Here is a 120,961-nt window from a genome sequence, read left to right on the forward strand (position 1 = left end):
TTTTAACTTTCGATTTTTTTTTGTTTTTATTTTTTTTTCTCCACAAAATCTTAAATTTCCAATAGATATTTAAGATAACGATGCTTTGAACTACAAGAGCAAGTACGTGCGACCCAGTCGTGCATTTTATTTATAATAAACTCAATTGAAAGAATGGGGTTAGGGTTTATTAGACCGAGATGAATTTTAATAAGGTGAGGATATAATATAATGTATCCTATATGCCCCATTGTGTTTAAGTCATAAATTCAACATTAATTTTTTGATAGGATACCCTTTAATAGATTTATTAATAAATTAATTGGATATGTACATAAATACGTAAAACCTTATTCTGATCAATTTGAATTAAAAAAGTAAAAGTTGCTTGTACAGACTACAACCTTTATTTGGATAATGTAACTTGTATGTAATATGTATGTTTATTTTTATATGTATGATTTGATTATGTATGTAAAAAAAATATGAAAAAAATATTCTTGAAGTAATTTAAATAGTACAGGACAATTATCCGGAAAAAATGAGCGGCGTTTTTCTTGGGAAAAATTTTGGCAACGATAGGTTCACTCATGTCTTTAAAGTTTCTACAAGTCCCATTTGGGGTTTGGCTACTATCTTAAACTAATTGCAGCATCACTTATTTTTAGATTTGCTTACGTACACTGCCCGTCTTCGAGTGAATTTCAGGTCTCAGATGCAAAAAAATACAGGCCCGTCATGCATACATCCGGTGACCATAATTTAAAAAAAAATTAAAATGATAAAATTTGATTTTAAAATTACTAAAATATATTTTTTAATGTTTTTCGCATTAAAACGAACCTATGTCATTTAAATATTTCTCATTTTTTCATTGGATCGTTTTGAAAATATGATTTTTCAAAAAAAAAAATTTAGAATTTTTTAATATGAGTTTTTAATTTTAATGTTTTCCTAACTTTGGTTTCAAGGTTTCAAAAACGATTATATGGAAACAATTTCGTTCAAATTAATTTAAGTCGTGTACGAGGAAGTTAGAAATCAAGACAATGGGACTGTATTAGGTACCGTTAGTAGCTGTTAAAAAATATATTTTTTTTTAAATTGAAATTGTGAAATCTTAAATTTAAATTTTAGCATGTCCTTAAAAAATTTGAAGTTAGTTCTTTAATAGTCCATATTTTTTCTGGTGTAGCTTTTAAACCTCACAAACACAAAATAAAACGGAATAATTGGCGAATTTTTTTAAAAACTAATGCTTTTATACGAAAAATTGGTAATAACTTTTATTTCCCTGCCACATTTTTCTTATTTTCGGTACAAAGTATTTAAAATTTTAAATACGAAAATCAGAGAATGTTCAAATACGGGACAAATTACGAAATACGGGACACTTGCACGTCTTGGGTTACTTGAATAAAAACCCGGGATAAGCTATAGAAATAAGGGACAGACCCGGGAAAACGGGTCGTCACCGTATGCATGCACGCTTTTTCTTGAAAAGAAACAGAAATCTAAACAGATAGATATGAAGAAATTCCGAATATTTGTATGTTTTTAAAATTTGTGGGTGCCTTATTTTTTCGTAAAAAAATTGATTGTGGACGCAAAATAAAGCGAAGTGATTTTTTTTAAATCGTTTATTATAAGTCGGGGTCCAAATTCGAGAGTTTGCGTTTTTCTTAAGACAGAACGTTCGCTTAGAGGCCCTAATTTTATAAGCGTTTTTTTTTAAATGTTTTGAGTATCTAAAATTTAAAGAAACATAAATTATACAAAAATTAGTTGTTTAGTTACTACCGCTCAGTAAGTCCCATTGTTGTACTTTCCTAACTCAAATATATATGTCCAAACATTTTTCAAATCAAACATCTTTTTTCATTATCTTATAATCTGTTTTTATATATATGTACAGTACATACATAACGCGTATTTACCAAATAGTAATACACCCACCATGACTTTCAGTGAAGTGAAGTTAATCTCCAACTACATACACTTACACAAATACCCTCTATTTGTTTATAAAAGTTTGATGAACTGAAAACATGTTGAAGATTGATGATGAGTAGGTGCAGCTTATAAATAAATATTCTGATACCTTTTTGAAAGAAATGTGACGAAATTAAATTCAGTAAAAAAAAAATAAATACCCAAAATCTCAACAATCTTAAGTGTATTACGTACGACTACTTTTCCGCTGTCGTACGACACGATGCCGCCTCACTCCAGAGTTGAATATGTTAAGTAAACATGATAAGAGTTATAAAATTCACGAAAAAAATATTACTCAACTATCTTTTTTTAATCTTAAAATTCGATGATAGTTGGAATGATGGTCAGCTTGAGCAGGCGTAGAAACTGAGGTCAGGGTAAATGGGTGCAATTATACCCTTTGGAAGATAGTTTATAAAAGCGTCATGACTTAATTTTAAACAACAAAAAATCCCCGTCCCACGTGGGAACAAATTCAACAATGATTATTATGGTTATATCATAACTTCTCTGATGTCATCAGAGCCCTTTTGTATATTACAATCAATGGTATGCAAAATCAGTTATTTGCTGTTGTAATATAATTTTTTGGAAGGTATTGGATAAATGTGAAAAATCTTCGTTTAGAGATGAAAATAAATGCATTTATTGCATTTCACCTTATAACTCAATAAAATTTAATTTTATGGAAAAAATGTTGACTGATGTGACTCACGGGTGATGTGTTAACATGAGCAACGAATTTGCATAAGACATATTTAACTTATTTCCCTCACGGAAACGATAGAATATTTTGTATATTTTATTTTTAATTTAAAGTTAAACGGTCACTGTGTAACATTTTTTTTTTCTTATTTTTAAACAAAATTAACGATCATAATTTATACTTCCTATATAGAAACCTGATAAAAAATATCAGGTAATGAATTTGTAAAATAAAAGTTAAGATAACAGAAAAAGTAGGTCCTGCAAGTCCATCTGTCTGTCAGTATGTCTGTATAAGAAGCTACAGCCTAAAAACATGGACTGCTGAACATCAAACTTGGTATGTAGCGTTTTTGGGAAACTACTCCATAGAGTTTTTGGAACTAATTTTGTTTGGCTCTGTCGGTATCTGTCATATATGTATCAATTTTGGAAAGATTCATTTAATTTCAATAATTAAATTTGGGGATTCGCTAGAGGACATGTTTGCCATGCTACACAAACTTATTCTTCAAGAAGTTTTTCTGTTGTGAGGGTTTGAACTTTTGAAATGAAATAAAACACCATATTTCTGCAGCTGTAAATTACTTACTTCTAATCACTTTTTCATCAGAAAAATGAAATTCTTTTGATTTTATTTGAACATTTTTTAAATGGGCACGTTCAGGAAATATTAGGGACTAGATACTTAGGTAACGTCATCTTCTGAACGGAGATTTGAGTAAATTGACTAAATTTGTTTAGATCTGATGTTATTGTCAAACTTCGAAAATTATTGAATAATTTTACAGATCGCATGGGTCAGAAACCAAATTTCACTTAACTTTAATAAATAAATAATAATAATTATAACCGATAATGCACTTTTTAATCGTTTTTCACATAAATATTTTTAATTTTGCTAACATAATTCTTTAATTAAAAACAATCAGCTCAAATCATGTTCACAAAAAAACCTTTCCTAAATTTTTAGGGAGAATTTTCTTGCCTAACTTTCCAGTCAGCTTTCCAATAAAATTACCTAAATTGGAAAGATTTTTTTTGACAGTTGACCAATCAGAGAACGAGAAATTACCTAAATATTTAGTCCCTAACGTTTCTGAACCTGCCCAATGAATATCGTTTGAACTTTAGATAAACCAAAGAAAAGTCAAAAATTTTCAAAATTAGGAAAAAATAAAAAAATGCTAAGCAAAGTTTTTTTTTCAAAATTTAACTTTTTATGAAAACTTTTAGTTTTTCTTTGATTTATCTTAAATTTAAATTAATTTTATTAATAAAATGTTCAAATAAACTCAAAATAATTTGATTTTTCTCATAAAAAAATATTAGAAGTACATAAGTCATTTACAGCTGCAGAAATATGGTATTTTATTTCATCTCAAAAGTTCAAACCCTCACAACAGGAAAACTGCTTGATGAATAAGTCTGAAACTTTGCATATTAATTTCATGTATTTTAAAAGTTTGAAACAAAAAGTAATCATTTCATCAAACAAAAAATTTTTGAAAATGTTGGTTTTTGAGCAGTTCCAACTATGTATTAAGCTATTTCAACCTTAGAAATTAAATATTTTGTCATAAAAACATAAAACGAGAAGAATGTATGTAGCTTTCACATGCTTTTTGTTTTGTCATGATGCGATAATTTTTTTACTGAGAAACAGCCTATCGAAAATCACGATTTTTTCTTGTTCCCTTAATTTGTTGGGCTAGTGTAGTTGGATAGCTCTATCTAAAATTTGTTTGTAGGCCAAAATCGGTTCGGAAAAAGAAGCCAAAATATAGCTCAATTTTAATAAAAACATTTTGATTTAATTTTTTATAAAAGTCAACAAAAAATAAAATTATTTTTTTTATAAAAAAAATCAAATTTATCAGAGCAAAACTGACGAATGCTTAGTTAATAGAGTCTTAACCGAATTCGACCGACTTTTTTTGTGGAGCAATAGTAAGTACGATGGACTATGACGCCAGAGGTCTGGGTTCGAACCTGACTTCAGGTGCACCTAGAAACATTTTTTTTTAGGAGGAATTGATAAAGCCTAGCAGAGAACTATTGTCATTAAAAAGTGCATCTCTGCTTAGCTGTTCGGAATCGGCGGTATAAATTGTAGGTCCCTTCCATTCTTGCAAATTATTTACACGCATACAAGAATACTTGATAGTTGTTAGTCACAAAGACCTTGTTTCTTCATGAGGTGGCGTCCCACAAATTTATTTAAAAAATGTTTTGTTGTTGTTTTCCATTGGTTTTACTGAGTCAGTGAGCAAGTAATTTTGAGATATTGGTCCACTTTATAATTACTCATTCTGAAATCCAATCGAAGAGGTTTAATCGCTTCCACTGAATTCTGATTTTGATACATTTTGTGTGGAAGTTTGTATTTAATTACGTTTAGTAATGACACACACTAAAACAAAAGGCAAAAATACGCAACATTTCAAATCAAAGAACAAGTAGGTATAAGAAAAATGCACTAAAAACGTCCAATCCTCTAAGAAAAATTTTATCACCGGACTTCAATTCTCAAAGTCTTAATTAAACAAAAAAAACTTAAGAGGAAGTTAAAATTGTGCGTAGGCAGATTCATTTAAAGTTGTTGAGAGGAGTTTAACTCAATTACAACAAAATGCATAATTTCAGTTTGATCAAGCTTGATACACGCAACATTATATACTTAATCTATCCGGGGCGTATGCGCGCAAGCAATTCTTCAAAGATATGCGTCTTGTCTTTCATTATTATTATGTATCTATGTGTATACTGTATAAAATGTACAGATGATATCTTCGCATCCGCCATAGTAGACACTAATTACAACACCATAATTTGTTCATTTAAAATTAAACATCATGTGGTTTGATTAACTCAAACGAATCGAATTTGTAAAAAATAAACCACAAATTGAACGATTTATAGGAAGAAAAATTCCTATACAACTTCAAGGCAACATATTGAAAGTTAAATAAACAATTGGATTGGTTTGGATCTTGCTTGGGATACCTACCGATCAAAACCGATTTAAATAACATTTCCTGCGATAAATTCAAAGAATTTAATACTTTTAATTGCAAACCAATTGAATTGTATATTGTTGTTTACAATTAAGAATGAAACAGAAAAAAAAAACTGTTGTCTTACCCTGAAAATAATGGATTCACATTCAGATTTTGCGGATAAAAAAATCAGGTCGGCTAAATGGACCGATGGACCGATGAGCCGATGGATGTGGACGCCACAGTGGAATAAAGGTTGGCTAAAACTTGCTAGAATTATTATATAACTACTTTTGAGCATAGATATGCGAGTAGTATTATGTACCCTTTTCATAAGGAATTAAAAGCACTTTTTGTCATTTCTCAGAAAAATAAAAAAAAACTTAAAGTAAATGGACAACAGAAACTGCATACTAAGCTTCAGAAAAAATAAAAATGTATTTTATCCCCTTTCAGTAGGATGCTGTATGTTTCTGTATGATCTGTATGTTTTGTAGAAAAACGGAAGTACTTTTTGAATTCAATCATATAATTTACAAGAAAAAGCTAACAAAATACATTTTTTTTCTTTTCTCATTATATCAATTTTTTATATGAAAAGCTTACAAAAAAACTACACCATTAAAATTTAACATTTCTTCTAAAGAATAAAGCCATATTTTACAATTTTTAAAAATATGTAAAAGGTGAAAAAAAGTGAAAAAATCAAACTTTTTTTCTTCTAACACCATTATATCCATTTTATCATATCAAAACCTATAATAAATGTTATACCATCTGAGAGCCTGTTGTTTGAGCTCAAAATATTCATATCAACCATGTCTACACGATATTTACAAAAAGACCTAAAACTTTTGGAACCTATAACCATTTTTTTAACCTATAATACATTTTATGTCATCTAAAAGCTTATTGTTTCACCGATTTAACGATATTTTTATTGAACAGTAATTATATATGAACAATTTGCTCAAAGCTAGTTATCTAAAAATTTACATTTATTATATTAGTATTATGTTGGCACAAAAGGGGCCTAACGTTTTTACGTAGTTTTTTTTTTATAAGCTAAATTTACAGTTAATTGTAATTGTGTTTGTTTTAAATATTAATTCTGCTGGCAGCTTCTTAACTCAGTTTGTTCAAGTCCGGTTGTCATTGAATTGTTTCACCTTTTATATGACGCTTCAATCATATATCTACGATGCCTACAAAAAAAAAAATAGAATTTTTTAAAGCCAACCATGTCGAAATTTCAAACTGAGATTATGGTGGCTGGTCATGGGTGTTTTGAGGTATTTTAAATTTAACATTGTGAAGCTTGTAGTAAATGTACCGTTATGTGTGATATATCAAATGAAAGGTAATATTAAATCAAATTTGTATGTGCTCTAGATCAAAAGAAAGAACGTGTTGAAAAATAGAACTTTATTTTACCGTCATCTCGAAGTTGTGAATACGAAATTGATTAAAATTTTGCACAAATATAGCCCTGTCCATCTACAGTATAATATCCATTCATTTATCAGTCATTTACTTTAGAAAACCAATTTTTTGCACATGAATGCGCATGACCATAACCTATTATGTTTTATAGGAAATTTTCAAACGCTACGAAAAATTGCTAAAAATAAAAAACCACAAAAAATACCCCTAAAAAATTGGTCATTTTCAAAAATTCATTATTTCGAAGCTCAATCATAATAGTTTGCTGAATCGAAATTTAAACAATTTATGTTGAACATAAATTCTTATTCCCTACTTTTTCCTTTGCGTGAACTGTCACATAAGGATTTATGTAGAACTTAAATGTTAAGTTTCGATTCAGCAAACGGGTCTCAGAGACTTAAACAAAATCGGTATCAGACCCCTATTTTTTTTTTTCATTATCTTTTGAACGGCATTTTTCAAATTGTCAAAAAAAAATTTCCCCTAGCTATAATCACTACTTTGCCAAAGGTCTACCACATGTTTAACTTTTAAAAAACCATTATAACTTGGTTATGAAATTTTCTAGAATTTTTTCAATACCAAACAAAGGCCTTACAATGAATTTATCTATCGATTACAAAATATTCAACTTTCTACAACGTCCCGTTTAGAAAATAGCCACTTTTTTGCAATTTCGTTTTACCACTATTTACCCTATTTAATGATTGATTTTTTTCGAAATCCTTTATTAGTATTCATCTTTAGGTTATTATCTTTCAAATAAGCTATAGAAGATTTTTGTATCTCCAATGGTTTATTTTTAATTGAAATTTATGCCACACTGCAAAAATTCAGGTGGAATGGGAGAAAATTCGTGGATCACGTCAATAGTTAAATCGGTTAAGTCATTTAGATACATAGGCCAGAGAATATAAAAATTGTAAGAACTAGAAAAGTGTTGCTTGGAAAATAAACTTTCTCACCAAAAGAAAGTTTACATAAACTTTTTTGAATTAAAATGGTAAAGAAACCAAGTTTCCAAAAAACTGCCAGTGAAACAGAAATGCTCAATTTTTTTGAAAATCAATATAATCGTCATATCGTGTTTGATTGTTATCGCAAGTTCAAATGCTTTTAAATGCACTTCCCTGCGAAGGAAAAGTATAATTGAGGAGCTGATTTCCAAAACCAGCTATCGGAAAAAAATCGGAAAATGAGATATGCATGTCATTTTTTAGGTCTTTTCAACGCGCGTTGGATTCAATCAAAAATAATTTTCTAAACAGCACACAGAGATAGTAATTCAATGTCAAAAAACGACTTTATTTCCAAAACAGCCTATTGAACACCAAATATTTTTTCCAAAATGGCCTATACAAAATGTTCTTTCCAATAAGGCCTCTTCAGTATAAAAAATATCAATTTGGCATATGATAAAATGCCACATTACGATGATGGAGGAGTTACAAAAGTAGTTTTCTTCATTACTTAGTTGCGTCCCACAGTGGTACCGGTATCTAAGAAGGGCGGCCATAGGGGATTATGGTTAGGATAGCAACAAAATATACTTGAATATGTGTGAGAATATATTTTTTCAGCAATAAAAAATGAATTAATTTAATAACAATTGTTTTATAAAGAAATCTTGTATATATTTAATAACAAAATGTAAAAAGAAGCCTTGAATCTACATACAAACAAATGATAAGTTATTTTTTAAAATTATTTATTTGGTTTTTTTTTTCAATTTCAGTCATAATTTTTATGTTACATTTCAGATTAAAAGCTTGCTTAATATCATATATTTTTATAAAAATATGTGCAAAAACTTAAGGAAAACATAAAAACTTAAAAAAAAAAATTTTTTTTGAAAAAGTTTTAAATATGAGAAATATGGGTAAAATTGAAACAATGAGTGTGAAAGAGTCAGTCGTAGCCCGTCGCACTTATTCGCAGACAGATTCAATTGTTTAAGAAACTACACGTGCTAGAGAAAATTTATGTATATGAATCATGTATTTATATTGATGACAACATAGTTAAAAGTTTCGGTAAAGTGAGAAGAAAAACAATAGTATGGAATTTGAACCTGTCCTTTTCTAGTCTGTTTTTTATTGAAAATTTTAAATAAAATAGAATTGTAAACTCTTTAAATAAAGTACATAAAGTACCTTCAACTTTAAGTTCCATAACAAAAAAAAAACTTTAAAAATAATTTTAACCGAAAAATACACTTAAAAGTTTAAGTTGATTTGGGACCAAAAATAAAGCATTGAAATCAGACTTTTTTCGACAACTTTTCATGGTCGATATGAAAAGTTCCGTTATTTTCTCAAAATGTCTGTTATGCTATCTTAAAGAATAGGCTTTTTATAACAAATATAACGAAAAATGACGTCATTATATTGACATCGATATTTCGGCCTATGGCCTACTACGGAACCACTGTGCGTCCGTCCATCTGTACACCGTGCTAGGACCTAAACGGTCTAACGATTTTAATAAAATTTTGTGTACCTACTTAATGGTTTTAGTAAACAATATTAAGAATCTGTGTTTTTAGTTTTTCTCAAAAATTTGGATAATGGAAATGGCGTTGTGGTTTTTTGCGAAAATTTACTTATTTGTTAGCTTATTTCGTACCAATTTTTTTTTTAAATTTGCAGACTGTTATTTCTTATCATTTAAAAAAATGAACACTCTAAATTACAAGAGCAAGGACGTGGGATCCAGAAACGCATTTTAATTCAATTTCATTTATAAAAATGTATTTTTGTTTCTTGTTATAAACTAAAGTACTGATATTGATAAAGCTTCATTTACAAAAAAATCAAAAAAAATCGTAATTTTACCTGCAAAAGGAGATTTTTTTAATAGTTTTGCTTCCAAAAGAAGACATAATTCCATTATACTTCCAAAAGCAGATACCGACTTTTTAATGAAGAATTTTCAATATAAAGACTTAAGATGTATTTTTTTTAAATGTATTTTTGTTTCTTGTTATAAACTAAAGTACTGATATTGATAAAGCTTTATTTACAAAAAAATAAAAAAAAAATCGTGATTTTACCTGGAAAAGGAGATTTTTTTAATAGTTTTGCTTCCAAAAGAAGACATAATTCCATTATACAATTATACTTCCAAAAGCAGATATACCGACTTTTTAATGAAGAATATTCAATATAAAGACTTATGTAACGAGAGGGGAGAATAGGGGAAGTTTGCTTTTTCTCCTTTCTCCATTCTGGTATAGTTCGGCAATTGAAGTAAAGTTGCCTTGCTAGTCAGACGTGAAAAATCTTTGCAGTTATATCCAATCTTTCATTTTCTAATAATACTGAATTATTTTCGTTATCTTTTATTTTGTAATAAACTAAACTGATTATTTATAAAACCGAACAAGAAGAGTATTTGATTAATCGTAAAACTTAAGATATATTTATTTTGAAAACTTTAATTTTATTAAAATTTCGTAAAGAATAAATTTGTAGAAGATTATTTTGCTCTATATCTTCTGTATTAAAAAGTAAAGGTTTTTGGCATTTTACTCAAAACTTCCTTCAGGTCAGATAGCTGGTTTTGGAAATCACCTCCTCAATTTTCTTAAAAGCGTAAATTTGCCTTGTTACATCTTATACATGCTCTGTTTAGAAAATTGTAATTTTCATTAGATAATGAATATCGTTTTTTTGTTTCCAAATATAAAACTTAAAAGTAAAATAGTTCCCACTGTTTGTATAGTTACGATAATGGCCTGCGGAATCTAGAATCAACATGCTACCGTTTAAATAAAATGTAATGCGATTAAGATGAACCACACGCTAGAGTGGTCTGCTCTGCCTGTGTATCTAATAGATACCCTCAAGTGGATGTATAATAATTTTTTGCATTCTCATTCGTTGGTTTACCCGAGTGAAATTAAACAGATTTAAAGATAGCCAGATACATAATGTTGGTTCTTATTCTTATTCCTCATACTTATGTCAGCAAAAGTCCAGCAATTAATTAAATACATTTTTTCTTTGGAATTGTATATAAAATAGATACAATAAAATAACACTCCCACTCATATTTCCGAAGAAGAATAACCAAATTTTTAAATATAGAATTCTCATAAAAGAAAACACATTCTGTGTATTTTTTTGAAAAATTCAAACTCTTTGAAAATAGACATTGAACTTGTTTGTTTTATGAATTAAGAGTGGTTCGAATTAATCAAGCTTTCATATTTTTATATTTTAATAAACAAACAAATTAATAACATTATTGTACCACATGGGTCGATGTGGATACCTCACTAAAAAGCTCACACACAAGACATATTTAACTTAATATTTTTGCTGTTGGTTTTTTCAGGAAACACAAGCAATTAATCACTTCTACTGTTTATCTATAAAATGTGTGTTAAAATTTTCCTCAAAATAAATAATTTTAATTATAATTTAAAAATCTACTTTATTACGATTATGAATTACAGTAGGTTCTTTATAAATAAGACACATTCATATATTTGTTGCTTAGTTCAAAAAGTGTTCATGATATTTGCGGAAAATTATTTTTAAAAAAATGTTGCTGCAACTAAGCTTTATTTTTTATTAAAAGGATTGCACGTTTTTTATTTGATTTTTTCAATAAATGCTGTTTTTAAGAAAAAAAAATTCAAAATCGTTAGATATTTCAAAAAAAAATAAACTTTTCAATATAAAACTTGTTAAAAATGTTCAAAAAAAAAATTTATCATTATTATTAACACATGAAAACAAAATTGCCATACATTACCATGGATTGCAACTGCATAAATTAATCGCAAAAGCTTTCAATACTTGGTATCTATAAAAAAGACGCTCTTCGTTGGAACGACCACATGTTTCAAGTTGCCAAAAATGAGCTACTAAATACTTGGGGTTTCTTAAAAGGTGCAGGAAATTCGCTCACCCTTCAGATTTTGTTGGAATTTATACCTATAGCCTACGTCTGTCCTAAGCTCAACTATAATTCATATGAATGCTGGTCAGGTGCTTCTCAAATATTAGATCAAATTCAGAGCGGTAAAATTTAATAATCATTATGAGATACAAACCTCTTCTTTACTGCAGCACCTTTAATCATAATGCTCCAGTGGTTCCCCGGGTTTACCTCAGGAATTGAATGCAGGTGTTTTTGGATTTGTCTCCAAGAATTTTTGGGTCTGTCTTTTTTCAAGATTATGTCAGAACGTGCGCCCTATGCTACTGCTCTTAGGGTTCCACAGTACCAACTTTCCCTTTACCAATTACATCGAACGAGACAGAAATATTAGCCCTGTTCCATTGGAGGTGGTAGTTTACTACTAGTAGATGTTTTGGCTAATCTAGTACTATCATCTACTCATGCTCTTCTTCCCGAGTAGATACGGTTGGTATTGAATTCGTTGAAAGTGCGTTCCATTGAAAATCGCTAGTAAACTACTAGTAGTACTTTGCCACCTCCCAAAGGAACAGGGCTATTAACAATAATATTGCAGGTTTGCAAGTACGTGACATCAGATTTGTCTATACGTGACGGTCACGCAACTTCTAACGAAGATATTTTGGAGACATTTTTTTTTCATGCTTGAAACATCATAAAAACATTTTTTTTCGAAAAAGAATTGAAGCGTTTGGATGAAGAAGGGGGTAAGTGACATTTTTTCGATTTTCGGTTTTTTCTGAAAAATAAGGATGCCTTGCGAAAACTTAAATTTCCGTCTAATCTACGTCACGCTACGATTAGTATTTTCTAATTTAGCGCTTTCATTTTTGGTATAAAGGGGTTACTTACAACTAAAAATCGTATAATATGAGTGGAAGAATGGGGTAACAGCACTTAACTCCTTTTTGGGTGAAATAAAAAAACCAAGACTTTTTCGTCCGAGAAAAAAATCGCATAATATGAGTGGAAGAATGGGGTAACAGCACTTAACTCCTTTTTGGGTGAAAAAAAAAATTAAAGGAACAAATGATGTTCATACCAAGGGAACACCACTGGTTTTATGAAAAAGCTTTATCTGAACCATGCGAACAGAAAACAACTATTCAAAATAAAAAGAAAAAAATGAATTTTGTTACTTAACCCCTTTGTATTCTTAAAAATTCAAAATACTTATATCTAAGCTTTTTTGCAAGAAAGAGTTAACTGCTCTTTTTCTGAAAAAAATTGTTTTTTTAAATATACCGAGCTACTGTTTTGAAATAAAAGTAACATTGCTAAAAAGCTATTATTTTTCTTGTTTTATTAGTTTATTCAATTTTATTAAGATTGGAATACGAAAAAAGTTCTCAACAAAAAACTTTAAGTCCTTATATCTCGAAATGTTGCAAATGTCACTTACCCCCTTCTTCATCCAAACGCTTCAATTGAATTTAACTCTAAGCTTACTTTGAAATTATTCGTTCTGTTCTGTTCGCATAGGTACATTACCCATTATGATCACTGTTCACTGCATTTGAAAAATAAATGAAAAGGAAGGTCTTTATAATGGAAGTAATCTTTTTTCAACCCATCAATTAGATGATATTTGTTTTTCGTGTCGGGCAACAATTACGAAATATCAAAGGAATTTTTGGAGTGACAACATTTTTTGTTTAAACTATTCATCACTCCCAAACCGAAAGTAAATAAATAGTAATGTAAATAAAATGTACCTAGGTATATTTACAAAATAATAAACAAACTTGAATTTGTTTACCAAAGAAAACGTCAATATCATCTGTGAATAACTTTCAGATTTCACAATTCTATTGAATCGAATAATTTGGGGTTAAATTCAGTAATTTTCGTTTGATTTCCAAAAACTCACTATATTTATAGGTAGAATCAGTTAACACCTTATTTGATCTGGATTAAATTTATACATCGACTCTCTTACATCTGGTGTTGAGCTGATTAAGATAAACATTCAGAAAAATAATGTTCCTCAGTTATTGTGTAAACAATAACTTTCGTCTACTCGCATTGGACTTTTCAAGGTGAATCAAACAATGCTCAACATTTTTCGGGTTAATTGTGGTTTCTTTTTTTTCGATTTTTGTTTTATACTTTTGTTGTTGTTTGAAATTCCAAACTATGCCTTATTTAGAAATCATTGAATCATTAAATAAAAAATATCTATATATTCTATCTGATTGTCTGTCTCTCAAACTGAAGTAAATTTTGTGATGACTGTTAAGAAGTCTTAGAAAACGCCAATACAAACAATTTTTATATTCACCTCATAGAAATTATATTGGTTTTTCAATTTCAAATGTATATTACTTAGGTCATCAATGAGTTCAGATTTTGAACGGAAGTTGTGGTTTTTTTTCTTTAAGTTCTTAGAAGAAAATTGAACCATTTGAATGAATGAACGTGAAGAAATAAAAATATCAACAAATTGGCAGGAATGACTTTATGGTTTCGGCACCTTTCGTTGAGGTGTTTTTCCGTGGAAATTAAAAAACAAAATGTTTATGCCTCGTGCTTTGTCAGTCGTCACTCTTTTTATGGTACATAAATGTGTAGATGAAAGTCTTCTTTTTCTTTGAGTTTTTTTTGTTCATTTTTTGTTTTCTTTGAATGGAAATAAGTTTATATTTTCCTGCAGAAATGAAGAAATTCTAGGAACTGCTTCACACATTTTAAAAATTGTAGGTGTAAAACGTAGGTCAAATGTGCATTTTTCTTTTGATTTTTTTTATCGATTAAGAATACAAAATTAATACTTTCAAATCCATCAAACAATATAAGACTAAGGTAAAAGGTACACGTAATCCAAAGTTCAATAGAGAATCCTGACCGCTTCATAACTTTTTCAACGTTTAGTTTCGAAACTATAGTTTTTTCGATTATATCTAACTTTTTTAACGTTGAGAGTATTTCACACGACACTTCTAGTATGTATCCAATTTTGTTTGGAAAAATATTCCTCCGACTGATAGATAGTTAAGAAGATTTTGTCCCGCAAAATGTTAATTTTCAAATATGATTTTTCTGTATATGGTAATACAAAAAATGCAAAATATCGAAATAATCCAGTCAAATAAGGGTTTAACCTTGGAATGAATGCTAAAGCTAATAGAAATTTTTTTTGCTCAATACCTTCGTTTTGGCATTCTATAACATACCTCAAAAGTGTAGAAAAATCTCGCGATTTTAAGGGTCAAAGCGCGAAATGCAGATTTTCAATATTAGCAAAAATAGACAATGGTATTATATGATTTCAAGGTATTTTTTAATGCTGATTCCAAAAAATCAAGGCAATCTGACGTCTCTGAAAAAAGTTATATCTATTTTTCATCTGTCAACCCATATTATTATAACACTTGCTAACTTACTACAAAAAAACGATCAAAAGTTATGGTAGCGGAACCAAATTTTGCATGAAGGTTTTTATGTCCATTATCATTAAGAATAAAAACAATGCAATGCAAAAAACATTCATATCTATGACACAATGGTAATTTTTGAAAAAAGGGAAATTTTGGGATATGCACTAAAAAACATCCAAAACAATTATTGCTAATAGGCTAATTTTTTTGTTTCTATCTTTGTTTGGATATTCTGTAACTTATGTCAAAAATCTAAAAAAAACCATGTCTGCCAAGTCCTAATTTTCCTGGTTTGAAGATAAGGTGAAGATTTTGAAAAATTGAAAAACTACACGTCAGATCAACATAAATAAGGTACTTTACTTTTCACGGATGGTCAGATTGATTTGTTTGTGGGTTTTGTTGAAATCAGCGTTAAAAAATACCTTAAAATCATATGGGTTATGTTGGTATACATATACATATAAGAATCTAAAGTGTTCTTATTATTTTTTTTAATCTGCACCTAACTTTAACCTGGAAAATTAGGACTTGCAGACATGAGATTTTTCTAGACTTTTGAGATATGTTATGGAATGCCAAAACGAAGGTATTGAGCAAAAAAAATTTCTATTAGCATTCATTCCGAGGTTTACCCCTTTTTTCACATTATTTGACTGTATTAAAAATATTTTCATAATATCATACATCACTTGATTTTCTACAAAGAATTTGTATGTACCTAAATAAAAAATTTTCTCTTAATTTTAAGGATATACCTAATCTTATTTAAAACCAATAAATAAAAAAGCCAAAAATTCCGTTTCTTTTAATTTTTAGTTTTTAAATGCCAAACATTTCTATACAACCCATAAATTACAACTTACAAGATACCATTACTATAAAAGGTAAGGCGTTGTAAGTTTTAGTTTTTCACATAAAACCCTTAAACGATAACATTTTTTACAAAATGTTGAGATTTGTTGACCTTCAACAAAATACATCGGCATGTTTGTATCTTTCTCAAAAAAAGTCTCGAACCAAATAATTAAAAAAAAATATTCTCAAAATAACCAATAATAAAAAATAATAAGAAAAAAATCCTAAAACATAATTAAAAAATGTTTTTCTTTAGTAAAAAATGAACCTTCCAGTGGTTAAGGCTGTTAATCGAAATAGAGACAGACAGAGAAACAGGCAGAAATCTTAATTCTGACTCTGATTGAATTGATAAAAGTTCACCAGCAACTGGACAAACGCTTAGTTGAACGTTTATATTAACGCATAGTTGTGAAGAAAAGATAAACCACTGTAACGTGACTGTGACTCGTATCGTGACAAATAAAACGAAATAATGATGCCATAGCAGATTCTTTCCTACGCAAATTGTACATCTTGATACCTACATGATTTTGCTAATGATGAATTAATAAGACTTGATTTGTTTGGCACCTTGATGGGTTCATTGACGTTGAACTTATATTGAACTTTTACTTATGTAGGTAATTGTGTTGTTCATTTTCGAAAAATTTCAAGGTCCTCCTCGGTACAATAATTCGGTTGGTGTGAGAAATCTTGGAACTTGAATGCGAATGCCCTGATTTCAAGATTATTTAGTTTCGTATGCAAAATTTATTGCAAAATCGTTTTGAAAATGCATTGCAAAAGTAACGAAAGTGTTAAAAAAAAGTAAGATCCTAACAAGTTTGAGGTTCACCTCTCTTAGCCCATTACTAACGATATGGACCTTATCATTGCATACCGAGTTTTATTGAAATTATTTGATTCTTTTCAACATTTCAAATGTTGCAAATTAGATTACTTGTTACATAATACATACATACTTCTTTACAAATACTTTTTTGTATGAGACAAAATGGCATTTTTAGTATTCTAACGTATGTAATTGATACAGTACAAGTTTACATAATTAACGTGTTTTTAATTACCGATATTAAATTTGAAATAAAGTTCAATTTGATTAGGGACATTAGGGACGAATTGTTCTTATTTTTGTTTGTTAATTCTTTTTCTTTAAGTGAATTTCAAATTGACATAAATATATTGTAGCTTTTAAACACACATTAGTAAACTGTAATATGAAATTCACTCATTTTATCATTTCAAAGAAAACTGAAAAAAAACATCTCATTTAACCATATCTTAAAAAGAAAACAAAGAATCGGTTATAAAACTTAAATATCTCATTTTCTTTGTATTCATGACCTATAAGATATTCCTTAATGTTTATCATAATTAGTTTTGTTTTTTTGTATACGTCTTGTTTGATCGATGTTCACTAGGGTGTATGTGTAATGTATTCTTGTTTTCGCGTATTTTATTACAAATTACACCGTTTGGAACCCCAGTTTTATATTTTCTTAACTAGAAGGAATATGCAGAATTATTATTTCTTCGAAGTGTTATTCTTATAACATATTCCGAATGAACCTACAGCAAGAATGGGTCTGTTTTTGTATAGTGTAGTTTTAAAGAGTTCCTCCATAGTAACCATTGATTTAATTGGATTGATTCAAAGGACAATGGCAACAAATGTGTGGTAGATTAGATTACCCTTGAAAAGCCTCTTTCATCACCCTTATGCATTGAACATAATTGTGTAAAGTTAAAATTGAAAATGAATGGTCGGTTTTAATTTTAAATCCTACCTAATGAATTTTTTTTTACCGATTCAAATGAATGAGCGTATAGGTGGGTAAAAAAATCCTATTGGAGGGGAGTCCGCCCATTAGGGCGGGAGGTGCAGTTAAATAGTAAACATAAATAAAAACTATTAACCGGCAATACTGACAATTTCGTGTTTTACCTTTTTCAAATGCAAAAACACTCAGCATTCAGTTGCCCTCAGAAATGGAACGCTGATTTATGAAGTAAACACGGCGAAACCCAGATCCGGATCACTAATGTGAAGAAGATACGTGGGAGAGCTATGATCCCCTCGACATCGAGGTAAACAATGCCGAATAAAAAGAGGTTGTTTGGATGTTAGTTTATGAAAAATTTTAAGTTTTTTTTCCCTCAGTGTATAGACGACATTATGTTTATTTATCAGTTGCGTTTTGTCATACCATTTTTAACAAATGAACGGCTTGAATGATGTTTTGACATAGACAAAAGAGAATATCAAAAAAAAAAACAGCATCGATTAAAATGAGACTTATATGGCTTGGGGATCAATCGTAGATATCAAATATGATTTTTTTTCCCCAAAAACCCGTCCCTGAAACTTGCAATGCCGAATCTTTAGTTCAAATTATAAAGTGTTTTTTATGCAAAACTATTCCAGCGGCGAAAAAAACATTAAGTTCATGTGCCATAAGTTCAGAATTTTTTTTAATGATACCTACTTTATGCTTGTTTTTAGACAAAATGCACATGATGGGCACAGTGAATTTGGGTGATAACATAAAATGTTTTTTTTTTCCTGGACGAGTATTTTATTTGGATGCATAAGATGCGAAATTCTTGTAGTGCCTAGTGGGCTTATAAAAACACCTAAAATTTAATTAAAATTATTAAAAAAAATAATTATAACAATTTGTTTGGAGTATTCAAAATAGATTTTTGCCGAACCTTAGACCAAAAAAATTTGTTGGCCCACCCTAATGATTTTGCAGTTTTGATTGTGCTTAAGATAGATACAAACGGACTGACAGATAGATTTAAGTAAACAAATGCATTTATAATAAACTTATTTTTTTTTAAATATATTTGCCCTTTTTGATTTATTTATTTTTTTTTTCAATGATTTTTGTTCCAATTTATTGATTTATTAATCATTCGGAAATTAAAAAAAAAATTATGATAAGTATTTGATTTGATAATCTTATAATTTTCAAAGCTGAATCATATAAATAAAAAAAAATTATTAGCCCACCCTAACCATTGTGTGTGAAAAATAAACTTTGGACGAATCATAGACCTACCTAATAAGCACACAGAATTTAATAAGAATCCTTCCAAAAAAAATGTTTGTTGGACCACCCTAACTATTAAGGGTAGGCGTATGGTAGGACCTTTTAAACCTTCCCTGGACTTATATATACATATATGTATATACATACATAGATAGATGTTCAAACCAATTTTTTTTTTAATTTCCAGACTAAAAATTGTAAAATAAATGCAGAAATCGTGTGTTATGGTTAGGATAAGGACATGATCTTGAGTTATAACATACTTAGTGCCTATATCAGGCCCGAATCGGAGAGGTTGGTGAAGGTTACCAGTTTTGGTATTTTGTAAATATTTCGTAAAGTAAGCGTATGTATTATGAAAAAAAAAAACAAATATCTAAAAACCTACAGCAAATTTTGCGAGTGGAGGTATAAACAAAATCTGAGTATGCAGTTTTATAGACTTATTCGTTCTTATATCTAATTCAAAAGGCTGACAGCTTAAAATAGCGGCTTTATAATTTTTTAAGGGGTTTAAAACAGTTAGTTTTTCAATTCATGTGAGTAGGTTAAATTCACACCATTTTATATTCTAAATACCAAGAACTGTTGTTCATTTCCCCTAAGCCTTAATCTCGATAAATAGAATTCAAGATATAAGCCTTTTAAGGGGCTTTAAATTTTTTTGATTTTTTTTTAATTCAAAATTCTTCAAGAATAAAGCCTATATGGTTAGTTAAAAAAGCTTCTCTTGAGTTTTATTTGTCGCATCGCCAATGTAATCATGTAATATAGAAATCTCCAATTCATAAAAATATTTATTTTTAAATTTATTACTAAATGTGAATTCTGAAACTAAATTAAAAACAAAAACAACATTATTAATTTAAATATTTTTATTTAATTACCCTTGTTTTTTAAACAATCAGAATATACGTAATATAGTTTAAACAATTGCAATTAGCTTGGATAGGATGTATATAAAAACATGTGGCAAAAATCAGGAGTGCAAAACCGGCCGAATTAAAAAAAAAATATATCATTGCCTTCAAAAATAAGACACATTACATTTCCGCTTGTCCGTTCAAAATATTTTCTGCCTTGTAAACTTAAACACAAATATTTGTTAAGGAATAGGTGTGATTAGTGAAAATATTCTAATCTTGATACTTCTATCATTTTTAATTGTCTCTTTCTCTTATTCTTCATCTGGTTAAACAATTTCAAATTTACCCGAACAACAAGTCAAATGGTCTGCAGTATTGACTGGCGGTATATCTTTTGTGTTCTCTTTGATTTCCGTTATAATATTTTGAATTTTTGCCAATATCTCTTTTGATTCATTCGAATTCAATCGTTTATTCATGACTGCCTCATCGAGGTTGGTCGAACTATGATCTCCTTCGCCACCACCATCACTACTTGGGGTGTGGGATGCACTTGGTTCGATGCATATATTTTCCATCACACTGTTGAGATTTTCATTTAGTCTCAAGTTATTTGGCAGGTCAACTCCCAAATTCGATACAAGTTTGTTTAGCGTTGTGATTTTTTCACGCATTTCTTCGCGCTCTCCCAGAAGCAACTGCAGCTGTGCAGCCTTTTCATATTCTCGCTGTTTCAGAATACGCCTTTGGGTCTGGTAGAGTGCGATGTATTCCCCAATCGTTTCGGTTTCGCCTTGAAGCTGAAGCACCAAATGCTCAAGACGTTGTTTTTCCTCGGTCAATTCGGCTGTCTGAGCCATTAACTTGGTGAAACGATTCTGGAGCTTTGTTAATGCTTCAATCGTTGGAATTGTTGGCGGTTCATCGTGGCGATGTTTGTGTTGGTGTTGCGGTGTCATCGATGTCGATGCATGGCATTGTTCTTTCGGATGATCGTGTTCATCTAGACTTGTAAGGGAATGTGGATGGTCATGGCCAGCATGACTGGATGAACATTCAGAATGTTCATCGTGATTGTGTTCATCGCCGTCATGGCAGTGATTATGATCGTGATCATGATCATGGTCGTGATCAAGATGATCGTGTTTGTGGCTTGTTTCCTTATGATGATCATCGTTTCCATTTTCTCTGGGACTTCCTTGATCACTTTGATACTTGTTAGAATACTCGCTAGCTTCATAATGCTGCAATCTATCCAATTGCTGTTCGAGCATCAAATTTTTTCTAGCCAAGTCATTATTCTCGTGAGTAAGGCGAATCATTTCTTCGTCTTTCAGGTTAAGCTTCCCATCAAGATTCTTGATTTGTTCCTCCATACTCGAGAAATTATTACGAATTTCACGATTTGCATACTCTTCAGCATCTAGTTTGTTCACCAAGTCTGCTTTATCGTTTGTCAACTGAACAAATCTTAACTCCAATTCATCCAATTGTTTCTTCAATGCATCATTTTGTGATAGGGCTCGAGATGCAGCAATTTTATCACTTTCCATTGTTGCCAATAGTTTATGACTATCTGGACGTTCGGAGAGAATATTTTGCAGATGATTTTCCAGTTCGGAAATTTTATTATCTTTCTCGATAAGATTTTGATTGAGATCTTCAAGGCGATCTTCTTGGGATTTGATTTTCAATTGAAATTCGTATCGTTCGGATTCAAATTCAGAGATTTTTGTTTTAAGCTCATCGATTTCTTTTATGTAAACTTCGTTGACCTCATATTGCTGAAAGAAATTAAAGGTATAATTTTTTATTGATTCGAAGCAAGTAATTTGAAAATAAAGTTCCTCAATATAAGAGCGCTACAGTCGTGAGAATAGGACGTAATTGATATATTGAGTCCTACAAAATAAAAATGCATAATATTTTCAAAAATAATATGTCTCAAACTACGGTTTGACATCACAAAAATTTATAAACAGACTGGACTCTGCTTTTTATTGTTTTGCAGGGTTCATTCTTAAGTTTGGTACAATTTATGTCTTGTCCAAACGGTTAGCCTTAATATTGAAAGTGTGGAACAGTTATTCTGTTAAATTGATTGTATTGATTGTAACTGAATGTCGAATTCGGCCGAGTGTTGAAGCTAGGCCCTATTCATTTAAATAAATAAAAACGAAATGGGATATTCGAATCACCAAATCAAAGCCGTTAGCTTTCTCTCGAACAAACCTTGAAGTTACCTAAAAGAATTTGGAAAATCATGTAGTCGGAGCATTCATAGTAGTCATTGTAGTTTTACAATTCATTGGTTGACTAATTTACCCCCACTTTTAATCTAGAAGCTCGTCTTTTATTATAGTTAAATCTATATTTTTTGTATTTTCAAAGGAGACTTTTGGAACACTCTGTATATAAATACAGTGTCTCAAAAGTAGTGGTTTAAAAGAAATATGCTGGAATTTGGTAACTTGTTCTTCCCAAATTTTTACGGTTTTCGATTAAATGCAGTTCTTGTGAAAAAGTCACTACTTTGCAACAGTATTTTTCTCCGCCTATAATTGATTTTTTATGTTTACAAATCTTTCACTTAAACATTGCCTAATAATTGGGAACAATGAATAAGTCAAAATATTTTTTATTCCATACGCCATTTCGCTGCACAATAATTAACAGTACCAAGTTTTTTAAAAACTCAATTTCTTACTTCTAAATATTTGAGAACATCACCGCGAAAAAATTTTGTATGGTGTAACGATGGTTTATTATTTTAAAAACTTGTCCTGTAAGTGTAAAAGTTTCCAAAGTTGAAGTTAGACCGAAAGATATCACAAAACAGGGTTTTCAGAGCGAAAAAAAAACAAATAGTCAGCTCGAGTCTTCGAAACATTTCAAAATTTGAGTTCACTGTAAATTCATTTTCTTAAAGCATTTTTTACTTTTTTAAGTTTTTAAGATATCGAGTCTATATCGTTCAAAATAATGATTCAAATCCCCAAGCGGCCAGCAGATGACTAATCAGTTGAGGGAAGTTTACCTTCTCTCAATTTGCAAGAGAAAGGGTCAAGGGTTTTTCTATTTTGAAAAAGGAATTTGATAGATAACTACGAGAACTGAAATGGGTTTCCCTTAGAAAATGTGAAGTCACGGGAGTTTATTTCTGAAAGATTATGGACATGTAACAACAAGTAAAAATACAAGTAAGATGCCCCTTTGAACCCAACAAAAAGTTCGCAATTAAAGTTAGTTTTTGAGTTTTTGCCCTTTATTACAGTAATTGACTTTCGAGAAGTAAATCGGTTACTCTTTGCTCAAGAAAGAGTAATCATAAGTAAAGAGCCAATATCCTTGCAACAAGCACTTGATGTATGGGTAGATGTTCTAGAGGGCAATACTGCCGTACTAAGCAAAAATCCAGAACTGAGTTAATAAGTTAAATCCTGAAACAATGCCTTATTTATGTGTTAACTAAAAACAGCGCATTTTTAATTCCAAGTGGCTCAAAATAGTCAGTGAAGATGGGCACAATAATATTACACCGCTGTATTCTCTAATAAAAAAAATGCACTAATTTCTAACTCTAAAAATTAAAAAAAAAAATAGATACGCATTTAGAAAGCTTGAGCCATTTATTATTGTTGTATAAACTAAAAAAAAATATAACTTTCTTACTACTATTTGTTTAAAATCATTTTTGAAGTTGAATACATTTACAATTCTCAACTCTTTCCATTGTCAGTAAAATGCATTTATCTCAAAACTACAAAAAAGGATATACGCCCTGTTTGCTTAGCACGGCTGTAATGCTGTGTATTTCTCAATCCAGACATTTCAGAAATTTATTCGGCTTAACAGTGAAGCATACTGTTATGACGACATTCGCCATTGCGTAACCCTAAGGTGGATGTAGTGTCGAGAAAACTCTGTAACCAAACAATGACCCATAATCTAAAGAGACAGCTTTTCACGGTATTGAAAATTCTGGCAGGAATTAAAATAGCAATTTGGTAAGATTATCTGAGCATAGAAGATTTTTTTATTGCTACATATACGCAATAAGACTTGAAGGACCTTCAACTTGTAATCAAATCTAAGTTACATAAGTCTACCTACATCTTTTATATTTACCTGATTCTCCTTAACCTGATCCTGTTTCGAAATCGATTTTTGTATTTCCTTTTCCAATCCACTTATATGATCAATAAATTGTCTTTCACGTTCTTGTAGCTTTGAACATTCCTCAACAAGTTCACTATTTTTTTCATTTAAATTCGTAACTTCTGTATTCAAGTGTTGCACATAAGTTTGATATTGTTGATTAGCTTGTTCCTTATCGCTCGTCAACTGTTGCACCATAGCCTTTAGAAAATTCACTTAATATTAAGCAAAAATAAAAGAAAACAAAAAAATCTTACTTGTAAATCACGTATTTGCTGTTCATACATAAACTGTGTTTGTGTCAGCGACTCTACACGATTGTCCTGTGTCACACTTGCTTCATCAGACAATTGATTAATACGAATCTTTGTTAATTCAAGTTCGTTCTTTGCCTCCTTCAACTCCTTACTTAACGATTGATTACGTTCTTTTTCATTTAAAAAGAGTTTCTTTGTCTCTTCCAAGTGCTCAGTTTGATCATCATATTTAGATCGAATTTCTTCCATATGAACTTGCATAGTTAAGTTCTTTGATTTGAATTCATTCATTGCTTGACGCTCGTGAGTGAATTCATTTTGCAAATCCTGCAGACGCTTTGACGTCAACTGAAACTGCGCCTGCAGTTCTTCAGTTTCCAATTCTTTTTCACGACAAATGTTGCGCAATGTATTGAGTTCAGACGACAAAGCAGCTTTTTCTGTTATAAGGATTTGGATTGTATCGATGCTGCTGTTGTTGTTTTGAGATTGGATTGGTGTGGAAGATATTGGCTTTTCTGCGAGTACCTCTGCAGTTGGAGGCAGTTCATAAGTTTGCACTAAATCAACATCCACACCATTCTCCATGGCAGGTGACGGAGATTCATTGACAATGGATTCACTGCCTTCTGTGCTAGCTGCATCACTTTGGCTAACAGTTGTTGTGTCCGATTGGATTCCTCCTGCGTCATTGTCTTTCTTTTCTTTTGATTGGTATTCTTTTAGCTAAAAAATTAGTATGTAAATATTTATTTTTTAATAACCGTGACGTGTCATATGTAGATGACTTTTTTATCGAATATTATTTTAATAAGGGCTGTTTTGAAATTGGGGCATATTATACCTTCTTACGTGCTGCTGCTAGCTTTTTGGCTTTATTTTCTTTTGAATCTTCTGGCATTTTTAATGAATTTTTGTTTGTAATTTATTGTAGATGTTTGAAGAATTTATAACAAAATAAATAATTATTATTTTTTCGTTTTTATCGGCTTCGGGTTAAAATAAAAACATTTTTTTTTATTAAAATTTTAACACAAGAACAACACGAAGAAATTTATGTGGAAGTTTTTGTGACAGAAGCGAAAATTGTTGACGTTTGTTGAGGCGAATTCGGAAATTTTTGGCTTGTTATCAGTTTGCGAAACAGGGTGAGTTGGTTTAAAAAAAAAAGTGAGAAAATAAAACTAATAAGCACATTTTAATACAAGCAGACTAGAAGCACATTTTAATGTTATTATGCAAAAATCTTTTGGAAGCCCATGCAAGTAAAACTTTTTTAATATTTTTACAAAGCGAAGATTAACTTTTATTTAAAGTTTTCGAAAAAGTGAAAATGATGCATTTAAACATATTTAACTAAATTTTTTTTGAAAATAAAAGCGCTTCAGATCCCATAGAGAATTCTCTAAGAATTCTAGCCGGAAGGTATACAGTTGCTCCAAGCCTTCAAAACTTAGACGAGCCAAAACTTAACAGAGAATTTAAGCCGAAAGATATGTAATTCAAATTTTCGTTCCCAACAACTGTACCTATATAGTTCTTTTCCAAACTTAAGTAAAATTCAAAGATCAATGTTTGAAATTTAACAATTTTAATTTTTTTAGAAATATCTGTCATCTCTGACATCTAGGATGAAGAAAAATTCTAGTACATATGTATGTATCTACTCTCCACAAATTTTATGTGTCAAATTTTAGTTATGATTTTAGGTGATTTTGCGCACTAGGCCTAAATTTGGAAACGAAAATGTGATTTTTTAACTACACAAAACCCTCCTGAAATTCTTGAGGAAATTTATGGGGTTTTCGTTTAGGGGGGTTCACATTGACCAACTTACCGGACAGACCCATTGTCATTTGGCCTGATGGCTGAATTATATTTTTCGTTCACACTCATCAGACAATTTTCATCAAAACCCATTTTTCATCTTATTTTTAATGTATCTTTCACCTATTCTGCTCTCAAATTCAAGAGAATGGATTATCACTGTCTGCCGGACAGACATGTCGTTCAATTGACTAACATGTCCGTCCGACCACCAAAAAATCAAAATTTTTTGAAAACCATCCGGCAAACCGGACAGGTCGTCGGATGGGTGTTCACACTATCAAAACAGCATCAGATCAGACCAAACGGCGGCTGGTCTGTCCGGTAAGTTAGTCAATGTGAACCCCCCTTTTGGTAAAAAAATCAATTTATTTTTTGATCTAAATCTGTCAAAAAACTGTTGTTGCGACTACTTAATTATTGTAGTTGAACAGATCAAAAATTGTTTTTTTTTTTGTTGACAGATTTAGATAAAAAAAATAAATTGATTTCTTTACCAAACGAAAACACCATTAATCTCCTCTAATTTTGGAGAGAATTTTGTATGGGCTAAAACCTTAAACTGAGCCAAAGCTAATCTAAGATTTTGGAGGATTTTTAGCTGTTTGCTAAATTTTAGCTTCCATACAAAATTTTCTACAAATCCTTAGCTTGGCTTAATTTTAGGTTTGAAATCTAGTACGCAGATAACGTGAAATCAACAACATTTCATATTCCTATTTCCGACTCAAAAAGCGATCTGCAGCCTTTTTCTGTAATCGGCCTACATTCTAAGGCCTACATGACAAACGTAATTTCGATGATATTTAGAAAATTTTCCACAAATATATGTCTAAAAAAAGAAGAGTTTGAATGGGGGTTAAAATGAAACTTAAGCACTTTTTTTTCTTTAGAATTTCTTATACGGACGAAAACAACGCCTTGCTTTTAAAAGTTAGAGAGTTTTCAAAGCCAGTTTGAAGTGATAAAGGTAAGAAATCTTTCGATTCACGTGAATCAAATAGCAGAAAAGGTCTAATAGATTCTACTTCTTTGTGAAAGCCGTTTAAGACCGTGATGATTTTTTTGAATGTTTTTTCCTTCGAAACTCTTATCATGAATCATGATATTCCTATTCTACTATACGTTTCAGGTGAATGTCTCAACTTAAAGCGCTGAGAATTTTATTTAAATTGATCAATTTTCTTAAAAGATTCGTATACTCACAAAAATGACGGCTTGTACTCTAAAAAATGAACTATATAAAAAAAATAAAGTCGAATTTAAACTTATGTCGTTTTCTATTGACGAATCTCAGAATGAGATTTGTGAATTTCACAGCTGAAAGGGGGGGGGTGAAGAGGGGAAATAGTGGACAAATCTCAGATTTCATGACAAAAAAATGAATCTGAGATTCAAGAATCTGATTCTGGATTTTTATCAAGATTCACGCATACAAACACACGCACTTTCACACACACATCTCTGTTTGACATTTGTCTGAACATTTGTTGTTGTTTTATTTTTTTTATACGCACAGATTTCGCACACAATTACAAAACTAGATTTCATATTCTATTTGCGGTGGAAAATCTGAGAATTTTACACAAAAATCTCAAAAGTCAATAGAAAACGACATTATATACTCATACAAGTTCAATTAAATTTCTATTTTAACCCTCTACTGCATGAATTAATATTAGCGGACGAAAAAATTAAAAAATAGTTTACATGGGTTCTTTGGGTTGTTTTAAAACGGTTTTCATTAAAAAAATTTGTTTAAATTAATTTGTTTAAAAAATTTGTTTATAAGCCAAATTTGGCTTCGTATGCATTAAGGGGTAAGAAATTTTACTAATATTACTTATTCAGATTATGTAAAGAATACAATTAAAAATATCAAAAGATAAATTTTTGTCATTTAAAAACAAAATAAAGTAAAATAAATACATTGCATTACAAAAGGTTAAGAATTAATTCAAATTTGGCTCATTTTAAGACATGGAACCGAGAAAAGCAATTTATTTATGTCCGTTGTATATATTTTTTCTGGTTCACATTCTTTCCACTGTCGAAGTAAGTCTTGCTCCAACATTTTCAGCCACTCCCAGATCTTACAATAACTAAAAAGTAATAAAATGACTGAAAAATATTACAGGTGAGCCCCTCTCCCCCCAACATTTTTGTGGTTACGCCGCTGGAAATGGTGTTAACATGAGAAAAATGTCTCTAAAAGCGAAGGGGCTCCATTTCTGAAGTAAAACATAGCTTCCAAGTAAAATAACAATGTAATCAAACAAAATTTTCCAACAAAAAATTTAACAAATTGTGTAGATTGATAACCTCTTAATGCATACGAAGCCAAATATGGCTTCCGTACTTTTTGCCCTCCCAAGACCAGGCCTATAATTTTTTTTCAATAAAAATTGGTTCATAGCATACACAATTATACAATCGAGCAAAAATAAATTTTTAATTCCACTTAACTTTCCAAACAAACCCAGTAATTAACACTTAAAGTATGAATATATTCTACACTTTCGATTTCAATGCACACGACTGATCGACTCACCTGTGATCATAAAATACACCTTTATTTTGTGTCGGACACACGAAAAAACTATATCTATGGGTTCTCAGAAACACAAAGAAGAGGATTATATTTAATCTTTACCATTTTTTTGTAACAGAGAAGAGAAACGTGCATACAAACAGACAAAACCATATTTGGCTTCGTATGCATTAGAGGGTTAAGTTTTGTATTGGTAAACAAATTCGAACTTGAGACATCAATCAAACACAGGATTAGATTGCGATAATAAATAGTGGGTGATTCGGCCTGCGTACCCCATTCATTCTTTCCAAAGTGATTCTTGCCATTTTTGAAGAATGTTCTTTAATCACAAACGACTCTTAATAATATTTTGCAAAAGAAAACATTTTTTAACAACTTTGGTTGAAAGTTTAGGATTCTCTGTTATAAGTCTCTAAAAAGAAACGACTAAAATTCACAGGACTTCGAATTGGAAAAATGATGTTTCAGGGGTTATAATGGAAAAGGAAAAAAGGTTTTTTTTTTGTCATTCAATTGTATATCCTCCTTACAACCAAATCATTTCGTCTATTTAAAACAGATTATGTTCGCGAATTAGTCATTCAATTTAATCCAACATCCTTGTTAACCACAAATCATTACAGTTCAAAATGAAAACAAAGAACTCGACATTTTTTTTTGTGGCAATACATAATTGTGTAATTTGAATATTATTGTATTTAATATGAATATCTAGTAATACATTGATCCAATAAAATATTTTACAAGAAATATTATAATTGTTTCCTATTTCTCCTGTTTTATGAAAAAATCGCCTGAAAGTTGATGTCATCTTTTGCGAATTATTATTTAAAAAAAACCCTAAATAGTATAAGGAAAAAAATATCTTAAAAAACTGTTGTTTTGTTTACAATAAATAGAAGTATGCCTTTGATTAAGATATTAATTATTGGTATATATAAATGTGTTGTCAGTTGGCTTAAAATTAGTACAAACGAAAATGAAAGCCAAAGACGTGTATTTTTTTGTTAATCAATTTCTTTCACTTTGTTTTTATTAAAAAAAAAATAACTTGCAAAAAGCGATCTCAACCAATTGTTGTTTATTTGGAAAAGATCTTTAAACTTATTCTCATATGGAAAGATCGCTAATTTATTTTAAAATAATTTTGTGTTCGTAATGGCAAGTTATTTTTTCTAAAGTGTGATAAACGGAATCTTGAAGTCGTCTACTCGAGAACGGTTATTTCTTCTTTAATCAAAAATTCGACAATTTCTTCATCAACATCTTCAGTTTCCAAGCTATCAGTATCGACATCTGTTAAAAGAGAAAATGAAAAAAAAATTAGCTTTTGTAAAAGAATAAAATAATTTTATGTAATTCTTACGATTTCTAAGCTGCATACGCCTGTTCTTCTGGTCTTTCCATTCAACCACACGCTTGTTGCGATACTCGGCGAATTGTTCGCGCAATTGTGCACGTTTCTCGAGCAACTCCTTCGATGCACGAGTCATACGAAGACGATCCTTGTTCTCGAATTGTGGATAGTACTTCTTCAAGGTCTTCTTGATATCCTTTTGTTGAGCTTCGGTCAACAAAGTTGGTGGTCTTGGACGCCACAAGAATTGAACAAAGTTCTTCAAAATTGTGCGCTTAAGAATGCGTCCCTGGAACGAGTACATGTTGTAACCAGTATCTTCTTTAACCTTCCATGAAGAAACTCCAGTGACGACATAACGTCCAGTTGGATCCCATTCAACTTCAGAAGCACGGAAGTGATCTGGCGATGACATAACAATGAAATCATTGTTGGTGTCAATGAACTCGAATGTTCCCATTGTCAAATTAGCAAGGACAATGAATTGACCACGTGGCGACCAGAAAAGATGGCTGCAAGATTTCTTTTCCAATTTCTTAACCAGATTTGGTTTTTGTCCTTTCTTGACTTCGTAGAAGCTGACATTCGAATTACTTTGTTCACCATGAATAATGGCGAACTTATTGCCAACTGGTTCCCATGAGAAAGCCAAAATGAGTTCCTTGATTTCTACAGAATCCACAGGGATATCCTTCTCACGCATGTGGAAGATCTCAAAGTTGTAGAACATTCCGAGGAATTTGACATCAAAGTCTTTCTTGTCCTTCTTTTGCTTCGAGAAACGATCAACCTTAACACACAAATAATCTCCAGATTTTTGCCAATGGATCTTACAATCGGCAACATGGAAGAGATTCTTGCTACGCAACTCACGCTTCTTAGGAATCTCCAAGATAATAACCCTAGCTGGGATTTGATTATCCTCACCTACCCAATAGGCGATAATGTTGTCAGTTGGTGACCAACTGAATCCGCGAATTCCGGGAACTTTAATCGACTTCATGTCCAGCAAATAGAAACTGGGTGTTTCATAGACATGGATACAATTTTCACCCATTAGAGCAACATATTTATCGTCATGCGACCAACGGAACATGGATAAGTTTGAATTACCATCGGAAACGAAGCTACGTTTCTCCATACCGGTGCGAATATCCCAGATAATGATCATCTGGCCAGTTGCTGTGGGGCCATAAGTGACGAGGTAGTTCTCGCACGGCGAGAACTCAACAAATTGTGTTCCGGGATGGGGGAATTTGTTGATCTTCCCGAAAGTAGTGCCTCCCCAGATGGCTACACCGGGTTTGTGGAAAGTGACGACATATGTTCCGAGTGGAGACCATTTGACAAAAGTGTCAGTGAAGCGATCGCGGGTTTCCAATTCAGTTGGTTCGGGCAAGGTATTCTGCCAAAATTGTACCTGAACTGAGTTTGGAGCTGTTTCGGCAGCAACGCAGTATTGATCGTATGCATCTGGTTCAGTGATGAAGTTGTACAAATCACTCTGAACTTTGAAGGGTTGAGGAGTGGGTGGTTCCCATTTCTCGGGGATATTTTCATACCTAAAAGTAGAAAAATAAAATAAATTCTAAGAAAATGATTTTTTTAAATTTAAATTCAATTAGCAACGGCAAATTCTTGTAAAAGCCATGGAATCGATGTGGTTTCATTTGCAACAAGCACTTTTATGGCGGCAATATTTTCAGCATTTCCCTATACCCGTTATTTCATAAGCACCGGAAATTCCAATAACCAAAATTAAGATTCAATTTTTTTTAACGCTCTTAAAGTTATCGAGCTTCAACTGAAAATCCTTTATAAATTCTAAAGTGAGCACTAAGAAAGGATGTTATTGTAGTGTAAACAGGAATTATAATGTAAATAGTGTTTAATTTTCTATTCGAGTATATTGTTAATAGTAATGGTATAAAATGTTTTTTTTTTATGAGATTTCATTCAAATGAACTCAAACTCATAATTTTTTTACAATATACAATTTTCATGACATAAAAGTTGTTTTTCAATTTGACTTTATTTATCTACATAACTGTTTTTTACTATAACTATTTTATATGAGTCGTTGTAAATTAAAGTGGTATAAGTCCATTAAAAAAAAACTATTAAGTTAATATTGAAACTAACGACAATTTGAATCTTCAATATTACTAGCCTAAATATCAATACCCACATTGGTGTTGATGTCTCCTATTTTATTCATGACCAAGAAATCTGTTTAGTGGCTGTTTTCGTTTGATTATACTGGGGTCAAATCGTCGCATACGTTAACGAGTAACTCGTTAACGAAATCTGTTCATTTGGCATGATGTCATACGTACAGCAAACGACTTCGTATTCAACTGAACGGAATGTCATTCGTTTGGTTTGAAGCTTTCGAACAAATTGTTAATGGGTTCAAAAAGTAATGAAAATATAAGAATATCTTCTTTTAAAAATAATCAAACTGTTTGAAATCACGAAAACATACATTAGGGCATATATTAACAAAATAAAATTTCACCAAAAGAGTTTAAAAGCACCAGCACCAACCCCCAATGATTTAAGAAAAAAATAATTCCTCAATTTCGAATTATATGGAAAAAAAAATTTTATTTTAAAACTAAAACGACGTGATTAGCCAAAAAAATAATAAAACTCCTAAAATGTATAAAAAAAAATAAAAAAAAAATTCTTGTCAAAAGTGGGATTCGAACCCATGTCATTTACGCTCTTTAGAAGGCAACATTGTTTTTTGAGTCAGGCGTCTCAGACCACTCGGCCATCCTCGCATAGGGGTCGACGAAGTCAAATTTGTCAGTAATTATGTTTTGGCCTATGCAGTTGTACATTCTACCAAAAATTTCGTTCTGTTTTCTAACGTATGTCGTCATCCCAATCGCTGTGCTCGTTTAATGTACCTATCACGAAATTATCTTTCGTACGCTTGAGGTTTCGTCAACGGATGCGACGATTTGGCCCCTGATTTGTTCTGAATATAATGACAAATGTGATTTATGTATACAACTTTCAATTACACTGTGCAAGTTTTTTGAAAAAATTTTTTGAGACAGGTGCGCGATTAACTGTTTCGCCCTATTGCGGACCCGAGAAATCGACTGGCGTTATTAGTTTTTCGATTTGTCGGTACGACTTCGAACAAAATTTTTTTTGAAAGTTTTTTCAATTATTTTGAGAATTTTCCACTGTTTTTAGTCATTTTTCAACCAAAAACAATTTTTATATTGCTAATAATTCTGCTCAAACGTTATTTGCTACCAGTAGAAAGACATTATAAACAATTTTGAACAATTTATTTGAAAGTTTAGTGAACTACGGCATACGTTCGTTAACGTTTTGACTATTGCTTTCTCTATTTGATTAGAAGAAAATGATAGAGACAATATTGACAAAGCGTCAATACGTTAACGTACGTATGCCGTAGTTCGACCCCTGGATTTGTGGTCCAATGTATTACGCAATTTATTTGTTCAACTCTTTCGATTCCATTTTTTGCCAAAAAAAAATTGATCTGTATTTCTCAAAAACATCTTTTGCGACTGCCCCTTTCGCAGCTTCTAAATCTCTCTTGATTATGTCAAAAATCTGGAGAATTTCTTCAAATCGAGTATTGTAAATTGAGTAAGTTAGCTTTTGAACTCTGATACGTGTCGGTTGTCGGCCGCGCAATAGAACGTAGAAGACAATAAATGGTAGCAATAGCAGACAAACAAGTTGCATAGGTAGATCTTTTCATTCGAATTTTTTTTTGTGTGGGGTAATTAGTGAATTTTTAATATAGAATAGATATATTGAGCAAGTAATATACTGAGTAAGTTAGCTTTTTGTTTGTATATTTGAGTGTTTTGTGTGTAGGCATTACCTTTAAGACGCTAAAAAGATAAAAAACATAGGAAAAGACAAAAAAAGGCAATAACGAAAGAGAAGTAAAAAAAAGGCAAAATAAAATACATATATTTGGCACGAGGGGGACGTGAAACGTGTTTGTTTTTAAGCTATAATGTCGTACGATTAAGCAAGAAAAAAAGGCAAATTCCACAACATCCTATCCCTGGTTATGACTGTTTAATTAAATAATTGTGAATGTAAATCTCATTCTTCTTTATTTTTAATTAACAAAATTCTTATATAAAATTTTCAAAAATCTAAGCTGCTTTATACTTAAGAAGAAGAGCGTGAGACCCAATCATACTTTATTTAATGGGCCATATTTAACCATTAAGATACTAAAGATTTGGGTGGTCAGTGTCTTACGCCTTTAAGAGAGAGTAGATCATGTAGTACCGCGATGCGCAATGGATAGTGCGATGAACTTTCAAGCGAGTGTTCAATTACGGAGCTACAATTGAGATCTACAAAGATCCAGAAAGTACTTGCTCGTTTTAAATCCGGCAAGTGATATTAATTTGAACGGTTCTTTTTAAAACATTTGAAGTATCACGCAAGTCAATTAATTTACTAGATATACCAAACTGACAAAAAAAAAAGTTTCTTGCATTTTATACAAAACTTTCACATTCAGGCGCAGTGTCATCTGACCTGATCAGAACGTTTCATCTCAAGAAACCCGACGTTAGTCTGTGGAATGACAATACAGTTTTAAAATAAATAGGTATAGAACCAAAAGTAATTAATTCTTTGCACTGAATTACATTTTCCATCCCTGATACAAAAAATATGAATTATGAATGTATGTTTAAATGGATCAATCAAAATTACCTTTAGAAATTTATGTAGCAAAAGTGTGTGTTTCAATCAAAATTTGGCAATTGAAAATGGTACTTACTTTGAAAAATCGGTAAACAAATTCACAGCAAATGTGTGATTTTTGTCCAAACGATGATTGTTCATTGTTTTCACTGCATCAGCAGCACTAGTAGCATTATTGAATTCCAAAAATGCATAACCTTTAGTTTTGCCTTCTTCGTCCAATGGATGGAATACATTGACAATCTCGCCACACGTTGCAAAAAGCTTCAGAATGACGGATTTCAATTTCTCCATTCGAGATGGCTCGACTTTTGGAATATTATCCACAACAACTACACTTTCAACTCCATCAGTTTCACATGGTTTCTGCTCCAGCATATCAGCCAGAAGTTCTGTAAAATTGAAAAAATCATTTTAAAGGGTGAAATTTTCGCATAATTTTCATTGAGTAGATTAGTTTTGAGGTTATATTCATGACCGAGTGCATGCTGTGCTGGCATATAGTACAAGTAGTTGAAAAACCGCTTTACCTTCATCGGGAACATCGTCGACAAAACCTTCGGGATCATCGAAATTAGGCTCTTCCTCGTAATCGTTATCGTCACCGCTATCACCGGTATATTCTTCACTTTTCTTTTTAGCCATTTTTATAAGATTTTAATTAAAAAAAGTTACTGTACGAGAATCAAAGCCGTCATCAAATGTTCGCACATCAAACGAAAAGGTAGTTTATTTCATGTCTCGGTTGGTAAAAGTGTTTAAACGTCAGATGAATGTTTGAAATTTTATTTAGATGTTGGTTAAACTGAAGGGTGTTTCCAAACAAGTAATAGATTTTTTCTACTACTTTTAAATGGATAAGTGCTCCCAATTTTACTTTTATTAGACCTCTTCCTTTGGGAGGTGGCCAAGTACTACTAGTAGTTTACTAGCTATTTTCAATGGAACGCGCTTTCAACGAATTCAATACAAATCGTATCTACTGGGGAAGAGGAGCATGAGTAGATGATAGTAGTAGATTAACCAATACATCTACTAGCCCTGGTCCTTTGGGAGGTGGCAAAGTACTACTAGTAGTTTACTAGCGATTTTAAATGGACAGTGCGTCAACGAATTCAATACAAATCGTATTTACTCGAAAAGAGCATGAGTAGATAATAGTACTAGATTAACCAAAACATCTACTAGTAGTAAACTACCACCTCCAATGGAACAGGGCTATTAAAAATATTTTGAAAAAATAATTTGTAAAAAAGTACTTTCTTAAAACATAGTACGCTGCTGAAGCACCAGCAAAACGAAATGGTAAACGAAAATGATGCTATGCTTTTCCTTACACAGTATGTACCTTGACCAACAAAATTTCTATAAGGGCTAGAATATTTGATTAGTTTTACATCATTTCCCAACTAGCACAACAGCTTCTATAATTTGAGATCTCGCCGGTACTACATTTTATACAGCTTGCTTCAGAATTTAATTGCTTATACAAGTTCGAACTTGTTTAACAACTTCTAATAAGTTGTTTAAATACTGTTAAAGAAACTTAAACGAAAAAAGCTTGTTTTCGGAAAGGCCTGCTTAATGGATTTATAGAAGTTTTAAAGAAATTACCAAGTTTAGTATTTGATTTTGGTTTTGATATTGAATAATCTAGCTGGACACTTTTTGGTTTTGACATTGAATAATATAGCTCGGACATTTTTTGTTTTGACATTTCTGCTATTTGAACTGATTAAGTTTTTGACTTCATTAATGAATATACTAGGATAGCCGAGTGGGTAGAGTGGCGGACTGCCACCAAGCAGATACGAAGTTCGATTCCTGGGTATGGTAAAAAATTATATAATTTTAAAATTATTATTAACAGATAGACTAAAAACTAATGGAATAATTATTATAATAGGTGTGTTTTTTTGTTTATCTATATAGATTTTGTGCAAAAAAACGACATCGGGATTTTTGAAATCCATGCAAACATTTGGCACCACTGTACATATACTTTGGCAGCTGTCTGTCAAAAATGTTGCTTTTGTTTTTTTTTTTATTTTAACTCCGAAGTGGAAAGGCCATTACATCCATGTTGGATGCAAACAAAAATTTTCATATGGCCATGGCATCCATGTTGGATTCAAAAAAATTGTTTTTTTTACAAAAAACCAAAAATGATCTGTATATTCTTAGCTACATTTTAAGACCATGACCATTAACATTAGTTGCGTCGTTCTTGTGTTATAAGCGTTTGAAGGTAGCCATATTGAATTTTTTTTCGATTTTTTAAAAATCAAATGTGAAAACTTTTTTATTTTTATTTCTAATTTTTCGAAAAAACTTTGTTAATTTTATATACATATCTGTTCAACAATCTTATCAGGATCCATTTAAGACTTTTATCTGAAAAGTGCATTGCGTATATCTCGAGATATTAACATTTCAATGCAACCATGTCAAACAAATTTTTGATTATTTTTTTCTGTGAGAGTTTTTTTTAAACCTCGTTTTCTCCGCTTTTTTTTTTTGTTAATATTTTCAGATATTTTTGTATGAACACAACAAATAAAGTACCTTGGCACTACTGTTTTTATCGAGAGAAAGTAAAATCTGGATAATTATCTGGATTTTTCAAAAATCTATACAGATAAAGTTTTTGTTGTTTTTAACACGTAAATTGTTTTGATTTCAAAAATCTCGATGTCGTTTTTTTGCACAAAATCTATATAGATAAACAAAAAAACACACTTAATATATATAATTTCAAATAAAAAGATAATATTCATGATTTAAAATCAAATAAAAACCAGTTTAAAAATAATTCTTTTTTGTTTTTGTAGTTGTTTCTTTTTAATTTCACAGGTAATCCACAAGCTAATAGCTTGTGACAAACAGCTTAAAATGGCCTTACGGAGGTCTTCCTGCAGAGGGATTACTTGCGTAGGATGTTATAATAAGGCCTTATAGAAGTTGTTGAAGGTGTTGTAGAAAATGTTGAATTTATGCATAAAAAAAAGGAATTTAATGAATTTCATTTCATTTTTTTATTTTCTTTTGATTTTTTCTGTTTTGCATTTTCTACATATAATTTTATTTATTTTAATTTTTCCTATTTTGTTTCTTTTCCTTTTTTGGAAATTCCACTGCTTTTTCTGTTGTTCTGAAATGATGAGAATATTATTTTAATTGAAAAAGAACACCATCTTTTATTTTCATCACATGGCCCGGCCAGGAATCGATCCCACGTACCTATGCCTACCAATCCAGCACCTTACCAGTAGACCATGCTCGAATATTAAAGATGAGTGGAAAATTGGGAGCTAATTGAAATCTCACATTGAAATGCAATGTTTTTTTCTAATACGTTACAAACATTGCATATCTGCAGGATAAAAACTTTGCATACTTACAAGAACTTCATGGAACAGGTCTTATAGAGGCCTTCTGTCACTTGAAAATACAAGGCTTCCTTAGAACGGTTCAAACAGGTCTTATAAAGGTTTTCTTTAACTGATATTTACAAGGCTTCTTCTTAACACTTCTAGATAGCCTTAAGGAGACCTCCTTTCTTTCCAAAATGGATGACTTGCGTAAATAAGCCTTAAACTAAACATATACAAACTATAGCTTGTCGAATCGAACAAAATGGACCTTATGCAAGTAAAATTGTTACTTGGGATTGGAGGTGGTAGTTTACTCATGAGTAGATCTTGTACTAGAACATGATCTTCTACTCGAGGAGATATGAACGTGTAGTTGTTGTACTAGATTTCTACTCACGAGTAAACTACCACCTCCAATGGAACAAGGCTATTAAGTTTATTTTATGAAGGGAAACTTTTAATTTTTAATTTTTGCTAGGTATAAACATACCCTCAATCCTACTAGATGCATCATACAAAAAAATGTACAAGATCAAAACAACATCTAGTTATGCTATTACAATCCACCCTTCAAAGTTCAAATGGATAATTCAATAAAAAAAAGTTCACAAAACCTGCAAGAGTGGAAAATTCATTGAAAAAAATAAAAAATATTTGAGAGTATGCGCAGTATTTATCGGCTGCCTTTGCCGTTGAATATTTAGGTTCTTCATTCAATAAAAAAAAGACCTCGATATTTCAATATCGAACAAGGCCAAACATACACGCCCCTAGCGGTTTCAACACATACGTAACAAAGACAACAACATTTGCTTTCCGCTCTCCAAGTGACAAGCATAGAAGAGTTGACACTTTATAAGAAAAACATGACAACGAAATTGCTAAGAAACTACTTTTTACACAGACGTCGGTCGGTACTAACATTTTTGCTTCCGTATTTTGTATTATTTACAGTGCACGAAAAAAGGTTAGAATCATGCAGGAGCATTTTCAGAAATAAAAGTACATATATTAGGGGTATTCACGAACCGGTGCAACAAAAAAAAAAAATTGCTAAATTTTGTTTTTCTGTTACTACAACTACAACAGACAAATTTTGCACCATTGTATTATATTTTTGCAATAGGGTTAGGGTATAGCAAAAGTGTAAAAGTGTAAAAAACTTGTAGCTTGTATATTTGGTTGTTTTATTTTAAGAAAATGTTACACTTTTGCACTTTTACAACGATACAAGACCATTTGCATCGAATCGTGAATACCCCTTATGTGAAGCCATGACCCAAAGTACCTAATATGATAGACAGAATTGCATTAATTAAAAATATAAAAAATAATGGACCATATAAGCATATACATATACAGTCTAAGCTGCTTCTAAGAAAGACTGGAGTGTGGAGTTTATCATATATTCAAATAATATTGGATAATCCCCAGTCTAAGAGAAACTGGAGTCTAAAAACGACTATGAATATGCCCCAATGTTTAGAAGACGGAATACAAAAAAATGTATGAAAGAAATGCAGTTTATAGTTTATTTAAGCCCTGCTGAAGCGAAACGAAAAATTTTGGATTCTCCAAAGTCAACAGCGAACATATTACAAAAAAATACCATCGAGTATTATAGCATAGTAAAAATAATAAAAATATAAATAAAAAAAATTCAAGAAAAAACATCAAAGAATAAGTTTTAAAGCAAAAACAAAACAAATTAAATTTCGTTCAAGATTTCGTTAACAAAACTTTGTATGGAAAATTTCCTTTCGCTTCAGCTGCGTACTAGGCTTTAAAACGAAATGAATTAAATAGTTTGTATAAATATTTAAAAAGGTATTCTCCATTTTTTTTAACTTTTAATTAAGTTAAAATAAATAAAAAATTACATCAAGTAAAAAAGAACCAGTCAACCAGTGATGATTTTTACTATCATGTTAGAAGCTGTTTTTCTTTATGATCACGCATACCACTCACATCGCACTAAATTTCAACTGCCATATTTTTTTTACCGTGATTCCTGTGCAGTTGGTACGAAATTTCAACTGAAATTTAAATTAAATATGAGATTTATTGCACTACTTGAATAAAAATACGCTGATTTAGATTCGTTTGGACTATGGTTAAATTTTTTTCAGTTTCACCAACACAAAAATTACAACACATTACTGGGGGTTTCGGATGTTTGGTGGTTTGATCTTTCATACGTAAAATTTTTCCATAATGTCAAAATACACTGTTCTTTGCCTTTGATTTTTGCTCTATACAATTTATTTTTAATTTTTTGAAAAAATGTGCGAATATTGAAAATGGGAGAAAAAAGAACAATTTTGGTTGTATGTGGATCTGGATCAATTTTACACGTTAAACAAAAATAACACTTTATCATGCTATCTATCGGGATCATATTCATTGATCCAAAAACTAATTTCTACTGTAGAGAGAAAAATAAAAGATGGAGCATGGTTAAAAAAGTAAACAAATATGAGCAAAAAAGAGTTTACTGATCAATTAATTTTTTAATCTAAAGGCTTAACTACATTCACCACTTTTTGAAAAAGTACAAAAGTGAAAATGTTTTTTGGACGAAAAAATAAGTTTTCTGGCATCATTTGTTTTTATTTCCCAGCCCGAAAAACAATACAAAAATGCGTTTGAAAATTTTCACTTTTGTACTTTTTGAGCCAATGTAGTTAAGGCTTAAATCTGTCAAAAAATTGATATTTGGTGTCCTTATTAACTTCACTTGACTGATCATAAACATCAGTTTTTTGACAGATTTAAGGTATAACTACAACGGCCACATTTTGTAAAAAGTCAAAAAGTGAAAATTTTCAAACTCATTTTGTAACAGTTTTTCCGACCACAAAATTTAAAATAATAGCCCCGTTCCATTTGAGGTGCCCTACTAACAATTTTGCCTCTATAATGCTTTACAGAAGCAACAATTGCATCTGTAAATTTCCTACTTTTTCACTTTTTAGGTCATTGTAGTTAAGGCTTTTGATCAAAAACTAAATTGATTTTTTACCAATCTGTTTCTCTTTTGATCACGATCTATGGATCATTGGTCATAAATACAATTTAAAAATGTTTATTGCGTGTAATCAAATTACAGAAAAAATGGGTAAACAAAATAGGTAAACTGACTGATATAAACATAAAAATAAAAATCAATTTACATACTCACCTAACTACTTTTTTCAAAACAAAAAAAGTGTCAACCCTCTTCAATTTCGATGCGTAGAGAAAAATTTTGTTGCTCACTTGCTCAAAAAAAAAAACAAAAACTCATCTCACCCGAAGTTGGTGGCAGAAGGAAAAGAAGGCGAGTGAGAAGAACAAAAAAAAAAGCCAAAAAGGCTCAGCTCTTGCTCTGCAGCACAAATAAAATTTCTTCGCTGCTTGTAACCCGAAGAACCTTTTTTTTCTTCTTCCTTTCAACATTAAAAAACAGGATAAAATTTTCAAAAAAATGGGAAATTAACTACAAAAAGAACTTTAATTAAACAAATTTCCATCAAACATAATCCCAACAGTGACAAGAAAGTGACAAATTAAAGCAAAGAAATCCAGTTTTAGTTCTTTTTTCTCTTCTCAATTTTTTTCTTTTTTTTTGTATATAGAGAGCTCTAGTGTGTGTTTGAAAAGCAAAAGTGTTTTTTTCTTGCAATTTCCTTGTCGTCGTCGTCCAATTCCGATACATACCTTGCAGCTTAAATTAAAAAAAAAGTTACTTCTGAATTCCCTTAATATTTTATTTATATTTATTTGTTACAACTTTTTTTATATTGTTTATGACGAAAAATAATTAAATGAAAAGCTGAAGTGCATCAAGAAAATAATTCCCAAAAGGAAAAAAAGAAAGAAAAAAAGGAGGAGAGGAATCCTACGATTTCGATTTTCTTCTGTGGAAATTGAAAAAAAAAAAAAAAGTTTACAGGTTCTTCGGGGTTCATCAAAAAAAAAAGGAGAAATTTGATCGGGAATTTTTTTGCCTTCAATTTTTGTATATTTTTTCATTAAAAATTATTCCGAAAGAAAGTAAAATTTTATCCAGAAAAAAAAGAAAATTCAATATTCATCTACTAGTTTTGGGAATGAGAAGAAAATCTGCGTGTCTCGTCGTGTATATTTTTTTTATATGTTGAGTGAAAAAGGGAGTGTATAGTATAGTTTTTTTTTTTTTTCTTTGAGTGTTGGTTGGTTGGGTCTTGTGCAAAAGTCAAAGGCAACAACAAACAAAAAAAAAGCAACAAAAAAGAATAGTGGAAGGAAATATATTATTATAAAATTTTGCTTTTGCATTATTGTTGTTAATAAAAATTGTAGTTGTAAAAAAAACTCGGTAGTTTTGTATTTTTAATTTATTTTTGTTCTACCGAAAAAAAATCCTATTTGAAAGAACTTTGGTTGCGGCTGATGTCTTTATGCTTTAAACATGGTGAAACTGGTCGTGCTACGCTTCAATATTAGGATATTTGTGATTACAAATCATGACAGAAGGACATGAAAGGTAAGTTTAAATTAAAAAAATTTCTTATATTGAACAAAAGGAATTAATAATTTTCCTTTTATATTTTTTAAGAAAAGAAAGAATAAAAAAAATGTGTCAGGAATGATGTGATATAGGATTCTTCTTCTATTCGAATTGGGTGTATATAATATACACAACTTTTTTTTCTCTCTTCTTCGTCCTTTCGATTTACTTTCGTTCGTAAGGTTTCAATTCGTATATTGTTGTCCTATCGGTTATTTTGAGGATTGAATTTTTTTTCGTTCTTTACTGTGTAGGTGGAAAAATCACGACAGTGCTGAGTTTTATATCTTTTTATTTGTAAAAAAGTAAAATTGAATCAATAATTTAAATTTGATAAAATAGCGATTGTATAACTTGAAAATAGGTTTTTTTTTGTAAATATGACAATGCAATTAGAAGGATCAACCTAAAGACTAAAAAAGAATAAAATTGATTGGATTCCATTGCATCATTTATAGCTGCGTAACGCAACTAACAACTATCACTGTATGATGTGATTTCCTCACTCGTCATCGTGACAAATTTATACATTTATTAAAAAAAACTGACTTAAAATAATCTTTTTTATAAAAAAACAAAACCGACTTCCATGGATCAAAATTGGGTTTTATGGTTTTTCTAATACAGTTGAAACTCGATTATCCGGGATTCGATCCGTAATAAAAATATTTGACATTTTTTCTCGACAACAAAGACAATGTATTTATTTAAACTCTATTACACATTATAAACTCTACTATCAGTAAAATGAGAACAAGACCGAACATATTCCTTCACTTCAATTCAGCACATGCAAAAAGAAGTTGCGGGATATGTGTTGTTTGTTTTTTTTAAGAAAATCTCATGTTTGTTGTAGTTTTTCTTTAAATTTTTTTAATAAAAACTTAAATGCACATACATTTTTCTTTTAGAAAAGAAAATTCTATTATTCGGGATTATCGATTATCCGTAATGGGCTCGGTCCCGACCATCCCAGTTAATCAAGTTTCAACTGTAATTCCTATTGCTATAACTGAACGAAATTGGGACCACATTGCAGCCACCAGCTTTCCAATACAAAAAGAATTATCAAAATTGGTTCACTCAGTCCAAAGTTATGAGGTAACAAACATAAAAAAAAAAAAAAAATACAGTCGAATTGAATACCTCCTCCTTTTTGGAAGTCGGTAATAACACTTTATCCGATTACACAAGTCAACAACGTTTTTGGTGCCGAGACTAAGATATACTTTTCTAAAGGTTTTTGTTGTGCTGAACTCGAATCTGAAGTCAAAAACATCCTATCAGCTCCCGTTTTTGAAATATTACCGTTAGAAGATGCAAACATAACTACTTTTGAGGTTATGCTTTTATGTGAAGAAATTTTTTTTAAATACAATTTATTACGGTTTCTGTAAGAACTGTTTTCCTTCTTTCAAGATTTTTTTAAATCTTTTCGATATCTTTTTTACTGTTCGTTTTCATCTCCTTTTTTGATAAATCAAGCCAAACATTCTTACTTCATTTTAAGATATCTCGCGCAGTAAAAAAGATATTGCAAAGATTTAAACGGGTCTTGGAAGAACGAAAATAATTCTTATAGAAACCGTTATGATTTATATTAAAAAAAAATTTCTTCAAATTAAGGCATAGCACCAAAAGTAGTAAAAAAACGTTTTTTTTGCATTTTCTAACAAAAATATTTCAAAAACGTGAACTGCTAGGATATTTTTGACTTCGGATTCGAGCTCAGCACACCAAAAACTTCAATAAAGTATATTTTGGTTCATGTGGGGAAAATCTTGTTAACTTCAAAATAAGTCAAAACACGATTTTTTTTTTAACTTTCAAACAGTAATATTTCAAAAACGGGAGCTGATAGGATATTTCATATGACTTCAGATTCGAGTTCAGCACATCAAAAACCTATAGAAAAGTATATTTAAGTGCCCGCACCAAAAAAAAAATTAAATTTTGTAGACCAGTGTTATCATGTTTTGATCCTGTTTTTTTTTGTATGTTTTTTAGTTAAATAACCCCACATTCGCTAGATAAGAAATCTTACTGTAAATTATGTATATTTTTTAGAACTTAAGTATGTTTTGAACAATTAATGCATTTTTTTGTAAGTGTTTTTTTTTCGGTTTTAAACGGATTCCATTTTCTCGAAGCCCACCTAAATTCCTATTTGGCCTAAACTAGCCTTAAATAATTTCATAATTTAGTTATACTTTAGAGGGCAAGATGAAACATTCTCGGCCTGACACAGTTATAGCGTTCCTACCAGAGCTAACAATGGCTAACAATAGCTAACTATTGTTAACTATCGTTAACTTTTATCGTTCTTTTAATAAAAAATAGTTACGATTTGTAACTAGATATTTGGCAGCTGAACATCGTTCCTAAACTCGTTTTGAAGCGTCAAATAGTTACGATTCGTAAGTACCTATGTATTTCCAACTCACCTCCATAATATGAGTTGAACACTCATGAGAGAGTGGATGTTTTTGGGAATTTTTTAATGCTAGAGAACTTATTTTGAATAAAAAAAAACATGATGTTGACTATTGTTAGAAAAAGAACCCATCTCATGGCTTAAATCTCACAAACTCATTTACGAACAGTTCTCAAATTTGTATCTCATTTTTTTTGGTTAAGTCTAGTACGCTTCTGATGCGAAACGAAATTTCCCATATTTCGTTAACGAAATCTTGAAAGAAATTAAATTTGTTTTGTTTGTGCTTAAAAACTTATTTTCTGATGTTTTTTCTTGAATTTTTTTATTTGTATTTTCATAAATTCGACTTTGCTATAATACCCGATGGTATTTTTTTGTTAACATGTTCGCTGTTCTGTTGACTTTGGAGACTTCAAAATTTTTCGTTTCGCTTCAGCAGCGTACTAGGCTTTAATTTTTTTTTTTTTCAAAAATCATCCTAAAATAAAAACTTTAATATAAGGCAGTGCTAAGATTCATTCGAAGATGATAGAAACTTACGCAGACGTCAACCTTCAAAAAACAGGCAGCTGAATTAAAAAGTAGTTGCACGTCCTTGAAAAACCATCGATAAGGTCCATATGATGGTATTGTACATACATAGGTGTGAGTCCCGTATTTGCTTGATGCTGATCAAAAACAAGCTCACAAAAAGAATTTCAAAGGAATGGTTGGACCGTTTAAAGAAGGATCGGATAGATTTTGTGCGGCGATTTGTAGCCATGGACGAGACTTGGGTCCACCACTATATCTACCCCAAAACAAAATAACAGTCAAAGCGGTGGAAGGCTATGTGTTCTGCTTGTCGATTAACTTGGAAAGGGCATAACAATTACAGCCCGTATTGCTCAATACTTTTTTGATCAGCTGGTCGCCGAAATTCATGAGGAGGTCTCTTGTTTCAAGAAGAAATAAAAATCATTTTGCACTTGTTCACAAAAAATCTTTGGCTATGGGAAAACTTCAGAATTTCTGGTATTATATACTTGCCCATTGCCCTTTTCTCCTGCTCGGCCATCATAAAACTTTTATCTGTTTGAGACCATACAAAAATTGTATCTCAGAAGCGATTTGGCTCTAATAAAGAAGTGGAAAGGGATATAAAGTAAAATTTTGAAAGCCTTCCAAATTGTTACTTCCTTTCACCTTTCTCTTGTACTAACCTAGTTGAAGTACAAAAAAATATCCAAATAAGTCCCTACATTGGTACATCAAAATATCATATCACAACTTTATAGGTATGTATCATTTTAATCTTCGACTTACAATGGGTGATGTCACAGTTAATTAATTAAACTCAACATGGTGAAAGCTGATCACATTAATTATGAACAAATTGCTCTTCCTACCAACAAAAAAAAAAAAAACAAACAACTATGAATGATCAATGTCAATGTTAATAAAAGGAAGACAAGCTTGTTCATTTATTTTGTCAAAAATGTATGTATTTTTATAAAAACTCTAAAAAAAAGTATCAAAAAATCTGTGTTTTGTGTTTTGTAGGAAACGTGTAATACAAGTAGTATCCGGCCATTTTCTACATTATAATTCTTTGATGCCGGGTACAACGGGGTTAAGTCAAAAAAATCGATTTTCGGATTTTTATTGGACTTCAGTCAGTTTTTTTTTCTCTTTCGTTTGGTCCTATCGCCATAGCTCTAGCGTATCTCCTTCCGTTAGAAATGATTCGGTACAAAGGGTTTAAGTCAAAAATAAGTTGACATAACTCCTTTTTTTTTGCATTCATTTTTAATTTTTAAATCAAAAATTTGATCCTAAAGCGTTAAGTCAAGAGGAAGAAAAAAAAAACGAAAAGCGATTTTTCTACAGTAGGTATTATATTATTTCAAAAAGAATTTTCACATTTGGTAATTAATCACATTAATATTTCCAACTTTCTTTTATAAATTAAACCTTTTTATCAATGTAAACAAAGATTTTTCTTCACTTAACACCTTTGGACCAAGTTAATTTTTGATGACTAAATGGCTCTAAAGTGTTAAGTCAATACAAATTTTTTTTAAAAACGGTCATTTTCTGGTCAACAGCATATGGATATTAAAATAGAGCCTACAAATGATGTTTCTGCATCATTACTTTTTAAAAATAATAATATTCAGATTTACAAACAAAAATTGAAACTTCAATTTCATTTTCCTCAAAACTACATTTTCTGACTTAACACCTTTGTACCCGGCGCCAAAGAATTATATCCAGACTCATTTAATAAATAAATGTAAAAAAAACTAATATTTCAATCGGGTGATTAATGCTCAGTTGAAATGTGTACATTAGAACATCGAGAATCAAGTTCCTAAGTGGAAAAACTGTTTCTAAAAAAAATCCCTTAATTTTTTCAGATTTTTATTTTGACGCTAGATGGCGCCCCAAGATGGTTAAAGTTTTTTGCTATTTGAAATTAGTATATGTTGACTTATGAGGCCATTTTTTTTAGATATAGCCTTAAAGTAAACATTTTTGATGAGGTTCTTGGCTACATTAAACACAAAAAAGTATAAACCTTTTGACTAGGGGTTTAGTCAGGACATGCATGTTTTTTTTGGGTTTTCTTTTATTTTTCAACGTTGAACGCGGAGAATGAAATTGGAAAAAATGAGATTGCCTCTTTCAGAATGGGAACATCTATTTTACAACTGTATTTTAAAGAAAAAATTATTACATATTATCTAAGTTTGATCAAACAAGTAAATATTGCCAAATTGTTTGAAGGCACAATTTTAATCATAAATTTTGATAGGAAATAACATACAAAAACCACCTTTTTTTTTGGAAAATTGTTGTTTCTCTTTTGGTTTAATAAGCGCCTTGGTTCTTCAGGGCATATAATCAATTTGTAGTTTTGAGCTTATTTAGCTGTCTTGAGAAGCTCTAAAAGACGTTTTCTATGGAATTCATGCCCGGGAATCTGTTTCTTAATTAACGGAGGTGTCGTCCATATATTTTGAGTAGTATTTTTTTTTTATCGTAGAAGACCAGACGAATAGAGGTGTTTGCAGTACGCTATTCCAATAACCAATCATGCCCTTTCCTGATATAGGTTATTCTGCTCTCATGAATAATATAGAGTTCTTTTCTACATTGTGGACAACAGCATAACGCAGGGCCAACACTAAAAAGGGCTTGGGAAAATTTTGATTCTACGAATTCGAAATTGGTTTTTGAGGCTCGAAGCTTCTATATTTTTGCGAAATAGGGTCCTTGCCATCTTTTTTTTATTTCAAAAACTAGTAAGGAGTGCGTCACGTCATTCTTCGGTGTGAACAACTTTTAAATACTTTTTATGACAGTCTAAGTTTTAACTTGAGCTTATATTTTAATATACTGTGGATAGTCTTTGTTTTCTTTATGCGAGTACATATTTGACTTCCAAAAACGATTTTTTTTTTAACATTTTATTCACTATTCCTGACATTATTACTTTAATGGACGAATCGAATTTTGTACAAAGCAGTTAAAACATGAACCTAGGAAAGCAAAAACTCCCTTTCGTACTTTCTTAACTTAAATGGCGCTTTACAATCCAGAGTAAATTAAGAACTTAACTGCCTTTAGTTACAGCTTACAGACAACTGATTGGTTTGGTTTTTTTTTTTAACTTGTACGAATCATCTAAGATCAAACGTCCGTCGTCCATCTATTTTACCTGATGCTGATATGCATATTTTCGGCATCTTTAACATCTTGATTTCTCTCATAGAAATCCAGCAACACTTTTTAGTTTAAAGTAAAGATAAATGTTTGAATATGTAAAATGTTACGAGCGATATTGATGAAGTAAAATAATCATAATCAATTAACTAATTTTGTTTATAAATAGGTAATAAATCTGAAAAAAAACTCATCCATTACTTTTTGGATGCATTTCATGTCGATAAATGTGATGGATACTTCCTGAGCAAGCTTCGTGTACGCATACCGGCATAGGTGATGTGTAAACACATTGGACACCACATAAAACCGACCTCAATTAATTCGTTTCCGCATAAAAAATAGATAAACATACATGCATGCATAACAACATCAACAAAATAAAAATAGACAAAACAAGATAAACCTCTTCATTCTAAACTGACTGCATGATCGATAAGAAAAATTCTTTACGCCCACCTCAAACTGCTGAAACTCTTTCGCCGCCTACATAAAATCTTTAACCATTGAGATATGTAGATATAAGCCACCAAGCAAGTTATGATGATATTCTCTTTTTCGATTCAACAAAATCATTATGAATATTTTCTTTGCCAGTTGTCTTATTATGATTATTATTATTTGTTGTTATTCTGTTTCTAGGTTTCACATAACGCTATATATGCACAACTTGATTTTAGAATATCCTAATAGATCTTATAATATACTTCCAGTATGTATGTATGTACATGTAAAGATATATCGACATCCTTTATAGTTTCAATTTTGGAACCCGTTCGTTGCCATGAACTGTGTTTGGTTTATTTTAAATTCTTGCTAAAAAGAAAAAAAAAGGTAGATACAATATATGTATGAGCATCTATAGTGACGTTTATTTAAACGAACACACTATATACATTTTATAATGCCTTAGAATCCTCCTTAAAAATAAAATGAGCAAAGGCCAACCAACAGTTTCCATGGCATAACAGGTGGTGTCCACTTGACCACACTTGATTCTACGTACCCACACCGACCGACACTATACGTATAGTCGTATTTTATAAAACCGATACTTTCTTTATGTATCTCATAATTTGCATAGGAATGTCTATAAATATAAGTGAATATTCTCCCCCCTTATCATCTTCATCATCACCTCACCGCTCACCATCATCAGCCTCATCTATCTCTCTACCTGCTAAACATTGCTAACATAAATTTGCCTCCGAATTTGTGAAAAAAAAAAATAACCTAAAAATAAAACCAAAAATGCAATTTCCTGCTTCACTGTTAAGGTTTAAATTACATTTTGTAATTTGTCTTTCTTTCGAGAACAGGGAACAAAGATTCGAAAACAACCATATACGTACTCGTATTTTTGTAAATATGCAAAAGGTAACCATATGTTCGACATATTTTGCTGTTTTTTTTTTTTTTTTTCGTTTTAGTTTTTTGTTTATTCACTATTTGCTTCCTTTGGTATAGGCAATTTTGAAGTATGCATATTTTACAAAAAAAAAAGGAAGCAATTGAAAGGGATGTCCCAACAGGAAGTTTAATTACTGTTTTGGTATTCAAGTTACAGTCAATGGGCCTAATAAAAATCGAAATTGTTTTAATTTCTTGTTGGTGATTTTCGTTTTTTTTTTGTCATTTTTAGACCAATTCAAGTCTGGTTCTTTTAGTGGGTAAGGTTAATTCTCAGAAACATTTTTAATGAAAGATAGTATTTTTTCAGAATTCAGGATTCAAGCCTAACTGGCCCTTAGATTTAAAAAAAAAAAAAATTGTTTCGGATGTAAAGTTCTTCTTTATGTTGCTGAAAAAAGAATGTTGTTACAATAATTGAACTGCAGTACTTGTTATTTTAATACACTCAGACTGTACATAAAGGCATTTTCCCAATGTAAAAATCGTACCGCTTATAGTTATAGATAAAAAAGGGAAGTACTTTCATCTTATACGACAATATCAACCGAAGCACAAATCCCCTAACAAAAAGATGGCGACCGTAACAAAGTTTCAGAACCGAAGAACAAAAACTTTTACTGTTGACTGGAGAGTGAAAAACACTTTCTTATATTAACACTGTGTCAACTCCTTTTCTAAACGAAAATTTTTCGAGTTAGAGATATTTTTCTTGGCTTAATTTCCAATCAACTTTCCAATGGGCACGTTCAAACACCTATGGGATAGGCTACCTGGGATACCCATATCTGGAATATCTCTTTGAACGAAAAGCTATCCAGAAAGTTTGCCATAGCAGCGACAAAAAAATATGTAAATATTATATAAAAGGAAATTGTTTCTTTTGAGCAAATTCCTTTTTTTTATTGTTGCATAGTAATTGCACAATCGATTTAACTATAATCCTTGCAAATTTATTTTATTTTCAAGCTGAATAATCGCGCGAATAGAAATAAAAATAAAAAATAGCAAAATGTTTATCAGCTGATCACTCGGATACCTGAGGTATACCAAAAATTCTCGGATACCTTCAGATTATTTTTTGACAGAAAATAGTTCGTTTCTCTGCTAATTTTTAACATTTTTTACATCAACAACAAAAAGCTATCCGATAGCTTTATGTAAACAGTTTGAAGGTGCCCAATAAAATTGGAAGGATTTTTTTTTTGACAGCTGACTAATCAGAGACCCGAAACATACTAAATATTTAGTCCCTTACTTTTCTGAACCTGCTCAATGTTCAAATATATGTGCCCTTTATTATGAAAATGGACTAAGTCACTCCTAAAAATGGCCTCAAATCTAGCCTTAAAATAATTATTATTTAAGGGGTAAAGTTTATTTGAAAGCGAAATTGCAGTTAATAAACTTCTTTATTGCTTTTCTAGTGATTTCATAAAAGAAACATAATTAAATCGTTATAAGAAAATTATTATGAAAGTTTTTCTTTAAACAATGCAAAAAGTGACTTAGTCCACTTTCATAATCATGGGCACATATACAAAACCAAATAAAAATATTCTTGAGAACTGAAAAGATTTTAAAGCTTTTTTTGTTTTTAATCCATTTTTGAAAAAATTTGTGTTTAGAGTTAGCAATTGACAGTTAGCAGTTTGTAATCTAAGCCGACACGATGTACGTACATACTTCTTTTTAAACTCGGAAAATGGCTTAAAAGAAAATACTATCACGTTCATCGTGCTCTCTCCCTATTATGAATGCATCGCACATTCCCAAATTGTGTTCGGTTGACTTAGATAGAAGATAAATACAAGGGTCGAATCACGGAACACGACTACGATCATACGTTAACGTTTTGACTATTTCTGTCTCTATTTAATCAGTAGAAAAAGATAGATAGACATAGCAACCATACGTTAACGAAAGTATGCCGTAATTCGACCCCATGACAGGATAATATGTACTGTTTTCATTGATATAAATGTGCCTTTAGTTATGAAAGTGGACTAAGTCACTGCAAAAAATAACGATTAAATCTAGCATAAAACTTAATATAATTTTAGATTTAAACTTCATTTTCAAAGCGAAATTGCAGTAAATATACGTATTTTTTATTCCTTAAATTGTTTTAAAAAAAGAAATATCATTAAATTGTTTAAATAAAATTATTAATTAGTTTTTCTTGAGACCATGCAAAAAGTGACTTAGCCCACTTTTATAATTATGGGTACATTATATGCTCCAAAACCTGGCGATATTTTCATGCTTTATTTTTGACGAATTCCTTGATAGAGCTAAGTGATAGGTTTTACTTTTAGGTAATTCACGCGGCTTGACCACTAATAGGCAAAAAATTAAAGTGAACGTATAAGAAAAGTAAATTATGCGGTATTTAAATACATACTTATACTTTTTACTTTAATAATTTTATAGTTTTTTTTTTTTATTTATAGCAATCGGATTCTGACTATGATATGTCACACCCGTTACATTTATGAATTGTTATAAGAACACAGTTTTTTTTTTATAAATTTCCTTCAAAGATATGCTTACTGGAAACGAAATAAAGCTTCTTTCATATTGAATACGATTTCCACAAATTTTCATTCAAAATCTACAATATGTCCTCTAAAAGCCACCGTGGCAGATTGAATCGATTTCATAACGTCACACCCGTTTTATCTTATCTTAAGTGTTTGTGATATTAAAAGACAGTTATACAAAATGTAACTTTAAAAATATATTAACAAGTAAATACATTAGGTGTTGAAGTTATTCAATATCTTATTTAGTGAATAGTACGCAAACCAGAAACAAAAAACAAAGTAAGTGTGTCACACCCGTTACAGTGAAAATGCCCATTCAAAAAAGGTTTATGAACATTTTTTTTCAGTACACGGTTTTTCGCATACTTGTTTAAAACCAAAATCTTTTTTTTAGCACATAGGTATAGTATTAGTTTGTGTTCTTGTCATTTTATAACTTCACCTATGTAGGTTTGGACAAACAAACAAACGCCAAAAACAATTCCATCTGTCAAACTTTACAATAACAAATCAAATTCATTCAGCAAAGGAGATGTTAAAAAGCTTTTTGTCTCCCTCACTTTACCAATTATATCAATAAAAAAGCTACTTTGCCTAATCACACATACTCACAAATAAATTTCGTATGTATGTATCTTTAAAAAAAATATATGTATAAAACCATTTTATAGTAAAAGGAAATAATGAATAAAATTTTTTGACAGTTCCGATCTGACATACATTAATAGCAAACAAGACATTGGAAATTGTTGTAAACTAAAAACAACAAAAATATAGGTACGACTCATTTCTACAGAGTATCGTAGATCTTTTCTCTATATTCAATTGCAACCCTTCTTGTTTTTTTTCGTTTCCCATAAAGAAGGGAGTGGAATTGTGTATAATGTTAGCGAATGAATACGGGTGGTCGGTCGGATGGTATGGTGGCGGATAAAACACCCCCTATATTAGCCGATGTTGATGATGATGTCGTGTTTAATATATTACATACATTCATTCCTATATAAATACGATATATATTTATCTTATATACTAAAATGGATACAAAAATAACAATGAAACTCTTGAAGCATAGAAACGTGCAACATTGAATGGGAGAGGTTAGTTTTCTTTTATGTATACAAAGAAAATACCCTCATCCCCTTTAGCACATGTGTTTCAGAGAGAGAGAAAATGGGAGAAGAGACCAAGAGAGAGAGAGAGGTGTTGATATTTCTGGCATCCATTCATGGATTATTGTATTTGTTCTTCTATAAAAATTGTGCCAGAGACACACAGAGAGCTTTGACAAAATAAAAGCTTATTTTTCTCTCTAGTGCAATATTTGAATGGTATCGGTCGGTATCGGTATTTGGTACTTATTTGGTATATCGTCGCCGTGCCACTGTCATTGCCGAGCAATACCATTAAATTATGGTATAACGATGAGTGTATTTTAAATAGTTTTTGTCTGCGCACCGCATGAACGAGGGACATAGAGTAAATAAGCTTTTTTTTTTTTGAATTCATGTGTCAAAATTGGTTGATGTCAGCATCAACATCATCAACACATAAAAAGCCTGAGTCTTGTGACTTTTTGGGTGGTAATTGCATCAAAATAAAAATAAGATATGCGTTTTTGTTAAGATTTGATTGGCTTTATCAATTGCGATTATCGTGATTAGAATTATTTTAATAAATGGTAGAGATTTTTGGTTTTGCTTCTATATTATCGAAAGAGGTCTCAAAAGTTGCGTTTTAACTAGTAACTTTTGAATATGATCTCACTTTTTTTTTTGGACAAAACTTTTCGGGTTCTATCAATCTACATAAGATTTCTTTAGGTTAAATACTAAGTAGGTACTTTGTACTGCCTCAGAATCTTCTCAGTAATTTTCATCTTTTTAGACCTCTTAAAATAAAACAGACTCATAAATAGAAATTATTATATGTATGTTCATAGGTATTTAAAGGCATATACAATTTTAAAAGTTGTTCGTTGAAAAATTGTTAGGATCGCAAACGAAACGAAAAAGAATTTTACATATTTCATATTGATTATTAACAAGAACACAAACACTCAAAAAAACAATAAGATTTCTTCTTTTGCAACCTCGACAGCAGATTTTTTTATAAATTTGTATCAAAAAATAATAGTCACTGTGGTGTATGAGCAACTTTTTTTTTTAATATTCTTTTTATTAAGAAAAAATTCTCTTTTGTACTTATCTTGTGTACGTTTCGGAGTAAAAATCACATTAATTGATATACGAAGGACGAACGTAGTTTCTTTAAGTTTAATTGGTAGTTTGAGTATTCAAATACGGGTCATATTCTTGTCTAAGAGCGAGCATTGGTCTTCTAAGGTGGTATCTGTTCTTCGGTACCCTTACTTAGAATAATATTCAAAACGCCAAAAATAAAAACAATTTTTGGGCCAGAAAATCGAACGTTTGCAGTATCATTGTAACAGTTGATGTAGCCAGTTTATTAGATGATAGATGGTCGAAACACCCCAAATCAATTTCAGCCTTCTTATCGTTATCGTATCGAACTGAAACTTATCACATTATGTTGTTCAATGACAACACAGTATTTTGTTAAATGAGACGAGGGGATTAGAGGGTCGTTACACACCAAGTTAAATTAAAGTTTTAATTTCCTTTAAATTTTAAAATATACATAGTTGGTAACAATATAACCCCAAAATAGTCAAAATAATTAAAACGATTGTTCTGTCCGCCATTTTGGAGCCGCCTTTCTTAATAAAAGTTGGAAGATTATTCGTTCTTTATACTAATATGTTTCGGTGTACCAAATTTCATGACTTTACTTAAAAAAATGATTTTTGAAGCCAGAAGCACCACCACTGTGCGTGGATGCACCCTCTGGCTGTGTGGGATAATGCACTACATACTCCACAACCCTTATACAAACTTTGTAGCAAAAATGGAAACTGTTACATTCACAAAATTTTAATAATTTCGGTCGTTTAAACTTAAAAAAAATTCCAAATTGTAACGGTAACTTATGAGGTTTTTTTTATGTGTAGCATCCACTCTGTAATAGGTACTTTATAGACAATTTGATGAATTTTTCAGTATTGTTAATGAAGCAGATGTTCTAGTTCATGACTGACTTAACCTCTTAGTACTAAACTTCAAAGACATATGAATTGAATATACAGATAACTGCCGTATTTACGGTGTTTTTAAATCATATGTATGGTATCGATGATGAACTAAAACAACTATTCAAAGCTATTCAATTACATACATATACCTACCTTAGATCTTAAAATCATTAATTAAATAAAATGTTTTATGCCTACGACATTAACGCTTTTATCTGGCTTCTTTTGCATTGGTAATGCTGTGATTTAGATATTTTAGTTTTTACTTTCTACATAATTTGATTTGTGTACTTTGTTTGATTTAATTACATATTTGTATGGTTTTGATTTCCAAAAAGTATCATATTTCAAAATTAAAAGTATCCAAATTAAATAATTGTACTGAAGTCATAACGTAAAAGTTTACGTCAGTGTGAAAATAAATGAAAAAAATTCAGAATTCCTTAAGTAAGCAGGATATGATTTGTATTGCTGCAACTTTAATTGCTTATGATATTCTAGTAATATAAGTTTTGAAAAATTAAACTGCAAGAAGCAGTACCCCTGAAAAACTGTTTTTAGGTGGTAGAGGCTGGGATTCGAACCCAATTTCTGACGTCATAGTCAATCAAGGAGAACTATTTGGTTTGCCTAGGTCTAATAATATGACAATAGGTGTGTTTTTTTTTTTTTCCATTGCTATTCGGACGTTTACAATCATTACAAAAACAACACGCAGCTGTCTATAGGAATGGAAGCTAAACCAAACTGCGGATAGAATTTTTACGAAGTGTGTGATTTCCTTTCTCTTGTAGCGTGCATCTAAATTTTTGATCAGTGTTGATATTTGGGAAATCCTACTGCGGATAGCTTTGCCAAAAAAACACGCCTAATGAAATGTAAAATTTAAGTATGGTACAAAATAGAAAGAAGGTTTTTCAAATGCAATTTCCATTGTTTCCAGTTCTATTATTATTATGATTATTATTATTTCGTACAGCAATTTCAATATCCTTGTGACAAATCAAATGTAAAGTAAATGCTTCATTTAAAAAAATGCTTTAGGGAATCAGTTTTTTTTTAACGTTAAATGAGCTTGTTTTGAATGCAATGGTATAATTTTGTTAGTGTCTCGACTTGATTTTTTCCTTTCTGATTTTGGCGTTTCACACCAAAAAGAATATTTTTTTATTTGTTACATTTATGTTTTTTGAAAGCAACACTTTGTCATTGCGCCGAAATCAAAATAAGGTATCTGAGAAATGATTTTTCAATTTCTAGAATTCTAGAGTCGAACACCTAACAATCTTCCTAACCCTTATTATATGACATTTAATTGAATGTAGTTTTTTTTTTGTTTAGTTGGCAAACAAACAAAAATTCTAGACATTATAATCTCCTTCTGATATTCACTGAATGGAAAGCTTTTTTCCCTGCGCTCCGCACACAAACGCCATGTTATTACTTTTTATGGCAAAATCCCATTAAGCTTTATACACATTTTGACCTGAACATTAATGCCGGAGCAGGCAACATATACCCCGAGACCACCTCAATGAAGTTTGCAACATCAAAGGTTTTGTGTATAGGTATGTATGTATTTATATTTTTAAAAGGGTAGTGTACAAATGAGAAATTCAAAAGGAAGAGTAGGGGAAGGATGCGCGCATATGCAACACCCCATTACTTACTCAATGCCACCCAAAGTTATATATATACTAGCCAACAACTTCCTCCCCTGCCATATCAGCTATATTATGTATTATGTAGGTATGCGTGTATTCATAAAAGCAAAGTTGTTGAATATTTAGGTCAACTTCTAATTCACATTTTCTATCCGCCGCCGCAACTGCCGCTGTACCGCTCTACGCTTCTAAGGACAATTATAATTTTTTTGTTTTTTTATTTTTTCCTTTTATGTATAAATTTTGTGTTTTTAGTTTTAGTGGCCTTAGTGTTGCCACTCCCCTCTCAGAAAATATATACTCCCCTTTCCTTGCGCCAAACTTAATTACTTTATATTGCAAACATTGAAAGAAAAATTATTTTTTCATTCATGGGATGTCTTTTATGTAGAGGATAACCTAGTACATAAATAAATATACATAAATCCAGAGAGTGGGGTACATAATGTACAACAAAAAGTTGTTACTGCTGTGTGCATTTAAGGTGTGCTTCAGAGGGGCGAAATATCATTTGAAGCAGGCTAGCCCTGGCTATATTAGTGAATGAATTCTCGTCTGCAGTTGCTTGGTTTTTTTTTTTTTGTGAATCAAAAGTTTTTTTTTTTTGTTCAATCAACGACAGTAAGAAGAGAGTGTTTGAAGAAAGACCTTGCAACCTTATGAACAGGAAGGGCTTTTCTCTGCCCAAGGGTAGGTGAAGTGTTAGTTGACTAGGTACTATAGTAGTATATGTAGTTACTATGATAACTTGTTGAAATAATTGCAGATAATGCCAATTGTAGTGCAAATATTTGTTTTTACCTTGTTTTTTTTTTTTTGTAATCTTTTATAAGGTTAAGAGTTGATATTGCAAGTGTTGTTAATGAGCTGTTGCATTGTCAAAGGTTTTTTTTTCAAGTGAGGTAATTTGGTTCGTATCACAGTAACAGCAAGGTGAAACATAAACTGTGACGTCACTTCGAATTGGCCATGATCTCACTTATGTATCGCTTAAAAAAAAAACACTCCTCTGAGAAATATAAATTTCCTATTGCATTTAAACTTAAGGACCATGAAAAAAATTATAATATCAATTTAAGCTTAACACATAAATAGGGATTAAGAGCGTTCGCCCATTTAAATTCTACCACCGAATCACAAATTGTTGACGGCAGCTTTAAGACCTTTAAAGTACCCAGTATTGGTCGTAGTTCTCTTCCAAAAAGACGAGCAATTCTTAGTTTAGTAAACAAATTTGGTTCAAAAATCGGTGCTGTATGTTCATGTTCACTTCCCATTCAGATAACGGGTAGAAATTCCAAAAAAACTGCAAACGAACCAAAAAAGTCGAATCCACATTTTTCTCGAAACTCGAGCACCTAAATCCGTTGAGGATCGCTTCAAACTGGTCGATCGGACGGATATAAGATTTCCCTCTGTTTCGTGTTCACTTGCCAGGAGATAACGGCGGCGGCGTGGCGTTGAAAACTTGATGTTCATTCGCATAGGCCAGTTCTGCACAAAAAAAAAAACAGAATTGGGTTTTATAAAGTTCCTCCTATGTTTTGCGTTATAGGGACAAACCCACCTTTTAAATCTATCCTAAGCTTGATTTGTGCAGTTGTGCACTGATGTCATTTGTTGAATTCTTACAATTGTATCGAGGTAGAGAAATTCTTTGACCACCTCAAAAATATACCTGTCGATCGTCATGTTTTGACCAAGTCTAAAAAAAGAATCGAATCTAGTTGATAACCACATGTACATTAGGGTGTTCCTCATTTTGGACATGCAGTTGGATAGCCGCCATCCGGTTGGAAATACTGAGAAAATTTTTCCCTAATTTTCTTAGATTTTTATTTGACCCCCTTCCTCTCCCAGATTCAACGTGAAATTTTTATGTAAAACGTCATTTTGTTTAACTTTTTTTTAGGTAATTTTCTAATTTTATATGGGGTTTTCCGGATTGTACCGGGAGATTAGGCAGTTGATATAAAAATTCTCAAAAATAAGAATTTTTTTTCGCTATTTAGAACTAAATGATGTCCCTCCACCGTGGAATTTCGGCAAAAAGCAATATAAAGTACCACCTTGATGCACATACTTTGACTCCTCCCCATTTATGGATTTGGATAAGTGTTTTTATTGTCCCCTTACCTTTCAGTACTGCTTCTTTTTCATTGAAATGAGGACTTTCTTGACTGTATCCTTTTTGTTTAGTTTATTCCGTTAAATACTAACGATATATAGGTACATTTTCTTAAAACTAAAATTATAATTATATATATATGTACATATATATATATCCTGGTGTATTTCTTCCAGTTTAACCTCATTTACTGTCGGTTTTCTGGCTCTTACTCTTCCCTTAAGCTTCCCAGTGTGACATTAAGGGTTATCGTGCATAAGAATGCATTCTTGTCCAATGGTTTATTGGAGCGTACGAAATGATAAGATACACCAGAATATTGAAGATGTACCGATCTGAAGTTGAATCTAAGGTAAGGTAATAAGGTAGTTAAAGTCGATCGTCTTTCGCGTCATTTCACACGAAGTCGTAAAAAACGAATCAGTGTCAGAAGGACTAGACAGTGATTCATATTTCCTTATAATCATAACCAAAATGTTATCCGACAAGCATACGACTGAAATCGTTTTCCGTTAAACTGAACAATTGCATTTTCTGGCAAAATTTAACTTTGAGAACCTATTGGTACTAAGAGAAAACATTTTGATTCTACCATTTCCTTTTATATACTCCCTCAATGTTTGAAACGTTTATATAAATACTTATGTACATATGTATTTATAAAATACAATCAATTTAAAATATTCATATGTTCATGTATACATATATCTATTTCATAAATAAACTTTGGTAATATAATTTTGTAAGTAAAAATGAACCAACCCAATGACATTAAAAGTTTAAAAACTTCGTAATATTATGATTATTATTTAGTTTATTTTTATTAAAAACAATTATGTATAGGTATACCCTTTAAATGCTTTTGCATTTTTCATATTTTTACTTAGTTAACTAACATTGTTGTTGACAAGCCTTCATTATTGCAAGCACGAATAATAGCGTAGTTTTAATGTGCCATACCCCCATGGTTCTCTTGCAGCAACAAAACGGCCACCTGATGTAAACTATATAATGACCATCATGCACAAGAGTACACAGGACATACTATACACAAATATACAACACACTATTGTATAGTTGAACCAAAACTCATTAACCAACTCACTCAGCTAATAATAGCATTATTCTCTTGCTGATTAGTATGCATTTACACACCTTTCATCATATCCTATTTGTACTGTACCATAGTACCAAGTACCAGCCGCCTGACCACCAAACTATACTACCTACTTTGTCGTCCACTAACAATTAATTAAGGCATTTTAAAGTATTTTAACACAATGACATAATATGGAGGATTTTGTTGTTGTTATTGTTGGTGTCGTCGTCGCATCAGGTACATTGTTTATAATTTGTAATAGGTCGACGCACCTCACCTATTAAACGCTGAATAATATCATCATTAAATTTTGTTAAATTTAGAACTACCTGTAGGAGTGTAGGTAGCCTTTAAAAAAAATAACTTAAAATCAGATGAAATAGTTTTGGAAGTGTTGGGTTGTTCAAAATGCTAATCTCGTTTATAGAGTTTTGAAAGCCCGTATGCAAACAAACACACGTTTGTTTTTTTTTTTTTTTTGTCATAACTAAATTAGAAATACCAAGTAATATCATTATTCAACGGTTAATCCCACTCTTAAAAAATGGGTCGTATGCTATTAAAATGAGCTTAAGCCCTTATCTCAATTTTCAGTACATTTTGTTGAGATCTATCTAATATTCTTGAGATAGATCTCTAGAAAATGTACTGAAAAGTGAGATTTACATAGTTGATAAAAAAAAATTTCGATCTCTAATTATCTCATTTGCAAAAAAATTAAAAACAAGGAATGATGCTAACCGCTATTATTTGACATGTGATTGAAAAATTCTATTCAAAAAATTACCAGTTTTTCAGTATTTATGAAATATCAATTGATAGTTGACAATCGTAATAGGGGTGAGAGCTTAAGCTCATTCTTTTTGCATATTAGCTGGATTTTAAATAAAAAAATTAAATAACTCTGTTTTAACTAAGACTCCATTAAAATACTTTTTTGTAAATATTTTTTGGGAAGAACATGTTTACTTAATTCTTCTAAAACGATATAGACGACGTTTAAAAAAATTTACTTTTTAGTAATATTTTGTTTCTTTTTAATTTTTCAGCGACTTCTTAGTTAAAGTTCGAGCACAGGTAATGACTAGAGACGAGAGTACAGAGGGTTGGTTACCACTTGCTGGGGGTGGTTTAGCTAACGTTTCAATACGCAAACGTACTAGACTATCCCCCGGCGCAGGTGGACATGAATACATAATCTATGGACAAAGAATTTCGGATCAGAATGTAAGTTTTTTAAATTAATTTTTAATTTTAAAAATATCTCACCGTTCTTATTTTTCCACAGGTTATCCTAAGCTGTGTTATAAATCGTGATTTAAAATATTTCAAAGTTATGCCAACTTTTCATCATTGGCGTGCAGGCAAACAACGTAATGGTTTAACATTTCAAACAGCTGCCGATGCGAGAGCTTTTGATAAAGGAATCGTTCGAGCTTACAATGAATTGATTGACGGTAAGTTTGTTTTGCAATAAGATAAATCTTCAAAAATTAAAAAAAAAACAACAATTTCAATTTGTAGACTGAAATAAAAAAAAAAAAAAGAAATTAATAGTTTGTCGATATTTTTTTTTATTGTTTTATCCAATTTTATGTTTAGTTAATTTTTATGTTGTTATAAGTGTTTTTAATTTTAGTGGATTAATTATGCATGATCGCTTTTCTTTTGCATCAAGTTGTCAATTTTTATTTTATAAAATAAGTAGCTTAGTGAAGAAAAATAATGATGGATTTTACCATTTTTAATATTTCATGATAATGAAACCAATCACTATCATCAATATTAAAACTACAAATTTTCCGTCATAAATGCAGTTTCCCGATTCGGAGTTATTCATTAACTGCTAGACTTACGTGCCATTAAACCATCGGAAATCTTTAAGGTGCAATGTATTAACCGCAGATCTTTCGAAAAAACAACCTAAACAGCTATTTCAAAATGAAAATTACGCTCTAAGAAAAATGAAACAAGAAAAATAGAGAAAAAACCCTGAAATTGATATGTGATGTTAATCCGATATTCCACGCTTATTACTGTTATAATGTCCTTTTTTTTGTTAAAGTAAAGTTAAAAAATACAAATTCTTCTTCATAATTTTTGAATAAAATATTAAACCCTTTAAGAAGCAAGAAACAATTGCAAAAAATGTATTGGAACTAGTCACGATAAAGTCAAATTATATATCTGTCTTATCAAAAAATTGGTGCTTATAAAAATTTGTCATTTCACATTCTTTTCCAAAATAAAAATAACACAAAAACAAATTTTAAAATCAAACATTACTCCTAAATTCTCACAAATAGAACAAAATCTTAAAGTATCCACTTTTGACCGTTTTGTTCATGGTACACTTTGCGTTTCTTTATTTAATTTATTTCGTAAGAAATATTCTCCCACTCTCTCTGTACACAATCCACCCAACTCTCGGGTAGCGCGCTCTCTCGTATTCCGCTACCTAACATGTTTTAAGGTCTCTTTGACATAGTGCCCCGGAATTCCTTTGTGATATTCCCCGCGTTCGACGCAGACAACATGAACTTAAGCTCTAATTGTTCAGAATCAAATGTCCCTTAAATTCAGAACTTAAAATTGTCATTTCGTCAGATGAAGCCAAAACAAAACGTTTCCAGTATGAAAAAATACTGTGTCAAATGAAAAAAATAGGATTGCCACTATTAAAATGGGAACTTGGTGGTGGCAGCCCACAACCCAATGAAAAATTGCTACATAAAATCCTTCTTCTGTTCCTTAAAACTTCGTAGTTCGGAAAAAGAATGTAAGTATTTTATTAATTATAAACAGAATTTTGAGAATGCACGAAATATGGTAACCGTGATCAAACGTACAACAACAATAAACAAATGGTTTTAAACAAAAAAGTTTTTTTTTAATATAAAACTTTAATATAAAAATTTATTTAAAAAAATAGTGTTTCTTATACTTAAACACTTAAATATGTATTAAAAACAAGCACAAAATAGGCTGTCACCTATCTAAAAAAATGCAAAGTGTCCAAACCGCGTGACAAATTAACTTTTATAAAATGAAAAAAAAAAAAAAAATTTTAAATAATAATTCGTTTCATATGTAGTTATAGTAAGAATATTGATTTATTTCAGAAAATGCCCAAAAATCAATTTATTGAAAATATTTTTTTTTTTATTTGTTTGAAAAGGTAAAGAAATGATGGTGTTTACTTGCATTTGATACTCTGTTTATAAAGCAAGTGTAATTGTAAGATGTAATTTATTAATTTGTTCAATAAGGTGCCACTTTTTTGACAAAGCTATCCGCAATTGTTTCCAAAAATAATGTATACGCACTAGTGACCCATTCAAATGTGTTTTAAGGTTCAGTTATAGCTATCAGTAAAATCTATCAGTAAAAATTTTGTTTTGCTATTTTGAATACTTTAATCTTTTATTATGAAGAAAATTTTGATGAAATAAATTGAAAACATATTTTGCAAAAAGAATCAGAATCAATGGGTGTTAAATTTTATTCACAAATTCATTTTATAAATTTTACTGATGAAATTTTACTGAACACCTGACTACCAAATGCAAAAAAAATCTATTTCATTTTACTGATGGCTTTCCATATTTTTACTGTTCCGGTGCCATCATTAAAAAAATTACTGATGCACACTGAGGGAAAAAATAAATTGAAGTTGAAACGTCGTTGTTTCAAAGTTGAACTACTTTGATTTATGTGACTTTAAGATGCGAAACCATCAAAAATTAACCTATTTTCCACGTTGATTTTAAAATGTTCATCTTCAACGCAAAATCATTCCGAATTATAGTTAAATCAATGTGGTTTTCATTGATTTCACGTTGTTTTATGGTGGCTTTTCCCTCAGTGCAATCAACATTAAAAAAAAAAGAAATGCTTGAGGCGCGAATGTCAAATAAACATATAACTTAATGTTGTAAATTTTCTGATTGCTATAAACGCTCATCAGTAAAACATTTCAGATTCCTGATAATATTTCAATTTTTTCTGATGAATTTTACTGATAGCTATATCTGAGCCCTAAGGTGCAAATTTTTTGACAAAACTATCCGCAGTTGTTTCCAAAACTAAGGTATATGCACTAGTGACACATTCAAATGTATTTTAAGGTCCACGCACCCGCATCAAGAGAACTAGAAATTGTTCTGCAAAAATTCAATTTTATTTATAATTGGGTAATATGTATTAACACAGCGCGTTGTGCGAACGTTAGGAAAATAGAAAGGGGTTTATAATTCCTGAAAACAAAATCTTTAGTGCAATTATGTTTGAGTCTCACAACAAGATCAGTCATTTTCCAGAAGTAAAAACACGAAAAATATATTATCTGTTGATTGTTGTCCATTTTTGAGTCCGTACAATAAGTTTATTATCACATAACAAAATACCCCATTTTTTTAATTAATTTATTTTTATTTTATTTATATATTTTGTTTAAAAAAAAATAAATAAACAAATAAATCAAGTTTTTGTTGTTGTTTTGTTTACTCCATTTTTGTTTTTTTTTTTTTTATTTTTTTAATTTCCGAAATCTAACATCATGTGCTCTTCTTTGTTTTGCCTCATAATTGGACAACTTTTTTTACGAATATAAACAAAATAAAATAATTGGTAAGTTCAATTTGAGTGATGAAATATTAAAAAAAAAAACTTTTTTTATTTGTAAATGTTTTGTACTTATAATTTGCTGGTAATTTCTACACAAAATGAAATAAAAAAGATTTTAGTTTTGCACTCTAATTATTTTAAATTATATTTTCATATCAATTTTATATTTTAACTGTATACCAATAATACAATTTCAGGATTGGCTAAATCAAATCCATCTATTATATGGCCTCCTTTAACCAAATACGACTCAGTTGGCGAAGATGATGTATTTATGGTGGGTTTGATTTTTAATTTCTATAAATATTTTATAAATCGCTATAATAATATTTTTTTTGTATTTAATTCAGACGTTGGATTTACCTATTGACACCGAAACACAAACCAGTCCAGAAGGTAGCGAAAAGAGTCATGGTAATTTGTTGGATTTGGTGAACTTCAAAGAAAAAAGAAATACAAATTTTTGTTATAGTTTCTCCCACAGGGAGCAGTGAACGAGATAAAGACAGTGAAAAGGAAAAAGGCAGCATTCAGTACATATCCAGTGATAAGCTACCACCATCTCCTCTACCAAATCCAAATGCAGAGCAGCCATCGATAGCACCAAGTGAAAACTATTCCTACGTCACTTTAACCGCAGTAACTCAATTTAACTTGCAATTATTCAGATTATTAATTTATTCTTATTTTTTTTCTTTCACCAAAAAAAATATAGGTTCATGATTACAATTATCCAGTTGTAGATCAACCAGCTGCGGCACAAGTGTTAAATGCACGCCGTGAATCTATCTGCAATTTAAAGAAACGCACCGCACTTGATGGTTCGCCTGATGGGACAACCGATTCAGGAGGCTTTAAAGTACCAGTGATGGGCAATAATAATAGGGTGCGATGTCGATATTGTCATGAATTGTATTTGGACGAATGTAACCGAAAGGGTGCATGCGAATTTGCCCCCGACAATTTTAGAACGGGTTTTGAATGTATTTCGGGTATGGGTTGTGCGCGTTGTATGTTGTATCATTGCATGAGCGATGCTGAAGGAGAAACACCATCGCATCCATGTGAATGTGTGAATGAAACGGGTTGCACGAAGAGGTGAGTATTCATTTTTATTCTAAGTTTTGACCTCTAAGTTGTTCTTTTAAATATTTTTTTTTTACCTCTTAGCAGTTTAGGGTACCTACTCAATCAGTATTGAAAATTTCCTTTATTTAGTCTTCATCTAATTAACTTCTTATCTTTAAGTTTAATATGTTTCAAATCAAAAGTATGCGAATTACAGAAAATGCGGAGTATTACCAAACACTTTGTCGACTGTGATTTGCGAGCGTGCTTAATGGAAGTGCATTGTCGATATAAACTTTTAGTTTAGCTTTTTTCATGCTACCTAATGTTGGGCCTCACCCCATGTTTGGTTTAAATGTACAGAAAATGCCAAATTTTAACTTTTCTATACGAAAATAATTATTGCTTTTATCTTAAGGAAAATGGTGTGTTTCTATTGAAATGAAACGAAGTGTATGTTGCAGGTTCTTCCTAATTTCAACTTTCTATAAAAAAAAATACTAATGTACCTCCAAAAACGATCTGCTGCTACCTTGATTCACTATAGCAATGTTTTTGGATTATTTCCCGCAAAAGTGGCTGTAAAGTGAGGGATTTATTAAATTGTTTGCTTGTTTTTTTTTTACTCTGAAAAACTGTGTTTTGTTGAATTCAAATTGTAATATTTTTCGATATATACTATACTTTTTTGAAAACTGCAATAAAGGGCAAGTTTTTAAAACAATTAACCATTGTCACACTGTACAATTTTTTTTTGGCGTGATACTGTTGCAAAGTAGGGATTTTTGAAATTTCACAAGAGCTGCATTAAATCGAAAACCGTTAGGATTTGGGATGAACAAGTTAACAAATTCTGAGAGCCCTTAAGTTGATCTATTAGCACCTTTTTTTAATTTCAAAATTAAATAATGTATGTATTTTTGATTTTAAAATAATTAATAACTCTACTGAAAATACATAAATTTCTTTATTATTGTATTGAATAAAAATTTCTTAGCAAATGCTAGAAATAAAAGTATGTTTTACTTAACTATGAAAGTAATGTGTATGTGTAAGCTATACATCATGAAAATATACATACGTCAATAAAGTGAATAATTTTTTATACTGATTGATATAAGTGACCCTCTGTTATCTGAAAGCTAACAAAAGTATCCTTTGATGTTAGGTTTAACCTTAATTTATAATTTTTGTTGATTTTAGCTTTTGAACATATTCGTCAATTTATCTTTATTATATTTTTGTATAATGTATTTTGTGTTATTTTTTTTTTTCAGATGGATTGGCCTAACACTACTTTCCTTGGTTGTACCATGTCTGTGGTGCTATCCACCACTACGAGCTTGCCACTGGGTTGGCGTATCCTGCGGCGTATGTGGTGGAAAGCATAAGCCGCAGGTCTGACATTTGGAGGCTAGATTACAGCAGTTCGATAACTTTTACTATACAAACTATCCGCAAGAAGACCATTACATCAACAAACAACAACAACAAAAACTACAAAAACAATTAAAACATCAGCAGCAACAACAACCACAATATCAACCAACATCGGTTCGAGCGCAACTAAATGATTATGGCAGACTTGTGTTTTAAAAAAAGTTTTAAAAATGTTTAAAAAAAATAAAATCCATAAAATCCAATACTAAACAATTTCACCGAATACGAACAAAAAAAAAACAACATTTTCAAACGAAATAGGAACAAAATTGCAAATAAAAAAAAATTAAATTAAAATTTTAACTCTTTCTGCTGAACAAATCAATACCAAATGAGAATGAAGTACAATACTATAAAAGAAAAAAAATGTTTTTTTTTTTAAATTAACTTTTAGTTTTATATATAAACAACTTTCTCTTCTTCTCTCTTTAAAAGTAGAGTAGATACAATTTTTTTTATGTATTATATTATTTTTCGAATTATTTTTTGTTCTTATTTTTTTACATACAAAAATTATATTTGTACGCATAGTAAGTAACACAAAAAGTTTATGACACAAATTGCAACAAAATCAACACATTGCACAAGTACTTTTTCTATATTATTTCCATGCATTTTATTTAAATATAATTTATACTAAGTTTTTTTTTATTTATTGCATAAATTATTATATAAAAATGAATAAAATATTTCTTAAAAATATGTTTTCTTTCTTTTTTTATTTTTTAAAATCTTTTGTTTATAAGAAATTACCTTGGTATTATTTGTATATTTCAATTTGTTTTAATTTCACATAATTAATATTCGAGGTAAGCTTTAAAAATTACAACTAAAACAAAAAAACAACTCAAGCTTGATGTTTAGAAATAAACAAACAACCCTTAATATTTTTTTTTTTAATTGTTTTATGATTTCATAGTAAATAATCGAATACAAAAATAAATTCGCTTTACAGTATTAAGATAGTAAAAAAATAAAATTAAAATAAAAAACAATACCTATGTACAAAATTTTTTTTATATTTTCAATTTTTTAGTAAAAACAAAAACAAAAAATAAAACAAACTTATATTAAATATAGAACGCAAATTGAACTTAAAAGGCTTGCCTGGAAATGTCAACAAAGTCAAGTCATTTTAGAACGGGGGCTTAAAAAATGATTTTAGTATAAATGAAGGACAAAGTTATATTATATATATAGAAAAAATTTATATATATTAATATAAATGGAATTGTGGCCATTATAAAGATATTAAAAGAAAGTTGCCATTTTCATGTTAAAAAGCCTTGAAACAGTTTAAATTTTGTTCGAAAATCGAAGCTAATAACTTTGATAGTAAAACAAAAAACAAGAAAAAAACAAATTCATTAATTCTAGATGCTTAAACATAATAATTTTGTTTCCTTTCAATGGGCTCAATGGATTTCTAAAGTGAGTTTTTTTAGATTTTAAATTTAATTAAAAATTCATTTTACAAACTTCATCATAAGATTGAAAGGAACAAAATTCGGATTATTCTTGTTAAATTTATTAAATTAAAATTTATAAATATATTTTATATTTGCATGTTATAAGAAAAAAATTAGCATCTGAATCAAATGAATTTATTTTTAATACGCATTTTACACAACACACTGCTTCTCATATAATTTGATGTGTATTAATTATCGAATCAAATTCTGACAAGTACTGGATTGTTGTTTATGCAATACCCTGATTAAAAAATTATATTTAAAAATTTTATCAATAAATGTGCACCTTAAATAATATATACATAATAATTAATAAAAAAAAATATATAAAATTATTAATTAAATTATATTTAAACTTAATTCATAGGTAAATATTTAATGTCATACTTAGAACCATGTGAGGAAAACAACAAAACAGAACAAACAAGAAAACGAAATAATATTCGTTTTACATGTATGTTTATGTAAAAATTATTATATTAGGCTATTGATTATGTAGTTTAGAAAGGAACTAAGACGTTCACGGGTTTTTATTGCAGGAATCGTTCAATGGGTTATAAAAGAAGATAAAACCGCGGAGTGCTATTAAATGAGAGGGTGGAAACTGAAGATAGGGGGGCAAAAGCCCCCTTTTTGGTTTTTTCAATATACCTCGTAAACCAAGCAAAATTTTGATATATTGCACATATAACTTTTTGTAGAGAATTAAATTTCTTATTGGAATAATGTTTTTTAAAAATTAAAAAAAAAAATTCCATACCAAAATAGTCGAAACAATCATAAAAAAAATATCAAAAAAATCGATTTTTTGAGTTTTTTTTGCTTTTTTAATTGTACATTTTTTTTTGGGTTGAGATAGACATAAACGTTGCTCTAAAGAAAAAAAGAAGATTAAATTTCCTTCAAAATGCTGTACTCACTAAATTTTTTCATTGAAAATTAACCGAAGTATGGCCATTTTAATCTAGCTTCTTTTCGCATTTTTAGTTAAACAGAAACATTTGAGGGGAAAGTACGATAACTTAAGCACCAAGAACTAATAATGAGATTCTGTAGAGGGGTTAAATACAATCATTGTTTACTATGGGAGGGGGGGTCAATGTCCCCCGGTTTTGGCGGGAGGGGCAATTTTCTAAAAAAAATACTTAAAATAAAAAAAAATTATTAAAAAACAACGGCAACACTTACAGTTTTGATTGATACTTTTTTCAAAAGCTAGAATTATAAACTTAATATTAATTTTAAAATGAAGTTATTTTAATCAATTGTTTTTGAAATAAGCGAGTGATTCCGATAAAGAAAGTATTTTGTCTATTTTTCAATTTTCTCAAAAAGTAGAAGGCATAGGAACATTATGATTCTCATGATTTGATAAGAAATCAATTAAGGCAGTTAACTTTGTCGATGAATTTCGTATAGAAGTCCACAGTCTTTGTGAAAATTGTACTCAATGTGCTTTTTAAACTATTTTTTCACAAGTTTTGACTTTGAAATCGGGCATTTCAAAAACAATTGATTAAAATACCTTTATTTTAAAATTAATATTAAGTTTATAATTCTAGCTTTTGAAAAAAGTATCAATCAAAACTGTAAGTGTTGCCGTTGTTTTTTAATAATTTTTTTTTATTTTAAGTATTTTTTTTAGAAAATTGCCCCTCCCGCCAAAACCGGGGGACATTGACCCCCCCCTCCCATAGTAAACAATGATTGTATTAAACCCCTCTACAGAATCTCATTATTAGTTCTTGGTGCTTAAGTTATCGTACTTTCCCCTCAAGTGTTTCTGTTTAACTAAAAATGCGAAAAAAAAGCTAGATTAAAATGGCCATACTTCGGTTAATTTTCAATGAAAAAATTTAGTGAGTACAGCATTTTGAAGGAAATTTAATCTTCTTTTTTTCTTTAGAGCAACGTTTATGTCTATCTCAACCCAAAAAAAATGTACAATTAAAAAAGCAAAAAAACTCAAAAAATCGATTTTTTTGATATTTTTTTTATGATTGTTTCGACTATTTTGGTATGGAAATTTTTTTTTTAATTTTTAAAAAACATTATTCCAATAGGAAATTTAATTCTCTACAAAAAGTTATGTGTGCAATATATCAAAATTTTGCTTGGCTTACGAGGTATATTGAAAAAACCAAAAAGGGGGCTTTTGCACCCCTATCTTCATTTTCCACCCTCTCATTTAATAGCACTCCGCGGTTTTATCTTCTTTTATAACCCATTGAACGATTCCTGCAATAAAAACCCGTGAACGTCTTAGTTCCTTATTACCCTGTTTTTTTCGACATAATCAATAGCCTATATCTTAAATTGCTGTTTACTAAAAAAAAATATATATAAAATTTTATGGTTGTGTAACTATTCACAAAAATAAATATCCTAAAATTAACAACATTCAATGCGCGATGAGAAGTATATTTTCCTTTAATGTTTAGGAAATGGATTCTGAAATTCTTCACGAGCTTTTTTTTTTGGAAATGAAAACAATACAAGATTGAGATTATTTGGAAAATATAAATTCCATCCTGCAAGAATCACTCGAATAACAACAACTAGTGAATTATAAAAAAAAAAAAACAAAAAAAATAGTAAGATGTAAATCATTAGTACAAAATGAAGCTTAAACCTTCAAGAAAAATAAAATATTAAAATTTGAAAAAAAAAAAAAAATAAATAAACGTAAAATAAACTTGCCAAACTTAATGTTATAAAAAAAAAAAAAACAAACAAACTACAAAAAATATATAAAATAACTCAGTATTAAGAAATAAATCATAAAATTCATACATACATGAAAACTCATACTTAAAGATACTTAAAACAAAAATAAAGACATACAAAATCATCATCCCAGAAGAAAAACAAAAAAATCGAACTTTTAAAATTATGAAACGTTTAAAACTATGAAACTATATAAAAAATAAATCTAATTTATTTATTTATTCTATTTGTTAAAATAATAAAAAAAAAATACAAAACAAACTCAAAAACAACAAGTTAAGTTGTTAAAATAATTAACACAGACAAAATTTGAAGTTTGAAAAGATTTATATGTAGTTATTTCTTTTGGAAAATTGTACATTTAAAAAAAATAAAATATTTTAAAAAAAGCAAAAAATTAAATTACGCAAATTTATTTAAATTATAAAACCTATTACATATATAAAGAATAAACTATCATAAATATATTTAATAAATGTGTATTATAAAAAAAAAGAAAATTTAATTGATAAAAAAAGAGTATATTTACATATATACACACAACTACAAAAGATTATTGTTGTATATGTATATGTAGATATGCATTACTATGACATAAAAAACAAGAAGAAAACACCTAAATGTTTTAATTATAAGCTATATAACATTAACAGAAGATAAACAAAATAAAATATTACAAAGTATAATACAAAAATAAAATATTAACTGAATTTTTTTTTTTCTTTAACTTGAATAAGAAACAGGTAAGTTACATACTGGACCCTATTGTGAATCTCCAGGGGAATTTTGTTTTCCTCGGAATTTATTTCCAGGGAACAAAAAATCTTATGAAATGACCAGGAATTTTTTTTCACGATAGCCTCCACTATGAAGATTGGAAAAGTCAAAGATATGTGTCGGTAAAATTAAGTACTATAGAGAAGCAGGGGAGAACTCCTCCAACTCTTGAACGAATGTTAGCGATAACAGAAACAATTACTACATACAAATTTAAAATAACTTGAGAATTACCTTTTCAATACTGTCCAAATGCCCTAATTCTAAGTTTAATCACCCCTTTTACGCATAGAACCTATAAGAAAACAAAGTAATATCATTCGACCTTATCCGGAATTCCATTTGTATCAAAAATTTGCTACGATTCCCGAAAAACAATCACAATCCGTTAGTAATAGAAAATTTCATTCAAATCGTCACTATGATTGTTTTTTATTCGGGAATCGTAGAAAATTTCTGATACAAATTGAATTCGTGACAAGGCCGATTAGCTTTTTTCATTTTCGTTCTCTTCTGCGCATCTGTGCAAAGTTGCAAAATTTTAGTTCCGTTCCATACTCTGAGACATTCGAGTTAAGTAAGTATTTGGTAATTTTTGTTACGGAGTCTGACAGATTCAGTCTGTTCTGTTCCCAACTTCAACATATCGCCATGTTTCTTTTTCACTTCCACCAGTGCCAGTAGTTCAACGTACGTCTCTGGCTGAAGTACAAGTAGTTTGATTTCTTCGAATATTTTATGTTTTATTATGCCAAAGGTGGTGAACACTTGAACAGGAAAAAAGTATAATTTTGGACGTGTTTATTATAAATTGGTGTTTATGTAGGGCTGAATATTTTATGTGTCAGTTTACTATAGAGTTTTTATATAGTATGGGGAATTAAAAACATTTTCCACATCTTTGCACCAATCATAAAAAAAATGCACTATGTAATTATACATTTATTTTAAACCAAAAAAGTTTTACATGACATTATTATGATGGAGAATGCCAAAAAAGTGGGTCCGGTAATTCTGTCTGTCTGTCCGTCTATGTACACCGCGAGCTACGGCCTAAACTAATGGAGCGATTTTCTTTAAACTTGGGAGTAAATAATTTTAGGTGATTGAATTTTTTTTTTAGAACCAAAACTAACGGTACCTGCCATATAACGGAAATAGAAAAGTTATTTTTTTTTTTCAAAAACGGCTCTAAGGGTTGTGTAGTATTACACATAAGAGCCAACTATTGAAATAAAAAAAATATGTTCTGTACCGTTGTTAATGGTACCTGCCTGAATGTTTAAGCTGGTACTGTCATGTACAAAGAAGAAACCCTGAGAACACAGTTCAAAAGGCAATCGCTTACAACGTTCCAACGCAATCGTGAAGAAGAGGCAGAAGAACTCATGGAGAAGACAAATGCAACGACAACTGCATTCAGTTGGCCTTAGACATGGAACAATTCAAAATCGGAAGCCTGCCGACGTTTTCTAAGGTCAACCCGACGAACCCCACATGCGGAGCCGTAGTGTGAAGCAGTAGAGTGGGAGAGTTGTGACCCCATCCGAGATCATGACTACCGTCGATAATGGAGAAGAAGAAGATTAATGGTACCTGTCTTAGAATGTTTTTTTTTTTTTTGGTTTCTGAATATCTCGTACAAGACTAACCCGTTTATGTAAAGGTAAATGCATTAAAATTTTCCAAAAACACATTTTTTGATATTTCATTTTTTTTTTTTTTTGAAAAATAATTTTTTTGAAACGGGTTGGTGAAAAATTTTGAAATTTCGGTTTTATTTGTAAATAAATTAGGTATTTATTCAAAATGGCATACCAACTTATTTTTAAAATATTTTAGAAAATTTTCATTTTATACAATTCTAGAGAACATCTAGAAAACGAGAACCGAATTACCTTAGGAACAATTTGAAACTATAGAAAATCCATACAAAACAAAAAATTTAAATCTGTTGAAAATATTTATTGAATGTGATTACTTTGCTAAAAAACACTGTACGCTTTGGAATCATGTGTTTAAAAATCAAAGAGAAAATATATTAAAAAAAAAAAAAAACTGTTGTTCATCCAAGTTTTCTAAATCAAGCTTAGTTTTATTTCTAGAACCTATTACGGACTTCCAATTAAATAATCTTTGAACAAAATCCGAGTGTTTTTGTGATTTAAATAAAAAACCATCGCTTGCTTAAAAGCATTCCCTATCCCTTGTTATAAATTAATGAATTTGAAAATAAAAAAAGAACTCTGGCCCATGGGGGGATCGAACCCACGACCTTCGCGTTATTAGCACGACGCTCTAACCAACTGAGCTAATGGGCCACATGAAATCTGTATGTAATTTGTAAATTTTCATCTTGCTCTCTCAACACAACTCTTCAAAGCATTTATGGAGGAATTATAAAAAAAAAAGTCTACACGTAGAGATTTCCCTTGACATTTCTCCTGTCATTTTATATTTATCATCATTCTTTCATACATTTTTGTTTACTTCCCCCAAAAACATTTTCCAAACCAAAAATATTAAAATCAATCAAGTAAAAATTAATTAAAAATAAAAACAATTAACCCACAATAATGGAAAAACTAGAAGCATTAAAAATATCATCAATGCGTCCACGGACCAACATTCTTGACCGTCCTCTGGCTAAAGGTAAAACAGAAGTATCCCAGAGCATTGTGGCTCTTTTATTCAGTGAAATTGTGCAATATTGCCAAAGTCGTGTCTATACTGTTCCAGAATTACAAACAAAGTAAGTTTATTCTTCTTTAATTTTAAAGAATTTTTATTGAAAATTTAATTGAAGACTACATGAAATGGGTCAGGATGTTGGAACTCGAGTAATCGATATCTACTTTGTTCGAGAAAGGAGTTCAAAACGAGAAACTAAACTAACACAAATGCTTTTGTTCGTCAAGACAACCCTTTGGAAGGTATGTGATAAGGTAGCAAGTACCTCGGCAGAGTTTAATGATGTTTTGTCTTCCAGAATCTATTTGGTAAAGAAGCCGAGAAATTGGAACATGCAAACGAAGATGAACGCACTTACTACATCATTGAAAAAGATCCTTTAGTCAATGCATTCATAAGTGTACCCAAGGACAAGGGTTCATTGAATTGCGCTAATTTCACAGCTGGAATTGTGGAAGCTGTCCTGACTCATTGTGGATTTGTAAGTGCAATAGCTTTTAGATCAGATTGCCTATCTTTCTAAAACTTTAACCTTCTACAGCCTTGTAAAGTAACTGCCCATTGGCATAAAGGAACAACTTATATGGTAAAGTTTGAAGACTACGTCATTGCTAGAGACAAACAATTGGAAGATAAATAAAATACTTTCATGGAAATTTCATAACCATTCTTTATTTGTATTATTAATATTCATAAGGGATAAATAAACTGGCAATTTTTTCGTTTCACGTTTAAATGAATTTGAATTGACGATCTTTGTATGCAACTTGTCCAGTACGGAATTTTTGTTCCTTGGCATCACGGTCAGCCTTGAAGCCCATAGCGAATGCACAAATTGGTAAGACGACAATAAGCAATCCTGTTCTAGTTGCTTTGGTAGTTGGTCTAAAGTGTTCGTAGAAGTTGACACGCATAGCCTGGAATCGTTGCATTCCAGCATCGAACTAGGAGGAGGAAGAAAACAAACATATTTTGGATTGAAATTTCTTTGGTAGCGAGTTATGATGACATAACAATTCATTTGTGAAGGCAACAACTTACCACAGTGCCACCCTCACCGGTTGCATGACGATGGGGATTGGTAATTTGCTTTTGGAATTCAGCACGTAATTTACTAGCACGCTCATGCTTTTTTAGCAAGAGCTGCTTTTCAGCAGTGGACATTTCAGGCATCTTGAGGCAGTAGTTTTTCTTACTGGGATTCTTCAAAAATGTTCCTCGAAACCAAATTGGATATTTTGGGCCTGATGAAAGGTGACAGATTGGAAAATGACAGCTGTCAGGCAGGAAAATATTTTTACTTTTAGAGGTTGGTACTTCGCGGAAATTGTAATAGATTTTATGTCATTTAAAGTGATACCAAACATATATATTTTAAGGTCTGCCCACAAGAATTATTTGGGAGACGTTCATACTTATTTTTCACACATTTTTTTCAGATATGTATTATGGCTAAAACAAATGTGCGGCACATCTGCACGCATCGCTGCATGCAGCGCTGCACCCAAAATACATGTGCATCACTTTTTAAATTATTGATGTCGACTTCTGCCAAAAAAAAATTGATAACCTTGATATTTTTTATAATAATACGAAATTAAAGTTGTTTTGTTTTTGTTTAAACTTATTTTCTGATGTTTTTTCTTGAAGTTTTGTATGTAATTGTATTTTTATTATTTTTACTTTTCTATACCTTATACCCAATGGTATCAAGGTCCATATATGTAAAAATAGTCACATTCATGCTTGAACCGAGGTTGACTTGCAGCTAATCCGCCGAAATCGGCGAGTTAAATTCCTAAACCAAGGCCGATCCACGTTTGTACAACTGGCACTCAATTAAGTGTAGACGTATTTTTTCATGTTGAGTGCCAGCGGATAGTTATTTTACTGTCAACAAGCTGAAACATTCGCAGCATTCTTTAATCTTTAACGATTTCAATCGGGTTGCGTTCAGGTCGACAATCATCATCTTTATCACTAAACTTTGTGATCAAAACCGTGTTGATCATCACAAATCATACTCTACTTCTACTTTATTATACTTTTTTGTAAATTTCTCTTGCAGTTATTTTAATTTATTTTACTGCCAAAATTAAATATTAAAAAGTTTCCACAGTGAAAACAAAAACAACAAATGTTTGTTTAGCTTTCCAAACCAGAACTGACAAAAACGCAAATTCTACATACACGCAATACTTATACTTTTGACCACTGTTTACTTTTTCGCTAGTGTCTTGAACTATTTTTATCAACTTTTGCATGGGATATTCACACGACTAGCAGTCCATGTATGTCAAGCGTTTTTATACAAATTTTGACACCTCATTTACCACAATTATGGCTGATTTCATAAAGATTTAACAGGCTTTTAAAATTTCAAATGACTTTTTTTTGTATAGAACAAACGTCATTTCAAGATGTAAAAGCCTGATAAATATTTAAAAGGGCTTTAAGAAATTGGCCATTACCATTTAACCACGTTTTCGCGATTTCATGAATACCGCTAATAATTTTTTCTAAAAACTTCGATTTAAAAAAAATCAAAGTGTAGATACGGCCTTATCTAAGAAAAGAGTTTTGGCATCACTTTTTAATGCTTTATTTTGATGTCATCCATCTACTTTGAAAAGCAAATTTAATTTTTCTCAAACTTTTTACATAAACAAAATTTGTTTTTTTTTTTGGCAAAAATGAATTCAAACGTAAGTTATAAATAAATTCCCATAGAATCCTTCACAATTTTATAATTCCTACAGCGTCTGGTCGATGGCCTCGTATCTGAAATCTCAGCTTTACACATAAAAGTCCTGCAACATGCTGCTGAAATATCACCGTTTGTAACTGAAAGAACTATCGGTCCAGATAAAAAGGAGCACCAGGAGGAACCAGTGACTCCAATTAGGTCTGAAAGATTGTCCCAAGAATCAAAAGAAATCCCAAAGAAAACTAAAAGTCCTTTAATAATCTCGCCTTCTCGACGAAATACAAGTTTTGAGGTAAGTTTTTTAAAAAAAAGCGGGAGAATATTTTGTATTATTTTTTTTTCTAAAAAAGAATTTAGACTATGAAACTATTAATGCCACAATAATCCTTCGGGAAGCTGAAAAAAATCGTCGCAAATCTATTCGCAAACAAATCGAAGAAATCCATCGCAAAAATAAACCAAATGAAAGTAAAATCATTGAAATTCGAGAAAAACTCGATGAAGAACGAGAAAAACGCCTGCAAGAACAACTCGAAAATGAGAAACAGATTCTCGAAGAAGCCAAGAGGCAAGCTCTGCAACAGCTGAGCGAAGAAGAACGTGAGATCAATGCACTGAGGCAACAAAGCCAACACACACTCCAAATGATTACGATTCAAGCGATAGTCCAATATCAGAAAAAGTTTCGATTTGGTTATGAAAAAGTCGCTAAAGTTCTGATGTCACTTGATAAGAAAGTCCTTAATTCAGCTGAGGCACACAATCAAAAGTTGAAGACCTTTGTACAATCATTTGATCAACTTATAGGAAAGATTAGAAGTCAAAGTTGTGGAACGGCAGAACTTAAAATCGCCGAGAATCTTTGTAAATCAATTGTTGAACTTGAAGTCATTATTGCGAATGAAGCAAAACAACAACAAGGTCAATTGCAGCGCCAGCAGCAAGAACAACAACAAGAGCAGGCAAAACAGTTGGAATTACAAAAACAACAACAACAACAGCAAGCTCAAGTACTTCAACAACAACAAAATGAACAACATCAAAAAGCAGCGGCAGAAGCTGCAGCCGCTGTTGCTCTTGCATCCAATCAAGCCAAATCTGTGGAAGTAAAAGCTCCTACTGATGCAACTGATTCTAATACAAATGTGCAAGTTCAGCCAATAGCTGATCCAAATTCAAATGTCCCCATAGAAGCATCATCTCAGTTTGTTAGTAAAGAACGGTTTGAGTTTTATACACAAATCAATAAGTTCTATCAGGAAAAGGTTGAGAAAGTGAAACCTCTTCAATCGGATGATAATATGAAAAAATATAGATTTGCTTGTCAGAAAGCCATCAATATTCCAGTGAATGCAATTTCAGCTGTTAGCTCGCAACATTTACAGGTGAGATTTTTTTTATTTTATTATTTTATTTTCATGCTTCATACTTTAGAGTTCTTCACTTGTGTTCAGAAATTATGAAAAAGAAATTGGGCTTTAAATTCTTTGATACGTATTATATGTATGTTATATACTGTTTTTTAGAATACTGCGCTAGTGTTTTTATTGAAAAACGAACATTACTGAACTTTACTTGAGCCAAGAAATTGTTTGATCATTTTAATTTTATTCACGGCCTTCACAAGTCAATGTGCTATGGGCCAAGGTGAGATAGTTTTTCAGATTTGACTTTTTTTATAAATCCTATTTAAATGTTCTAAGTTCTCCCATGCAAGAATTTCAATTCGATTTTATTTCAGGAGTGTAGTCTTAAATAGCACAACCATATTTTTAACAATTCTATCCTTTTCAACAGTGCAGTTTTTTGTTTGTTATTTATCACAATAAAAACAGCTAGTTTTGTTGCTGTGCTGCTCCTTATCTCGTTAAGGCTCTAACTACATTTTTTTTCACAATTCCAATGTGGGAAAAAAGTAAGCTCAACTTTATAGTATCGTATCATAATTTCTGTGGGTGCTATCATGCGAATTTTGACTTGAAACAAGCAAACAGCATCATTTAAAAAATGAATGACGTAACCTTAATCCCCGTTTGTTAATTACGATAGATGCCCTTTCAAGTCATAAATAAGTTTCATTTTAATTGATGGTGGTGTTTTTTTTGGAAATTCTCTTTGGTAAAAAAATTAACAAACACCTTAATTGCGATTTGCAACTATCGATAAAAATTGATAAAAATTTCGGTATTTTTTAACTTAATTCACAAAATTTTTGAAAAGAGTGAATGATGCTCTCCGTTATTAATTGAAATTTTTCATTAAAAAGTTCAGTTTTCGCATAATTAAGGTTTTAAACACACTAAATTTCAGTAATAATAAATAATTATAAATTATTGATAGTTTACAATCGCAAAACGAGTAAAAGTTTTTGCAAGTTCTTGTATGTTTTTCAAAAATAATGGTTTGCATTTGAGAATATAAAATTCTTGTTTAAAACTACCTTTATTTTATGTTTTCCAACTGGTTTACTGAAGGCTTTTACTGATCGCTATAACTGTCTCCTTAAGTAGGTCAATAATGCATCAAAAGTTATAGTTATTTCCAATATAACAAAGACCTACTTATTATTAACCAATCAATTAACTATTTTGAAAAGTATTATGAACAACGTTACTTCTGTAGGGTATTTTATTTCAGTTTGTTTTCCGTTCAAGCTCTGTTTTGAGATTTCAGCTGTTCTATTTATTTGCTTCCAATTTTTTTTTGTAGTGCGTTTTGAGCGTTTAAAGCTCTGATGCGAACACATCAATAGAATTATGATTTATTTTCATTAAATATTTGTAAGAAAAACCAACCCATCTAATGTTCTTAAATACTATCTTGAATCCATAGAGTTGCTAAAGTTGTCAAAGTTCAGATTTTTTCCACTCAGGTCAGAGGCTTTATTTTGGATTTCCTTTCACTCTATCATATTTTACTGATAAGCTATTGTCATCATATTCCAACAGGAACAAATTCGCAATTAGACAGCTCGCGAAAAACCAAAGCCTACTGAACTTGGGTCTAGTTTAATAAAGCTCATTTATTACGTACTATTGGAATCTCTTGATCGAAAATCGATTTGTTTTATGCATTTTAAAGTTTGCAAAATTGTTATTTCCATATAATCAGTACTGACTGAAATTTTAAAACATTTTTCTTCTTTCCTACAATTAGATTGTTTTAAATTTAAAATATTTCTTTGTTTTCTTATCGTTAATGGTCCAGTTTTCATATTCAGCCCCATTCTGAATGAATACTCCCGAAGAAATGTATTCGTAAAATTTCCATAATATCTTTCCTTTTCTGTTTTTATTTGGGCTGAATCCTATTTGTTTGCAATTAAAGAGCTGATTATCGGCCATTCCAAAGTAACGGAGAAGACATATTGACCTTCTTTCCAGTTTATCTCGTTGAAGAAACAATCGTTTTTCTTGAAACTTGGTAGGTCTTAAGGGCTCATGATAAAGTTGATGTTTTACAAGTTTCACGAAAAACTAATCAAACGTAGGCAAATTATTCACAGATAAAGTGGTAACGGAGAAGACGAGTACAATTCTTCTCCGTTACTGTCTTTGTCTGTTAATAAATTAGCTATTTTGAATTAGTTTTTCTTGAAACTTCTAGAACTTCAACTTTATTATGAGCCCTTAATACTCACCAAGTTTCAAGAAAATATATTGAAGATAAACTGAATAATAAGCGTGAAAATGTCCTAACAATGCAAATGGAATGGCCGTTATGCATCATCTCTTCTGTTCGTAAGTGTTTTTCAATAGTCAGTACTACTTATCTGCCGTTGGTTTTCACCTTTGTGAGTCAAGATGTCTTTGTTTTTTGTAAACATTTCGTCGAATCCATATTTCGTTGGCTTTATCGTTCCATGTAAAAGTTAAAAAGTTAAATAAGTTATCATAAAGGATGCATTTAACATACAAAAAGTAGATTGTCAATTATCATTTGGCAAACCCATCAAATTCCATTTCCTAGATAGATAAGATATATCTGCACAGAAGTATTCTTCATCCCTCGATACATTTTGCTTGTCACATGTGTGCTTTAAAGGAACCTAATAATCCATTAAAATTTGAACATTTTTCCTTGGAATGATTTGTTATGAGCAAAGTCTACGTTTGAATGTTACATGAAAAAAAATTGACGGATTGTGTGAATATTTGGACAAGCCAAGTGGAAGAAATATGAATTAAAACTCATCTTAATTTAATTCCAGGATAAATTCGAAAAGTTGTACTCCTTTATGAATGGTAATCCTGTCAAAACTACGGATGGACAGATCAGCATTAACGACCATCCACTTGGGCGTGACTTTTGCATTCTTCTGATGGCTAAAAAATTCGTCAGTCAAGGCGATACGGCAGTTTCGAGTAACCCCCAAGCTGCCTTTCCAGTTGCCACGGTCATCGTCTCTCTATGGAAACTATTTCCGGACTTTGGCAATTTATTCCTTGCCTACACATTCAAAGAATCACCCTTTCTTGTTCCTTACTTCATTCCCCAAAAACGTGGACAATCCATTGAAGAGTACTCGAAACTACTCGGCTATCGTATAGTCGATGGAGCTATCGAAAGTCAGGAAATGTTTCTAAAAAGACAATTGGGCATAGCTCGACTGTATTCAGCTGTAATGATGACACCAGGACGTCGCGCCGATGGCAATCAACATCCATATGGCATCGAACATGCTTGGATATGGCTGAGTAACTTCATTGCACTGCATCCATTGCCAGACATTTGTGCCACACTCATGTTGGAATTCCTTACGAATGCCGGAGCCGATATGTTGGCAACATTTGGCAAACAATTTCGAAAATTATTGCTCGTCATTCAACAGCAATATTTCCCAAAGCTATCAGCTGTGGACGAGGGTGGACCAAAAGCCCGTTTAGAAATAATTTTGGGGAAAATTCTGATGGAAGGACAGATACCAAAACCGCAAGGAATAATACCGCCCAACTTTTGGTAGTAAAAATAATTTAAAATTGTTTGTTTTATGTTTGTTTAGAATTAAAAGAATGCCGATTGTAATGTTAAAATTTGCTTATTAATTTAAGAATAAAAAAACGACGCATATTATTACGCTAATGATAAATCCAAACGATTGTATTTTTCTGATATCCAGTTATTTCTTCTCATAATTAAATTGGCAATCATTTATTTTTCTGGGTAACTGTTTTTTTTTTTAATCCTCTTCATCCAAATCGAGGTCATTTAGTTCATCTTCCAAGCCGCCCAAGCAATCATCGTCAAGGAAAAGATTCTCATTAATTGGAGCCGCATCATCATCAGCAGGTGTTTCGGTTTTAACTGCAGCTGCTTCCTCAGCATCAGCGGCATCTTTCTGGTCTTTTAATCGAGTGTTTGAGGCGACAGTTCCAGTTCCATCCACCTAAAAAGAAATAAATTAATTTACTTGAGTGGGTGAAATAGTCACAATTTAACCTCTTGAGCTGCCAGAGACAACGCCGCCAAATCAAGTTCCTTGTATTCAACTGTGTTCTCATCTTCGTCATCCGAACGGGCATAGCTATCGAATGCTGCATCACCATCCTCCATTGGACCATCGTCAACAAGATCCGGATTGAAGCTAAACATTTCCCTACCGGAAATGCCAAATTGTTTGCCCTTGTTGTAGTCCTTCTTCTTCTTTTCTTCGTCGGCAATGCGTTTCTCCTTCTTTTCTTGGATTTTACGTTTCTTCCATAACAAGAAGGATTCTAGAGTTACACGAGTCTTTAAAAAGAAAAATCGATTAGTGGTTTAAGCAATAAGACGCGAAAGAACAAACCTGATTAGGTCCTAAGGCAGATCGTTCTCTTTCAATTAAATCGACCAAAGAAATTTCGGACGGTTTTTCTTCCTTCTTCTTGTCCTTTTTAAGAACATAACCATGTGGCAGGGCATGCCGGTAAATGCAGTTCTCGCCATTTGGACACTCCCAAAACCAACCGTATTTAGATTCTTCCAGAGCTTTTAAGAAGAAATTACAAATCTGTCCAAAACAAATGAAATTAAGTCAAAAGGATTTGAATGGTTGGTTAGTAGTAAGGCCCGATCCAGCTTTTGTGCCGCTCTGGGCAAAAGTATTATTTGCTACCCTTTAAAATCATAAGTTCGAAGGGCATACAAAAATTATTGCGCCTATATTCAGAGACGGACCAAATTGGTCAAATATTTTGCCTTTTTTTGAAAAAGTTGTTAAAACTTAATGTGGTTTACATAAGTGAAATCGATTGCATCGGCTTCCCAATTGCTAGATTTCTGTTCGAGCCCTATTATTATAGGTAGATATAGTATAGAAGAACTCCCCCCAAAAAAAACTCACACTGCGGATCTCCAAACCATGATTTTTTTTCATCATAACTTTATGAGTTATGGCTAGAAAAAATTTTACTCTAAGGCCACACAAAATGAATCATTGTGCAATGGGAGAAGGTAATTTGGTTTTATTCAGATCGAGTTACCAGCCAAAACTAAAAAAAAAAATTTGTAGCTGTACTTATCAAGTTTTAAGAAGACCCCAGCAAAACCTCTAAAATTGTCAATAATTGGGTCGGAGATACAAAATTTCGTGTTCAGCACGAGGCCCTGACCACAATTTTTTTGGGGCTATTGCTAGAGCAGTATGAAGCCCAAAAATTCACTTGATATGAGCTGCAGTCGCTGCTTTTTCTTTAAATGAATTCCAATGAAAAAAATTCGCTACTTTTTCTCGAAGGATCGCTACTTTTTTAATCTCTTTTTTGAGACGGATTTACACAGATTTTCACACGTACTACAATTTTGCCAAATGCAAAACGTCAAACCAAACAAAAATTTTGTAAGGAAATAAGGAACCAGAGCCAATTTTTGTTTATTTGAAATATATAAATCATTTTTGTGAACAAAATAAACAAATATTATGTTGTTTTGTTCTTACTATGAAGTTTTGTATATTCTTTTGTTTTTTATCGGTCACTTGGACACAAATACATTCACAAAAAGAGATCGCTACCTCTTTTGATTTCCTAAATAGCCAAAAAGTATCGACTTTAATAGCGACTGCAAGTAGTTTAGTATTGGATAGAGTATAAGATACAAATGGATTTCACTTAACATCAGCAATCTACAAAACAGAAGATACTTTAACCTTTAAGCCTGGTACGCTGCTCGCGCTAAATTTTAGCTCCCATACAAATTATCGAAAAATTTTATCTCAGCTAAATTGGATCCCATACAAGTTATCGATAACTTGTATGGAAATTTTATCTCGGCTAAAATTTAGCGCGAGCAGCGTACCAGGCTTTAGTGAAAACACATTCGTAATTGTTGTTTAATTCAAACTGGAATTTATCCAATGCAATTCAAATGGAATAAACTCAGTTTTTCTTAAAAGCAGTTAAAACGGAAAAAAATAAAAAAAAAAGAATTTTCCAAAAATGTGAAGCAAGTATGCCAAAATCAAGGTAATAAGTCTGAATGAATGAATCGACAGTTAATTTATGATAAAGTTCAATTTTCTGTTGTCAGAGATCCTCAGAAGATCAATAAAAAAAAAAACAAACAATTAGATTAAGATTTGTAGTTACCGGTTAAAAGAGCATTTACTGAAGAAAAAAAAGAACATATTATGATATTTTTTTTGCTAGGTTCACATTCAGGAGAGAAAATATAATTATTCTAACTGCATAAATTTAATTTTTTTTTGAGAGTCCAAATCAAAGCTTCTTTGTTCGTGTTAAGTACTAACTTTGATATACATATTTTGAGAAGTGTCAGATGGGAAAAAAGTGTTTTTATTTAAAGAAAGAAAACAATTATATCTTTAAAAAAAAGTAAGTTTTTTTCTGCAGAAACTTGCGATTTCTATTGCAACAAGTGTTTGTTTACGAGTATTTTTTTACATAATGTGTTCAGATAGGGAGCTTTTTTATGTTTGGTTTTCCAACTCAACTGCCCGATTGCGTTGTGTTTTGCAGTTAATGAAGTCAAAATTAAATATGCAATCAAATTTAGAGCGTGAAAATCAAGAAATCTTAGCAAAACACTTGTTTTTTTCCCGAATTCCTATACATACAAGTTCCTGGATTGAATCATGTATACAAAAGTAGGCGTGGCAAGGGGCAAATAGGGTCGACACTAGCCGTTTTCTAGATATAAATATGCAAAGTCAGAAGTGGGCGTGGCAGGGCGCGTGGGAATTTCGCTAAAGTTTGTAAAACTTGTTGTTATTACATTTAAAAACTATTTTTTTTTTCCAAACTTCGGGATAGCAGAATATACATAATATTCTAACGTCGAATTTTTCTATAGGGTAAGCATTGGTTTTGTTTCAAAACAAAAAAAAAAGTGATAAGGTGAGCTTACAAGTCTACATACAAAATAGCAAAGAAATTGAATGAACTTCAACTTATGCGGTGGTGGGGCAGAACAAAGTCTGCTGTCCCAGCTAGTAACTTTATAAGACTTGAAAAGTTTGTTAATGAAAAGTTATTTAAATGTGCTTCTTGCTCTCCCGATATTGCTGCCCCTAAATCCGGAAAGCAAGGGGCGGCAAAATCAGGGCAAGCTGGGAAATTGCCCTGGGCAGTATACCAGCTTGTCCCCCCCCCCCCTAGATCAGGCCCTGGTTAGTAGAATAACAAATCTCACAATATCAGTTGTTGTAGCACGTCGTTTATCATTTGAGGCCTTCTGATCAACGACAGCTTTCAGCTTGTCCGTGTCCCAGCTTTGCATGTCGTTGCCTTCATCATCACGCATGTCCACGTAAATGGAACGTTTCTCGGTCTGTAAAAAAAATTATAATCTTATAAGACCAACACACAACAAATATAGACAGAAGAAGAACTGACCTTATTCTCGATAGTTAAGTCGTGAGAGAACTTACACTTGTCGCCTTTACCGCAGCTACCTTGCTTAAAGAAGGCACACACAACAGACTTGGGATCGGTACCCTTGTCTACCTTTTGTGCCTGGACAGGCCTAAAGAGTGCAGCCAATTCCTTCTGTTCCTGCAATTTCTTCTCCTTTTCTTCCTTCTTCTTTTCGGCATCGGTCTTAGGATGATGTCCACCGGCGTGAACTTGTTTCTGGACTTGTTGAATGAATTTTTGTTGTTTTGAGCCTTTTTTGTTCTTTAATCCAAATGTTTTGTCCTATTTTTTTGTATGTGAAATTGAATTGGAATTTAATAATTTTTTAAGGTTAAGAATCATATTTGTTGTTTTTGTAAAGTTATTGGTGTTGCATTTTCTATTGGGAGTTAAAAGCGCAGGCACATACACACACACGCACAACACACGACGACTTACCTCAATAACTTTTTCTTTCTTTTTGATTTCGGTCTTTTTGCTAGGAGCAGCAGAACATTTTTTAGGTGGCATTTTTGTTACTGCAGTTGAATTGAATTTATTTTGAACAAAATTTAAAAGATTATTTAAGTAATTTGATGTTAAAAATCGAAAACAAACGTGGGAGATTGTCGTCGGCCAGTGGTACAAAAATCCACATCCGCACACACGATTTTTTCAAATGACAGTTGACATTTGGTGTGTGTCAGAATTCATTGGAAATGAATCGGAATGTCATGGAATGTTCAACTGGAAGGAAAGATCTGTTTGTTTTAGAAATAATTTGAATTCTGGTAAATATGATTTACTAGGAGGTTCAATGGGGCATTTTCATAAGTGTAATAACTATTTTCGGGTAAGAGGTTCTTAGGCAAATAATTAAAATCTTGTTATTTGTTTTTTTGTTTTTTGTTTTAAGGCCGCGTGTGAATTGCGTTAAATAGTTAACACCGTGTAAAATTTTTGACACTATTGAGGTGAATACAAAATTTTCAGCTGTTAAAAATGTATTGGGTTCTGGGACCTGGTTAAATTTGAATTAAATTTTTTTTGCAGATGGTTTTGTTTTGTTTTTTTTTTATTTTATTTATTAAAAAGGAGTATCATAGCAGAAAAAAGGCAGACAAAATTTTAAACAATAATCCATACAGCTAAATTTTTTTTTATTATCTCAATAATGTCAAAAATTTTACACGGTGTTAACTGTCACACACACGGCCTAAGTTATACTTTTTAGCGGCATTGAGTTATTTTACTTTTAAAAAGAAATGTCAAAGGGATAATCTACTAGCAACTAAAAAATATATTGGAAATAAAGATACTTTGCATTGAAAAAAAAAACAAAAAAAAAAAAAAAAAAATAAATACAAAATATGTGCATTAATTTTTTTTTTTTTAATATTCATGGATTTTCTAACAATTTTGACTATTTGGCCTTACATAGGGTCCAAAGGCCAATACTGTAGTTGAAATATCTAATGTATGGTCAAATAGCCAAAATTGTAAGAAAGTCGACGAATACCAACAAAAAATTGAATGCACACATTTTGCATTCTATGCAGAAAATTTTATTTTTTAAGAAATTTTTTTAATGCAAAATATTTTTAACTTGCAATAAATAAATAAATTTTATTTTCAATGCAAATATTTTTTAGTTGCAATAACATGTTTTTTAATGCAAAATATTTGTAGTTGCAATAAATATTTTTTTAATGCAAATGTATCTACAATAAATATTTTTGTTTTTTAATATGTAAAATGCTTTAAAAAAAATTATTTTTTACAACCCTTCTACAAACTATGGTCAATTATTATACTATTCAAACGATCTTCGATCATGTTTGATCAATACCACGTTTTGACTATCCTCAACGTGCTTAAAGTTTTTTCAACCGAGCTGTTTTATTCCATAAATCAGTATCTCGAACAAGACTTTGTAATTATATTGGATTGTATAACATTCATAAAAGAATAATTTTTATTTAATACTATCATTAGTTTTATAAGAAATATAAAAAAAGTATTCAAAGTTTTTTAATATTACGAAAACAACTTTTTAAACGGTTTTAATCTCCAAACTAAGTTTGAAAAAGATCTGTTTTTTTTTTGCATAAAAGTGTTCAAAAATTTAGTTTCTAGTTTAGAATATTTTTTAGTTAAAATCATAAGATTCGTACTTGAGAAAAAAAAGCTTTTCCAATTTGGTCATACCTCAAATGGTAAGTACCGTTAATTTTGGTCCTAAAATTAAAACTTCAATTTCTCCTCTAAGGAATTTCACTAAACTCATAAGTCATAACTCTTACGTTTGTCTGTCTGTAAACGAAGCTACAGCCTAAATGGATGAAACGATTGATGTCAAACTTGGTATGTAGCATTATTTGGCTACTCTCCAGAGGGGTTTTTGGAATACATATTTTTTTTTTACGAAAAATGACGGTACTTATCATATAACGATTTAAGTAAATTGAAATTTCTCGAAAACGACTCAAACGATTTTGTTAAAAAAAAATTAAATATTAGTTTTAAGACAAGGTCTATCTATTAATTAAAATTTTTTTTTGAAAATCATTATTAACGGTACCTGCTATAGAACCGTTTTTTTTTTTTAATCCGATTTACACCGAAATTACTAGCATTAATCAGCCATATCGAGGTATCCGTTCGGAGAAAGTTCCGATCGGAACTTACATTTCTTTCAAGGTATCCACTTCTGAACAAAAAAATAAAGTATACAAGCTGCGTTCCTTTGGGAACTTTTATCTACTGCTTAGTACTTAAAACTACTTTGAACTACTTTTGCTATACTGAAAAAGTAGTTCAAAGCAACTTTAAGTACTAAGCAGTCTTCTTCTTCCTTTTTCTCGGCGCTGTTATGATCTCGATGTCGAGGGGATCATAACTATCCCACGTTACTGCTTCACACTAGTGATCCGCTTGTGGGGTTCGCCGGGTTGACCTCAGAAATCGGCGGCAAGCCTCCCGGTTTTGTATTGTTCCATTTCTAAGGCCAACTGAATGCTGGTGTTTTTGCATTTGCTTGTACCAGGAGTTTTTAGGCCTACCTTTCTTTTTATTTCGTGTTGGAACGTTGTATGATATTGCTTTTTTGACGGGGTTCTCAGGATCTCTCCTTTGAACATGGCAATACCAACTGAGTCGGTCGTGTTCAATTTTTTGGGAGATGGTGTTTTTAACATGAAGGCTTCCTCGGATCTTCGTACTTCTAATTCTATCAAGCTTTGTTACTCCTGCTGTCATACGAAGCATCTTCATCTCAGCTGCCGTTAACTTACTCTCATACTTTTTGTACATTGTCCAACATTGTGAACCGTATGTGAGTGCTGGACGCACAACTGCGGTGTAGAGCCTTCCTTTCTTAAGTACTAAGCAGTACCTAGATAAATATTCCCAAAGGAACGCAGCTACAATCGCATTCATGTGTCAGCGTGATTTATTTAATAAATAAAAATCCTTGTGATGCTCAAGTCTTCTTAATTTCACCCAACCTCTCTTCCTAAGGCTTTGTCGCTGTTTTTTATTAATCTACACTAAAAATCAAAATTAAACTTACATTTTTATATTTTTTTTCTGTGAAATTTAACTTTTCTAAAAATATTCCGCAACTATTTTGTGTCGGAGAATTTCCGATGAAATTCAAAGCACAACTGTCAAAAAGTCTTTGCTGAACACACTTCATCGCAATTCGTTCCGATATGTCAATCGGAACGAATACCTCGATAGAAAATTCTCCGATTTCGAACAAATCGGAAAAAAAATTTCTCCGAACGGATACCTCGATAGGGCTGAATATAATTTTTACCGACTTCCAAAAAGGAGGAGGTATTCAATTCGTCTGTATTTTTTTTTTTTTTTTTTTATGTTTGTTACCTCAAAACTTTGGACTGAGTGTACCAATTTTGGTAATTGTATTGGAAAGCTGGTGGCTGCAGTGTGGTCCCATTTCAATTTCGTTCACTTTTAGCCATAGGAACTATTTTAAAAACCATAAAACCCAGTTTTAATCCATGGAAATCGGTTTTGTTTTTTTGCTAAAAATGATTATAATATTATCCAAAAATAACAAAAATTACATAATTATTATTTACATTTTATATAAAAAGTCTTAAAAATTCTAGCAACTTGAACATTAAGAGCAAGTTCATGCGCCATCTTTTTAAAAATTTTCCTTCAAATTCTGGGGTCTCTATTCATCAAAAAAAGGGATCTATTCATAACCGAAAACCAAAATTTTCTTGTCGGCCTTGTTGCCGAGTTATAATTTATTTATATAAATAGGTTTATTTATTACGAAATACGAAATAGAAAGAAAGGTAGGCCTAAAAACTCCTGGTACAAGCAAATGCAAAACCACCAGCATTCAGTTGGCCTTAGAAATGGAACAATACAAAACCGGGAGGCTTGCCGCCGATTTCTGAGGTCAACCCGGCGAACCCCACAGGCGGATCACTAGTGTGAAGCAGTTACGTGGGATAGTTATGATCCCCTCGACATCGAGATCATAACAGCGCCGAGAAAAAGGAAGAAGAAATAGGTTTATTTATAACATAATTTCTCGTGAGGACCTGGCATCTGGCATCCGTTGAAGGTCCCGGAAAGAAAAAAGGAAGGATTTTTTATAAAAAAAAACATTTTTTTTAATTAAAATTAAAAATTATTATGCCAGTTTTTTAAGTATCGTTATAAGCTGTGGTTGCTGATACAAAGACTTGTCTCAGAAGCTCACAGAGCAAACTTTTAAATATAAAACAAAAACACATTAGTGCATTAGGTAGATATACCTACAAATCTTTAACCCTATATGTAACTAAACGAATTAAATAAATAACATAACAATACCTAAATCGGTCCCGAAAATTTTTGCAAAATCAATCTACTCGCTGTGCCACTAAAACAAATAATTTCTTGGTTAAAAATAATTAATTGCTTTATAATAGCATCATTAAAAAAGATTCCTATCAAAACATAAAAAAACAAACTCTATCACATAAATTAAAAAAAACCTTGCATCTTTGGTAGCGTGGGAGATATCTAAGGTCTTGACTTAACATCATGCTTATGTTATTATGTCTTCGATACCCATTTCAACTTATCTAACAAAAAAAGTTATTTATGTCAACCTTTTATTCCCCGACAAGCGCTCATTAGGTAGAAGAAGAATTAAATATAACTAAAATCCCAAATAACCCAAATTAACAACCAATATAATATCTCAACTCCCGCTCATTAGTGCTAAAACATTGAGACAATTATTACCTTGGTTATGTTTTGGAGGAAAAGGGTGGTCTAAATTATACCCACCAATTCAGGAAATTACTCTACCAAAACGAACCGGAACGTCATCATTGTGGCGACCGACAACGAACGACGACGCCGGGAAGTTGAACAAAATAAAAAAAACAAAATAACAAAATTAACAACAAAAATCATATCACAACATTTTTATGGTAGACTGACTTTAACATACGGGGCAATCAAAGATACGGCCACCCTGGGCCTATCCATCCTAGCCAGGCGGCCAAGTCAGCAAAGCACAACACTGCAGATCCCATCACAGCACAGGCCAGGATAAGCGCAGGCGCAGACGGCCAACAAATAACGACAATTCTACGAGGACAACGTCGACAACGACCACGACGACGATTGGAAAATGTGATGTGTGTGATGATGCCAAAAGGTATATCAGCTGGCGGCAGCCAAAGTAGCAGCACCAGGAACAGCAGCAGCAGCAACAACGCGACGCGCAGCAGTCCAAGTCCATTCCATCCAACCACACACAACCAGAGCGAGAGTATAAATCGGGGAGTAATGAAGACGGACCACACAGAATTGAGCCCCGACCACCCAGTCAATGAATAAAAGACCACACACAGTTTTTTTATTACGAAAAAAAAAAACAAAATAAAAAAAAAAAGTAAGAAAGATATACGATGACTGAAATATATCGCGCAGCGATATTCCAAGTCGACTGCGTAAAGCGTCCATACATATCCGTATTCATAGCTCTGGCTGGTTGGCTGGCTGGTTCCTTTCCTGTGCTACTTCAACGGATGCAGATACTAATTTTGTATCTTGGCATAATAATTTGTGTTAATACCCAATTCCCTGAGTGGGAAGGAATTATTAGGGGCATCTATCAAAAAGCTAGACTTCCAAAATGTGTCTAAGGTTTTTTGTTCAACAGGCTAACAAGCCATTGAGTTGCTACTTTGTATGGATTTTTTTTGTTGTTGTATAAGAGCCCTTTAAAGAGTAATCAACTCTGAATGTTTGGAAGAATGCATGGAAATTTATTAAATTGAAATGTATGAATGTTGATCTTGTGTATTTTTGGTACCAAAGGAAATCTGATGTCAGTTTAGAGAAATATTTACAATTTTTTAAATTAAAAGTTTATTGTAAATAAGAGTGAAAACTATTTACATATACCTAAACAGTTAAATCGAAACAATTTGGTACACAAACATTTTTAGATAAAAAAATTTCATGAATCAATTTTTGAGAATATATTTTCAAAAATTGATTCATGAAATTTTTCAAAAAACCAGAATTTAAAATGGAAACACTGTGAACCAAATTCTATTCAAACTGATTAGTTAAAGGGGTCAACCCATAGAATCCTCCGCGTGAGTTACTTCGAAATTTTCACCTGACAGCCCCATAAAATATACAGATTTAGTTCTTTTGAGAACCGACACATAAACAACGGATTGGACGGAGTCGAGGGGCCAACTCATAGAATTCTTCGCATCCGTTACGTCACCGGATTCAACTGACGGCTCGATAAAATATACATGTTTTTATGAGAACTTACCCATACACGACGGACTCAATGGAAAAAGTAGCTGAACTTTCAACTTTTCAATCGGGCAGATCCGATGACATAAGTTGTCGAAAATATATCTGTTAAATTTTCGTTTTCTGAATGCAAACCGGGCAATGTCAGAAATGTGCTCTTTTCTTCTCCGATTTTATGAATTGTGAGCTTAACCCCTTGTAACCCAACATCGCAAATTTTAAAATTAATAATGTCAATCGACTTGCCTTTAGCTATAATAAAGCACGTATTTTTTTAAAATTCAATATCTTCATTATTTACTTAGTTATTTTGAAATTTAAGAAGTAAAAAAATAAATTTAAATAATTTATTTTTGTAGATAAATGCAAAAATTTAAGCAAAAAACTATCTAGTATTTATTTTTAGGCGCATACCTAAAATCCAAAAATAAAACCCCGTTAGTTTATACAGGAAAAATATTTTTTCTGAATTTCGACATTTTTACACAAATTTGCATGTTTTCAAAAAAAAAGCCGAACTTTCAACTTTAACTGCCAATTAAAAACGATTGGTGCCATTTATTAAAAATATAGTGTACTATTTCGATAGAGCAATATCTAAAAAATATGTTATAAGTTTCAAAATAAGAAAAATATAGTTTTTTCAACTTTTGTGGGATCTTTGTTGGTTTGTAACAGATATGTCACATGTGGCTACAAGGGGTTAAGGGGCTAACCTATAAAACTCGTCGCATCCGTTACGTCGCCGGATTCGATTGGCAGCCTTGTTATAAGCGTCGCACAGTGGCCCATTTAGACAAAAGTGCTTGCAATATTCATTTTTCGGGTGGGTCGATAATGAAAAACTTTTAGATCACTGGATTCACAAATGGTTGGAGCTCGAGTATTCGAAAAAAATTTTCAATTTGGGTTATTGGTGTGCCTTATAGAGCAAGTCAAAGTTAATAATTTTTTACTATGAAAAAAAAAATCTGTTTTTTTTATTTTTTTTTTCTTAGCTTTGGGTGTTAAAACTAGGAAGAGGGCTCCTAAAACGTTTTGATTTTTATTTTTATTTCAAATGATGTGTAAATATTTAAACCAAAAATTAAAAAAAAAAATTAAAAAATTTATTTTTTAATTGTTTAATTTAATGTTTTTTGAAACACTGTTTTTTGCACACTTTTTCGACTTCAAATTGCATAGAAAAAAAAGATTCCTACGTAATCAAACCAAGCTCAGCTGATTCAAAATCCTTATATATTTCTTAATAAAAATCCAAAAGCTCAGCTGCGTCATTTTGCATCCAACTGAGCTAGAGCGATTTGATTTGAAAAGGTCAGTCATTTTTTCGACATTTTTTTTTCATGTGTGAAAATAAAATCTTGGAAAATTAGAGTTCTTTGTTTTGTAAGTGGTGGATTTCAATAACATGATTTTTTATGAATATATTGGGACCAAGGAGATGGAAAAGAGAAGAAAACAAATGATCCAAACGCGTTTTCGAGAAGAGCTTGGACTTGATGTGGATAAACCAAAGAAAGGCTATGGAAATACTAATAATGGAAACACTTCAAGGAGAACAATCAGATGCAACCGCTCGAATAACTGGAGTCAATGGAGAAGTTATTATGATGCTGAAAATAATACCTACTGAATGTTTTGAATTGCAGGGAAGTAGTGAATGCAGTTAAATTTGGAGAGTATACTAAGAAAACAGCAGAGCTTCTAAAAAAAAGTAACCTGAAAAACTACTCACGCCTACTCTTCACAAAATAATGGTCCATAGTCAAAATATCATCGAATATCAATCACTTCCACTTGGAGAACTGTCAGAAGAAGCCCAGGAGTGCAAAGTTAAAGACCACAAGAAGTACAGATATCAAAATACGTGCAAAGTTTCAAGGATTCGGCAGAATGAAGACCTATTTAACATGCTTGCAACCTCATCGGATACACCTATTTCTTCCTTAAGGCATGTAAGAAACCAAAAAGATCTGCAAGAACAATACTCTCCAGAAATGATGAGTTTATTACAAATTACCCCGGACTTAGATGATAGTTTTAAAGAAATCTAGTGTTTTTTTGTCTTAATTTGTTACTTTTATCTTTTTCCACTGTTTGAGTTGTAATATATCACTGAAATACATTATAAATGTACTCTTCTATAAAGAAAAATAAAAAATTGCATACAAATAAAAAACAAAAAAAATACTTTTCTCCCCACTGTTTCACTCGAATTGGTTCCTTTCCTTTTTCCCCACTGTGTCACCTAACTCAGATTACTTCAGAAATTGATTTTTGACGATTGTAATCAAAATACCATTATGTTTACAACCTTATCTAAAACTTCTTATTTTAACACCAAATTCTGAAACACCCTGTAAGTTTTTTTTTTAAACTCACAATTTTCATAGCCTTGGAAATTTCCTTCAAGATAAAAAAAAATTGTGGCGATGTCTTTATTTGTTTAGAAGATATTAATTATGCAAGCAAAAAAGTCAAAACGGGCCACTGTGCGTCGATCCATTAGGCGCATCCGTCAATTCCGTCGTGTATGGGTCGGTTTTCATAAGAATATGTGTATTTTATCGGGTTGTCAGTAGAAAATTTCGATGTAACGCATGCGACGGATTCTATGGGTTGGGTTGAAGTGAATAAATTGTAATAAAAGTAACATTTAAATCCTTATGACATTATGTATATATATCTGAATTCTGTTGTAGAGTTCAATTATTTAACAATGCCACTTACAATTTTTTTAAATATGAATTTTTTTTTAAATGGGCCGATTGCTTTTTTAATACCTACCCGGGGAGAAAAAGGCACCTTAAAATTAGATGATGCTCACTTTAAATCCCACCAACTTAAAACAAAACGATTCCCGCTTAAAATAAGTGGACTCCAACTTAATTTAAGGTGAACTTCGTTTCATTTTGATGTGAATTTTCATCTTAAAAAACCGACAAAAAATAAAAATTGAAATTTATAGCAACACTTTAGCTTTAGTTGCAGTTTATCATACTTATTTCTAACTGTGAGATAGCACGATGGTAAGGCACTCGCCTGGTGAATAATAACTACCATTGAAATATTAGTACCTATTAAAATAGTTATAAGTTTAGTATAGTATGAAGTAAAACTTAGAGTTCTCATATAGCAGGGCCAGCAAGTTTGTTGTAGCTAAGTATTTGATAAGTAGGCTAGTTTTTTTTATGAATTTTTGTCTAGCTTTCAGATAGTTTTAAGAAAAAAAATTGAAAATTACACTCGCCTAGTGACCCAATAGTTTTCTACAAAATTTAAAAACGACAGAAACACCTACAGTTATGAATGATACATTTTTTAAAAGGCAGAACATTACACTTAATTTTTAAATCAAGTTATTTTAATCAATAGTTTTTGAAATAATCGATTTCAAAGTCAAATTTTTTGAATAAAAAGTTGAAAGTTACACTTTCAAGGTCATATATATATACAGGGTGTCCCAAAAGTAATGGATCAAACGAAATATGCTGGTAGGCCTACTTTAGGGCTCTCAGAATTTGGTAACTTCTTCATCCCAAATCCTTACGGTTTACGATTTAGTGCAGTTTTTGTGAAATTTCGAAAAATCCCGAATTTGCAACAGTATTTTGCTTCCTCCGCACATAATTGATTTTTGTTTTTTACAATTCTTTCACTAAAACATTGCCTAATAATAAGGAATAATTAATTAATCAAAATATTTTTCATTTCATGCGCCATTTTGCTGCAAATTAATTAACAGTCCCATGTTTTATGAAAACTCAATTTCCTTCTTTTATTTCAGAGCAACACCCTGAAAAAAATTTGTATGGTGTGGCACTGGTTTATTATTTTGAAAACTTGCTGTGTTATTGCAGTTTTCAAAAATGTATAAAAGTTTCCAAAGTTGAAGTTAGAACTGAAGATATTACAATTTAAAAGCAACAAAACAGGGCTTTTCCGAGAAAAATAACAAAGAAAAATAAACACATTTTCTCGACTGTTGTTTGTTTATTTCTTTTTGAACAAAAGCCTCGATTTTTGTTTGTTATTTTGCTCTGAAAACGTCTGTTTTTTTGCATTCAAATTGTAATATCTTTCGTTATAATTTCAACTTTGGTAACTTTTATACATTTTTGAAAACTGCAATAACACGGCAAGTTTTCAAAATAATAAACCAGTGCCACACCATACAAATTTTATTCAGACTGTTGCTCTGAAATAAAAGAAGGAAATTGAGTTTTTATAAAACATGGGACTGTTAATTAATTTGCAGCAAAATGGCGCATGAAATGAAAAATATTTTGATTAATTAATTATTCCTTATTATTAGGCAATGTTTTAGTGAAAGAATTGTAAAAAACAAAAATCAATTATGTGCGGAGGAAGCAAAATACTGTTGCAAATTCGGGATTTTTCGAAATTTCACAAAAACTGCACTAAATCGTAAACCGTAAGGATTTGGGATGAAGAAGTTACCAAATTCTGAGAGCCCTAAAGTAGGCCTACCAGCATATTTCGTTTGATCCATTACTTTTGGGACACCCTGTATATATGATGTGCACCGCTTTGGCCTGCCACACCAAGATTTTTTTACTTAAAATGCTAAAACCTACCACTGTAAGAAATTTTAGCCTTACAGGAGCTACCTTAGTCAAATGTGCCACTAGCTCATGGTATAAAAAGACAAGGTATGATCATTAGAGCCGCCATCTTACAAAATGGGGTAATAAGGTTTTGACGTTTGGCATTTGGCAAAGTCAAAAGCAACAACAACTTCCAAGACAAATTTGTTTACAACAACAATTTCAATGGGCTGGGCTGTCAAAACCTTAAGTAGCCATAAGTTTTGACAGCTCTCGATACTGAGTTTTTTCTAATGATCATACCTTCTCTTTTTATACCATGCCACTAGCTCTTCGACTATAGCAAACGAACAGGAAGGAAAGAAGGAGGTATTCAATTCGTCTGTATTTTTTTTTTTTATGTTTGTTACCTCATAACTTTGGACTGAGTAAACCAATTTTGATAATTCTTTTTGTATTGGAAAGCTGGTGGCTGCTGGGTGGTCCCATTTTGAAATCGTTAGATCCATTTTGAGAACAATGACTTTTTTCATTTTACTCCTATGGAAAGTGCCGTTAATTAAAGTCCTAAAAAAATCAACTCGCGGATAGTACCTAAAGATTGAGCTGTTGAAAAAAAAATCCGCAAAAATTTGAGAATTATTTTTCGCTATTTAGAACTAATTGTCCATCCACCGTTGAATTTCGGAAATAAAACAATATAAAGACCGTTCTAATGTATTTACACCGCAAGTAAAAATTGCAAATCATCACATCACGCAGTTTACTTTTATCACTACAAAACATCATAATGAGAGTGAGATGAATAAAACCGTGTTTGAGTGACCAAAAATATAAATCGCTGATAGGTAGGTACTTATAACAAGAATCATTGCAACTTCAAGCTTAAGTAGGGCATTGATAAAAGACATTTTTTTTAAAGTTAAAGTTTTGTATAAAGTTTAAATATAATGTAGTCTTACTTCATTCTCAATCCCACATACTCGAGTCTTGAAACACGAAATCACAATAAAGAAAAATCACTAAAATAACTTGCACGCACATCATAACATCACATACATCACGTCCCTAAGATCTTAGGAATAAATAAAAAAAAAAATATAAACGAGATTATGCGGCATATGAAATGATGCGTCGCGTCGCATCGGTCGCCCTCTTAACTCTTCGAAGTGATTAAACTAGAAGAAACATTATGATAAGGATCTTTGCATACATCATTCTTCGTGTTTCTGATGTGCAAAGACGTATGGCTACGGCAAGCGTGCTACATGGTTGAGTTGAAGTGAGGCGATATGTTCACGAGTGCGGATAATGCATCCAACACAATTTGTGGCATAAGGACAATCTCATTTCCATCGTTTTTTTTTTTGTTTTTTTATATTTGGTTTAATTTTTCTTCCATGTTACCGAGTTATGTTTTTATCTTGCGGAAGAGTCGGATATGGCATGTGACGAGGCCACCCCAGTGCAGCGCCTCGTCGCTGCCTCAGTCGTATCGGCCAGCACGGTCGTTTTATTTAAGATAGATGGATAGATCTACAAACCAAGCGAACCAGGGTATAGTATAGAAGAAGCTTTAATGTGAGTGTCGCCTACGAAGATGACGACAACGACAAGCCCGTTTATATAATGTAGATACTCTATTTTTGTGTTTTGCTGCTGGGCTGACTGAAGTTGAAGTCTAATATCCATTCGACAATATGTGGACGCGCTTGCTGATGATCTTGATGACGATCATCATCATCTTGTTTGTTGATTTTTCATGTTGATCATAACGCCGGTTGTTATTAAGGAATCTGTTACTTTGCATAAGCCCACATGAATACACGCTACCTACTAACATAAGTTAACTTAGCGAGGGCGAGTATTTTTTTTTTTTTTTGGTTCCAAAGAATAACAAATAAATTATAACCAGCAAAACTTGCAAATACGAGTATTTTAGTAGAGTACTTTAGTGAAGTTTTGCTCCAAATTGATAATTCTATATCTAGTGGAGTAACTAAAGCTCAAAAATTGGCAATGTTAGGGAACCCGGCCGAACAGCTTAGATTTTGATGATCTTTTTTTTCAAACGTCGGTAATTAAAAATACTTTAAAGTCTATAGATTAAAAATTGCCGGTGTTGCCGTTTTGATTTTTTAAATTTTATTGAAGATTTTTGTGAACAAAAACAAATTTTTTTCAAAAAATTTTCTTAAATTTCATAAATTAATTGATGCCAAAAGATTGTCTAGGAAATTCAAGGAAAAAAAATATATGGGAGTGAGGGACAATCTTCCATAGTTCAAGCGATAGATGCAATTTTCTTATTAATTGACTTCAAACACAAAAAAAAAATATTTGAACACAACGGCAACACCTACAATATTCAAATATAGCTAGAAGCTTAGTCATATATGTAAAATTAAAATTAAGTTAATTGAATGAACATCTTTTGAAAGAATGGTAATTGAACTCAGATTTTTGAAAAAAAAATTATTGAAAAAATTTTAACATGTCGTTTTTTAAACTTGGTCGTAATATAAAATGCATTTATTTTCAATTTTTTTTGGCCGCATTTATTATGATTTCAAATTATAAAAGGAAATGTCAATATGTATTACGGTTTATGAAAAAAATTAAAAAGTATTTCATTTTCGAAGAACTTTTTTTAATAAAAGTTTTGAAAAAAAATGTAACTTATTTTTTTTTTTTAAGTACAACATCTAAACATAAAATTATTTTTTATTCATTTAATAACCCTTACTGTTGAAAGTTAAATAGCAAAAATTTAAAGTTCCTATTTACCACAGTCTTTGAGAAAATTAATTATTTCAATGCAAAAATTCAGTTTTAATAAAAAAAAACCATTGAAATTGAAGTAATTTTTCATTTTTTTTTCAAAAATGTGACATATTTTTGCTTCGAAATTCAACTGATAATATTTATGGCCAAAAATTTTTTTTTAAATAAATTCATATTTTATTAGAAAAAGTTTGGAAAAAGGTCATTTTAAATTTTTCTAATAACATTTTTTTTTAAATTCTGAGTTTGAGGACAATTTTTTCAAAAAGTCTTGATTAAATTTAGTGGATTTAAATTTAAGAGATAAGAATGAGCTTCTGGTTTTTTAAAAATGTATTTTAAAATATTGTAGGTGTTGCCGTTGTTTTCAAAATATTTTTTTTTGTGTTTGAGGTCAGAATGTTAGAAAATTGCATTTATCGCTTAAACGATGGAAGATTGTCCCTTACTGCCTTTTATATATTTTCCTTAAATTACCTAGAGAATCTTTTGCTATCATTTGTTTTATGAAATTAAAGCAAAAAAAATGGTTTTGTTAAAAAAAATTAATTTTAATTTTAAAAAACAATACGGCAACACCGGCAATTTTTAACCTATAGACTTTAAAGTATTTTTAATTACCTACGTTTGAAAAAAAAATCGTCAAAATCAGAGCTGTTCGGCCGGGTTCCCTAATAATTTGCTTTAGTTACTCTACTAATCAGAGACTTATAAAATTGCTATAAAGATTTTAAACAAGTCTCGTAGCCCTTAAAAAATATTGATTGACTAAATTTCGGTTTGATTTCATAACATTACTTTTTCTTATTGAATCCAATATTAAATCGAAGCTCGTAGCTAAAGATCTATGATGGTTAGAAAAGTGGCTTGGTTTAAGTTCTTATCAAATTGTATGATCAGTTTATTGACAGCGTTTTTTTTTTTCTTAATTGCTCATGAGTCAAGATCAACTATAAAATAAATAAACAACTTTAACATTTTGCAAATTAATCATACAACAGAAAACTTAATACGGTTGTTTGCCTTGTGTTAGGCTACTTCGCGCAGTTAGCAGTTTAACTTCAAAGATTGTCCCAGATTTTGTCAAAATCACAAAAGTGATCGTAGATAAAGCTGTGTTGTTAGGTAGTTTATAATGTGCGTCGATTTTGATCAGCAGACGTCATATCGTCGGTGAAACCAGAAAAGTGTGTAACTCCATTTTAGCAAATTTTATAGGAGAGCATTAAAACCTCATGGTTTTGAAGGCATTTGTATGAGTTTTCATTTCCTAATTTGCTAATAAAATAAAAACTAATAGCTTTAAGTGGATTCCAAGTTTGAGGCATTGTATATAATATATTCCTATAGTACTCTCATGAAGTAGAATTTTCAGTTTTGCGTGGCCACCGTGGTTTATTTTATATTTGAACCTTATGCAGGAAATTGAAATGCAGATCTACCAAAAGATGTCGCTAAAGTATTTTCTTCGATTGATAGTACTATAGAAATATGTATACAATGTTTGAGGAACGGTAGATATCAGGTTTGGCTAACAGATGACATTCAAATCTAATTTTCAGAAAATTTGGAGTTAGACACTTTTCTGGTTTCACCGACGATATCATTTTTACTATATGATGAACAAAAACTCTAACTAAGTAAGCAGGTATTGTTGGAATCTACGGAAAAAGTGCCCTGCAAATATTTAACAAAAAAAAAAGACGTAACCCTTATTTTGTAAAAAAAAATCATTTTTAGTTAAATTTAAGTAATTTCATGTCACAAGATTAGGTACCTAGTTAATTTTGACAAATTTTAACATCCTTGAGTATTTTTATTTAAACGTTGCCGCTGTTAAGTTGTTAGTTAAAGTTTGTTGTTGTTTTTAATTTATTTCTACTTTTAACACTTAAAAAGTTCTTGTTAATTTCAGGTACTTGATGTAAAGGAAAATAAAAATAACAAATATAACATCAAGTACTTGAAATTAACATTAAGTACCTGAAATTGAACTGTGTTATAAATGTCTTTTCTCTTCTACTTTAATAATTTTGTTTTGTTTGTTTTATTTTATATTATATTATATATGTTATTTATTTTCTTTAACATCAAGTACCTGAAATTAAACTGTGACAATTTCTTTTATTTATTCGCATTTCACATACAAAAAGACCAAAAGAGTGTAATAATATAACATGATATGTAAATTAATGTTTGCTGTTAGTTCTTTATTTTATTATCTTAAGGCCTTTATTGCTAGAACCAATCGACACCCCGGAATATTAAGAAAAATTCACAGGTGAGTTTTCAGTTGTTATCAATGAAAAAAAGGAATATAGGAAAGTGGTTAATGTTTCATAAATTAATTTACCAACAAGTTTAGTCACATAAAAAAATAAAGGGTTTTCTGAAAAAAAAAAAAAAATAGTTTGGGTTTTTTTTTAATTTTTCGAAAACGACCAGACATTTTTGGATTCGGTATTCTTTCTTTGTTTAAAAACAAATAAGCGCATTGAATTTTGAAAACTGAATTAGTACTTAATTACTAGGGTGAGTCAAAAAAATTCTTTTTTTTTTTTTTGATTTTGTAGGTATTCCGAAAAATCGATTGCTATTTACATTAATAACACGGGCGGAGACAGTCTGGACAAAATAGAATAAAATGAGTTTTTAAAAATTTTTTTCGCCTATTTTTAACTTTGAAATCGATTATTTCAAAAACTATTGGTTATAATATATTGATTTGAAAATTAGAATTAAATGTACAATTTTGCCTTTCGGAAATGGTATCATTTATTACTGTAAGTGTTGCCGTTGTTTTTTATTAATTTTTTTTTTATTTGGATATTTTTTGTTTAGAAAATTGCCCCTCCCACCTAAAGGGGGGAAGTTGGACTCCCCTCCCAAAGAAAAAAATGTTTGTATTGAACTCCTCTACAAAAACCCGTTACCAAATCCTGGTGCCCATGTTATCCTACTAGCTACTACGTGCCACAACAACATTTTTGTTCTATGCCTAAAAGTTCGAATTTTTGTATATGGGTTAAAATCGTACAATTTTTTTTTCTAAGCCAATTTTAAACTGATTTTCATAAAAAAAATACCTCGTTTGATTTGGAAATAAATATTATTTTAGAATATATATTTTTAAAACAGCATGTTGTTGTGAAAATATATACTTTAATTTGGTGTCGAAGTTGGGTAAATGACGAAAAAAATGGAATTTTTGAACTTTGACAGCTTTTATATTCTAGTGATTTAACCGAGTTACATGTTCTATACATTGTTGAAAATCAGACTCTGTAAAAAAATCGAAAATGGGTAAAAATTTGCGAAAGCTAAATTTTTTTCAATGGGTGAAGGTCAAAAAAACCGTTTTTTGCCCCTAACTCCAGATTTTGGGGGTGTTAGAGACTTTTTAAATACCGTTTTGTAATCAGTGCGACTAGCTTTACAAAACGTGATAGGTATCCGCCCGCGTATATTTTGAGTGCTACAAAGTGTAATTATATACGATTTTGAAAAAAATTAGTTTAAGTAGAAAAATGCAAAAAAAAACAATCAAAGTAAATTACGAAATCACTTTTAAATAAAGCTGTATCCTCCGAATGTTTGCATAATTAAGTATTTTGGAAAAAAAAAAAAAATAACTTGTACGTTTCATTTTTAAAACAATAACTTTTGGGTTATAAAAATTAAAAAAAAAATTAAAGAAATTTATCAATCTACACATAAAAAAAAAAAACAAAATATCAATAAATTTCATCGACCCATTTTGAAAAAAAAAAAAAAATTAACAATTCTGTAAAATTTTAATAATAAGAAGTTTTGTTGAAAAATAGCGGTGAGCAAAGCAAGTTTTTATTTATTATTTGGCTTTGGACAAGCTTGGCGTTAATTTTGTAAACAAAATGAAGACTAAAAACTAATACTTTTGTTCAATTATGTATCTTAATCACCCTGTGTATATTCGTTTTGCATTCCTTAAAGAAATCAAAAAGTTAAACTCATTTATACAAACAATTCATCTCATATACAAAAGATTTCATTCAAGAAAAAAACTACTTCCATTCATGATTTGTGCCAAATCCAATTCACAAACATACTTGAACCGTACTCCGTTGCTTCTATCCTAGATATATATTCCCGCTCAGAATATTTATTCGCAATAATGAGCTGAAGTCCATTTAATTGCCATTGTTTTGTTATATAAGAGCAAAACAAGAAGAAAAATAGCCTCAGAATTAAAAGAGAAATAAAAAATAAGAAAAAGAAAACAACCAAGAGAAAAACTACCAAAGCACGAATAACAAATAACCATACGTTTATTAAATGGAAACGAAACGACCGCCAACAGATACATTCGTGGTATTAATCGCTTAACGTTATCTCCAAAGAACCTCTTAAACAAAACGAGAAAAAAGCTTTGCATTTGCATAATTGAGCCACATTACGCCGCCGACGATGTGTGTGGTCCGCCATGCCCGAACCGTGCACAACCACACACATCACACACAATCACGTTGGTTGATGTCCTGAGAATAACACACGGGAGTTTATAACGTCGCGTCGTTGTTGGTTGTTGGCTTTGGCAACCAGAGCTATAACTTGGCTATATGGGAGTGGAAGAGTTAAACGGAGGGTCTCTAGAATCAATGGTGGAATGGCTACAATGACTGTATCATCTACTCTACAACTCAACTACTACAAATAAATGGATTACACATCAAGAATGTGTGTCTTCGTTCAATCTTACAGCTGTCTGTCGGACGATTAAAAAAGTGGCGAGTCTATAGATGCCTGAGATGAGATGTGATATGCCAAGCCTCAGGTTCCATTCCAGGTTGCATGCATCAGGCGCAACGCAGGGCTAAGAGTATCATTCAAATTGTCTGGTTTGGTACTACTATGTGTAACACTATGTGACCAATTAGAGTTGGGTAATTTGTGTGACCACCAGTGAACAGCTTGCACATAATTAACCCCGATTATTATCGCACCGACATACATACAACATATGGCATACGCTCACCACAGCCAACGCCGCTGCTACGCTGGACTGGATTAACACGTTAGCAAGCATTCATCGTTGTTGAAAACATGAGCAATTCATAGCTTTGTACTATAGACTGCATACTGACATCTGATTTCGATCTGATAACAGTGTTGAAATCGGATTATGAATGCTTTTGACAGCTTGTTTGGAAATAAACTTAATTTTGCACATTTTCCGCAACTCTATTTTATGCGGTCGACAAGACTAATTGATTGGGGGTTATCGTTCAACTCATTTGTTTGTTTTCAATACAAAAAGTATAAATTGTATACTGTGGTTAGGCATAAGGAGAAGCATTTTGATTCAATACTCGTAAAATTTTTCATGAATAAATGGTGCTTTGAAATTGAGGACATTAAAAAATCTCTAGATATGTGCTATCTACCTATGCCCCCAATTGTACGATTTGCGAATCTGTGAAAGTTAAAAACTACAAACCATACTTTGATGAACCTGACAGATAAAAATTGCTAAGTTAACCCTCTGTAGGCACACCTCTTTTTTGTGACGTGATAGGCACACGGGTGCGAATTTGGTTCATACTTTTTCATGTCGCTACAACTTTTTTCGGTCTTAATATTTAATAGAGAATCATACATGAAATTGATGTAGAATTTTTTGAGGAATTCGAATATTTTTTTCACAATTCGGAAAAAAAATATTTTCACCCTAATAAAGAGAAATTTTTGTGACCATTTTTTTTGAAAAATCGTAGTTTTTTTATTTTTGTCCTGCCAAACTCGCACCCGTGTGCCGATAGAGGGTTAACAAGTTTAATTTTTGTTATAAATTTATTAAGTTTATGGTACCAAACTATTTGAAGAAAAACGTTCTCATGGTTTCGGACTTTCTTGCAAACGACTTAAACGATTTCTATGATTTTTTTTTTCCTTAAAGCGATTAGGTGGCCAAAAGGATTGCCCATTTTACTATGGAGTCATGGCTCTGAACGTTTCTTTGGTTATTTTTCAACATCTTCAGGGGTTATTTTTTTATTGGACACATAACATTCAACAATTTTTGGATTTTTTAAAATTTGTTTGTTATTAATTTTATTATATAATTTATTTAATTTAATTTAGTAAAATAGTTTAAATTTCAAATGTTAACGACAAAGTAGGTCCAACAAAAATTCAAAAAATTTTAAATGTTATAGGTCCAATAAAAAAAAAAACAACCCCTGTAGAAGTTGAAAAATAACCAATGATACGTCGGAAATAATTAAAAAACAAAAATGGATTAATTTGTTTCATTAATTGCATAAAAAGTAAAAGATAGAAAGTTTTTTTCAAAAAACTTCCAAAAAACTGAATTTATGTACCAAAAACGGGTTTTCTAGACCTTCAATCATTGCAAAAATTTCAGCTTCGTCAATTTTCAATTTTATCTTAATTTGAACCTCTTCTTAAAGAAGACAAATTTAAACATTTCATATGATATATAAAATAAGTGGATCTTATTAATAAAAAATTATAACGCCTGTACGAATTTTCTAATTAAATTAAAAACTTCATCAATTCTATAATTTCAAAAATATTGTTTTTTTTCCACATTTTCCCCACTTGGACATACATAGATTTTAAGCATGCTTATGAACTAAAACATTTTAATTTTAATGTGTAACGTTTTTTTTTAATCGAAAAATTTTTTTTTATGAAAATCAGTTTCAAATTGACAAGTGTTCGTGTTTGACTCTTCGAAAAATCTTTTTTTTTAGCGGCTCCTGCCACAGAGCCTTTTCTATTTATATTTCTGCCTTAGCAATTTGAATTTCATGAAATTTTTCACACAAACATTTAATTTTATGATTTTTAGAGAAATACTTTATGGCATACATTTATTAAGCTCAACTTTACTGAACGTGTTTTTTCTGTTTGAATTTATGTTTTGCAAAATACTAAACAAACATTCACTTTTCGACTGTTAAATTAGTTCTAATATATTACATTAAATTAAAAAAAAGTTACGTATACACCCCGTGTACCAAAAATGTGGAAAAAATACTTAATATTAGCAAAATACTAAACTAACATTCACCTTTTGACTGTTATATTAGTTTTAATATAAGTAATATATTAAATTAAAAAAAAGTTACGTATACACCCCGTGTACCAAATATGTGAAAAAAATACAATATTAGCAAAATACTAAACCAACATTCACCTTTTGACTGTTATATTAGTTTTAATATATGTAATATATTAAATTAAAAAAAAATGTTACGTATACACCCTGTGTACCGAAAATGTAAAAAAAAAATACTTAATATTGGCAAAATACATACAAGACAAAAATTGATCTTTTGACTGTTAATTTAGTTTTGTTTCCAATACATATTAAGTATTTTTTCACATTTTTGGGGGTGTATACGTAACTTTTTCATTAATTTAATATATTATATTAAAACTAATATAAAAGTCGAAAGGTGAATGTTTTTTTAGTGTTTTGCCAATATTAAGTATTTTTTCACATTTTTGGCACACGGGGTGTATACGTAACTTTTTTTTTTAAATTTTTATTTTATTATGCTTTTACCATTGTGAACAATAAAATGATACATCTGCTTGTTTAAATGATTTACCAAAACTTATAATAACCTCTTTGGACAACATGTAGCACCAAAAATGCGGTGAAATAATTTAGAAACATATTATTAATTAATTACACCGGCACACAAAAAAAAAAAAAAGTGTCATGAATCAGAAACCAGACCTATCTTTCTATATGTTTTTGGGACCGCTGAATCCGAATTTCAAGTCCGTTTGGCCCTGTCACCCTCCAGTTTTGAGTAATATGCAAAAAACTCAAAAAAAGGTAGTTTTTGGGGTCTTTTTTACACTTTTCTCAAAACTGGAGGGTGACCGGGCAAAACGGACTTGAAATTCGGATTCAGCGGTCCCAAAAACATATAGAAAGATAGGTCTGGTTTCTGGTTCATGACACTTTTTTTTTTGTGTGCCGGTGTTATTTATTATTAACTCGTTGGTTTTTGTTAAATTCCAAGTCAGAAATGTCAATAATAATAATAATGAATTCGTGTGTTGTGTTAATTTACTCTTGCAATAATATGAAGTTTATTGCAAGAGCAAAATATTTACTAGCTTAAAAGCGTTCAATCAAATAATTCTGACATTTAGATAAATATAATGCTCGGCTGTCTCAGAATCTCAAATCAGGCAATATTATGTCGTTTTCGATTGGCTCTCCGGAAGCGTCCGGAATCATTCAGAAGACTTCTGAAACCGTTTTATTGGCATGAAAATGACAGCCAGAACGCTTCTCAGAAGAGAAATTCTCTTCTTGATTTCAAATCAGAATCAAATCAAGAAGCACTAATACATGAATACTCACATTGTTTATTATTATTTTTCATTCAAATTTTTTTCGTTTTCTGAAATTAATTTGTTTATTTATTTTCAAACTAATAAATTAAGCTTTTAAAATATTTTGCAAAACGAATTCCTGATTAATTTGTTGAATATTAGGTACTATTTTCTTCACATATTAATTATTTTTCAAGTCTTATGCCATATTTAACATTTTAAATTTCACAGAAAAACAAACACAAACACAAAAAAAAATAGAATTGAGTGGAAGCAATTCAAACTGTTTTATTGGATTTCAGAATGAGTGAATCCTTGAGTGATTCCAATCGAAAACGACATTAGTATTTACCACCAACATCTAAAAATAACTGTCACTTTTTCAATTAACAGATAAGGCAAACATTTTCTACTGTTGAAAACAAGCAGGTTTCATTGAAAAGACACAAGGTTTTAAAGACAAAGTCGTTATTTACGATTTATGTCAAACGAGCAATATATTAATTTAATAGATATGTTTTCTTGTTTCTTCAATTATTATACACCTACATCCGACATAAATACTTATTACTTTTTAAGTCATAAATATTTTATATGCATTTGGCGCCTTTCAATTCAATTCAATTGAACAGAAAAAAAAATCAAAGTAAGATTAAAATGAGTAATTTAATTGCCGGCACCAAGCATTAACTTTAAAATATGTCACGTAGATTTAATAAATAAATACGAAGACATTTTATTTATAAATGCCTCACACGTAGTTAATAAAAATAAAAACTAAGTATATAAAAACATGCATACTCATTGTTCCATTTAAAACAATATTTAGTGACGTATTTATATCGATATGGCATTAGTGCTGGTATATCGTTGTGGGTGGTAAAATACCTCAACACAATTTTGTTTTAATGGATTCTTTTGTGTTTAAACTAATTGCTATGGTGGTTATTTGATGTGTTAGCAAAGCTATAAAGCTAAGTAAGGGTTATGGTTATTGAAACTTTATTTGAAATTCTTGTTGAAATAAAAAAAAGAAAAGCATTTGAAGTTTCATTCAGTCTACGTGCATATTGTCATGAAATATTTTGTTGAACATGAAAGTTGTTATGTTTGAAATTTAACGATTGATGGCAGGTAAATCAATAAAAGCATCTAAAAACATTTAAGGAAATCTTACAACAGGAAGACGAAATGTTTAATTAGTAACGGAAAACAAACCTACAACGCCATCGTATGATTCATAAACTCAATTACAGCAAAACTGATCTGAGAGAAAAACTGAATATTATATTTGTACTAAATACATCCAGGCTGTACTGAGTACTTACGTTTTGAACTCATTATGCAGCCATTAAATAAGAAGTATGCATTGATTCCTTATCTATAACGCACTAGATATAAAATGAGTGTATAATTTAGGCATTGAAAACGATGTTCACATTTTCTATGTAAAATACAATTTATTCAGTACAATCATAACATATTTCAAATTTTTGATAGCATTCTTTAATCAGTATGTGAAAAATGTACCGAAACAGTTGTTTGTTTTTATTTGTTTCCAGTTTTAAAAAATATAAATATTGACTTAATGTAAACAGGAACGTAACCTACTTTTATGAAAATTTGTTTTGCTGCTTGGATGAGGAATTCAGTTCAGTACATTAATTCGCAGTAACCTTTCAGGTTAGTTATATACACAATACAAGGGGGTATTATTGCATTACCGTTTAAACTTCGGTGCATAGATTTTACATTAGAGTCTTCAAACTGTATAGACAATAAAGAATTAAATTTTCCAGAACTTGTTTTAAAGTGATACAGCAAAAGTGTATTTATTGATTGCGTAACCGCGAGTGTATTTTAAAACTTTAGTTCTAAATCTTCAAGAAATATAATAACTATATAAAAGTTTTATTTAAAAATAAACTAATACATAAGTGAAGAAACTTATTTAAAATAATAATTAAATGAGATTTCAATAAAAAAAAGTTACACATACACCACAGTGAACTTCTAAGTTCTCAGTAATTTAACAGCTGCTGATAATTCATTGATTTTTATTTAGATTGTATAGTAGTTTATAAATCGAATGCAAGCTTTTGAAACTAATAATTCAGGACCCTTAAGTACAAATTTCTTAAGAGAAAATAAGTGGTACAATCACAGTTCTAACAACAAGTTACATATAAGATAGTTTTAACACAAAAAACTTATTAAATGCTTATGAAAATGCAATAGCTATGGTTACAATAACAACTAAGGGCTCATTTTACAAATTATTATTAAAATGCTATAATTTATTCTTCAAGAATAACGCGAATAAATCAAAAGTTCGTCAGATATTTGAAAAATGTCATTTTGCCCTCACCTTGCGAGACAAATCCGGACTTTGACAAACTATAAAATTGAATTTATTTGTAAATCATTTTTTAAGGTAATTTTATTGTGAATAAGTCTGTCCTTGGTCATTATTGGTTTAAATGAGTAATAATGGAGCCAAGATGGTGACTGCTCCCGATATCCTATCATCGCATCAAATTAAATTATATGATAGGTAAGGACATTTACCCAAACACATTCAACGAAAAAAATGTTGTCTCGTAAAAAATGCTGTTTCATACCATATTTTGACTAATTTGTCTGGACTAACATAACTGTTTGATTAATTCTTCTTTTTGAACTATCATAAAAAAAAACACTTAATGCCATAAAAGCCTTATAATTAAATATTTCAGGGATATACAAAAATTTATCATAAAATATAAAAAAACTTGCTTAAAAAAAAACAAAGTTTAAACAAAGCTCCTCAAAATTGTATGTTCGGTCATCACCGATATTCAAGATCAAAATAATAGTAGGTACACAGAGAAGAAGACCACCTTTAAACAAGCGGATCTCTGCATGGTTTCTTAATTTAAGATCAATATCATCTTATAAATACAATGTTATCTTAAGTGATTTTTAAAGAAAAGATGAAATTACAACCATAAAAAGATGATACTCAAGTAAAAATTGGTAAAACAAAATTCATTTAAAACATAAAACAAAGAATTCAAGCAGAGAAAAAATAAAATTATTGGTATAAATGGTCGTATGACTTTTATGAAAAATTCTGTAATAACTCTCAAAAAAATTGTCCGAAAAAATATGACTTAGGGCCAATTTTTCAATAGTCAGTTAGTACTTATTCCTAAGAATACAGAAAAAAAATCAAATCAAACAAAAAATTATCCGACCGGAGAGTCGTGGGCCAAAATTCCGAGACTCTTTTTTGACGTTTCTTTTTCCACTATTTCTTTTTTCAACATTCCCTTTCATTTCTTTTTGCTTCTTGGTGGAATATAACAACAACAATACTTAAATCAAAAGAGAAATGTCAAATTTGAGTCTTTGACTCAAGAGGCATCGTGTAATAGTACGCGCCTCACAGAATGATTATCAAAAGAAAATTAGAAAAAAGAGTCAAGCCTCTTGAGGCTTCATGTAATAGCTGACTAAGGAATAATCTCAACAAAAATATTGTGTCAGTTGTCAAAGCTGTTTTGAAAGAATTTTGAAAAAAATACAGTGGAACACAAGAAAACAAAAACAATCATGAATAAAAATGACGTTTAATTTTAAATATTTTTGAATTTGACAATTTTTTTTTGTTATTCTGTAGAATAAATTATACTTGATTGAAAAATTCAATGTTTTTATCTGATTGTTTATGAGCCTAATAACTTTATTCGTCGAACAGTTAACTGATTGTTTATTAGAAGATTGAAAAATTGGCTCTTAGCATATCAAATATCAGCAAATATCTATCAAAAATAAACAGGATTTGAACCATTTATTGTCCAAATTGGGTTGAAAACGATTTTTTCGTTGGACACTTTTCACTTTTATGTAATTTGTCCGTTTATGAACTCATAAATTATAACTAAACCGAACATTTGCATGTAAAATTTTATTCATAACATAAAGTTGAGTTTTTAATTATGAAACCTCCCATCTCTATTATTTTGAGCTAATATTGCTCTAAAACTTAATTTCATGGGATCATAACTTTTCTTACCGTTGAATTTTTATTGGACTATTTTTATGCAAATGTCTTCATCAAATGAGGAAAAACTTTATGCATACTTTAAATTGCGTGTCGCGTTTGCCATCGTGATCATTACATGAAATCCTGTTTTTTTTTATTAGCTAAACAACATCTTTGATGATTGTCAATACCATGTCAAATTCATATTATCAGTTATATTAATATTTAAATAACATGACTAAAAACCCAGTTTTGTAACTTTCGAAAAATTCCTCAAATCGATTACCCATAACATAAAAATCGCCCACAAAACATCAATAAAATTTTAATTATGATCATTTCCTATCCACGAATTGCTATGCACTTAAAAACATTTTCACCCATTACCAACCAGGTGAAAGATGAAACCTCAAACTGATGGTGACTCCCAAATTAAGACATCAACATTCCCATCAATTCTCACCCTCTCCTCGAATACAACAACTCTCAATATAATTACAACATATTGAAACTTTTGTAGTGTGTTTGCGGCTTAAGTGCAAAGGTACACACATATTTTATATACTTACAACTTCCTCTTTTAACCTTGCACTGTGGTTGATATACTTTCAACTTTACCGCCTTGACACAAAAAAAAAAATATATAGGTATATTCAAACCGAACATATTCATTAGAGCCAAACTGCCGGCATTTGAAATCAAAGAATAACGAAAATTCTTTCACTTACCGCATATTTCGTCAGAAATAATTTTCACCTTTCCGGTTGGACCGTTTGAAATTGTGTATACAACAACATACAAAATTGGATAGAGATAGCGATAGTTTTGCAAAATCAACGCAAAAAGAAAAACAACACATTCTAACACCTAACAAAGGGCTTATGTGAATAGAAGAAGAAGGATCTTCAATAGAAGGATTAGTTTGGGTACCAAGAAGAATCATTGAAAAATCAAAAGAAGAAGACAGATACATAACATCATCATCATCTATCTGTCAAATTCAATTATAATCCATTAATCACTCTGAACGGAGATGTCTATCTCCTGTCCAAATTTCTCAATAAAACCCCATCTTCTTAGCTATTATGCTGCCATCTATTTTTTTTGTCTCTTTTTTTAAAGCAACGAAGGGAGATAGGGAAAGAAGAAATATACAATTAAGTTGTGTTTACATCTCAATGTGCATTTGATACTTTGAATGCGCATTTTTCTTTGTTTCGAATTTAAACGGAATCATTGGAAAAAGTGAAAAAGTTAAAAAGTGTACAAGGTTATCCTCTGTGAGTGAGCGATACGCACTAAAGAAAAAAAAAGGTGCGAGAAAATGACCTCAGCTTCTTAGGAGAGAGGATTAGGTTCGCCAGAGTGTCTTCCCAACAACTGTCATTTTATACAACTCACTCACACACACCTCACTAACCTAATCTTCAAAATCCAAGGGGGATGTGGCGTATAATTGAAAATCGGAAAATCGATGAACAAAAAGAAAACAACACAAAATGTGAATGTGAAAAGATCGTAGGAAGACCCTGGGTATAATCTTTTCAGTTCAGTGGACACACTGCTGTAGGTAAAAGACTCAGCAGTCAGCATATATACAAATGTACCTATGATGTCTACCTGGAATAATGAAAGAGTGGTAACTGTCAGTGAGGAGATTGGATTATTCTAAAGCCTGCCTGCGGTAGGTCGTCCCCATTCTCGATCGCAGAACGAAATCAATCCAAATGGCACATAGAGAAAGCCATAATAGATATCGAAGAATTGATATGTCATGGGAGTTTAATGGTTTTTCTCTTTTTTGTAATAGAATAAAATGTCATGTGTAGCGTATTAGAACTGTCAGTGGAATGACACTTTGCGTCATCTTTGACTGCCACACATAAAGTTCTGAATGAATGAAGAGCAGATGATCAAAAAAAATAATAATGATGATGATGATGAAAAGGGAGAACCCTAAACTATAATAATAAAATTCATAATAAAAGTAATAATTAGTATTATTATTATGATTATTGTTGTTGTAAGTACGGGATGGTTTTTTTCTTCTTCTTCTTATAAATCTTCTCACACTATAATACTCTGCTACAACTATACTACTTCTACCGCTGCTGCTGTGTCTCATTCAGCATTCAGGGAGTAAAAATTGTACTTAGTCATGCTACATCACTTTGTAATAATTCAACTGACGGCTTTGATGGTTGCCGCCACTGTGTAAAATTGTGCGCCGCGCCGCCTCGCGTTCAGCGTACGCGGTGGCACTATGCACCTTCTTTTTCGCAGGCGCGCACTTATGTACTACCTATATTGTTGCTGCTGATCCCCGCGCATACTGCAAAGTTTGCCATCGTCGGTAGTGGATGGCTTGCCCCATCATTCGTCGATCTTCTTCTTTGGGGGCCATTGCGGTAATGAATTCTGCATTTTATATGCGAACGGTGTGTGCCGGCTTGATTGCCAAAGGCTGCCACTGCGCTACGCTCTGGGTTACCTACGGTTTAGTTGATTGCTTTTCTTCCTCTCTCAACTTTTATTTTTGTGTGTTTTTTTCTTATTTCAATTTGTTGTTGTTTTTAGTTAGGTATGGATTTTGTTTAACTCATCGCTTGGTAAAAGGTATTAAAAATTAATTAACACTGAGAGTTTAAATGAATTTGTGGTTAGAGTTGATATGAGTTTGGGAATATAGTTAATGTTTGGTTTTTTGTTGAAGTAACCGTTAAGTTGACCACATTTCGTTGGATTAGATAGATGCATTTTCTTCGGGACAATAGAACGTAAGGAAAAAACAAAGAACCTTCTAATTAAGGTGAAGAGAGAATATATACTGACCTTGTTACATGCATTTTTAATATTGATTTCAAATCGTAGTTAGAACTTTTTTCAATAACACAAGTGCGTTGGGTCCTTATTTCCTTAAGTTTAAAAACGCACTGGTGCAAAATATGTATATTACTTTAAAAGAACCTAAGCATATTAACTTCTAAGCCGCTCTCTGGGACATCTTTGCACTTAATCTTGAATTCGAAGAAACACCCTTTTTATCAGACTTCAGGTATGTTATTCAATTAAAATGCGGCTTCGAGGTTAAGCTTTGTTTGGTTGTGTTCAAAAACATCAACTGAATTGTTAGACAGAACTCCCCAAAGTCGATAGTTTTTAACTCCAACAATGGAGAAGCAAAAAACGACGCAGGAAAATCAGAAGCATTTGCAGGTTTTAGCATATTTAATACCCAAACCCTTAAGCAGATTCAGTCTTCCAAAAAAAAAATTAATGCATCCATTCAAAAGATTCTGCTCCCTAACACTCTCAGAGCACCATTCAGCTACACTAATCCCACCAAATTAACGACAGCCCGAGCCTAACCTCCTTTGAAGAGGTTGCCGAAACTATGAGATTGCAGAAATATATAATTTTAAAAATCGCAATGAATCCTTAAAAATGTGTTTGAAACATGATTTCCAACAAGACCAATCTGTTGAAAGAGCTCAAAAAATTTGGCAGCGATAACCACATCATTCAAGACATGCAGTCTGGAATTTGGGGAAAACAGTCCAAATTGTATCATCTCCTGTAATTTCATCAAGACACATGCTTCCTAGATGTCAAAAAAGCAAGTTCTAAAGTTTCCTTTAGTACTATTCAAAATAAATTTTTTCTTTTCTTTCTTCCAGGAAATCATTTGTGGAATCGGAGAATATCAATGCATCAGAATTTTTTTCCAAAAACTCAAAATTTGGACTCTTCCTCTATAGCATTCTGACCTATGAACGACCGGCTGCAACCTATTTTACGCTGACGATTAACTTACATACTGCAAATACATTTCGTCACAAGTATTTAAGCACCAAGTTACCATTGCATACTTTCTGGATGTCTAAAGAGCATTCATTAGCATATGGATTGACGGTTGAAATCCCTTAATTAATCCAAATTATTTTATTTTTCTTTTTCTCAGAAAATTTTTTGTGCAACTAAAGAACTACAAATCTATAATATCAGTGCATCAGAGCTCAGTGCTCAGTAGAGTGACCGCAAGAAATCGATTTTCGAAATTTGGTCGGGGGAACCCCATAAAATGTTCCGCCTTTGCAGATTTTTAGATAGCCAAAATTTCAGCTCGATTGGATGACTCTAAATGGTGCCGACACTCACTCAAAGTATCAAAAATCTCTGTTTTTCACTGTTTTTCGAAGAAAATTAGCTCTAGCTCCCAAACAGATCGGGTTATTTTCACTTTTTATATATTAAATTAAAGGTAGTGTTGCTACACATAATTCAGATGCTAAACTTGTTTAGTTTTACCAAAAAATAAAAATTTTGTCATCAATTTAAATTTTCAGTACTTACCTCAAAAAGAGCTGAAGTACAAACTCGATTTAAAATGAAACTTTTTTTTTAAACTGTTTTATTTAAAAAAAAAACGAAACATTTAACAGAATTCTAAGGCTGTGTGTGAATTGCGTTAAATAGTTAACACCGTGTAAAATTTTTGACACTATTGAGGTGAACAAAAAAATTTCAGCTGTATGGCTTATTGTTTAATATTTTTCTCTGCCAATAGTGTCAAAAATTTTACACTATGTTAACTATTTTACGCAATTCACACACGTCCTAAAAAACAAAAAAAATAACATCGTGTTACATTTCTTATACATAATTAATGAAGTAAATACTAAAAAAATTTAATCAAGAGATTTACAAAGTAGTTTTGGAAGCATCAAGATACAATTTTCGGCACTCACTGACTACTTGAAGTACATATTGTTTTTGTTCCTCATCTTTAGTTAAAAGGTTATTAAAATCGGTTATTAATTTGACTCCTCTTTCTGTCATGTCATTTACGACTTTAAGTGATTGCACTTTTTTAAAGCCTTCTTTAAAATGCGGGTTTTCGGGCCAAAGATTTGGAGGTTCTTTGAGAAAACTTGTGTCTATTTTCAATCGGCTTAAAAAGTTCAATGTTTCTTTGTTCACAATATTCTGTTGGTTTCCGTTACACGGGTTTTCAAAATTATGTTGGCCGTTTCTCATTTTTCACCATCTCGTAAAGTTAGGTCAAAGAAAACCAGACCTGCCAGCTTCAAGAGCTAGCAAGAGCCTTCTCTGAAATATCTTTGTCTATCTTGCGGTATTCAATGCAATTACGCAAAAGATCAAGATCTTGTTTAGGAGCCAGATAAGCTCTTGGGGCATTAAACCAAGCAAAAGTTTTTTCTTGTTGAATGTAAGTTTGATTTTGAAACTACAAAGTCAATTGGATTTTGCCCTAGTGCTTCTATTGTAGCTATAATTATGCGAGAAGCATTTCTATCAGATGCCTTGCATCGATCCAATAACATAGAAAGTTTCATTGTTAATAGCTCTTTCACCCCACGACTATACCTCATACTTTTGCTACCCGAGGGCCCAGAGATAGAGAAACATCCATTCTATCCCAATCCGCAGAATAAAACAGTTAAAAAAAAGTTTAATTTTAAATCGAGTTTGCACTTCAGCTCTTTTTGAGGTAAGTACTGAAAATTTAAATTGATGACAATATTTTTCGTTTTTAGTAAAACTAAACAAATTTAGCATCTGAATTATGTGTAACAACACTACCTTTAATTTAATATATAAAAAGTAAAAATAACCCCCTCTGTTTGGAAGCTAGAGCTAATTTTCTTCGAAAAACAGTGAAAAAACAGAGATTTTTGATACTTTGAGCGAGTGTCGGCACCATTTAGACTTATCCAATCGAGCTGAAATTTTGGCTATCTAAAAATCTGCAAAGGCGGAACATTTTATGGGGTTCCCCGGAAAAAAATTCGACAAAAAATTTTTTCTATGGGAGTTGCGGTCACTCTAGTGCTCAGACATGGACCGTACTTAATTTTGAGCGCTGACCAACCACTTCACTCGAAAGCTGTCTGAGAAGTCGAAGCTCTAATGCAATCGGCAAAGTTTTTATCAGCTGGAAACCAAAAATCGCCATCCCGAACCTTCAAAATTTTCCGCAAATTGGTCCATATAATTTGTACGTTTCTTTTGAACCTAGAGGGTATCGATGTTATATTCTCGGGTCTCCTTCTGGGTTTGTTTTTCATTTGTTTCAAATAGAAATACCTATTCAATCCAGTCAAAAAGTCCAAATTCGGCAACTTGAAAAGGTGCCAAATAAACAAACAAAAATCTGCTGCACTACAACTTTTTTGGTCTTTCGTTTCCGAGTACACTATTGCAAAGCAACTGCAAATGATCAACTTTTTCAGATCCACCAGTTATTTCATTGTGATTGAACATTCATCAACAACTGCTCGTCGCTCCATTGTTACAAAAGTACGTTATTTATGATTTGCAGAGTTTTAAAGAACGAACTCTGTAATCTTGCTTATAAGCCGAAAATCCTGTCAATCTTTCCATTCTTTTAATGTCTTGCCAATTTTCAACTTATGCAATAATTCGTTTCTTTCCTTATCTTAATCAAACCAAACGTATCTACATTTCCTTCCAGTCATAATCTAATCCAAAAACCTATTCAAACAACATATTCGATAAACAAACACTCCACAAAGACCAGAATAGTGATCTAACAAGCATCAAAAAAGAGTAAACTTAAACATAAGCAAACAAACCTCTTGCAAATCTATTGGATAAACACAGAGCAAAAAAAAAACGACGAGAAAAAAAACCCGTTGAACACACATCACCGTTTACTATAAAAAAAAAGCAAAGAAGTGAAAATGCTACTCATCTCTATCAAAAGAGAAAAACAACAGAAAAAAAAAAACAACAACAGTGCGCACATCTCCAAGTCAAATGAAGTAAACAACAATAACAACAACAACAAAAGAAAACACAAAAACAACAACAACAAAAACGAGAGACAAAGTAGACAGCGTATATCAAAGTCTTCTTTGGTGGTCTGCCCGGCCCGTGGCCATGCTGCGGCTTCATGTGGTAGGTAAAGTGAACTACTCG

At 31.0% G+C, this 120,961-nt stretch overlaps 7 protein-coding genes and 1 non-coding gene across 8 annotated transcripts; 3 read left to right on the top strand and 5 right to left on the bottom strand.

The window, feature by feature from the left end:
• Positions 1 to 20,212: 20,212 nt before the first annotated feature.
• Positions 20,213 to 25,673, bottom strand: LOC129918710 (golgin subfamily A member 2). The gene is made up of 4 exons (XM_055999411.1): positions 25,473 to 25,673; positions 24,629 to 25,354; positions 24,342 to 24,572; positions 20,213 to 21,997 (listed from the first exon to the last, which is right to left on the bottom strand). Exons 1-4 carry the CDS (start codon positions 25,527 to 25,529, stop codon positions 20,540 to 20,542), a joined length of 2,472 nt encoding a protein of 823 aa, XP_055855386.1. The 5' UTR covers positions 25,530 to 25,673; the 3' UTR covers positions 20,213 to 20,539.
• Positions 25,674 to 30,006: 4,333 nt separating this feature from the next.
• Positions 30,007 to 35,833, bottom strand: LOC129917781 (eukaryotic translation initiation factor 3 subunit B). Its single transcript, XM_055997913.1, has 4 exons — positions 35,622 to 35,833; positions 35,168 to 35,483; positions 30,376 to 31,928; positions 30,007 to 30,305 (listed from the first exon to the last, which is right to left on the bottom strand). The coding sequence occupies exons 1-4, from the start codon at positions 35,734 to 35,736 to the stop codon at positions 30,217 to 30,219; spliced, it is 2,073 nt and encodes a 690-aa protein (XP_055853888.1). The 5' UTR covers positions 35,737 to 35,833; the 3' UTR covers positions 30,007 to 30,216.
• Positions 35,834 to 41,767: 5,934 nt separating this feature from the next.
• Positions 41,768 to 68,936, top strand: LOC129917782 (sprouty-related, EVH1 domain-containing protein 2). The gene is made up of 8 exons (XM_055997914.1): positions 41,768 to 42,972; positions 62,150 to 62,327; positions 62,389 to 62,557; positions 65,924 to 66,003; positions 66,077 to 66,140; positions 66,199 to 66,365; positions 66,442 to 66,824; positions 68,072 to 68,936. Exons 1-8 carry the CDS (start codon positions 42,953 to 42,955, stop codon positions 68,196 to 68,198), a joined length of 1,188 nt encoding a protein of 395 aa, XP_055853889.1. The 5' UTR covers positions 41,768 to 42,952; the 3' UTR covers positions 68,199 to 68,936.
• A 6,403-nt stretch (positions 68,937 to 75,339) lies between these two features.
• On the top strand, positions 75,340 to 76,647 carry LOC129919691 (trafficking protein particle complex subunit 5). Its single transcript, XM_056000662.1, has 4 exons — positions 75,340 to 75,962; positions 76,017 to 76,143; positions 76,200 to 76,382; positions 76,443 to 76,647. Exons 1-4 carry the CDS (start codon positions 75,787 to 75,789, stop codon positions 76,539 to 76,541), a joined length of 585 nt encoding a protein of 194 aa, XP_055856637.1. The 5' UTR covers positions 75,340 to 75,786; the 3' UTR covers positions 76,542 to 76,647.
• On the bottom strand, positions 75,458 to 75,531 carry Trnai-aau (transfer RNA isoleucine (anticodon AAU)). Its single transcript has one exon. It is a non-coding gene; the product is annotated as a tRNA-Ile (tRNA).
• Positions 76,554 to 77,176, bottom strand: LOC129919692 (NADH dehydrogenase [ubiquinone] 1 beta subcomplex subunit 4). Its single transcript, XM_056000663.1, has 2 exons — positions 76,943 to 77,176; positions 76,554 to 76,845 (listed from the first exon to the last, which is right to left on the bottom strand). Exons 1-2 carry the CDS (start codon positions 77,072 to 77,074, stop codon positions 76,633 to 76,635), a joined length of 345 nt encoding a protein of 114 aa, XP_055856638.1. The 5' UTR covers positions 77,075 to 77,176; the 3' UTR covers positions 76,554 to 76,632.
• A 1,312-nt stretch (positions 77,177 to 78,488) lies between these two features.
• LOC129918458 (mRNA export factor Gle1) lies at positions 78,489 to 83,576 on the top strand. Its single transcript, XM_055999039.1, has 4 exons — positions 78,489 to 78,606; positions 78,661 to 78,900; positions 78,959 to 79,993; positions 82,819 to 83,576. The coding sequence occupies exons 1-4, from the start codon at positions 78,595 to 78,597 to the stop codon at positions 83,569 to 83,571; spliced, it is 2,040 nt and encodes a 679-aa protein (XP_055855014.1). The 5' UTR covers positions 78,489 to 78,594; the 3' UTR covers positions 83,572 to 83,576.
• A 102-nt stretch (positions 83,577 to 83,678) lies between these two features.
• LOC129918459 (zinc finger CCCH domain-containing protein 15 homolog) lies at positions 83,679 to 88,133 on the bottom strand. Its single transcript, XM_055999040.1, has 6 exons — positions 87,899 to 88,133; positions 87,440 to 87,742; positions 87,237 to 87,374; positions 84,394 to 84,597; positions 84,048 to 84,338; positions 83,679 to 83,994 (listed from the first exon to the last, which is right to left on the bottom strand). Exons 1-6 carry the CDS (start codon positions 87,968 to 87,970, stop codon positions 83,788 to 83,790), a joined length of 1,215 nt encoding a protein of 404 aa, XP_055855015.1. The 5' UTR covers positions 87,971 to 88,133; the 3' UTR covers positions 83,679 to 83,787.
• Positions 88,134 to 120,961: the final 32,828 nt, after the last annotated feature.

The sequence above is a fragment of the Episyrphus balteatus genome, chromosome 4 (genome assembly GCF_945859705.1).
Source record: "Episyrphus balteatus chromosome 4, idEpiBalt1.1, whole genome shotgun sequence".
Lineage (NCBI taxonomy): Eukaryota > Metazoa > Arthropoda > Insecta > Diptera > Syrphidae > Episyrphus > Episyrphus balteatus.

What these genes read in the sequence shown, in the direction of transcription:
- LOC129918710 (XM_055999411.1), bottom strand. Translation starts at nt 25,529, where the DNA reads ATGCCAGAAGATTCAAAAGAAAATAAAGCCAAAAAGCTAGCAGCAGCA. An exon ending in TAGCAGCAGCACGTAAGAAG is followed by an intron (nt 25,355 to 25,472) that starts GTATAATATGCC and finishes CTAATTTTTTAG; the next exon opens with CTAAAAGAATACCAATCAAA. An exon ending in AGCAAATACGTGATTTACAA is followed by an intron (nt 24,573 to 24,628) that starts GTAAGATTTTTT and finishes AATTTTCTAAAG; the next exon opens with GCTATGGTGCAACAGTTGAC.
- LOC129917781 (XM_055997913.1), bottom strand. Translation starts at nt 35,736, where the DNA reads ATGGCTAAAAAGAAAAGTGAAGAATATACCGGTGATAGCGGTGACGAT. An exon ending in CGACGATGTTCCCGATGAAG is followed by an intron (nt 35,484 to 35,621) that starts GTAAAGCGGTTT and finishes TCAATTTTACAG; the next exon opens with AACTTCTGGCTGATATGCTG. An exon ending in GCGTATGCAGCTTAGAAATC is followed by an intron (nt 30,306 to 30,375) that starts GTAAGAATTACA and finishes CTCTTTTAACAG; the next exon opens with ATGTCGATACTGATAGCTTG.
- LOC129917782 (XM_055997914.1), top strand. Translation starts at nt 42,953, where the DNA reads ATGACAGAAGGACATGAAAG. An exon ending in AAAGAATTTCGGATCAGAAT is followed by an intron (nt 62,328 to 62,388) that starts GTAAGTTTTTTA and finishes ATTTTTCCACAG; the next exon opens with GTTATCCTAAGCTGTGTTAT. An exon ending in TTACAATGAATTGATTGACG is followed by an intron (nt 62,558 to 65,923) that starts GTAAGTTTGTTT and finishes ATACAATTTCAG; the next exon opens with GATTGGCTAAATCAAATCCA.
- LOC129919691 (XM_056000662.1), top strand. Translation starts at nt 75,787, where the DNA reads ATGGAAAAACTAGAAGCATTAAAAATATCATCAATGCGTCCACGGACC. An exon ending in GTTCCAGAATTACAAACAAA is followed by an intron (nt 75,963 to 76,016) that starts GTAAGTTTATTC and finishes ATTTAATTGAAG; the next exon opens with ACTACATGAAATGGGTCAGG. An exon ending in TCAAGACAACCCTTTGGAAG is followed by an intron (nt 76,144 to 76,199) that starts GTATGTGATAAG and finishes TTTGTCTTCCAG; the next exon opens with AATCTATTTGGTAAAGAAGC.
- LOC129919692 (XM_056000663.1), bottom strand. Translation starts at nt 77,074, where the DNA reads ATGCCTGAAATGTCCACTGCTGAAAAGCAGCTCTTGCTAAAAAAGCAT. An exon ending in CCGGTGAGGGTGGCACTGTG is followed by an intron (nt 76,846 to 76,942) that starts GTAAGTTGTTGC and finishes TCCTCCTCCTAG; the next exon opens with TTCGATGCTGGAATGCAACG.
- LOC129918458 (XM_055999039.1), top strand. An exon ending in GACGAAATACAAGTTTTGAG is followed by an intron (nt 78,901 to 78,958) that starts GTAAGTTTTTTA and finishes TTTCTAAAAAAG; the next exon opens with AATTTAGACTATGAAACTAT. An exon ending in TTAGCTCGCAACATTTACAG is followed by an intron (nt 79,994 to 82,818) that starts GTGAGATTTTTT and finishes ATTTAATTCCAG; the next exon opens with GATAAATTCGAAAAGTTGTA.
- LOC129918459 (XM_055999040.1), bottom strand. Translation starts at nt 87,970, where the DNA reads ATGCCACCTAAAAAATGTTCTGCTGCTCCTAGCAAAAAGACCGAAATC. An exon ending in GTGCTACAACAACTGATATT is followed by an intron (nt 84,598 to 87,236) that starts GTGAGATTTGTT and finishes TGTTTTGGACAG; the next exon opens with ATTTGTAATTTCTTCTTAAA. An exon ending in CTGCCTTAGGACCTAATCAG is followed by an intron (nt 84,339 to 84,393) that starts GTTTGTTCTTTC and finishes TTCTTTTTAAAG; the next exon opens with ACTCGTGTAACTCTAGAATC.